This window comes from Sorghum bicolor, chromosome 8 (genome assembly GCF_000003195.3).
Source record: "Sorghum bicolor cultivar BTx623 chromosome 8, Sorghum_bicolor_NCBIv3, whole genome shotgun sequence".
Taxonomy (NCBI): domain Eukaryota; kingdom Viridiplantae; phylum Streptophyta; class Magnoliopsida; order Poales; family Poaceae; genus Sorghum; species Sorghum bicolor.
In genome coordinates this window covers 831970-958942 of record NC_012877.2, presented here as the reverse complement: position 1 = coordinate 958942, position 126973 = coordinate 831970, and the positions used below count along the sequence as shown (strand labels likewise).

General features: G+C 41.7%; 12 protein-coding genes and 2 non-coding genes across 18 annotated transcripts; 5 read left to right on the top strand and 9 right to left on the bottom strand.

Annotated features, from left to right (window-relative positions):
• On the top strand, positions 26343-28790 carry LOC8071404 (protein TRAUCO). Its single transcript, XM_002442628.2, has 2 exons — positions 26343-27285; positions 28338-28790. The coding sequence occupies exons 1-2, from the start codon at positions 26433-26435 to the stop codon at positions 28562-28564; spliced, it is 1080 nt and encodes a 359-aa protein (XP_002442673.2). The 5' UTR covers positions 26343-26432; the 3' UTR covers positions 28565-28790.
• Positions 30296-32444, bottom strand: LOC8070342 (structure-specific endonuclease subunit slx1). The gene is made up of 3 exons (XM_002441664.2): positions 32129-32444; positions 31352-31458; positions 30296-30821 (listed from the first exon to the last, which is right to left on the bottom strand). Exons 1-3 carry the CDS (start codon positions 32347-32349, stop codon positions 30658-30660), a joined length of 492 nt encoding a protein of 163 aa, XP_002441709.1. The 5' UTR covers positions 32350-32444; the 3' UTR covers positions 30296-30657.
• On the top strand, positions 35917-37892 carry LOC8071403 (serine/threonine-protein kinase BLUS1). The gene has a single exon (XM_002442627.2). The coding sequence runs from the start codon at positions 35931-35933 to the stop codon at positions 37683-37685; it is 1755 nt and encodes a 584-aa protein (XP_002442672.2). The 5' UTR covers positions 35917-35930; the 3' UTR covers positions 37686-37892.
• Positions 38681-44956, bottom strand: LOC110429746 (nuclear pore complex protein NUP98A-like). Of its 4 annotated transcripts, none has more exons than XM_021446216.1 (11): positions 44691-44956; positions 43802-44146; positions 43021-43494; positions 42577-42792; positions 41765-42279; positions 40903-40972; positions 40738-40801; positions 40224-40359; positions 39950-40063; positions 39645-39819; positions 38681-39556 (listed from the first exon to the last, which is right to left on the bottom strand). In XM_021446216.1, exons 1-11 carry the CDS (start codon positions 44707-44709, stop codon positions 39420-39422), a joined length of 2265 nt encoding a protein of 754 aa, XP_021301891.1. In that variant the 5' UTR covers positions 44710-44956; the 3' UTR covers positions 38681-39419. The 4 variants fall into 4 exon arrangements, with proteins under 4 accessions (XP_021301891.1, XP_021301890.1, XP_021301888.1 ...); XM_021446215.1 differs by having other exon boundaries at positions 38681-39443; positions 44691-44955; XM_021446213.1 differs by having other exon boundaries at positions 38681-39819; positions 44691-44955.
• On the bottom strand, positions 45756-51944 carry LOC8071401 (suppressor of mec-8 and unc-52 protein homolog 2). Its single transcript, XM_021446623.1, has 12 exons — positions 51653-51944; positions 51491-51561; positions 50631-50768; positions 50482-50531; positions 49911-50025; positions 49131-49179; positions 48933-49022; positions 48155-48223; positions 47953-48076; positions 47290-47639; positions 46741-47127; positions 45756-46263 (listed from the first exon to the last, which is right to left on the bottom strand). The coding sequence occupies exons 2-12, from the start codon at positions 51535-51537 to the stop codon at positions 45988-45990; spliced, it is 1695 nt and encodes a 564-aa protein (XP_021302298.1). The 5' UTR covers positions 51538-51561; positions 51653-51944; the 3' UTR covers positions 45756-45987.
• On the bottom strand, positions 52302-56873 carry LOC8071400 (meiotic recombination protein DMC1 homolog). Its single transcript, XM_002441661.2, has 15 exons — positions 56753-56873; positions 56521-56650; positions 55323-55414; positions 55092-55163; positions 54955-54993; positions 54689-54746; positions 54564-54609; positions 53922-53967; positions 53779-53840; positions 53613-53679; positions 53423-53515; positions 53273-53341; positions 53098-53176; positions 52842-53008; positions 52302-52604 (listed from the first exon to the last, which is right to left on the bottom strand). The coding sequence occupies exons 2-15, from the start codon at positions 56618-56620 to the stop codon at positions 52560-52562; spliced, it is 1035 nt and encodes a 344-aa protein (XP_002441706.1). The 5' UTR covers positions 56621-56650; positions 56753-56873; the 3' UTR covers positions 52302-52559.
• On the bottom strand, positions 57139-66587 carry LOC8070341 (long chain acyl-CoA synthetase 6, peroxisomal). Its single transcript, XM_002441660.2, has 23 exons — positions 66186-66587; positions 65198-65258; positions 65035-65112; positions 64810-64881; positions 64636-64717; positions 64424-64529; positions 64250-64326; positions 63798-63842; positions 63615-63701; positions 62612-62701; positions 62433-62512; positions 62227-62320; positions 61593-61681; positions 61404-61492; positions 60774-60903; positions 60576-60694; positions 59621-59744; positions 59446-59532; positions 58674-58777; positions 58508-58593; positions 57885-57971; positions 57690-57776; positions 57139-57591 (listed from the first exon to the last, which is right to left on the bottom strand). Exons 1-23 carry the CDS (start codon positions 66262-66264, stop codon positions 57496-57498), a joined length of 2049 nt encoding a protein of 682 aa, XP_002441705.1. The 5' UTR covers positions 66265-66587; the 3' UTR covers positions 57139-57495.
• On the bottom strand, positions 69196-69277 carry TRNAS-UGA. Its single transcript has one exon. It is a non-coding gene; the product is annotated as a tRNA-Ser (tRNA).
• Positions 75888-81501, top strand: LOC8071399 (putative disease resistance RPP13-like protein 3). Of its 2 annotated transcripts, none has more exons than XM_021446658.1 (5): positions 75888-77039; positions 78070-80047; positions 80198-80411; positions 80538-80656; positions 81081-81501. In XM_021446658.1, exons 1-3 carry the CDS (start codon positions 76237-76239, stop codon positions 80204-80206), a joined length of 2790 nt encoding a protein of 929 aa, XP_021302333.1. In that variant the 5' UTR covers positions 75888-76236; the 3' UTR covers positions 80207-80411; positions 80538-80656; positions 81081-81501. The 2 variants fall into 2 exon arrangements, with proteins under 2 accessions (XP_021302333.1, XP_021302332.1); XM_021446657.1 differs by having other exon boundaries at positions 81074-81501.
• On the bottom strand, positions 81561-83272 carry LOC8071398 (transmembrane protein 45A). Its single transcript, XM_002441659.2, has 2 exons — positions 82691-83272; positions 81561-82357 (listed from the first exon to the last, which is right to left on the bottom strand). The coding sequence occupies exons 1-2, from the start codon at positions 83035-83037 to the stop codon at positions 81817-81819; spliced, it is 888 nt and encodes a 295-aa protein (XP_002441704.1). The 5' UTR covers positions 83038-83272; the 3' UTR covers positions 81561-81816.
• Positions 86452-86525, top strand: TRNAI-AAU. The gene has a single exon. It is a non-coding gene; the product is annotated as a tRNA-Ile (tRNA).
• On the bottom strand, positions 89872-91593 carry LOC8071397 (peroxidase 4). The gene is made up of 3 exons (XM_002441658.2): positions 91098-91593; positions 90806-90971; positions 89872-90450 (listed from the first exon to the last, which is right to left on the bottom strand). The coding sequence occupies exons 1-3, from the start codon at positions 91524-91526 to the stop codon at positions 90059-90061; spliced, it is 987 nt and encodes a 328-aa protein (XP_002441703.1). The 5' UTR covers positions 91527-91593; the 3' UTR covers positions 89872-90058.
• On the bottom strand, positions 100182-103284 carry LOC8155490 (peroxidase 4). Its single transcript, XM_002489001.2, has 4 exons — positions 102927-103284; positions 102238-102747; positions 102010-102175; positions 100182-100766 (listed from the first exon to the last, which is right to left on the bottom strand). The coding sequence occupies exons 2-4, from the start codon at positions 102640-102642 to the stop codon at positions 100375-100377; spliced, it is 963 nt and encodes a 320-aa protein (XP_002489046.1). The 5' UTR covers positions 102643-102747; positions 102927-103284; the 3' UTR covers positions 100182-100374.
• Positions 123084-126150, top strand: LOC8071396. The gene is made up of 2 exons (XM_002442625.2): positions 123084-124487; positions 125770-126150. The coding sequence occupies exons 1-2, from the start codon at positions 123156-123158 to the stop codon at positions 125821-125823; spliced, it is 1386 nt and encodes a 461-aa protein (XP_002442670.1). The 5' UTR covers positions 123084-123155; the 3' UTR covers positions 125824-126150.

Here is a 126973-nt window from a genome sequence, read left to right as displayed (position 1 = left end):
TGCCAAATGATTTTTTAGTATAACCAAGACCAAATAAAGGCAGTGACAGTGACAGTGGGCAGTGACACACACAATAGTGACAGTGACATTAGGCCAGTCAGCTAAAACATGTGAGATGTAGTATATATATGAACCTAAAGACACTAGTGTTTTTAATAACAGGAAACACACAAAGATGGATGACTAGGGCTGCGCACTATGACATGGACAACAATGGCGAGCACGAGTGGCACGCCGGCGCCTACTCACTCCACAATCGCTGCAACGTGACGACAGAGAAGAGGAACCCCAGGCCAAGTCACGCACATTGTGCCTTGGTAGTTCGGAGACTCTCCGCTTTCTCCACTCTAAACCCTAATCCTCTCCTTTGATCTGCTCCTGATTGATAGCTCCTCTAGCACCATTGCTATCGTTGATCCGTACGAGAATGATGGCCTCCTCCATCGCCACTGCCACCACCCGCGATGCAGCCTCCATCCAATGTCACCCCACTGCTTACCGACGTGGGTGCATCAGCCTTTGATGCCTTCCAAAACCTCAGCCTCCACAGTACCCATGCCTCCTTGGTCTCACAACCCCTGCCGACGGTGACTACGATGGAGGATCAGCAAGCTGCCGATGATGCCCAAGAAGTCCAAGTTCTAGCAGAAGAAGGATGAAAACAATATATGGACCAGGCCCACCTCTCGGAAGCACAAGAATAAGATGGCAAAGCAGCAGCCGGTGTTTAGTGAGTTACACATGTAATTAGTCCACAAGTACACTTGTGTGAGCAACACATGCCATAGAGGTGGAAATGTTGAAAGACTCACACATGTGATGAAGAAGCTCATTGCATATGAGACACATTGAGTCATGTGACTAGGTGGATAAGATCAAGACAAGAATTGGCTTGATGGATCTATACGAGAACGATGGCCCCCTCCATCACCACTGCGACCACCCGTGATGCAGCCTCCATCCAATGTCACTCCCCACTGCTTACCGACGTGGGTGCATCAGCCTCTGATGCCTTCCAAAACCTCAGCCTCCATGATACCCATGCCTCCTTGGTCCCACAACCCCTATCAATGGTGACTACGATGGAGGATCCTATAGAAAGCCGTCGATGATGCCCAAGAAGTCCAAGTTCTAGTAGAAGAGGGATGAAAACAACATATGGACCAGGCCCACCTCCCGAAAGCACAAGAATAAGATGGCAAAGCAGCAGCCAGTGTTTAGTGAGTTACACATGTGATCAGTCCACAAGTACACTTGTGTGAGCAACACATGCCATAGAGGTGGAAATGTTGAAAGACTCAGACATGTGATGAAGAAGCTCATTGCATATGAGACACATTGAGTCATTTGACTAGGTGGATAAGATCAAGATAGGAATTGGCTTGATGGATCGGTTGCAAGAGTGAAGGGCAAGTTGGAGGCTTTGAAGCGATAAACTGCATGGCGAGGAAGCTTGAGCAAGACTTGGCACTGATGTACTAAGGCAATGGTGAAGAGCAAGTGAGGTCAAGATCGATAAAGCAACAAGGTCACATGATTACTGATCCCCAGTCTTAGTATAACCAAGACCAAATAAACACAGTGACTGTGACAGTGGGCAGTGACAGTGATAGTGACACGTGGCAGTGACATCGACATTAGGCCAGTCAGCTAAACCATGTGAGAGGTAGTATATATATGAACCTAAAGACACTAGCTAGACATGGGTGTGGTTTTCATAATAGAAAACACAAAAAACGGATGACTAAGGCTGAGAATGACGGCATGGACTGCAATGGCAAGCATGAGTGGCATGCCGATGCCTACCCACTCCATAGTCCCTGCAATGGCGACGACTGAGAAGTGGAACCCTAGGCCAAGTCATGCACACCATGCCTGGCCAGTTTGGAGACTCCTCTTTCTCGATCAATAGTCCTTCCATCACCACCACAATATCTACACCCGATCGATGGCCCCTCCATCGTCACCGCTGGCACCTGTGATGCAGCCTCCATCTGATGTCCCCTAGCTTCATTGCTGCCTATTGCGGGTGCATCAGCCTCCGACGCCTTCCAAAACCTCAGCCTCCATGGTACCCATGCCTCCTTGGATTCCACAACCCCTGCCGATGGTGACTATGGTGGAGGATCCACCCAAAAAGAAGTCCAATTCCATGTTGAAGAGGGATGAAAACAACATCCAGACCAGGCTCACCTCCTGCAAGCACAAGAATAAGATGGCAACACTACAGCCAGCCATGGCCTAACCCTAGCCTGGTGCTACCAGTACCAAGGAGGGTACACTGGGGCAGTCCATGTTCTTCTCTAGTGTCTTCAAGTCCTAGAGGATCGTGCTCTTGGCTGATCGCATCACCATTGCCAGCTCCAAGGGCCACCACATGGTGCATGCCACACATGGTGTCATGAAATGGAGCATGGTATTTCGAGGTCAAGGTCATGCACCTCGGCTCCACTAGACACACCCACCTCGAGTGGGCGACCAACATGGTAGACATCGACATGCCTATTGGTTGTTGCACGTATGGCTTTGGGTACCGTGACACCGATGGTGCAAAGGTGCACATGTCCTGAAGGGACAACTATGGTGATGATGGGTATGGGATAAGAGATGTTCTAGGGCTTTACATCTCTCTGCCTAATGACAAATATGAGACTCAAGCCATCATGTGAATCTGAATAAGGGCAAGTCTTTTCTTGTGCAAGGGTAGGACGCACTAGCTCCTGTTCTAGGTGAGTGCCTGTTTCAAATTCCTTGTGTTTTGTTGTGCCAATTTAAAAAGACATGCATGCAGTTGTTTTTTTGAAGGATATTTCTTTCGAAGGATCGATTCATGAAATTGTTATAATGATGTGGTCATGAACTCTAGCTATTTGCAAATAAAGGAGTTCCATTAGCATGCATCCACTCGATCTCCGAGATAGCACCAAAGCGCTAGCCTATGTCGTGCATCCACAACTCTGCCTCATCCTGCATTTCCTCTGACATCATCACAGGGGCCACAAGCGGTGCTCCTCCTCATCATCAGTGCATAGGGGCAAGGCCTAATGGGGAGAGGGGTTGAGGGTTTTAGCGAGGGGGCTGGTGGCGATGGGAATACTAGCAGGGGTAGACTTTTGTATTGGTGCTTTAGATGTCGTAGATGACTATTAGAATTTTGTAAATAAAGTGTTTATTAGCTAGGTTTCAAGATTACAATGTCTTATGGAATAAGTAATAACATGTAGATGTAGCTGCTTTTACAATTAGTTTATTAGTTATTATATAGAGATAGTTAGGACCGAGGAAAGTTTTATTTGAATCATATGCATGTATTTTTTTACTGATGTTTAGTTAAACAATGAACATATTGCTCATGCTTTATGCTGTGTGTGTGGCAAAGGTATATGCTGTCTCTTGGTTTTAGATCGACATAATGTTTTCCTAGTTCACCATTACACAAACTCCTAACCCCTCTTTGGACATTATATCTATAGACTACTTAAATGGTTATGAAGTCACTGATTCACCATATCTCCATGGCACATACTATCGTTCATTTGTCCAAAAGTCTGAAGGTGTGTTTCTCTCCAACATATATGCACCATTTGTTTGCACGCATGCTTGTGTTTAATGCAAAGGAAAATTTTAAGGCTACTTTGTTATTTACAAATAAGAGAGTTCCATAAACAAGCATCCACTCAGTGTCAGTGCTTGAGATGTAGTGGACAACTCTTAGTAGAACTTTGTAAGTAGTTTATTTGATTTCAATGCAAGATAACAATGTCTTATGGAATAAATGATAATCATGTTGTGGAGTAGTTACATTCTTTTACAATTATTTTAGTTAGATAGTATTGTGTATTAGTGTTGAATTAAACTATTGAATGTATTGCTCTCATGCTTTAGGTGAGTGTAGGTACATATGTACCTTTGTCTCTTGATTTTAGATTGGCATATAGTGTTTTCTGAGTTCACCATTACAATTCTTAGCCCCACTTTAGACATTATATATACTAAAAGGTTTATGAAGTCAACAATTCACCATATCTCCATGCATGTCACACACTATATATAGTCCTCCATGAGTAAAAAATCTGAAGGTGTATTACACACACACACACACACTTAGACACATATACACATGACACTTGCTTGGACTTGTGCATAATGCATAGGGAAAAATTAATGTTATGTTCCACCAAATTAAGGTGACATTGGGCACTGACAGTGATAGTGACATTGGGCAGTGACAGTGACAGTGACATTAGGCCAATTAGCTAAAACATGTGAGAGGTGGTGTGTGTGTGTGTGTATATATATGAACCTAAAGACATTGGCTGGACATGGGTGTGGTTTGAATAATAGGAAACACATGAAGACACATGGCTAGGGCTACATAATGATGTGGACAGCAATGACAAGCACGAGTGGCACATCGGTGCCTGCCCACTCCATGGTCCCTACAATGCGACAACAAAGAAGAGGATCCCTAGGCCAAGTCATGCACACCATGCCTTGCCAATTTGGAGACTCTCCTCTTTCTCTACCCTAAACCCTAATCCTCTCCTTCGCTCTGCTCCTGATTGATAGCCCCTCTATTGTTGCTGTTGCTACCAACCCACACCTGAACGACGTCCCCTCCATCTGATGTTACCCTAGCACTACTACTTCCTGCAGCGAGTGCATCAGCCTCCGACGCCTTACAAAACCATAGCCTCCATAGTACCCATGCATCCTTGGACCCTGCAACCCCTGTCAATGGTGACTACGGTGAAGGATCCTTCAGCAAGCCGACACCTAAGAAGTCTAGTCCAAGTCAAAGAGGGTCAAAACAACATATGGACCAGACCCACCTGCCACAAGCACAAGAATAAGATAGCAACATTGCAGCCAGCATGGTGAAAGTCCCTAGTTTGATTTTGGTAATTGAGTGGCAACCTAGGTGAAAGGTCCTAATATGACTAGAGGGGGGGTGAATAGCCTATTTAAAAAAAAATCTACAAACTCACTAGAGCAAGTGGTTAGTAAATAACAAAGCTAAGCTTTTTGCTCTAGCTCTAAAAGGGGTGTTTCTAAGCCACCTACCCAACAATTCTAGTTGCTACAAACACTAAGCATACAAGAACTAAGCTACCCAAGCCAAGGTAAGCAACTAAACTAATTACACTAGTTTGCGGTAAGTAAAGATAGGATGAGATATTTATACCGCCATGTAGGGGATGAACGAATCACCAATATAAACAATCAAGAACCGGGAGAAAACCAATCAAATACAATTGAGACACCAATTTTTTTCCCGAGGTTCACGTGCTTGCCGGCACGCTACGTCCCCGTTGTGTCGACCAACACTTGGTGGTTCGGTGGCTAAGAGGTGTAGCACGAACCTCGTCCTCACTAGGACACCACAAAAATCAACCCACAAGTGAGGTAACTCAATGACACGAGCAATCCACTAGAGTGACCTTTCGGCTCTCAACCGGGGAAGGTACAAGACCCCTCACAATCACCGGGAAATGGTCACGAACAATCACCAACTCGTGCCAAAGCTCCTCCGCTGCTTCAAGCCATCTAGGTGGCAGCAACCACCAAGAGTAACAAGAAAACTGCAGCCAAATCGATCCCCAAGTGCCACTAGATGCAATCACTCAAGCAAATGCACTTGGAATCACTCCCAATCTCACAAAGATGAATAATCTATGAAGGAGATGAGTGGGAGAAGTTTACTTAGGCTCACAAGGATGTCAAGTATGTTAGAATGCCAAGAGTTGAGCCCTAAGCCGGCCAAACACGTATTTATAAGCCCCTCAAACAGATAGAGACGTTGGCTCTTTCACTGGGCAAAACTCGGGGTCACCAGACGCTCTTCAGGGGGCACCGGACGCTCAAACCCATGTGTCCGGTGCTCTAGAAACAGCCACGTGTCGGAGTCTAACGGTAACCTGCAAAGCACCAAACGCTTCTAAGTTGGCACCGGACGCATCCGGTGCACACCGGTCTTAAACATAGAGAGGTCTGCAAAACGCGCAGGGCACCGGACGCTGAGCACCGGACCGTCCGGTGCTCACCGAACTTAAACCCAGGGAGTAATGCAAAACGGACCTCACACCGGGCACGTACCACCGGACGCATAAGCCTGCGTCCAGTGCCTGTCGTCCGGTGCCTTACCCTAGCTAGGCCAAGCACTGACTACATCGGACGCACACACTTAGCATCCGACTTCTCTAAATTTTCCCACCGGTGCAATGGAAAATATGCACTTCATTTTCTCAAAAAGTGCCGAATCCCTTCAAACTATCCTCTCTCTACCCTTCAAACTCCACCCTTCAAACTCCACCTCCTTCTCAAAGAGTGCCAACACCACAAAGTGTGTATCAACAAGTGTGCACATGTGTTAGCATTTTCACAATCATTTTCTTCGAAGGAGTTAAGCTTGGGCAAGACTTGGTGCCGATAGACTAAGGCAATAGTGAAGAGCAAGTGAGGTCAAGAACGATGAATCAATAAGTTCACATGATATTGATCCCCAGTCTTAGTATAACCAAGACCAAATAAAGATAGTGATAGTGACAGTGGGGTAGTGATAGCGCACACAACAATGACAGTGACATTGGATAGTGACAGTGACATTAGGCTAGTCAAATAAAACATGTGAAAGGTAGTATATATATGAACCTAAAGACATTGGCTGGACATGGGGCTGTGTTTTGAATAATAGGAAACATATGAAGACACATGGCTAGGGCTATGTGTGATGATGTGGACAACAATGGCAAGCACGAGTGGCACACCGACGCTTGGCCACTCCACGGTCCCTGCAACACGACGAGAGAGAAGAGGAACCCTAGGCCAAGTCATGCACACCGTGCCTTGCCAGTTCGATGACTCCCCTCTTTCTCCACCATGAACCCTAATCCTCTCCTGATCGATAGCCCCTCCATCACCGTCGCTGCTACCAACCCATACTTGAATGATGGCCCTTCCATCTGATGTCACCCAAGCCCTGCTACTTCCTACAGCAAATGCATCAGCTTGTGACACATTACAAAACCTTAACCTCCATGGTATCCATGCATCCTTGGATCCTGCAACCCCTATCAACGGTGACTATGGAGAAGGATCCTACAACAAGACACCACCAATGCCTAAGAAGTCTAAGTCCAAGTCAAAGATGCATGAAAACAACATATGGACCAGGCCCACCTCCCACAAGCACAAGAAAAAGATGGCAACACAGCAGCCAACACGGTGAAAATCCCTAGCTTGATTTTGGTAATTGAGTGACAACCTAGGTGGATTGACATGTGTTTATGTGAGATACATAGGTGATTTGTCCACAAGTACACTTGTGCGAGCAACACATGCCATAGAGATGGAAATGTTGAAAGACTCACACATGTGATGAAGGAGCTCATTGCATATGAGACACATTGAGCCATGTGACTAGGTGGAGAAGATCAAGACAAGACTTGGCTTGATGGACCGATTGCAAGAGTGAAGCAAAAGTTGGAGGCTTTGAAGTGATAAACTACATGGCGAGGAAGGAACCTAAAGACACTAGCTCAACATGGGTGTGTTTTGCATAACACGAAACACATGAAGACGGATGGCTAGAGTTGCGCATGATGATGTGGATGATAATGGGGAGCACGAGTGGCATTCTAGCACCTGCCCACTCCCCGGTCCCTGTAACGATGATGATGGAGAAGAGGAACCCCAGGCCAAGTCACTCACATTGTGTCTTGCTAGTTTGGAGACTCTCCTCTTTCCCTCCCCTAAACCCTAGTCCTCTCCTCCAATCTGCTCCCAATCAATAGCCCCTTCATCGCCCCTACATTTGATCTGCACCAGATCAATGGCCCCTTCATCACACCACTGCCACTAGTGATGCAACCTTTGTTAGATGTCACCCTAGCCCTGCTGCTGCTCGGCACAGGTAGCTTTTGATGGCTTCCAAAACCTTAGCCTCTATGATAGCCATGCCTCCTTGGATCCTGCAACCCTTGTTGATGATGACTATGGTGCAGGATCAACACAAGAAGAAGTCCAAGTCCAACTCGAAGAGGGATGAAAATAGCATATGGACCAAGCCTATCTCCCACAAGCACAAGAATAACATGGCAATGTAGCAGCCAACCATGTTCTAACACTAGCCTGGCACCACTGGCACCGAGGAGTGCATGCTGGGGAAGTCAGTGCTCCTCTCCTGTGTCTTCAAGTCCAAGAGGATCGTGCTCTTGGCTGACTGCCTCACCACTACTAGCTCCAAGGGCTACCACATGGTGTAGGCCACACATGGCACGTGGATGAAGCGTGGTACTACGAGGTCAAGGTCATGCACCTTGGCTCCACTAGAGACACCCACCTCGGGTGGGTGACCAACATGGTGGACATCAACATGCTCATTGGTTGTGGCGCATATGGCTTTCGGTGCCATGACACCGATGGCACAAAGGTGCAAATGTCCTGGAGGGACAACTATGGTGATGAAGGGTGCTAAGGATGGGCAAGATGCACCGGCTCTTGTTCTAGATGAGTGCCTATTTCAAATTTCTTTTGTGTTGTTGCGCCAATTTAAAATGACATGCATGCAGTTGTGTTTTGAAGGATATTTCTTTCTAAGGATCGATTTGTGCAATTGTTGTAATGATGTGGTCATGAACTCTAGCTATTTGCAAATAGGAGAGTTCCATTAATACGCATCGGCTTGATCTCCGGGATAGCGCCAAAGCGCTGGCCTATGTCGCGCATCCGCATCTCGGCCTCAGCCTGCACTTCCTCTGACATCGTCACATGGGCTGCAAGCGGTGCGTCCTCAATCATCATCGGTGCACGGGGGCGAGACCTAACTGGGAGAGGGGTTGAGGGTTTCTGCGAGGCGGCCCGGCGGCGGTGGGAAGACTAGCAGGGGTAGGCTTTTATATCAGTGCGTCATAGACAACTATTATTCAAATTTTGTAAATGAAGTGTTTATTAGCTAGGTTTCAAGATAACAATATCTTATGGAATAAGTAATAAAATGTAGATGTAGCTGTTTTACAATTATTTTATTAATTATTGTATAACGATAATTAGGATTGAGGAAAGTTTTATATTAATCATATGCATGTACTTTTTTATTGTTTAGTTAAACAATGAACAATGTGTGTGGGGGGGGGAGGTATATACTGTCTCTTGGTTTTAGATCGGCATAGTGTTTTCCTAGTTCACCATTACACAAACTCCTAGCCCCTCTTTGGACATTATATCTATAGACTACATAAATGATTATGAAGTCACTGATTCACCATATTGCTCCTCAGACCAAAAGTGTGAAGGTGTGTTTCTCTCCAACTTATATATACCATTTGTTTGCACACATGCATGTGTTTAATGCATAGGCAAAAATTAAGGCTACTTTGCTAGTATTTACAAAAAGAGAGTTCCATAAACATGCATCCACTCGATTAGTGTCAATGCTTGAGATGTTGTAGACAACTGTCTGTAGAACTTTGTAAGTGGTTTATTAGTTTTCAATGCAAGATAACAATGTCTTATGGAATAAGTGGTAACCATCAATTGCAACTCGCTTGAGTTCAAATATGATTGATTTATGGAGCATATGATTTTAGAAAAAAATGATGCATGTGTTTATTGGTATATATATATATATATATATATATATATATATATATATATATATATATATATATATATATATATATATATATATATATATATATTGCACCTTCAGATTATTGCTTGAGTTCATATATATATATATATATATATAGTATATATATAAGTGGTAACCATCAATACCTACACACGCGTAACGGCAGCATGAGAGCAATACATTTAATTGTTTAGTTCAACATCAACGAAGAATACATGCATATGATTTATATAAACGTTCCCACTCCTAACTAACTATGCTCATTTGGTTAGAAAAAATAAATTCCATGTCATAATTCTCTTGAGTTTGTATTGTCACCATTTGAACTCAAGTGAGTTGCAATGCGCCATAAATCAATCATATTTGAACTCAAGCGAGTTGCAATTGATGGTTACCACAATCATGCATATGATTTCATAAACATTTTAGTATATATATATATATATATATATATATATATATATATATATATATATATATATATATATATATATATATATATATATATATATATATATATATATATATATATATATATATATGTGATGTCTAAAGAGGGGCTAATAATTCTATAGTTGTGAAATTGATGGTAACCATAAATCATATGTTATGTGCCTTTGTTTCTATGTATATATGATTGATTTATATATATATATATATATATATATATATATATATATATATATATATATATGAACTCAAGCAATAAATATGATTGATTTATGTGCCTTTGTTATGTGAACTCAAGCAATGTACTATATATATATATGATTAGTTTATTAATTAAATCATATGTTTATGTGCCTTTGTTTCTTGGTTTCAGATCGGCATTTGTTCCCATTTCACAACTACAGAATTATTAGCCCCTCTTTAGACATCATATATATATATATACTAAAATGTTTATGAAGTCGACGATTCACTATATCTCCATGCATGGCACACACAATATATATGCCTAACTCAGTACAATAATCTGAAAGTGTATTACACAGACACACACATATACACACCCACTTGGTTGGACTCATGCATGTGTTTAATGCATAGGCAAAAATTAAGATTATGTTCGGCCAAATGATTTTTTTACAATTATAGGGATTGATCCCCAGCCTTTGTAAAACCAAGACCAAATAAAAGGCAGTGACTGTGACATTGGGCAATGACAGTAACACACGGCAGTGACAGTACATTGGTCAGTGATAATGACACATAGCAGCGGCCTAAAGACACTAGTTCGACATGGGTGTGTATAACACAAAGGCGGATGGCCAGGGCTGTGCACGACAATGTAGATGGCAATGGCGAGCATGAGTGGCACGACGACGCCTGCTTGCTCCTCTTTCCCCACAAGGCGACGACAGAGAAGAAGGAACCCTAGGCCAAGTCACCCACACCGTGCCTACTTAGATCAGAGGCTCTCCTCCTTCCCTACCATGAACCCTAATCCCCTCCTCTGATCCATCCTTGATCAAGCCCCTTCCTCGCTGCCGCCAATCCACCCCTGATTGATGGCTCATCTGTCATCGCCACTCTCGTCACCGCCGCCTGCAATGCAGCCTTCGTCCGATGTCACCCCAGCCCCGCCGCTAGCTCCAAAGGATACTACATGGTGTGCACCAAGCATGGCATCATGGCTGGGGCCTACGTTACACGAGTACGGGTACGAGTATCGGATACAATACGTATCGGATACGCAGATACACACTTTCTCAAAAGAAAATCCACTAAAATGGTGTATCCGAGTATCCGTATCCGCGTATCCGACGAGTATCGGATACGGATACGTCAGCCCCCTTGGAGTATCCGTGTAACATAGGCTGGGGCATGGTAATTCTAGGTCAAGGTCCTGCACCTTGGTCCCATCCTACTTCAATGAATTTCCTACCCTACTTCGCGACGCTCTGCATGGTAAGTCAATTTGAGCCCAAGCGTCCATGACACCTCCGGCACCCCCTCGTCAGAGCATTCTGTTCGTCGCTGCCATCAGTGTGCTTGACTATTTGGCTCCTATACACATGTTCTTCTACGATGTTACCTCATGCAACACGATGATGTTTGCATTTGTGGTACCCCTTTGGGATATAGATGTGGTTCGACCTTCTGAGGTTCTCGGTTTTTATTCTTCTGCTCTTCTAATATACTGTTTATCTTCATAAAAAGGAAGCCAAGCAGGCTCTACACTACTGGAGATTGGGTCTTTGCCGAGTGCTAAATATCGGGCACTCGAAAAAGTTTCTCTTTGCTGAGTACAACACTCGTCAAAGAAAAGCACTCGGCAAAGGATGCTTTGCCAAGTGCTTGACACTCGGGAAAAGTTTGGCACTCTACAAAGGATACCTATGCTGAGTGCTAGGCACTCGGCAAAGCCCGACCCTCGGCAAAGGCGGCTGTAGGTGACGGTCGTCAGTATTTGCCAAGTGTCCGACAAATGGCACTCGGTAAAGAGATCTTTGTCGACAATTTTTTTGTCGTGTGGCACTCAGCAAAGCCTTTGCCAAGTGCAACTAGGGCTTTGTCGAGTGCCTGGGGCACTAAGCAAAGACCCAGTCTCTAGTAGTGCTAGGCGGCTATTTGGATCGAGTCATGGAAAGATTTTGCGTTGCTCCAAGTTTTGCCTACCCTATCAACTTGTTTGTTGTTGGGTGGTGGCCTCTCCTAGCGTATACCATACTGCAGTACCACTAAGGTACAACATGCATTGTTCATTTTTTCTTTCCTTTTCTTTTACACTGTCACCCAACCCAAATGAGCTTAAAGTTTATATAGGTTAATTAATCATTTTTTAATAATTTATATCTAACACAGAATCATTGATGTGTTGTTAATGTAACCATATTTTTGTTTCTAAATTATTATCAACAAAGTGTAAACCATAGTTTATATCAACCTTTGTTTCTAAACACTTGACTCTTTTCACCACTTTATTTGATTCAAATTACTTGGCACGTCAAATTTCTCAAAATAAACTTTACTATTTCACCCCTACAAAAATACTATGGGGGGATGTTTTGAAAACACTTAAAAATAACTATATAAAGGCACAAATGTCATTTTAGAAAAATAGATCAGCTTGACAAATGCGAAGGGGTTAAAAGTTGCTAAGTATTTAGATACAAAAGGCTAGTGTTTTAGATACAAAGATAAGTAGTTGTGGACCATTTACAAAGGCGTGAACCAAATGCTCCAAACTCAAATTTGCCCAATTAGCTACAAAATGTTCTATGGCTTGAGTAGGTGCAAGGGTGCTTTCAAGTGCCGCATGAGGCACAAGTGGTGCGTCGATAACACTCGATATCAATCCCACAAACCAAATTGTGGTGCATTGATAATTGAGGAGCAGCTAGAGATGGGCAGTGGTGCTGTAACACCCTAAAAATTTGTTCTTTTTGAAATAGGTGAAAAAGATTTAATTTTGTATTTCCGTGTTCATGAAATATAGAGAAATAATTTTTTTATTAAATTAAAAATTATCATAGGAGTTTAGCAATATGTTTGAGAATTCATGCCTTTGCATTTGATTTATTGATGTGTGTGCGTTTGACAAAAGTTTAAAGTATTTCAAACAGATTTTAAAAGGATTTTGAAATGAGTTTGAAATGGCTTTTAAAGAAAACAGAAAAGAAAAAAAAACACAGCCAGCACCCCTTTTCTTTCCCCTTCGGCCCAACCCGCAGACCAGCCCAGCAGTAGCAGGCGTTTTTTTTTCCCTTCCCCTCTTCTTGACCCACTGACAGTCGGGTCCCACCCTTCTTTCCATGACAAGTGGGGTCCGCAGGACAGCGCTCGTCTCCTACCTCTGTTCGTAGTCGACTTGGACTCTGGAAGCCGACCCCGAATCCCGATTTTCCCGGGATTATTGCTTCGCGTGCGCGATTGACCCCCTTAAAAGCCTTGGTATCCTCCCTGCAATCTTCTTTCGCATCTAGCACAACCAAGGAGTTCCTATTTTCCTGTTCCGCCACCGTTTGGATCTCGTCGAGAAGTAGAGAGCGCCGCCGTCGCGGTTTTGGTCGTCTGCGGCCGAGCCGTGGACCTCGATCTGCTGCCGAGCTGCGCGTTCGAGTAACGAAGCCGCCAAGACCTTCCGTTTGCCCTCTCTCACGTTCTAGGCCACGCTAACCGATGCCGAACTTGTGCAGGAAGCTACCGACCGCCATCCTCGTGGTCTGCCCGACCTCGAGCTCCCTCTGCCCGTTTTAAGCCCCTAGGTGAGTTCGCGATTGTCTACTCTATCTCCCTGTGCTTATTCCGTCGAAAACCGAGGCCGGAATCGCGTTTTGGTAAAGCTTCTGCTCGCCGTTAATGGAAACCACCGCGCCGGACTCTCTGTTCCGGCCAGCAGCCACCACAGCTTCTCCCCGATCTGTTTTTAACCGTCCATCCCGCGATCAATGGCTGAGATCTCAAGATACCCCTTTGGCTGGCAGTTTCGCTAAAGAGCCCCTGCTCTTTCCTGGAATCAACCCGCCATCCCTTGGCGCTTTCGAGAAATACGTTTTCTAACTTTGAAAACGTAGACAACTCGGCTTAACTCAGAAATACGTTTTCAGTTATTCACAGTTTTGCCATTGAATTTGTTTTGCTTATAAAATATTCGTTTTAACTCCGTTTTTATCCATTCAAATTTCGTTAGATTCATATTTACGAGCTCTACATGTTAGAAGTATTATTTCTCTGTTTTGAAACTTTTTATTTTCGCAGTAGTATTTAATTAATTATTTATCTATAGGAAATCTCAGAAAATTCATAACTTCACCGTTTCAACTCCGATTTTCGTGAACTTTACGTTTGTGTGATCGTAGCGCTGCGTAGAATATTTTCATAAACTTTTATATTTACTTTACCACTGTTTGGTGTATTGTTCTAATTATAGCTTGTTTGCTTCGTGTATGATTGTCTATATTGGATTGCGTGTTGTTGATTGATGATCGAGTATAGACGGTGAGCGATACGTTGGTGATCAAGGTCAAGCTTTTGACGACCAGCAGCAGGCTCAGGAGAGCTTTGATCAAGGCAAGTATAATTCGGGATCATCCTTGTTACCTATACACAATTAATACAATATTTATCATATGCATGTGTCCACCTTGATGACCTTAGCAAAATCATAGATGTTTGTTATCCTAAATTCCTTGTTACCTATTTTGGATATGCATTTGGGTAGTTCTTGCTAGTGCTTGAATATAATCCATGATCTTGTAACATGAATGTTTGGATATACAATAAACAATAAAATAAGCTTTCTAGCAACTTGAATATAAAGGGTGGAAAGAACTCTGGCTTTTGCTGGATTGATCTTGACCCTCCATAAGGACTTATCCCTTGGCAAAAGCTGGGACAACTCGTACAACCATGAGGGCTATATGGCTCTGGCTTTAGTCAAGTATGAGTAAGCTTTTCTAGCTTGTTAGCGGTTACCCGAAAGGGCGGAGGGGCTGAACCGTTTTGGGTATAGTGCGAGCCCCTGTCCCTATGTGTATAGGCTGCGCGTCATTGTGCCATTCGGAAGGGGGTATCTATATCTGCGCGCAAAGGAAACCTTGCGGCCCTAACTTGTTAGACGAACCTTTGAAAGACTTCATAGTGAACCCTGCCAGCTTTCCTTGGAAGTGAGCTAAGAGGTCGACGGGCCTCGGGCGAAAGGGTAAATCATGACTCATGGGTAAAGATGTACAACCTCTGCAGAGTGTTAAATCTGGTATACTAGCCGGCCCACGGATACGGGCGGCTCGGAAAACTGACGGAATAGATGGACACTGATGAACGTGAATAATGATAATAAATGATGGTTTATTATGTTGTTTATATGTGTTATTCTTAATTCTTGTATACATTGATCATGTGGTTATGGGATTTATTATGCTACCTTGACTTTTGCTATCCAATGATTAAACATGTTATCCACTATTAAAAGCTAAATGCAGTCAAACCAGTGTCAGCTTATTGAGCCTCATGAACCCCTGGTTATACTTGTTGGGTACGATATGTGCTCACTCTTGCAATTTCCCCCACACCTCAGGAGAAGTTTAGGCTTGTGATCAACCAGTCAGTTGGATCCTGTGGAGAGGAGTTAATACCCGAAGTTTGGAGTTGTCTATTCGCTGTTTGCTATCAAAGGTTATATCTTTTATACTAAGTACGTTATATATTTATGCATTGTCTTTTGATATTACCCCTTATTTGTAGCTATATGTGAGATTTGATTTCTAAAACTCATATATAGTGCATATCTGGTTTTGTCCTTAAAATCGGGTATTACAGGTGCATCCTTGAGAATTAATGAAGAGAAAAGGACCTGAATGAGACAAAAGAGTACGCATCAATGCAAAAATAGTCCACAATTACTTGAAAGTAGTAAATAAGTTAGGGAGATGTTATAGTTTAACATCCTAAAATTTAGGAAACTTCAACCAATGAATGTTCATCGTTGATAACTCAATATCAATCCCACAAACCAAATTGTGTAATGATCCAAGCCAAGCTTTCTCAAAATCTCTTGCTAAAACTTGACAAAGATTACAAATGTATCCTCTTATCAAGTTTAAGTGACCTCTTAGAGCCCTATCAAAAATCTAATAGTAACTACAATTTTGATTGAAACCTTGGTCCACAAGACAAGTGTTTCCCCACCACCAATCGGGTGCGAGAAGTGGTTAGTGTTCTTTGGATTGAGTACCTTTCCACTAGTACATAAAACTTAATGGAGGTGGGCATTGCAACAACCTCCAATCAAAGCTCATAGTTATTCCAGCCTTTTTAAAGGTGGGTGCTTTGTTTGCCTCAGTTAATCGATTAATGAAGGTGGGTGCATTAAGCTGTCCACCTCCGTTAATCGTTTTAGAAAATAAAAAAAACTTAGCAAGCCCAATTGAGCCTATATTGGGCCCAATTGAGCCCGCTATTGTCGTGTCCATCGGATCTGGGTGTGGTCGATCTCCTCAACGTTAGATCTAGGCATAGTCGGCTTCGTACCCACCAGATCAAGGCACGTTCGGTCTCATCCTCGCTGAATTTGGGTGTGACCCAAGGGAGGGGGCCACCGCCACATTGCCGTTTGCCCTAGGACTGAGAAAGAGAGTGAGAGAAAGGAGCTAGTAGAGATGGAGAAAGAGAGGACCGCTGTCACCTGGAAGAGATGTGCACTCGTCGGATCTTGCCACAGGGTTCTCTTGTGGTGGCTGCCCTAAGCCACTGCTTCCTACTGAGGGTGAGGGAGAGGGTGCTTAAGGGACAGAGAAGAGGGCGAGTGAGGAGGTGGGAATCACGTCTTTGGGTGAGGAGAGTGGCTCCGCTCAGGCTCGATGTCGGAAGAGAGGGGTCGTGACTCGCGATGGGAAGAGCGTCACTTGAGCTCGATCTCAGAATGAGGCATGGTGATTGAGAAACCTAAGTTGTTGTATTATATTTATAGTTGAAGATGGTTATCGGGCCTTGACCTTTTAGTGGTGGGTATTATAGTGTGCCTACCTTCATAAATGGTTTTATGGAGGCGAGCGTCTTTAGACAACCTCCTCCAAAAAATACATTATTTTTCGAGGCGGTTGCCTTAAGATGACTGCCTCCATAAATCTATTTTACAAGGCAGGCAAAAGTGATCACCTTTGTTAATAAAAACGTCTGCCTTTGTTAATCACCATATATTTTAGGAGGCAGTTTAATTTTGTGACTGTCTCGGTTAATGCACTGCCTCACAAAATCATTTGTTTAGTAGTGTTCTTTTGGCCTTATCTGGCCATCCTAGGCTAGCTTGGGCTATGCCCTTGAGTGAGCTCACCCAACCAAGCCCTTGTCCACCTTTATTCGCTTTATGGCTAAAACACTATTCAAAAGGCCATTTCTTGGCTCAACCAACCCAATCGTCTTTTTTAAGGAAAGGCAAGCTAGTCTAAAAAATCGACCTACGGGAGGTAAGACAGCCCCCGAGTATTGCATTAAGACAAAGACCTTCTCACGCAGATCGAGAAAACCCTCGAACCCCCGTCCCACCCATACATAGTGGCATTGTAGCCCATGTGAGACTGGGACCGGGCCTTAGACATGTGCTTTGTCATGGGACAGACGAGGACATTTTTTAACCTTAGCCTGAAAATTCGCTCCCAAGGGGAGTCGAACCTAGGACCTAATGAGTGTCGTCGAGTTCCTCTAACCAACTGAGCTAGAGGCCCTTTGGCAAAGGCAAGCTAGTCCAAAGACACCTACCACACGTGACTAGTCTCTTGGCACCTAATTTTCTATTTTCTCCTCCCTCTGACCACTCCATGTGTCTCTTCCATGTGTGGCTTGTCTCCAAGCACCCAACTCCCAAATCTATTTCTCTTTATTTTCTTCTCCCTCCCACCTCCCCACATGTCACTTCTCCACCTGGTCATGTGCAGCTAGTCTCCATGAACCCAATTTTCTATTTTGTCCTCCCTCCAACCTTTCCATGTGTCTCTTCCACGCATGGCTAGTCTCCAGGCACCAACTCCCTATTTTTTCTCTATTTTCACCTGCGTCACTTCTCCTACTGACCCCTCCCATGCACGGCTATTCTACAACCAATTTACTATTTTCTCCTCCCTCCCACCTCTCCATGTGATGGTTCTCTTGTTGTTAGCCTCCCATGTGTGTGGCTAGTCTCTAGGTACCCAATTTTCTAGTGGTCATGATCATTGGTTCAACCCTGGTTCTACTGGTTCTTGTTCAACAAACAATGGTTCAACCAATATTCTCTTGTTTGAATGCATGGACAACCTTTTATAGACCACCAGCCGAGGCTCTAGTTTTTTATTCTTCAGGTCATACTGTTGGTGTGATCTAGTTCTAATAATGTTGATGCAAGTTTTGATGGAACATAGCCCTACATGCATAGTTATTAGGACTGTGCCAGAGATTGAATTGGCCAACCTTTCACTTCGCAGCTAGTTCAGTCGGTGAACCATTGCCTCAATACTTTTCAAATGAGATGAGATAAAGTCCCTCCCCTCCAGTTTATAATTAAGGTGTAGCTTATGGCATGGTCTTCTAAATTACACTTTGGCCATTGATTTAAGTTATATGATCATATCGTTTATGATTATAAACTTATACTTATTGTATAGTACATTTGATTATCAACCTAATAGTATCAAGTTTGTATTACAGATAGTTAAAAAATATTGACAAATTACTGGTCAAAGGAAGTTTGACTTTGTCATACGTGAAATGCTTTTTAAATTGGACAAGTGGGAGTACATCTAAGAACAAACAACATACTCTAACTTCTGTATATTTCAACTATTTTAAGTGCTTCTACATATATACTTAGTATTCATAACAAAAAAATAGATGAATTATCATATTTTCACAATATTGCGATTAAAAATAGAGGAATTATCGCATTTTTGTGCTATAAATTAACAAATAAACTTCATACGAGTATTTAACAAACATTTACTGAGCTTGTTTCTCGGTTGCTTCTCTCTACGTCTTAGCATTGGCGTTGTAGTCAGCTGGTGTGAGGTTTCGAAGAAATTTGATGTATTCTTTTTTGTCGTGAGTGTCGGCAAGCTCGAGGTCTTCCTTGGTGGTCGGTGCAATCGATGCCGAGAAGGTCCATGCATGTCACCGACCAGGTGTGTGTGTCGTCGTAGTCGGCTGGCCTAGGAGATGTGCGGGTCTAGCACACACTCTTCTGCTTGGTGCGCTATCGTCAGCGGTGGCAAATGGGTGCGGGAGTGGCGGGTGCTCGCTTCTCCTTTTCCTCATGGTGAATCCTATATCCTATCCTATTTATCTGTTGGCAAAGAATGGCAAACCAGCAAAGCTCACCTCCACAATGGCACGATTCCAATTTTCTCCCCTGTCAAGGGATGTAATATGCATGCAGAGGGACCAAATATGGATGTTGAGGGAACAAATTTGATACACGAGACACAATACCACTGCCCAGACTAATCCTATTATGTTGGATGTTAATGATTAATTCTTTGGCGAGATGGGGATGCGGGTCAAGGCATGGAAGTTCAAGTTGGCGAAAAAGAACAAGTATACTTCTTTGTGGCAATGTTGCACCATTATGCCGAGCTATCAATGTTCTTTCTGAAAGGTATGGAGGCCTTGAGAAAAGGCAGCAACCAAGCTTTTGTATCAAGAGTCTAGTTATGCCAAAGAATTTATAACATTGCGATTTGTCGTTCAGTTGTGGATGCTAAAAGCTCGATTTGGTTGGTCTAATGATGAAATTGTGATTAAAGCAAAGTTTCAAAATGACAACGGCATTGCCGTGGTCACACACATAGGAAACACATTACTCGAATTTCAAGACAGGGAATGTGTAGTGGCCCCATACAACTTCTAGTATGTTGGTCCTTTGGCTCCCTTAATAATTTTAATTAACAAAATTACTATCTTAACACATGCATTAATTAAACCCATGCATGGAACATTGGATTTGTGTAATGATTTATCCCAGGGATGGAAAGTTTTTGGTCCTTGACTCCTTAGATTACTTAGAGAGCATGCATAAAAATTCTTGGTACTTCTATATTAACAGTAAGTCAAGATATGTATTCTATATTATCGATGTGAGTTTGGAAATAACTTGGTAATTTTATTCAAGATTTGCAGAGCATACCAGTTGTAAGTTCTTGAGTGGAAAATACGTTCTAAAATGACAATCAAAACTACAGTCCACAGGGAACAAAGTTCTGCTAAATTTTAAATAAATACCATACATGTCTAGTATATATGTATATGTAGCAACTAAATAACCACTTGCTACTTGTTATATAGTGCCAGAAGCAACCATTTGGAACAGTCCTCTGTGGGTACTACATGTGCGAGTTTCTTATACAAAACGAGTGATACACCAGGGACCCTAGCAAAGTAAGTAATACTCATATGTGAAGTTTTGTCATTAGTGTTGCAAAGCCATTGGTCACTTATAACTATCGTTGCAATCCAACGGATAGACACCTCAAAGATAAAGGCATCATGAACATATGTGAGGACATGGGTGGGTCCAACATGAAAGAAATAGTTCACTTCCAAAGGAATTATCATGAAGATTCCTTTGAGTTAGCATGGCCAGAGTACCGAGATTTGGTAGAATTTGCTAGGCTAGAACTAAACAAAGATGATTATTATGGAATCCATGGAACTTATAAGTTGAAAAGTTTGATGTATATACTCAGGCAATGACTATTGTTTATTGTAATGCATGGAAATAATTGTCTGTGATATATATTTGGGTTCATTTGATTTTTTTAAATTTAAATATAATTGCATGGCATGGAAATATATGGTGGAAATTCAAATTTAAAAAACTGCTTTACTAGTGGTATATGCTACAAAACCGCCTGCAGCATATTTACATAAAATGCATGTGGAAATGTATTTAAGCATACATTTACACTGGCAGTTGTCTAGCGGCTACCTTAAGCAAACTGCCAGTGTAAAACCATTTGCACAGGAGGTTCTTAGGAAGACATCAGTGATGTTCACGATTTTCACTGACCTTTCATGCTGGTGGAAGCTAAAAATGCCAGTGAAAATTGGTTTAGAATCGCATGTACAATGCTCCGTTGTACTTTTGACAAGTTCGGTCCGATTCTAATACCATTGCCTGCAAGATTGGTTTACTTTCCTTTTGTGCAAAATCTAGTTTATTTACTTGTTGAATTCAGCATGTCGGTTATCAGCAATGTTTCCTATAAACAGATAATCAACTAAAAATAAAGAAGTTTGTTGTGTATTTGTGCTATAGTAATAACAGTTTCTAAAAAATGCAATCAAGAAATAATAGCAACACTAAAAGGCCAAGACAAATGAGAAGGAATATAGGGCTTGTTTGGAATAAAGGAATTTAAAATGCAAGAAAGAAAAAAATCACAGGAATAGGATAGACGCATCGTGTGAAAGTAGATGAATAAAAAATACAGGAAGATTGCATGCAGGGGCATTTGGAATGTAGGAACTTATAACACATGAGTTCCAAAATATGAAATATAATTAAAAGGAACACTTATATTGTTAGTTTATAGAAGTGTGATTACAAATTAAAATTTTGATTAACAAATAAACAAATGTATTAGTGGGGCATGAGATGACTAAAATGAATTTATGATTATAGTGTTAGATTAATTAGCAAACATATAATTTTCATGAGAAAATAGCAAAACTACATGATTACAGAACAAATTTTATGTTTTTCATTGACCTAAACATTTTGGGCCCGTAATTCCACTAACTCAGCCTTATCCACGTGCATTTGTTCTCATCTATGCTTGAAGTCCTCAATGCATGCCGAATGACACTGCTAATTCTTTGTGGCGACACACACTACCAAGGTAGATCATCATCTCTGAGGATGTGATCACATTGGAGAGCTATGGGAAATAGTATGTGGCAACAGCCAATAGGATGCAGAGAAGGGTGTCAAGCAAGCTTTGGAGCACTAATCCTCATCCTTGAGAAGTCATGGTGCATGACGATAAAACTAGAGGTAGAAGTTGATATTTCCTTTCTTATGAAATCAAAGGGTTGCGTGATAGCATTCCAAAGGAACATGTTTGATCTCTTCCTTTGTTCCAAATGTTGTCTTATGACTCTGGCCTCTAGCATGAGGTGCCCACACCTTACCTACCATGGGCCCACTTGTTATATAGTCCAAAGCACACAAGTCCAATAATATCTCCATACCTTACCACCAACTCCAACCACTCTCTAGACCCCCACCTCTTTCTCTAGAATGGCATCGTGGAGAAGAAGCAATAGTAGAATGTGAAGTCTCCAAAGAAAACCACCCAAATCTCCCACATTCCTTTATATCCTAGCAAAATCTTAGTGGCATGAAGGTCCCAAATCACTCAATCATCATCTTCAAGCCCTCCAAAGGGATCCATGGTGGTCTATCCTCCTTCCATGGGTTTGGGGACTCCACGGGACTTGGATGTGAGCCAAATCCTCTAGGAGGTGGTTCATGGATCTATATCCCCTTAATCTTGAGAGAATTAGTTTGCACCACCTCTACACTTGTCCTACCAGACAGTTGTGACACCTACACTAAGACTAAGTTCCTCGGCATTATTGAAGCATATCGTCCAACCCTATCGAGCGGACCATCTATCTATGAGCTCACCCTCAGAACACAATCAGGGGATAGTCTATGTAATCTCTACATGGATGATCTTAACTTTGAAAGAAATATTAAGTTGCACCTAGGATTTACACCTATAGAACCATCTTACCCCCTTTAGTAGCACACTCCAACCAACCAATGGCGAGAATACAATAATCTTCTTGTTGAATCCCTCTCCATGGGAGTAACATCATGCCCCTCTATCAACTCGATCATCTAGCTCTACTTGCTCCAAATATGTCCCTACCGGCTTATTTAGGAACAACCACATTAGTGAGAGACGCTAATGTCCATAATGGCCCAAGTCTATGAGGTCATCATTTTTATGCTGCTAGAGTTATAGTTTGATAAGTCAATCTTGCTTGACCTAGTATAAACTCACTGAGTGACTTAGAGTTAGCATGTATAGAACTGGTCAACCATGGGAATGGTAGCAATAATCTTGTTTAATCATTCTTAGAAATGGTTCTAATGAGGATGTTTCCAAGGTCAAGGAGTTTGGAAGGTAATGAATGATGACTCCAGGCTCAATGAGGGGTAAGGTCACATCAAGCTAGGGTTTAATGATTTAACTCTCTCTTGAACTAGTTAAGGGTTGTTGAATCTATTTTAGGAGTCTTCTACACCTTCCGTACTCACCACATATCATGTTATAGAAATGGTAAACTGAGTATCACGTTATGTTATAGAAATGGTAAACCAAGTATCACATTGTGACTCACGGTTATCTAGTAGATTCAATGTGGTTTGGGGCAAAGAGTAGCTAGAAGCGCTAGTGCTCCTACACATCTTGACTATGTATTGGATGACTTGAACAGGTGTTGGAAACATTGAAGGCACGAATAGATGCTTACCCAAGTACTGGTATGGTGGTTCACTCTTGTGCTTATTGTGGGAAAAGTTGTACTCCCTTGTAGGGTTGTCACTTTAGGATAGGAGCAATTTCTTGTGGCTTCTAGTTTTTAGAGTAGACATGCAATTTTGGCCAGTGAAACATCGAGTTTGACCTTCCTTTCTATGCATGACAGGATGTGTAAATTGAAAACACCTTTAAATGTCATGTTTTTCATTCCATGTATTTACACCATGCAGAACTATGTCTTGCCTTTATGCAAATCTAAATACCTACGTGGTTGAGCCTTGCATGCATACACCATATATATAGTAATTATGGATAGGCCTGTGAGTAACTTTGTACTCATGGTACTGTCATTAATAAATTGTTACATGTTGTTGGAGATTGTGATGCCACAAGCTCAAGTATGGTCTGTGGCATATCAAGTGGATGAGACGGGCGCTCCAATGCACTCTATATGATAAAAACTAGGAGCACGAGTTGAGCTAGCATGCAATTGTGGGTGAAAGAAGAGAGACAATCAACCTTGGTACGAGTGTAGTGATAACTTGGTAGTTGTGGGTTATGTTATGTTCAAATTAAATGAGTTTCACGTATAACTTTTAACATGTGCTCTACTTGTGTTGAGTCGAGCCTTGATTTGTGGCAGCATATGTGTATTTTGTGCAACTAGATTGGAGTGCATGAAGAGGCTTAAACTGAGTTAATCCAAAGGATGACACTCGATAGTGGATTTATTGACTTGGCGGGGTTCTCGCAAATTGCATCTTTCTCCTTTGATCCATCATTATACACCTCTTTCATCGGCCCCACTAACATTCATCTTAGCTAGCTCTTCAATTGCCAACCATTCGTTGTCCTAATTGCTCAGTTTTTCACTATCGCATTGTCGGCACCACCCATGGGTCCTACCCTGCCTCACCGACTTTTGTTGCAAGCATTCTTCGCCGCACACTCTGATTGTGATGATTTGAGTATATGTTTGGTGACTCCAGTGCCATGTGAGGGAGGCCGAAGTGAAGGTTGCAACGAAGTGGGGGACTAGCTAGAGATGAATAGTAGAGCATCAATGACGAAGAATAGGTTATGAATGAAGAGAACAGCGTAATAATCCAGAATTGCATAAAAGTAGTGAAATAAATTAGAGGATGCTAGTTTAATGGTCATAACCTGAATCTCCACCATTAATATCAATTCAACAATAAACATTGTGTCTTCTTCCTCGGTCTATCACCATCCCTACATTGTCCCACTAACATTCGTCTCCTCTAGCTAGCCCTCCAACTATACACCATTCATCATAAGCATTAGTTTTCTTGCTGCCCTTGGCTCCGCCGACCACAGTTGTCCCACCCTCGCCTCATCGACCAGCACCGCCAGTCCGCCATCCACCTGTGCCTTGCCTATATCTTCTCTAGACCTAGATTAGTTAAAACCTAGAAACAACATGTACTCCGGTGACCCATCCCTAAGGCCTTGTTTACTTTCTCAAAAAGTTTATAAAATTTTTTAAGATTCTCTGTCACATCAAATCTTGTGGCATGCATGGAGCATTAAATATAGATAAAAAATAACTAATTTTACAATTTGTCTATAATTTACAAGATAAATCTTTTGAGTCTAGTTAGTCCATGATTGAACAATATTGGTCAAATACAAACAAAAATACTACGGTCTCCATTTTGCAAAAAAAAAAAAATAGTTCACCCAAAAAATCAAAAACTTCTCAATATTTCCTGTCACACGAATCTTGCGGCACATGCATGAAGCATTTAATATAATCAAAAATAAAAACTAACTACACAATTTGCATGTAAATCACGAGATGAATCTTTAGAGCCTAGTTAGTTCATAATTGAACAATATTTGCCACAAACAAATGAAAGTGCTACAGTGTCCGAAAACTTTTCATTTTGCCAACTAAGGCCTTGTTTAGTTCGCGAAGGGACAAATTTCGCGACACTGTAGCACTTTCGTTTGTTTGTGGTATAATTATTGTACAACCATGGACTAACTATGCTCAAAAGATTCATCTCGTAAATTTCAACCAAACTGTGCAATTAGTTTTTATTTTTGTTTATATTTAATACTCCATGCATGCGTCTAAAGATTCGATGTGACGAGAATCTTGAAAAAATTTTGGCTTTTGGGTGGAAGTAAACAAGGCCTAAACAAGGGGAAAGTTATTTTTGTCCTTAAAGGCATGTGCTCTCACTCTCTCTACCATTGTATTCGTATTGAGAAGTGTACAAACACACATCTCAATGCAAATCTGCTTTGAGATGTGTGTTTGCATACTTCTCAATGCGAATCTAGTGTTGGAGAGAGTATTAGGAGCGTATGCCCTTGAGGTAAAAAAAAAAAAACTGCAACAAACAAGGCCTAACTCTGAAAACACAATGGAGGCCTTTCGCAGTTCACACACACACACCACAAAAAAAACACCACGGCGGCGGTGGCATTGAAAGTCGGGAGTCATTTCAAACATGCGAGAGGTACTGAGGTAGTGTATATGAACGACCTAGAGACACACGCCTGGACCTGGGCGTTTTGTAGCTGGAGACGCGCAAAATGGATGACGCGGGCTGCGCCTGCGCCTGCGCGCGGCGACGACGTGGACGGCAACGGCGCAGCACCACGGCGAGCACGTGCGGCACGCCGGCGCCAGCCCGCTCCCCCGGTCCCCGCAAGACGACGAGACGACAGAGGAGAATAGGAACCCCACGCAACACACCGTGCCTTGCCAGTTCGATCGGAGGCTCTCCTCTTTCCCCCACCCTCAAAACCCTAATCCTCCATCGCCGCCGCCGCCGCCGCCAAAGTCTCCGATCCGCGCTCGATCCATGGCCTCTCCGTCGCCGCCGCCGTCGCCGATCTGCGCCCGATCCATGGCCACTCCATCGCCGCCGCCCGCGGTGCAGCCTCCGTCGGATGTCACGCCAGCCCCGCTGCTGCCCGACGCCAGTGCATCAGCCGCCGACGCCTTCCAAAAGCTCAGTCTCCACGTTACCCATGCCTCTTTGGGTCTCGAAACCCCTGTCGACGGTGATGACTACGGCGGGGGATCCTGCAGCAAGCCGCCGGCGCCGGCACCCAAGAAGAAAACCAAGTCCAAGTCGTCGAAGAGGGACGAAAACAGCATCTGGACCAGGTCCACCTCCCGCAAGCGCAAGAATAAGAAGGCGACGCCGCAGCAGCGGGCCGCCGCCGCTCAGCCCTGGCCTGGCGCCGCCGGTGCCGAGGAGTGCGCGCCGGGGCAGCCCGTGCTCCTCTCCCGCGTCTTCAAGTCCGAGAGGATCCTGCTCTTGGCTGACCGCCTCACCGCCGCCAGCTCCAAGGGCTACCGCATGGTGCGCGCCACGCACGGCGTCGCGGCCGGAGCCTGGTACTTCGAGGTCAAGGTCATCCACCTCGGCTCCACCGGCCACGCTCGCCTCGGGTGGGCGACCAACATGGCGGACATCGACATGCCCGTCGGTTGTGGCGCGTATAGCTTTGGGTACCGTGACATCGATGGCGCAAAGGTGCACATGTCCTGGAGGGACAGCTATGGGGAAGAAGGGTACGGGGAAGGAGATGTGCTAGGGTTTTACATCTCTCTGCCTGATGGCGAGAGGTATGAGCCTCAAGTGAATCTGAACAATAAGGGCAAGCCTTTTCTTGTGCAAGGGCAGGACGCACAGGCTCATGTTCCAGGTGAGTGTGTTTCAAATTCCTCTTTTTCAAATTTCTTTCATTTTCCACCCATGGATTCCATGACTACATGGCTAGCCCCTTGCTGTCCATATGGCTGACCATGGCATGCCCCTAGCCAGACGGCAGCCGTGGCCAACTGTGCATGGCTGATTAGAGGCTGCTAGCTGTTGCCGGTTGATGAACAGTACTGAATGATTTGATTTTTGTTAACCATATCTTGGGGAATTTGTTGGAGTACATGAATTTTTCTGCTCCTAATTGTTTTTGGATGCTTGGGGAAACAAAGGTTCTTGGAACTCATCTTTTCAGTAACTCTTGCAAGGAAGTATCCACACCAAAATCACCGAAATATGTATTGGGAACAATCAAACCACGCCTCTGCTGGGCAAAATTAGAAAGAAAACATCCGTCAGACTTTTGGATAATGGAAGTAGCAGTTCCCATTTATTCATCTTGTAGAGTTGTAGTAATCTCCAAAGCCTGTCTAATGTGGATTGCATAAATAAAACTGACCATTGGAGCTTAATTTATTACTTTTATCCAGCATGCTGTTATGATATTGTTATATTTCTGCTTATTACCCATATCAGTGGAGCTTTATTACTCTATTGATGCTGCAATGCTAAATTTATCCTTTTATTTCATTTTGGACTCTGTATTTCCTGTCATCATGACACCTTTGCCACATATAGTTGCTGCTCGACATGAATAAGGTGCATCTCCAATATTTAACTATTGAAGTATGTTGTTTGTAGCTTCCATATATGAATAAGGTGCATTTTGAACATTGATTTTTTGTGTAGGGTACTAAGAAATCCCAATTCGTTATGCTTGAGGGGTTTTTAGTTATCACATCAATGCTAAAATGTTTGAATATTGGGTGTTCAATGCACATATATGGATCTTTTTTGTGTTCCATTACATTACACTATTTTCAGCGCGCTTGAATAGAAAATGATGTGTCATGCTATCTCTTTTACAGTTATTTTCCGTATCAATTATTCTACTCTTGTCCTGACAATTTGAATATTATGTGGTTCTTGCATATACAGGGAGTAAGATATGCTATTTCAAGAATGGGGTATGCCAAGGCCTTGCCTTCGAGGACATTTTAGGAGGGAGGTATTACCCAGCCGCATCACTGTATACTATGCCCAACAAGCCCAACTGTGTAGTAAAATTTAATTTTGGGCCAAACTTCAACTTCTTCCCACAAGATTTTGGTGGGTTGCCGATCCCTCAACCAATGAGTGAGGTGCCTCGTCAGGCTTTGAGGTGAGGTGAAAATTGGTGTGCCTGCAGATAGTTATAAGGATCTAGTAGGGTAGTTAGCATCCTGTGTTAGCTATGTTAAATACCCTTGTGTAAACACCAGAGAGGCCCATGGATACATGGTGAAGTTGCTCGAGACTAGACTATATGCTTAATTATGTTTGTCACCAAATGGGTGTAATCTTTCATGTGACTGTATGCTTATGTTTTTAAACTTTCCTGTGATTCAGTGATTGTATGTGCTTGTATTGTCGCCGAATGTGTTTGATATTTCCTGTGATTGTTTCCTATGTTGTCACAATCATCTTTCTTGTGTTCGTGATGGTATAACGGGCAACCATGCAGTGAAATATATTGAACCACGAGGTGGTGTTTCCGGTGGAGCGGCAGGTGAGGACCTTATTATGAAGACATACAATTTTCAACTGCAAAGCAAGGGATTTGTATAGCTTGGAAAGTAACTGCATGTGAATCTGCTTCATTATTTGTTCACTCCAATGATTTGACCGTACCATGTACCAATCCAAACATCTTTGCCAATATTTGTCTGTAATTGAAATGTCTGGTTTCCTTTTGTTGTGCATGTGATGATAATATGTGATTGACGGAATTACTTATCCTTATCTCAACTTCCAACCTTTTTGCACTTGGAAAAATCAATCAATCTAATCTTGCAGAGATATATAATCGGCCAATCTGGAGGTGGAAGGACGTCAAAGAATGATGTGTAAGGATAGGTTCTCAATGTAAATGTACAAGAAATTAAAAGAAAGAAAGTATAAAATTGGTTGGGTCATAGAGAAATATTCAGGGATTTGTGATGCAAAATTGTCTTCTATGTTTAGGAGTGAGATTCTAGAAAAGGTTGGAGAAACCCAATAAATGTGCTTCCAACCTTTTTTAGCCGCTTACAAAACTCATTGTTCTAAGAGCACTACACTCCCAATCCTTTTTTTGGGCATGATGGGTGAAAACGCCACTCCAACTTATCCAAAGTCCCAACCTATCCACGCTTGGGAAAACCAAGGCATTCAAGTCAAACGATACATCAATACTCCCTATCTATTTTTTTTTGGTCGGGGCTCTCCGTTGCCCTTAGCTGCTACTGTCACCTCCCTCTGTTCATTATTTGTAGACACATGAGAATATGAAGATAGCTACAACAGACAATATATGTTCATTATCTTTAGACACATGAGAATATGAAGATAGAACAGACAATATAGATTTTATTTTGAAGGTTCTGGCTGTTAGTTATGGTGTTGGGATGGCCAGCCATAGCCTGACCGTTGCTGCTTACTTGAGATTCGTTGGAATGCATGTCACTATTTTCATATTTGAGAAGGTACGGCAGATAATGTAAATTCTATTTCTGAAGGATTTAGATGTGAACTAGGGTGTCAAGATGGTCGGACAAAACGTTACTGGTGGAGTGTGTGTTTTTACCCAATAGGTTTCAAAATCAGGTATTTTAGCATTCAATTTTTTACATACTATCAGAGATACATATGGCAGATTCTGTGGAACATAACCCCGCATCAATGATTTACATTCCTTTTGTGCAAATTCTACTTGTAAAATTCAGCAAGTCGGCAAAGTTTCCTATAGACAAAGAGAATCGCCAAAACATAAAAAGTAAACATCTCTTTGTTATATTGTTGCATACTTGTGCTAGTAATAACAGTTCCAAATCCTAATATACATTTCCATATGGCATTCTGCACAATTTGGCTCAAAATGCAACAAAGAAAGAATAGTTACACTAAAAGTCCAAGATGAATGAGAAGAAATATAAGTGATAGTACATAAGTATCATTTACATTTACAAATAGGTGCATCAGATGACCAATATAATGGAAGACTATCTATCCTTCGGAAACAATTGCTCATACAAATAAATCAAAAATACAATTGTACACTGGCCACTGGAGCTACTCTTGTGTTTCCATGTTAAGAAAACATAACAGAAGCCATCTTGATCATGCAGTAGAAGATTAATTTATCTTTGCCATGATCTACTAGAAGACAAGGGGGTTCTTAAGTGGTGATATTATTCGATGTTATGCCTGCCACCTGCATAGTGTGAATGATTAAATAATCTCAACTTGACTGCCATTTGATTTGTAGGTGGCTACAATCCATGAATGCTTCCACTCTGCTCAATGCTGCCTCTCGATGTTGCAACACTGACTTCAAGCTAGGCTCAGTCCGTTTCCGTGCCATTTTTCGGGAGATGTTCTTCCATTTCGATTCAAACTCACAGGCTACAAAAGGATAATTGGAATAAGACATCTGTATTAGTTCAAACTCAAGTAGCAGATGACCATTTCATTTCTGATCAAGAAATTGCAGATGCTAGTAAGTACAATAAGCTGAACATTACATTAAGAAGCATTTATGAATTGAAACACTCTAACTCGTTGACGGTACTAACATTTTTATTTGTGAAAAATTAAGGAAGTAAAAAATTGAATGCTATGTACCAAAGGATTAACTGCCTACAAAAGATAGGTGACCTTCTCAGTTATACGTCAGCACACAGGACAGGCAGCCAAGTTGCTGCGCTGTTAGTATGGTAAGGTAAACATAGCGCCATTAACTGAAAGCCTGAACAAACATATAGAATAGTCCCAGCATGCTCCAACTTCCCAATACAAGTAACTTTAGTAATCCCAAGCTAAATAGCCAGGGAAGTTGTACTTGTGTGCAAAACCTAGAGCATGACAAGCGACTGTTCTAAAGTCCCTTCCAAAGTGTGAAGCTGTAAGCCAGAAAACAGATAGTTACAACTAACCTTCACTTCTGTTGGCAAAGCCTTCAACAAGGCATGCGAGATTCCAAGGCCTTCCAGCAGAGGCAGCTTTTGCACCACCTTTTAACTCACCATTATGTTGCCGCAACCTAAAAAAAGCTCATTTTAATGTATGCTTCCTTAAACTGCTAGCTGTTATTATTAACATATACCTACTGAAAACAAGTGAATAAGATTTGCATTTCCAAGCATGGGTATCCTACAACCCAGAGCAAGGCAACTCAAAGAATTTCAACACAACTCAACACTATTCTGAGACAAACCAGTAGGTTGATAAACACCATTGGTATGCATTTATCAAATGCTTTGCTCGCATTGAAGCAACTTCATGACAACGATGATGGTGAAGCTAAGTAGAAAGACAAGCACATCACAGCCTGATTAGGCATGTGTATTCCAACTGCGCATGTCTAACATCTTTGGTTAATTACAAGGAACCCTGCGCATCTTAATATCTTCAACAAAGGAGCTCAGCACTTGCTAGAGCTTCCTTCTATTCTCCTCCAACTCTGAGCGTAGGAATCAAGAAAAGCAGTCGAATTTCAGTCCTAACAAATCGAGCCACACTGTCATGCAACAATCGCAAACGGATGGGTTAATTTCTTGTGGTTCCACTTCCATTCACAAGCTACAACTCCAAACCACGGATTCCCCTAAATGCTAGCACTATACGACGAATATCCGAGACAAGTGAGTGGAGAAACACGGAGGGAAAGGAACGGGGAGGCCGGAGGCAGGCAGGGCAGGGTGAGGAATCACCTTCGAGGGAAGTCGGTGGTAACGCCGACGTAGGTGCGGGGGATCCGGGAGGAGGCTATAAGGTACACGCACCACGGCGGCGGTGGCGCCTTAGTACTCTTCGCGGGCACCGCCGGCGGATCCCCGGACGCCGAGGCCGAGGTGGCGGCGGCTGGCTCGCCGCACTTTGGGGGAAGAGGGCGCGGGATTTTGGCGGCTCGGAAGGCCGCCGTGAGGCTCATCTCTCACCTGGCCGGCGGGACGGAATCGTCGGTGGCATTGGCATCCATGTCCGTGGACGAAATTTACGAACTGGAGGAGGGGAGGAGATTAAGTGACGTCATGAGATGAATGGGCCTTGATGGATAATGTTGTGGACTTCCGGGCCTGAATGGACAAATGGTCGTTGAAATGTTTCCGAGGAAAAAAAAAGTCTATTTTGGCTCTTGATGAACTACCCGTAGTCTAAATTTTCCCATTGAACTCGGTAATCAGATTTTAAATTCTTATAAAATCATTCAAATTACCTCTCTATCCTAGTTTCAAGGGGTTTTAAAGGCAGTTTTGTATTTTCAGTTAAAAAATCATGTAATATTTTATAAGATTTTTAAACTAGAAAAATGTCTTTAAGCTTCTATATTTTTTGAGAAAAATACTAAATATTATGATATAAAGTAGTTCATGAAAATATCTCTAGAATATTTCAATTTTGTATTTAGCTCTAATAAAAATATCCAGAAAAAACTAGAAAATTCCTAAAACATGTAGTTGATGTTTAAACACAATTTGAATTTTTTTCACAACAAAAAATGTAAGACACAACCAGAATGAATGCATAACAAACATGCATTTAATGCTAATGAATGTTGCATCCATGCTCATTGTATTGTGATTTTTTAAAAAAACATATTTCACATCGATTACAATATTCTAGGGATTTTCTAGATTTTTATATTTTTCCTCTAAAGATATTTTTACAAGCTCAAAATATTTTATTCAAACTCTTCATATCCCAATATATCTCATGCTTTTTCTAGGAAGTTTTAGAAACTTAAAGAAATTTTCTATGATTTTAAAACCTTATTAAATATGCGAACTTAGAGACATTTTCATAAAGATGAAGTGAGCGGAAATAGCAATTTCACTCCTAAATGGGTTGGAAAGAAAAATATCCAAATAAAAAGTACATGTAAAACATAGTTAGTAAAAACAAAATTATAAATACAAATTATAAGGTATTTATAGTTTGGTCCCAAATGAATCGGGAAAAATAAATAACTAAATAAATATCCATATATTTGCAAATGCTAAATTAGACATTGAAAGGTAGAGAAAAGATAGTAGGTCAAATAGGCACCTAACTAAAAAAGTCAAAGTTAGCATATTAAAGTTAAGAACAATTCATATCTTTCACGCACTAGAGACTACCACATTTAGACTAATGTAGAAAATAAAACAAATGAAGAATCAATATAGATAGAACAAATATATGTGAAAAAAGATAAGATTGGCCATTATAGAATTTGATCAATCATCGCAACTAGATTTTGTTAAGGTATGTACAGAAAGCCCATAAGGATCATCTATGTAGGGATCATACACCTGCACAAGATATATCCAAACTGGATATTCATATCTTTGGCACACGTATGAAAAACAAACCACTTCGGGTCCCCACCACTCCTTCCCCTAATGTGTTCTATGCCTCACCATCTCAGTTTGTCCTATCATCAAACCTCTAAATTGCGAAGTTGCTCATTCCCCATTTTCATGGTTGGAAAGTTTTGGCGTCACCATTCATATCAATAAAAGGAAAAACACCCAAACAAATTGTGTTGATTCTAACTATCATGACTCTTTTTTGTCTGTTTTCATGAAAGTGACCTAAAGGAACATATTTCAATTGCAGAGATTATATCCAAGTTGTAACAAGAATAATAGTTTTTAAATCTTGCATCTCATCTATTGATTACCTAATGTGCATGCTTGAGAGGGAACCAGTGCTAGAAGTTGTGGCACGATTCCAACCCAAAAATTTCCACTAACTTTATTAACTAATGGCTCGAAGTCATTCCATCAACAAAGGCTCACCACCCTCCCAATGCATGCATATCTCCATTTGCATAGTACACTTCCTTCCACTTTCTTGGCCACTCAAAATTTTCTTTATGAGAAGTTAGTCAAATAGAAACAATGTGGTTATAGCATGATAGTTATAAGGATAGAGTTGCATGGATAGAAGGCTTGAGATCAATAGCTCATTTGACATTAGTAATAGTTCCAAAGTAGACATGAGCTGGTTTGTCATGATTTCTAATGATGTTTTAGGGTAAAATAGGACAACTATGAATTTGCAAGAGAAAGTACAATATGATAAAAAAAATTAAATGCATATAAGAGGGACGAGGATATTTGTAAGAGACATGGACAATAATTTCAGCGATTAATGGAGCTCATCAAAACTCAAAAGAAAACTAAAGGCTAGTTGGTCATTAAAAAATTGTACAACCATGAGATATAAATGAAAAAAGGAAGAGAAAAAAAAAGAGGATTATAGCTTTAAACCAAAGAATTAGTCAATAGCTATAGAAGTCCATACCAATGGATGCAGAGGAGGCAGATGGGTATATATATATATATATATATATATAGAGAGAGAGAGAGAGAGAGGAAAATTACGATAAAGAATAAACAAAATTATGTATAAGAACATTTTCAAGTAAAAAGCAAACTGATGAAAAAGATAGGTACCCATATTGTTTACGTGGCCACTTACTAGTTTATCGTCTAAAGTAGAGATGATTTACCTCCTCTTGTCTTTGTCAATTCGTCAAATATATATAAGTTCCAGCATATAGTAGTACATACATATAAAACTTTCTACAAATAAGGAACGGGGACTTTTGCTGGGACTTAATGTGATCTTCAAAACCCAACCACCTTAGTTGCCTGTTCATGGTGATCAGTGGTGCACACCCCTCCGTTGTCACACGATCAGACAAGAACCTCTACCCAAAAGCAGACCGTTACTGAATAGCTTCATGAGAAACCCTGCTCCTTCGGTCGTGACAACAACACCATACCAGCCAAAGTTGTGGCCACTGGACAACCCTCTCATTTTCTTCATCTTTTTTGTCTTTCCCCCTATCTTCACATGCACCTTAATTAACTATTCCACATTTCCTATATGTCAAACGCATGAATTTATTGTTTTGTTCAGGCGATGTCTGGTCCATCCGTTGTTCTTCAAGATCCGTGTGCTTTGAGTACGTTGAATGCTTCAGTACGAAAACATGTGCAGATTCATTGGATGCTACACCTGCCTGAAACTAACCATATTTCAGGCACTTGAAATATAGCAGGTCCCTAACTATTCGGCTCTGAGACCATGCAAATAACATCTCACGCATCAACATGAAGGATCACCAAATAATGCAAATGCAATTTTCACTCCAACCATATGCATACATCTCTTTTCCCCGCCATACTCATACATATATGCTTCCTCCGTGGCTCCGTCTCCAAAAGAAGTGTCACATCTCATTTTTCGATGAGACAATCAATCTGAAGTTTAACTATGGGAGTGAAAAAAATAGTATCACCACTTGGTTTTAAATATATTTACTAAAAACATATATTGCATGATTAATTTAATTATATTTATTTAGCATCATATATATTAGTATAAATTGTATATGTTTGGTTAATCTGGCATTAGTTGTGACTTTTAAAAAAGTGAAATGTGGGACAGGCGAGTATGTATGTATATATATTATATCGTCTCACTTTGTGATGTACCACATCACATTATACTGATCGACAAATGCTACGTGCAGCTGGCCTGTTTGCTCCTGCCGCCTCCCCGCCATCGTCAGCTATGGCGCCGGCCAACAATGTTTCAAATGGTGGCAGCGAAGAAGAAGCGAGGTACCCGCTGAACGCCGAGTCGTACCGCCTGCTGTGCAAGATCGGGAGCGGCGTGAGCGCGGTGGTGTACAAGGCCGTGTGCCTGCCTCTGGGCTCCTCGTCGTCGTCGTCGGCGGTGGTGGCCATCAAGGCGATCGACCTGGAGCGGTCGCGCGTCGACCTCGACGGCGTGCGGCGGGAGGCGAAGGCCATGGCGCTGCTGTCCCACCGCAACGTGCTCCGCGCGCACTGCTCCTTCACCGTGGGGAGCCACCTGTGGGTGGTGATGCCCTTCATGGGCGCCGGCTCGCTGCACTCCATCCTGCGCCACGGCTTTCCCGGCGGCCTGCCGGAGCCGTGCGTCGCCGTCGTGCTCGCCGAGACGCTCCGCGCGCTGTGCTACCTCCACGGGCAGGGCCGCATCCACCGCGACATCAAGGCGGGCAACATCCTGGTGGACTCGGACGGCGCCGTCAAGCTCGCCGACTTCGGCGTCTCGGCGTCCATCTACGAGACCATGCACGCGTCGGCGTCGGCGTCGGCGGCGACGGCGGCGCTGGGGCTCGGCTCGTCGGCGTCCTGCTGCTTCAACGACGTGGCGGGGACGCCGTACTGGATGGCGCCCGAGGTGATCCACTCCCACGTCGGCTACGGCATCAAGGCCGACATCTGGTCGTTCGGCATCACGGCGCTGGAGCTCGCGCACGGCCGGCCGCCGCTGTCGCACCTGCCGCCGTCCAAGTCGATGCTGATGAGGATCACCAGCCGCGTCCGCCTCGAGGACGAGGAGAGCGCCGCCGCGAGCAGCAGCAGCAACAAGTTCTCCAGGGCGTTCAAGGACATGGTGTCCGCCTGCCTCTGCCAGGAGCCGGCCAAGCGGCCGTCGGCGGAGAAGCTGCTCCGCCACCCGTTCTTCAAGGCCTGCAGCCGTCGCTCCAAGGACTTCCTCGTCCGCAACGTCCTCGCCGCCGTCCCGAGCATCGAGGAGCGGTGCAGCAAGGACGACGACGCGGGGAATGATCTCTGCGGGTGTGTCGTCGGCGCCAGGGGCGGCGGCGCACGCTGCGTGTCGCCGTGCCGTCGCCACGCCGCCGACGACGACGTCGTCGGCGTCAAGAACCGACGGATCAGCGGATGGAACTTCAACGAGGACAACCTGGAGCTTGATCCGACGACGACCGAGGAGCCGGCGGCGGAGAAGAGGTGCGTCCCGTTCGAGAACCCGGTAGTAGAACTGGACGACAGTGACTCCACCGGAGATGGAGATCGACGACGACGGCCGTCGCATGGGGATGAAGATCAGGATCACGGGAAGGCGGCAGAGGTGGTAGGGTTTAAGGAGCAGCAGGAAGTGGTGACACGGAAGCTGATGGCCGTCCTGCAGAGCCTGGAGATGCAAAGGGACATGGTGACGAACGTGTTGGAACGCACCGCCGGTAGCTTCGACGGCGGCGGCAATGGCGGCGCCTGTGGTGAGAGCGTGACAGGTCCAAGGCAGGAGGAGAGGGAAGAGATGCTGCTTGGGTACGTCCGGCAGCTGGAGCACAGGGTGGGAGACCTGAGGATGGAGGTCGAGGAGGAGATGGCATGGAACGCCCGGCTGGAGAAGATGATGCTGCAAGAGAAGGAGATAAACTCATCTCAGGCGTCGGCTGGGAACAGTTTTAGTTGATGCTGTTCCGGTTCCGCTTGTTCATCAAGGCCAAGTTCGTGTATTTTACAGTATCACTGCATCCATTCTAAATGGTAAAAACAACTCTAGATATATAGTTTTTAACCTCTCCTATATTTCAGGTGTCTGAATTTTAAGATGACTTCATGTAACACTCTTGTACCATCAATTAGTCGTAGTGCAAGTAAACTATTACTTTTATATTTTGTTATTTGTCTTTTGGTATCATAACATATTAAATATTTTTCCTCTCGTCTTCCTATAAAAATAATTAAAAAAATTAATTATCTTTATGTCAACACAAAACAAATTTTTTTGTGTTTGTGGTTTTATCTAACAGCTCTTTATTCTTAATATCGAAAATTGCAGATTGCGCCTACAGAAATTATAATGAACAAAATCTACAATTTTAATATAAAATATATGAAATAATTGTTGCCTAAAAGGAAAATAAATTTAAGGACCTGAACCTATAGTTTTTTTACTATACATCTAGTTACTTTCTTCGTTTTTTATTAGATGTCATATTAGCTTTGTCCCCAGTTAAATTTTTATATATTTAACCATCCATTTCGTAAAATCCTATCTCAATAGTTTCACGACATATGAATTATAGGTCATGAATTTATATAAATTTTTTGAAATAAATGGTCAATGATACAACTGTTTGACTTAGGACAAAGATACTCCCTCTGTTTTCAATTTCTAAAATCCATCTCAGTCAAACTTTTTAAAGTTTAACCAAAGTCTATAGAAAAAAGCATCAATATCTATAATATAAAATAAGTATCTTAAGAAAATATATTCTATAATAAATCAAAATTCAGTCAAAGTTTAAAAAGTTTGACTTAAAACAACTCTAAAAATTAAAGCTTTCAAGAACAGAGAAGTAATAAACATATAAATATAAAAAAGGAAAGCATATAGGGTTCGGCGCCCTATGGACTTCGGCGTCTCGGCGCGATAGGGTTTATCCGTTTATGTTATCCATGGACTTTGTGGAACCGTGCTTACCAGCGCATGGGCAGTCATAGTTAATTATAGGTAGCACACGCCTTACTGTTATGGCGGATTCTGCTGCTGCTGCTGCAGTTTTCAGCAGCATAGCTCAGTTTGCAAGCATTTTACAGCAACAACTCAAATCTTTTGCACAAAAGGTGACAGAACCCCAGCATGACATTTTACAAAAGCGTAAAGCGGGCAACTTAATAACTACCACTACTCCAATGCAAACCAACCAAAAAAAAACGCTACTTTAACTACAAGACACTCCATCGTCCATCCCTCACTCCTGAGGAATCAGGATTACTGTATATCACCAAAGCCCATAGGCGCTGAAGTGCTTCACCCTGAACTTCCACTCTCCCTTGGCAGCGTCAAAGGACACAAACTCCGCGCCCTGCTCCTCCGCCTTCTTCACCAGCATCTCCCTGTACCTCTCCACCCTTGCCCCCTCGCAGTACTGCTCCCCAGTCTTCTTGTTTATGCACTTGATGTTCAGTAGAGTCACCTCCGCAGCCTTGTTCAGCCCCTCACCAACAGGGGGCTTCTTGCTGTCGTCCTTGTACACAATCACCTCCCGGTTGTTGAACTCCACTATTGACTCCAGATCCAGGCACCTCACGTCCGTCACTCCCAGAAACTTGATGCTGCCATAGCCATGTCGCCCCACAACAAAGTCCCTCACCGAACCGCAGTAGCCTGCCTCCGCACGTTCTTTGGCTGCAAGCTCCTCTATACTAGGCTCTGTGAAGTAATCTGCACGTGGAAGTTTAGGCAACAGCCTCTCAACTGAAGTAATATTGCCATTCCCATGCTGAGCCATGGCCCTGGCCTCATGCTGATTGTCATTTTCCACTGCAGGAGTCCTGCTGCTTGGTGACATAGCAGACTTACCACGCTGATGCCCTTGCTGGGGACTATTTATATGAAATCCAGTACTGTAATCAAAAGATTTACCTTCATATTTATTCAAATCAGTAGCATTCTTCAAAGTTGACTGCCGATCAGTTTCTCTCCGCGAAGGCCACTGCTCAATTGGACGAATTACCAGATTCCTTGGGTTCTCTCTAGGGATGAAAAAAGCATCTGCCTTCGGTGTTGGAGATTCTTCATCATCAGCAAAGAATGGAACCTAGATTGGAATAAAAGAAAATGAGCAATGTGTTCAATGGTTTCACAATGGCTTCCAAAAGCTCCATTAACAAATCATAAAAAAAAAACTTTGAAGTTATTCTATTCTTACAGGTCCAGTCACTCATTACCTTGCCATCAGATATTGTATTATATTTTCTCGGCAGCAGTTTTATCCTTCTCTGTGACAAATGCCTAGGAACCGCCATGGACAATGCTCTACTTTGAAGAGGCTTCTCAGCAACCTGCAAAACAGTAAGAAGTTGCAATCAAGCACCCCTTCATATGTGCTACCTGGCTACCTGCTTATGGCACCACACCTTCCTAATTAACAACCACCATCTTGCTACTATCTCTACTGTCCACCTACTTCTACATAAACAATTGAAAATGCTTAAAACTAACCGGCAAACTTGATATCCCATATTGAACTGATGGTGAAGATCCACCATTTCCAATAGACATTTGAGGCATTGCTGGAAGCATCCCAAATGGATTTGAAATAGGAGCAGGCTGCATGACCATACTGGACTGGCTAGTTCTGTGAAAATTGCAACAGGATACACTATGTTAAACTGAATAATGCATTACTTTAGTATAAAAAAAATCATGAGGTCGCCAAAACTCATTTGTGAATTGTGGGATAATTATGATCTCTGCCAAAACCACGCTCTTAGACTATACAGATATAAAATAACAATCTGGCAGTCCCATGGCATCAAATATAAGCTAGTCTCCATGAACCATCAAGTTTTTTTTCCATTCTTTGCCTACACTGTACTCCACAATAGACTGATCATGATATTGTTTTTCCTTCACCTTGTTATAACTAATCATCAGTATTTTAATCCAACAAAAAGAAATTACTAAATAGGAAAAGAATAATCAAGCGCATTTGAGAAATAGCAGAAGATCATACGGCTGTCCAATCAAGGCCTGATTCGTAGTGCTGGAAAAACCAGGGAATCCACCTGTAGAAACTGCTGCATCCATGCAGGCATGCATTTGAACATAAGTAAAGCCCCAAATTAGTCTTTTAAAACAAATTATAAAAAGAAGAAAGGTGTAAATATAAAATACTGACCTGGTTGAATCGGAGGTTGGAAGGAGAACATGTTTGAAGATTGAGCAGCGGCAGATGGCTGAAATGTTGGCTGCATCATTAGAAGCAAAATAAATTAAGTACTAATAAATAAGAAATGATAACGAGAATCTAGTAAGCATGGTTATTAAGGTGGTAAGGCAAGGTGTGGCGAGCCACCCTTTTCAGTCGCTTAGTTGACGCCTACGCGAGGCAAGGCAACACCATATGAATATGAAGAACTTCAGAGCTGCAGTATGGAGAAGGTAGGAAAAGAAAATTTAAAAAGAAAAGAAAGGGAAATAACTAAGAAAGCCCAGCCCAAGAGACCACCAAGAAGCCCATGCAACCTTCCCTAAGCAAGACCTAGAGTGCCACTCCCCCTCCCGAGACCCCTTCCATCAGGCGGTGAATCTATCTCGCCCTCCCTCCCTCCCCCTCCTGTTCACATATGTTGCTGCCTCTGTGGCACCTCTCCTCCAGTCCTAACCGCCTCTTCCCTTCCCCTTCTCCAATGCTGGTGCCGCCCCCTTCCAGATCCCTCTCCACTCTGTGCAGATCAAGAGCTGCTGGCCTGCTGCTGCCCCTCTCATATCCCTGATGCTGCAGTTGGCCCGTGAGGAAAGCTGACATGGCCAAGGGAGCCAATGGGGATGGGGCAGAGATAAGAGCTTGGCCTTCCCTGAATCATGCTTGTCCTCCTCTAGTTTTTCCTCTTTCTTCTCCCTCCCCTCCTCTCTTGTTTTGCTGGATTTTGGTCATGGCGACGGGAACGCCCACGACTTTTTACCACCTGGATGCCTAGGCAACGCCTTAAAAACCATGCTAGTAATAAAATATGGACAAAATGACGAAGGATGCTTACTGTTGAAAAAAGTGAAGGCCCGCTGCTGCTAAACAGATTGCCAGGATTAGTTGAACCGAATAGGCTCCCAGAGGAGAAAGCCGGTGTACTTGATAGTGGTTGAGCAAATGATGAGGAAAATAGTGGGGCTGATTGAGTGTTAGCTAATGATGAGCCAGTGCCGAATGGACTTGGATTATTCGTCATTGATGTACCAAATAAGGACGATGTACCAGAAGCAGTATTGGTATTTCCAAATAATGATGGCGAAGTACTTGCTGGAAATGTAGAAACACCTGTTTGCCCAAACATTGTGGTACTAGTGGATGATGTGAATGGGCTCGAAGATGCATTGTTAAATGAGGTGTTGAATGGTGAAGTACTAGTTGGAGCAGGCTTAGGAGCAAATGGATTGATTGTTGAAAATGTGTTTGTCGCAGGCGGGTTAAATGGATTGCTTGTTGGAGCAAAAGCATTCTGTTGCGATGATGGAAAGCTAGGTGCCGCTGCTGGAGTTCCAGAAGGGTTTGGTCCACCTGCAAGTACAAATATTAAGAGTGTTGCATATGTTTCATAAGAAAAATTACAATTTACATGGACCAAAGAAATCCAGCAATAATATAATAAACAATTAATAAAGGGAATAACAGCATGTTTTATTTGTCAATTCTATTCAGATTTCAAGGTGTATCATAAGCCAGGGTATAACATACTGGTCAGTACAGTTCATGCAAAACAAGCATGACAACAGAATACATGGAAGTAAAGTATGGTTTAAAGGGGGTTTGAAAATCAAGCAAAATCCTTGATCCCAAACAAACAATTTTCCTCACCCTTGTCTCCACGCTGATAGTCTTCCCACCTCAATTCTTCGTGACTCTTGTCTTTGTATTCAGGCATCGCTGAGATGGAATCAAGTTTTGCAGCAGGCTGAGTACCACTGGTAGCACTGTCAACATCTGGTGTTTGAGCATAAGGTTTTATTCTGGTTCCTCCAGCTTGATTAGCAAATTGTGGTTGCCCAAAAGCTGGTGCTGCTGTCTGTGAGCCTGAAACTCAAAGGGAACAAACAATTGGTGAAACAGGTATAAGATGACCTGGACAGTGTAAAAACAGTTAGAAAGAAAGATTTGCAATAAAATAAGTTTGCTGGAGTAAGAAAGAACAAAAGAATTAATAAATATCAACTGCTACATCATATGTACTTACACAACAATTCAGTCAACATTACAAAATAACTAGCTCAAATAATGTGAATGTCAAATGGGAAAACCTACCAAATGCAGGAGCTGGTGCACCAAAAGGCGATGGAGTTGCTCCAAAGGGAGTGCTACCAGAGGAAACTGTTGTTTGTCCAAAAGATGGTGAAGAGCCAAAACTGAAGGCGCTTGTGCTTGAAGATCCAAAACCCTGAGTAGTACTATTCACACCAAATGCTGTGGTCCCTGAAGTTCCAAAACCAGTAGCAGATGTACCAAAGGCAGTAGAACCAAATGCTGGGGTGCTAGAAGCACCAAATAAAGACGTTGATGTTGAACCAAATGCTGGGGTAGTCGTGGCACCGAAAGCCGGTGTAGTTGTGGTGCCAAATGCCGGCGTAGTCGTCGTACCAAATGCCGGCGTAGTTGATGCACCAAAAGTGGTGCTGCCAAATGTTGGTTGTGTTTGCTGGAACGTGCTACCAAAAGGACTTGGCTGGCTAGGAGATGATCCAAAACCCCCAAAACTTGGCTTCTGTCCAAACAAAGATCCTACAACATGTGCAGAGCATAGATATGACATCACATATAGTACAGAAGATCTTGTTAGGCCAATATAGTGGCAAATGAACTGACACAATTTCACATGAGTAGCTATTTTTAGAACAAATGTAGCATGTAGAAAAATGCAAAAATAAACATAACTTGTAAGATATGGGTGAAACTGAAAAGAGCAATTACGCATAAAACTGGTATCATTCATTAGACAGTCTAGAAAGAGGCTTCATCTGACAATCTAGTATGATCAGCATGGCGAAACAGCAAGAGAGGAAAGCAATAGAGAATGCATAGTACGTACCAGATGATGTCGCACCAAAGGCAGGAGTGGGGGATGCACCGAAGGCTGGTGTAGAGCTCCCGAACGGAGAGGAGGATGGAGTGCCAAATGTGGGAGTGGATTGCTGCTGGCCAAAGGCACCAGTGGATGTTGTACCAAATGCGGGAGTGGATTGCTGCTGGCCAAAGGCACCGGTAGATGTAGTTGCAAAGAGTGAGCTTCCAGTCTGTGCCCCAAAAGTAGTGGTCGGGCTGCCAAACGGTTTTGGGGCAAAGGGATTGTTGGCAGCAGTGGAAGACTGGCCGAATCCCTGCGGAGTTCCAAACGAGGTCTGGCCAAATGCGTTGGTGGACGACTGCCCGAATGCTGCAACAAAAGATAGCATACACGAGAGGTGAGAATATAATCAACATTGCAAAAAAAAAAGTATATTCTCTATGGAGACATGTAAGGGCTTGCAGCAAGGCAAACCTGAACTGTAAAATCGTAATCAGGTATTGCATTGTACTAGCTAGCATATACTATATATACATATATAAATGAAAACAATGAGCACTGAAGCATTGTTCTGTTTTCTTCGCAACTAGATAAATGAGGTCCGGACCCTATCGGGTCGTCCATATGCACATGGAAGCTTAGGTTAGTGTGTTCCATGGATCCTTGAAGTTGGGACTGCAAGTAGCCTACAAATCAAATAGAGAAACGAAACCAAACCCTAGTGTGCGGAGGTATATGGACAATCCATCGAAATACATGAAATCGAATAACCAATCGAATCGAACGGGAAGGAAGCGCAACAGTAGCAATACATACAGACGACAACGGAATCGAGGATTTAATAGCAAGGTCATGCAATCCAATGCGATGGAATCGACGAGGATAGGAGGGGATTAGGGGGGTGAGCGCTTACGGTTGGTGGAGCCGAACATGGCTGCCGATGCTTATTGTCTTCTAGGCCGACGCGACTCGATCGCCGGAGGCGGCGGCCTGCTACCTCGGAGCGGGGAGGAGACGGCGGCCTGCGGGGCCGAGACGGCGACCTGGGGCGGAGCTTTGGAGCGGGGAGGAGACGGCAGTGGAGGAGCCGCGACTGGCGGCTGTGGAGGAGCCGTGACCGGCGAGACCGCGACTGGAGGAGTGACGGCGGTCTGGTGGGATGGGATTGGGGATTTCGGATGGGTGAAACCTAGAACAAGGTTATACCTCTTCCGCAGTGGCCCCACATGTCAGTGTGGGTTTGACGGGTTTGCGGGTGCAAGCGTTAAGAAAATCATGTAGCAATTTCGTTTTTATTTGATAAACATTATCTAATCATGACGTAACTAGGCTTAAAAGATTCGTCTCGTGTTCGTGCATTGAGAGAGATTCGTTTTTAGGCGTATTGTAGCATTTATTGTTTGTATTTGGTAATTATTATCTAATTACGAACTAATTAGGCTTAAAAGATTCATTCTATAAATTACAAACAATCTGTATTATTAGTTATTTTTTTATTTATATTTAATGTTCTTTGCATACGTCTAAAGATTTAAATGACAGAGAATTTTAAAAAAATTTTGAAACTAAATAAGGCCTCAGCGGCTACATCGAAGGAAGGATTCACCACCACATTGCAAGATTTTCATCAACAATACTACAATAGGCACACACAGCCCAGGGTAAACACTGGGACCGTGTTTAGTTCTTCAATGGAAAAATTTCGCAACACTGTAACACTTTCGTTTGTTTGTGGTAATTATTGTCCAACCACAGACTAACTAGGCACAAAAGATTCGTCTCGTTAATTCCAACCAAACTGTATAATTAGTTTTTATTTTCGTCTATATTTAATACTTCATGCATGCGTCTAAAGATTCGATGTGACGGAAAATCTTGAAAATTTTTGAGTTTTGGAGTGGAAGTAAACAAGACCTGGGACAAAGTCTTGACTATTCTCGATTCTCACCAGATCACAAAGGCCTCCCAATATGACTTCTTTGACAAATCGAACTCATTGTAATAATAAAGCTCTGCCTTTTCTTTTCTTATAAAATTACGTATACAGGCATACTTCTTCCATGGTTTCAGCTCAATAGCATCAACATAATTTCCTACCGGCCACCTTAAACAAACGCAGGATACAGCTGCCAGCTAAACATGGCACTGTAACTCTTCATACAATGTTCGCCTGCCTACTGTATTGGCAGGAGAAACAAAAGGTGACAGCTTCAGCCACGCTGTTTCTTCGAGCTAGGTAAATCATCATCATAGTGACCGCCATCTTCCGCCCCATCTTTCTCGCCCTTCTTCCTAGCCAGGATCTTGTTGATCTTGTGGAGGTCGTTCGTGAGCTTCTGGTCCTTATTCTGCTTCCTGGTCTTCCTGCCGTCCTGCATCTTCACCCCAAACTGGAAGGCAGCCTTTGGCATGGCTTCTTTCTGATCGTTGTACTTGGCCCACTCCTCTTCAGTCTCAAAGTCCCACCTGTGAAGACGGCCCTTCGCCTGCTCAAGAATTGTATATCAGAACACACTATAGAGATGATCCAAAAGCGCCAGTGATAAAAATTTCTGTATCTTTCCACAACAGATGTGATCATGGGCTTGAGTAAACCATTTTAAACCAAAAGCCACATCTATATAACAACTGAACAATAGAAGATGTGCAGGCTAAACAACCAGAACAAGGCAATATCAGGACAAGAGTCTTGGGATTATGCTCAAATACCAGACAGAATAGTAACTAAAAGATCTCACAAAAACAGCTAACTTCACTGTTAGTTTTCAGAATATTACATAATGAAGAAAAATGATGCAGAACAGTGCAAATCAATTCAAAAGCAAATGCAACATATATAATAAACATTAACTAAGTGATACCTAGCCCATCCACTGCGATTTCACAGAAACCCATGCCACAAGCATAGGCTTGCATTTGCAAGGGAACTTTTGTGCATATAAGATCTAAATCATTTTACTTACCCGTCCACCCATATCCATCTTCGATAAATCATCTTCATCATCGCTTCCTGCAATCTCATTATTATACTCCTGGTAACCAGGATAACACTCTGAGTAACTATCTGAAATAAAATTTGGATCTCTCTCCCGTGCATCTTTTTCCCTCAGCTGATTAAGCCTTTGATCATCACGTTTGAAAACAGAACCTAAACCCCGATCCTTGTCTGCTTGAGTCATGAACCTCGGATCCTGGGATAGACTAGGGTCAGCTAACACATCGTATTCCTGGGTGCTTTGCTGCACATACTGTTCTGGATAACCCAACTGCTGTTCTGCATACACATAGCTTGACCAGTCACCTTGATATCCAGCAGCTGCCATCTGGGCTTGAACAGCATCATACCCGTTCTGGCACCAGAAAAGATACCAAATATTACGACCAAGTTGAATAAAATGCAAATAAAACTAAAAACAGGTTATAGCAGGCCATGAACATGGAGAGATGACAAATACACCGCCAGCCTCTAACATTCAGTGCGCAGCTAAGTCACTTAACATTTGTAGGCTTACCTGCTGTTGCCAAGCTTGAGCAGGTTCAGATGGTGGTACTGGGCCATACATGGGTTCAGTGAAATTGGACTGCTTCTGATGGTTATGTGGGGATTCATCCATATCAGAAACAGGGCTCTGACTCATTTCCTTGTTAGGAACTGAATAGTCAACTCCATCTCCAACAAAAATGTCATCATCATCTGCTCTTGAAACAGGGACTGGTTGTTTCTCCTTTCCATTGAAATTATTGTTCCGAGGGGGTGGAGCTGGTGGTGGTGGCATATCTGATTGATGTTTCAGAGTAGAACCATTAATTTGGGAAGGTTTTACAGACTCATCATAGTCACCACTTGCCAAATTGCTCTTCCCTGCATATAGCAAACATAGTACATCAACCAGCAACAGCACATGAAGACAATCCTAAAAATAATACTGCAATACAATTGAAACAAAACTCATGCACCCTGACAAAACTAACAACTTTCCTTTTAGTTCAGTTGTGCTGTCCTAACGTCATGTTACCATGACAGGATGGAGTATATAATCTAACTAAAAATGTGTTAGTTCTTCCAAACAAAACACTTTAGTATATTTCATAATGCATTTACCATGAAAGCTTTCCTGTTCTCAGATTCTAACTTAACAAGATCCCTAGTATATTATTTATTCTCATGAACAAACCTTTTATATCTCTCTCCTTTTTCTTTTTCTTCAAGACCTTCCCTGATGATCCAAGCCGAAGGTATGTCATAATTTTAGCAATCCTGTCAAGTACAGAACCATCCACGCTAACAGTAACCATCTCCTGCAAAAGTAAGGTCATAAGAGAAGTTACAAAACACTCCAACATGTGATATGATATGCCGTCAGATTGTCAGAATACCTCTGGAATTGGGCAATCAGCTTTGCTCCTATGAAGAGTTGTTGGAATATCATTTGTTACTCCCTCCTCCTGATTGGATTATAAAAAGATAATTACTATGCTTTATAAGCAAAAATGTTCAAACCCCAAATAAAAGGAGACAGATGAAATGATACAACAAAGTTGGAATACAAAAGAAAAGAATTCAACAATACTGGCAACTTCATGAGAATAAGCTGTTCTGGCCCACCCCTACTCTATTCTTACGGAAAGGATATTATTTCTTGTTTGTGATTCATGGTTGCTATGATGCACCGCAATGACAATCGAATTTGCATGAACTGTAAATCATGCCATCAGAGATAAAGTAAATTAACACACTTGAATATAATGGAGCGTAATAAAATCACAAGACTATTCAGTTCCCAAGTGAGAAATTCAGGAAACTGATTGTTCTGCACTCAGGTGATCAGCAGAGAAACAGACAATTTCTTATCAAAGAATGAAACATAATCATGCATTTCATATACTGCAAAAGGCAATATATAAACATATTCTCAATTTCTCAGAATGCTTGGATATTTATACATGTCTGTAAGTATAAATGAACATTGATGGGTGATGAAAATAAAATAATGCATGCATCTGGTCATTTCTGTGGAGAAAACTAGGGAAATTTTAGTGCCTCAGTTTGTGATTTACAACGCATGAATATTCTGAAATGTACTATAACGAACTCCATTATATAATGAAATAAATATATTACTATATTCTATAGGAATACTTTTAAGGGGATTACCATGTTGTAAATAAATGACATCCGACCAGGAAGAAACAATTCATTCTCCTTAATTATGCTTTGAGGCTTTATGATCCATTGGTAGACAGACTGCAACCAACAAAGAATGAAAATCAATAGCGACGTTGTATTGACCATTAACATATGAAGGAAAAAAAAACTCAGTGAAAAGTGATAAATAAATAAAAAGAAACGTACCTTTGCAGTTGCAGTGCGGAAGGAGATTGCCTGATCTTCTTTTGTTGCCCTGAACAACAAAAGTGAAAGATAAGTGTTACGCTCCCAAAGCACTAGGTGCAACCGGAGTAGAAACATGAGGCCATTAACAAGTGTTGTTATATCTGAAACTGGGAGATGGATGGATATTATATTTTACATTGTAGCACAATATAGTTTACATTATAATGATGGCACGAAATGATATTTCGCTGAGATTATATTTAGTTGCTTACACACATTCCAAATGGAACAAAAAGTTATTGATTGTACAAAGAAAAAAGATCTTACACAAATCTGAGTTAGCAAGCCAACAAACCAGTTGTGCACAATGGCTTCAGGAATGCTGGCAAAGTTATGTAGTACTACAAGTGATCCAAATGCAAAATATTACAGGAGGCACAACCCCTTTCTTAATTTACAGTAGCAATTTACAGGAACAAGAAAATTATTCACAAATAAGACTCTTATAAAATTCAAGAGGTATGAAATTGGATCTATTAAATCAACTCAAACTCCAAAACTTGGAGCTAGCCAAAAAATGTTCGGTCTATATAATTGAGTCATCATGGAAACAATTTCAGTACCAGCTTGCTTTCTGTACAAGTGAATAACTGAATATCATGCACATGACAGTCACTATTATAGGCACACTACAGCATTCGAAATACAAACTGCATACATGAATTTTTCAACGCTACTCGAGGTTATGATCATATTAAGGCGAAAACTGTGATAACAAGACACAAGGCTGGCAATTACCTTGACTTTGCATCCTTCCCATCCTCTGCATCAGGTTTCTTTTCAATTTCACTCCGTACTTTGTGAAGTAGAGCATAGTCCAAGCCCTTGACCAGATGTGTATGCTCCAAATCACCTTAAAGCATAAAGTGGAAATGGAATATCAAATAGCAGCTCATAAGATGGAAACATAATGAGGGGCATCTGAGTCTCTGAGTCACCAGCCAATATCCAATATATAACGTCACATTATCTACCTTTACTTTCTATTTCAAGAATTCTACAATGACTAATTGCTTAGGTTAAAGGATCAAGTTGGTGGTAACTCTTTATATTTCACTTGGAGAATGATGTTCTGAAACCGAGGGTATCAGGCATTACCAATTTACCAAATTTATAAGACTATGTTAAACAACTCTCATCTTTACAAAAGTCATGAGCAAACAGCTCATGCACAGGTATGCCCACTTGTTCATACTTCATACACATAAAAAGCAGTACAAAAACAGAAGTAAGAAGTAGGAATGCCAAAGGGAGTTTTTTCACAAAAAGGAAATTATCTCCTTAAAGAAAGAATAGAATCACAACCAACCTCCGAGATATTTGCTTTTCTCAATTGAAATCTTGTGGGCATCTGCCAACCTGTGACACAAACATTGCAGAGATTAGGATTCCAGGAAACATAGAAAAACAACTAAGCACAGATGGAAGTGCCAGATAAATGAATGTGTGATCTATTACCTCAAATCAGTCCCAGGAGGTGCCACTGCATGAAATGAACCAAGTTCTGTAGGTTCATAATCTGGGTTCTGATCTTCGCGACGCTCCTTAGCACGATCACGATACCTAGGTGTCTCTGGTTCTTCTTTTTTCTCCTCTCTGAATGGAAAACAAGAGGTATTTAGGTTCACCAAATCACTTGTACAGTATGTAACATGAGTTCTTGTTCGCATCTAATTTGTCTTATCAGTTACTACTTTAACATGATTACAGATTCTGGTACATATCCTAAAAGGCCGAAATAGTGTACAAATTGTATCCAAGACCATCATAGTCCCTGAGTGTGGGATCCTGAATATTTTCATAACTCCCTTGTCTTAGCACGTTAGCATTTTAATGCAGTTCATCTGCGTCAACAGCTTGTGACATGTACGCAAAATAGACTTTCGTGGAGATGGATAGTATATTATTACAGACACAAACACAATGATAATTATTTGGGATTTTGCAAAAGAGTACAAGTAAAAGTGAATCACCACCAAAGGGTGAAGGTAAATGCAAGTAATGTAGCAGATGGACTAGGTGACTAGAGGGTTAAGCTACGACAGCAGTGGTGTAAGTGTAATCATGCTATAACAACAGTAAGAAATTAACAGCACCATCAAGAGCTGTGGTTTCACCAATGAATTTTTCTGCATAATAAGTTTCAGACATATGAAACGCAAATAAGCTCTCCCCTTCCCAGCGTCATTCAAAAAGCTGTTTGCATGAACAGAAAGACAGCAATAGATGGGGGACGATCTCGACAAGAACTAACTACAGTTAGTTCCTAAGAAATATGCGCGGAACAAATAAAGTAAAATGTACTGTCGAGCGCTTACTTCCGCCGCATCATCTTCTCCTTATAGTAGTTCTTCTTGGACGACATCTTCTCTCCCTCTCTTCTGTATCCCTAGAATCATTTGAGGGGAGAAATTAGAACATCGACGCAAAAATTATAGGCGCGGCTCACAGACTCGCCAGGAGACTCGGTCTTAGGGTACCTGCTCACAGTAGCTACGGCGGCGTAAGATGGGAACGAGCGGAGGCAAGGGAGCAGACGGAGTCGGCGGCGTCGGACGGCGCCGCGGCGGGAAGCGGAGTGGCGGAGGCAAAGCCGGGCTGTGCCGGTGGGAAACCGAGCGACGGTGGGAGACGCGCCGCTCGAGGGTGGGTGGAGGCTAGAGAGGCGGCGGGAGACTGGCGCGCCGGGGCGGGCAGGGCGGCGGTGCCGGAGTGACTTTTTCGATTTTTGCCCTCGGATTCCTCTGGTGTTCGACGGGGCGGGTTCAGGATTCTCTGTTGCTGGAGTCACCTCATGACACGTAAACGTAATCCATTCTAGTGTCTTGGATCGAGATCAGACGGTCCAAATCAAAACAAGTGAGAAATGGACATCGGACAAATTGTGCTGGATCGAGATGACGCACGTGCAATTTTTACTTTGTTTTCAAACCCGTATCAAAAAGTTTTTTTTGGCTGACACATGAAGAGACACGACCACCTCACCTCCACCAACAAGAGTGGCGATCTACGTAAAAGAGTATATCTTCTTTACCTTCCCTTCAGTGTCAATCAAACCAAAACTAACAAGAAAGAAGCACAGTGCCATTTACGCATGCATGTAGATGGCCGTGCCTAGCACTCTTTTGGGAAGCCAATAACACAGTAACATACTCCCTCCTGCTCCATAAGAAAACATGTACAACTGGTTCCATCTCAAATTCCGTGCCAAAAATAACCCAATGGGAGGCCTAAGCAACACAGTGTTGCCTACTTTTTTTATATCAAAGATAAAACAGAGTAACATTGCGGTAACTTTTCTCGGTGTGCACTCATGCAAGCTATGAACTTTAGTGAAGAAAAATGAACAATCTTCTTGAGCAGAAGCACTATGGCTGGAAAACCGAATCAGTCTTTTGCGTCCATGATTCCACCTGATGTAACCTGGAAAACGTGCTACTGGTCAAGGGAAACAAGTTACATATATGTATCACATTGATGAATGATGATTTATATCATCTAAAACATTCAGTCATGGCAGTTAGCAGGTAATGTTTCACTATCACTAGAGTTTGCTTGCTATGCAGGTCTAAGCAAGGTAATTTTTAGCTAGATTTTACCAAGCTGAAAGTAAGGCGATCATTAGCACAAGCAGTAACACATGGACCATCAAAGCAAAAAAAAGGATATAGCTTCTCCTTCAGGAAGGTTAGGAGCATCGAAGATCTTGCAGACACGCTGCTCGCCTTTGCCTTTCCTCAGCATCAATCTGATGGTGGCAGCATGCGCCAACACATGGCCACCTGCTGGTTTCTTTGGATCAGTTATGAACATACCGCCACCTGGATCAGCAATCACTGGAGAACAAAAGGGAGACTGCTTAGTATTTGAAATTCATTGATCTATAAAATAAACTATTGGAATTGATACATATAACAAAGCCCACCTTGGTTGGTGATGTACACTGCAACATTGAACTCCTCAGCAATCTTGGTAAGGCGGGACAGCATCTGTGCCAGCTTTTGCTGCAATTTCACAGGGCATAAGCAAGCAGATAAAACAGCACCCTTCAACATTTTTACGAGGTGCCTACTACCATTGAAATGAATTGATGAGAATACCTGACGCTCTGCAAGTTCACCCCTGCCACTGAAATCAACACGGAATAGTGCAATCACAGAATCCACAATCTGTTTCCAGGACGATAGAAATACCATATGAGCACAGCTGAGATTATCAAAACTCAATGCACATTACAGTTTCATGCCTACCAGAAGCCTGAAAGGTTCTTCAGCCATCTTGGCAGCAAGGCCCAGGAGCAAGTTGTACTGGTGCTCATAGGTGTATGCACGAGCATATATGATCTAACCAGAAACAGACAAATTGAAACAGCCAATTTGGCCTGTTAATCATGAAATGAGCTAATACAAATGGGAAATATTAAATGCATGGAATTCATACATTGTCAAGAACAGCATTGGCATCCATCCCAAATCTCTCAGCAATTGGCACAATGCGTTCAGGTCGGCTGAAAGCCCATTAAGGAAACAATTTGGAGATGATAGGGATAAATATAAACTCTTGAGAGAAACAGCTTGACAAATTACTCATGAAATTCCAAAGATACAATGTTCCCTCAGTGTCAATGTAGGCAACCTTCCCATTCCCCCCATGCATGTGGATTGGAAGCTGCATTTTCATCAATCAGAAATAAGAAAGTAATTTTGTTGCTTCTTTGTTTCCTCACAAAATTTGATATGGGGGATGAACCTGAGTGGAGACACATAGGGTATGAGCCAACTGGGTCTTCCCTGACCTGCAAGACAACCAGATGTCATGTATTTCATATTAAAAAGCTAGAACTGAACTCAGAAATATAGTTACAAAAGCACATCATAAGTCAACATTCACTGTGACTAATTGGCCATTCTCAGTACATACTTAAGAATTTCTTTCATGTAAGAGGTTCGCGCGATTGTGTGTTCTATACAATGGCAAATTGTTCCCAGTCCCAGCAATAGTACACAACAAACAATTGTTTCATATACTGTTCAATTTAGAGAAAACAGAGATCCCACCTTAATTTCATTGCCATTAACGAATCACTTCACATCAAGAAATTGTGTTCGTGTGGTTAAGTTAGCAAAACAAAAGCATGATGATTAGAAACTATAAGATGCACTGCTAGTGCTAGCAATATCTCTGGAAGATGAGACAACAGAAAAAGGCAGTACAAGAGGGTTGGAAAGGTTGTATCATCGACCTAAATACACTAATACATAACTGAGCTAGGCCTAAATACATTTATTACAAGTGTGACCCCATATCATAGCATTCTATACACGTAATATGGCTCCTGCAGCAGAACTTCAGAGAAAAAAAGAAACAACAGGAACAAGAACATCAACATACCGGAACTCCCCGAATGCCTCTGTGATGCAAAGTGTTTCAATCCCTCCTTCAAAATTTAAACATGTCCATCTATTAGACTAATATGATGGCATGACTGATCACACAACAGATTTCAGATATATTACCGCCAAGCAGCTCATCAAGTGCCTGGCTCCCAGTTGTAATCCGAACAACAGACTTCCGCTTCAAATAAGCCAAAATAAATCAAACAGCCTTAAAGGACAATGCGTATGAGAAGTAATTAAAAGTGCTCAACCAGATTCAATAACTAATCAACCTTTGTCAGTTAGTTTACATACTACAAGCAGTCAAGCATTGGTTATCACTTATCAGACACACCAAACTGGTAAAAACCATGCAAAGATTAGTAGCTTAAATACAATTTTCTTACCTTGAGAAGGAGATCATTTCCTGTCATGAAACCCTGGTTCTGTGACAAACAAACGAGAAGAGAATTTCAAGATACCATATCATAGAGAACTGGTTGCATGGAAGTTTAGAAAGCAAAACAAACTTAAAGGATCAAACCAGAAGTTTTTCAGCTGCTTCGCAGATCTTATCAACTTTTGCTTCAGATAAACCTTTGATTCCTATAAGGTTCTGCAAGGTGATCCATAAATTAGAACAATAGCGATATGTTCAGAATATTGAACAAATGAAAGCAAGCATGCAAGTGCCACAAACAAGATATGAATTTAAGCACCGTGCAACAAGAATTCAGACAGACAGAACATAGATGTGGGTTTTGGGATTCAGAACCTTTTTGGTATGCATCATTAGGCCATTGCAAGTGTAAATCCCTGCATCCTGCAGCTTCTTCACGTCTCCTGCATTTATCCCCTGAGAAATCACTGTGCCAAAACAGATGCATGCACTACAGATTAGCTTGAATGCAGGATTTATATATGCTGAGAGCTCAAATTAATAGCATTGAACCACACAAATGGAAAATGCAACACAAGGTGAATCCTGTTTCCCAACAAAATATGAACCCGAGCCTAAAACCTAAAACCCTGAGAGCCCAAGTACAACGGTAGCACACACTGATTAAAACAAACTAACAGCAGAACTTCCATCAAACGTGGGGAAAACTAAACCTCACCAATTTATGCCATAACGCATCACTAGCTTATTCCCAAAACTCTCGAAATTTTTGGGGGAATCAGAAGGGGCGCAAAACCCCACCACCCGCAAAAACCGACAAAAACCAAACAAAGGCCGAGACCAAGCTCAGATCACACCAACGTCAGTTCGAAAGCAGCACTAAGCCACCAATACGGACCGAAATTCCCGAATCCAGAAGTGAAACGGCTGCAGTCCGCCGTGCTCGGCGACTGGAGCATCGATCGATCAGGGTGGTCCACTGGTACGACACAATCACACAAACGGAAATAATAATTGCTAGAGAAAAGTATAACCACACAAAAGTCGCAGGATAGATTGAGCTAATTTCAAATTTCGCTGCACTTTGCTGATCATTTTGAGTGAAGTCGTGAACTCAAACCGAGGCTAAATTCAGACCAATCTATGCAGAAGCAACGGTAGCACACACTGATTAAAACGAACTAGCCGCAGGATTTCGAACAAACGTGGGGAAAACTAGAACCCCACGAACTCACACCACGATGCAACACTAGTTTATTCCCAAAACACTGGAAATTTTGGGGGAATCAGATGGGACGCAAAACCCCAACTACGCGCATGCACCCAACAAAAACAAACAAATCCCACGAACATCACTTCGAAGCGACACCAACTCGGACCGAAATTGGCGAACCCAAAAGCGAAACGTGAGAAGGCGGAAACGATCCGCCCGTCGCGGAAGCGACTGCAGTGCAGCATCGATCAGGGTGGCACGCAGGCAGGATAGGAAGCCGCGCGCGCGGAACAACAGCACGAACAAGTAATATGCGGCGGGAGGCGAGACGGGAGGGGGTGGGGGGAGGGCGCGACGTACGCTTGTCGATGGACTCGAAGCACTCCTCCTCGTCCTCGACCCTGTCGGCGTCTATGAGCTGGAGCTGCCCGCCCTCATCCGCGTGCTTGGACGGCGCCATGTGCGCGCGGTGCCTGCACTGCAGTAGCGCCTAGCGCGATCGGGAGACGGAGGAGGAGTTAAGCGCGAGCGCGGCGAGTGCGTGGTATGCGAACGGCGGCGAGAGTGAAGAGAGAGGAGCGGCGGCGCGTACCTGCGGCAGCAGGAGGAGGAGGAGAGGCGGTGGCCGCGAGGCTCGTGGGGTGGTGGGGGCTTGGTGGAGGAGGGGCAAAGCGGAGGCGGGCGAGAGACTGTTGGGGAGAGAGAGGGAAGAAGTGGCGTGTCGTGTCTCGTGTGCCGATGCGTGGGGTACTTGAAGGCTGGCTGACTGGCTACCCGGACCTTCTCGCTCTCGAACACCCAGCCCAGATTAGGATGGGCCGACACGATGAAGTGGACCTGGACTTTGAGGCCCATAGGAGGCTTCCATGCCGGCCTAGCCACAGTCAATTGAGCTTTGCAGTCGTTTGCTTTCTACCCTCCACTACGTATGCATGATCAGGCATGAATCAACTTGCTATGCAACACCATACCATGATGTTGAATTGAACTGTGTCGACATACGGGGGAAAAAAGTACCGAACTTTTTGCTATACAACCGAGACGAACTGTTTACTGTTTACATTTGCAGAATTTTTTTTTCCTATATGATGTATCTTCCATTGAGGCTAACGTGGCACGTTGGGCAAGGGCAAAAATTTCAGTTCTAAGTTCATAACGAGGACCAATATTCATCATTCTGCACCAAGCACTGCCTCTGTCTTGTATAATTCCTCATTCTTCCTGATCATTGCAGGAGCCATTATTTGCTGCGCCAGTAAAAGATTAAGTTATTTTGTACATGATCTATAAACCTGTATATGTATCACTTCTCCTTTCTGACCATTACACAGGTGATCACAACTTCGACCTGGGTGCCTCTGCCTCCCGCAACTCTGCATACATATCTGAAATTTCCTTTGCAAAGTACGTCTTGGCTTGCGGTCTTTTGACCTGCAGAAGTATTGGGGATGGGAGTATAAGTCATAGCCACTCAGCATTTCATCAGTTTGTAAATTTCCTCTAGAGTCACCAGTGGGGCTTGGGCCTACCTTGAATGTTGGGGTGAGGAGACCATTCTCCACTGTGAATGGCTCAGCAACAAGCCGAACAGCTTTAGCAAACTCAAAACCTCTTAGCTGGTACAACAGGGCACAGAAAATCAGTAAACGATCACAGTGCAATTGTTTCACTTGGATTGAGCATTATAATTTGCTACGTAGGTCAGAACAGAAGAGAGAAGAAACCTGCGCTTCCTTCCCAACAGAATCCATATCAGCCAGGACAGCAGCTCTTGCTCTAGGGTCTGCACAAAGCTGTCTCAAGTCTTCACACTACATGTTAGAAAAGGACAGTTTAGAGCATAAAAAAAACCTGTGTACATGTTGAGTTGCTTGAAGGTCTATCTGTGCTGAGTTCTACTTTGAGGGACAGTGGACAACATATCGACGAGAGGAACAGGTTACAGGCATGAAACACTCAAGGAATGTGCAAGTGGCAATAACACGGTACAGTTGGATAATATTTTATCTAGTGTGATCTATTGGGCGTCAAAATAGTTGAAAAGTAAACTGGCTCTTTAGGATGGAAACTAATAAAATTCCACCTGATCTACACTTCCTTTGGACGACAGGGCAAAGCTGAAAACAGAGGATTCAGTTTTCAGCAGACATGCACATGCTAAGAGGCAGTGGAAGAGACTGCCACAGTTCCATTCGATATATGGTTCAACATTTCGACCAAAGCATAAAATGGAAAACGAATACCAGTTTTCATAATTGTAAATTGGATCAGTGTCAGAACTACTTAGACATTTTTTGGGGGGGGCGAAATAAATAGATTGCAGACGTTATGATTAAAAAACTTTTACCTGGATTCCTTCAGATGCAGCCCAAGCCTTCAAAACCTCTGGTTCAACTGCAACAATACCAACTAAGAAAGAGTTTAAACTGTCACCTGCATCCAAAAGAAGAGATTTAGAACATGGATGGCCATAACTGATGATCATGTAGCCAACATAGAATCATAAATATTACCATATATAAAACATTGGGCAATGAACTTGCATTTGGCATAAACATTTTCAATCTTCTCTGGAGCTATGTATTCTCCTTGAGCTAACTTGAAAATGTTCTTTTTCCTAGAATCCAGGAAAAATGTAAGGCATTAGTAATATAGGAAGAAAAATAGCGAGATCAAACAGCGCCTAGGGAAAATGTATATCAACAATATAGCCAAGGAAAAGTGCTCAGCAAGAACACAAGTTCTGAATGGATAATGAGCTTTTGATTCCTTGGTCATTCAGTTGTACAGAAAAGCTGGCACGAGCAAAATGAAGGAATCTTCAATAATTCTGTTATTTTTTGGATGAGCTGCACCATTTCTATTTTCCAATTCAGTTATGTAGCTTTGCAAGGCTATATATGTTTAGCTTTGTCATTTGGATCTATTTGAATTACGCTACTAATATTATTGCTATTAATATGTTATCAAGTACATTATAATAGAAAATGTATGGACATGAAAGCAAAAAAAGAAAGTTTACAGCAAGTTTCGGTTTGTTCAATCAGACTTGTCTCATAAATTTCTCTCCTAATCAAAGAATTAGTTCAAACTTGGAACGTCACACCAGATAGTAGGTCTATTCTAGCCCTAGATTCAAAAGGCTGTAGAGATTATTTTATGACGATTTTAACGGATATTGTGTGGAGAGTCCAAGAGAACCAAAAATATAAATTGCAAATTATCGTGGCAATGAGAGCAAAATATTGTAATCTTAATTCCAAACAAAACAGTGCGCATTTTTACCTATCAATAATCTTTAAACGCCCTCCAGGTAGCCACAGACCTATGTCTCCAGTGTGCAACCAACCATCTTCATCAATGACTTCTTTTCTGTAGTTTTTTAAATGTATTTATTGATAAATTGCAGTTGAAGCTCATTCAGTACAAAAGTAAATTTAAGTGAAGGATAGAAATTTACGTTTGAACTTCATCTTTATAGTAACCATGGAATACTATAGGTCCTCTAACACAAATTTCTCCACGAGGATAAGGTTGATCTTCGGACGTATAATTCATTTCTGGGACATCCACAAGTTTCACCTCTGAAAATGGAAAGACAAAGGTCTACATTATGAAACTGTGAGAACAATGCAAAAGCACAAATGCATACCCAATTATTTTGAATATGGATGTCATTTGATTAGTGTCATGGGAAAGAATATTGACATCTTTCTTAAGAAACAGGCTGCTTTTATTCCAGAAAAATGACCCATTCAACATGGTGACTACAGGACCTTGCTAAATGGATGACCTCAAGCACGTTAGACTTAAAACTTAAAAACAACCCTTGAAAATGGGTGCAAGGCATAGAAACACTAATTTAGGATAAGTTTGTTCAATGCAACTAATCTCAGTGAACATTTATTGGATTTTCAAAGCACCACCATCAAGGCATCATCAATATAAGATAAGTAACACCCAAAAGTTTTTTAAAAAAACAAATAAAGGCCTACCAACTTTAGCATGGCTTCTCTATGAGTCCATGAATATTATTATTATTGAGTTGCATGCACCAACTAGTTCAACCCAAAAACTTAAGCTGATGGGGAGAGGTGGGCAATTCACTTATATTCCAACACTCCCCCCTCACGTGGAGGCTCCCTCAGGCCTCAGACGTGGAATAGGAGCGAGCAAAAATTATTTTATTTAATTGCGCTAACCAGGATTCGAACTCGAGACCTCTGGCTTTGATACCATATTGAGTTGCATGCACCAACCAGTTCAACCCAAAAACTTAAGCTGATGGGGAGAGGTGGGCAATTCACTTATATTCCAACAATTATATTATAAATTGAATTCATGGACAATATTTTCAACACAAGTGCAAGTTCCAAGCAAATTTATTATATCCTTGAAATTGAAACACAGCTTACCACAAGATGCAATCGGAGATCCAACATGACCAATTGATCTGTCACCAACATCCATTGCAGATATAATACAGGATGTCTCCGTCATTCCATAGCCTTCAAGAACTTCACCACCAAAGCATCTATAGAAATTTAAACAGTAATTGTCACTAAGCTAAGTTCCAAAAATCATCCAAGAGAGCTCAGAAGAAGACAACTTACATCCTCAGGAATTCCATGACATCTGCTGACAGTGGAGAGGCACCTGAACTCATAAGTCTCACTCGTCCACCAAGCCTAGCTTTTATTTTGTTAAATACCAACTTATCCCACACTGGGGATGGATTTTTCCCTGATAGCACAAAGTATAGAAGTGACTAAGTTATTAAGTGTTCAAGTTTCGAACAGTAGTCTGCAGTGACAATTTTTTGAAAACAGAGGAAGTATCTTACTTTTTTTTCTCAAACATGCAGGAGAGCTGCATATCTTATATTAAAGAGAGAAGAAAATGGTCTCTTCATGGACCTCACAAACAAACTCCACTAGAATTATCTTACTAGAAGCTACAGGAACATCGACCATTTTCTTCCATACAGATTGGGTCAGTGCTCTTGCTGGCCCTTTTGGGGGAAAAAATTGGGTCGAAGTTTCTGCGCAGTGAAAAAGGAAAAGAAACCTAGCTACCCAGGAGGTCTCCTTACCATTTAATTTACTAAGTTCTGCAAGTAAATTATCCATGTATGACTGATTGGTTGTATCAATACTATGCTTCACTATGGATGCAGAAGAAATTCTCATAACTGTTATCCAAAAAAACAAAAGTAAAGGCAACTAGTAGCATCCTGTTCTTACCATTAAGGATTGCTTGTCTCTTGACATTGTATGCAGTATGAAACAATTTTTCTTTCAGCCCACCAGACTCCTTCACAGCATTTGTAATTCTACACATCGAATAAGCAACTAGTAGTTAGTAGTATGAACAGAACTTATCACTTCACGAATTTATACTGAACATAGAATTTAGTGGCATAGTTTTATTACGCGGTATAAATTCTGTTATATAACCGGGGGACACTTGCGAATATTGTCGGTCTCAAAGCAGCCAGATCATCCATGAGCTTCAAATTATCCTGGGATTTAATGTCGTAAATAAGATGAAAGAGTCATAATGGTAGATTCGTAGGTAACACATTATGGGATGCAAGTACAGATGCATAACTTAGAAATGCCACATAAAATGTTTGCTTCATACAGACTAGCAAATAAACAGGAGATAACCATGCATGGGTATAGTTATCTGTTGTGGTGTCGAACAGGAAGTCCACAGAAGGAAAAGTTGATGGTGGGCGGAGCGTTACAGTGACCAACAAGGGGACATAACAACTGCTGAGTGAATTTAATAAATTGATAAAATATTTTAGATCCTTCACACTGCTCTACAGCTAGTCTCTGAATGTGAATTATCCAAAGCTTTAAAAAAGGCCATCCAAACAAAGAGCAACTCAAGTGCACAATGTGTATTTTGCAATAGATGATCATATTCCTACAACTACAGGCACCAACTTATAGATGAACCCTTAGTAGTTTAGTGTTAATTCTCAGAATGCACATCAAAATTGTTCTGTAGTTACATAGTTATATAGATACCATTCCAAATAAAGTTGAATCTGCATACCCCTTGGTAGAATCCAATGGCAACGCCACAGTGCAGCGCAGCAATCTGGTTAACCCTCTCGTAGATGTGAGCCAAAGGAAGATATGAGATATACCTGAGGAGAGTGATCCACAGAGTTATTGTCACAAATGTTAAGAGCTGATGTGAATTGGATAAGTTGATCAAGCACAAACAATTTTATTTGAGTGTATATGCAAAATACTAACACATCGGAGGGGTAAAACTTAATGTTCAGGCTTGATCCTGCTACATTTGCAATTAAGTTCTCATGAGAAAGAACAACTCCCTGGGAAAAAAATGATATCCAATATCAGAGATCTGAAATGTACAAGTAAAAGAACTTTGCTGATGAAGCAAAGAGCAATCAGAAGGATGGCCAATTTACCTTTGGCGTGCCAGTAGTGCCACTAGTGTAACAGATAGTGGCAACATCTTCAGGCTTTGGCGGACGAAAATGTTGAGGACTGATCTTTCCCTGAGTTGAAGAATTGAAGGATTAGAGCAAACAGGGGCGCACAATATATAGGAGCAAGTGGAAAAAAGAAGGTGATGTGCCCTTCTTTATTCAAAATTAAAACACCAATGACAATGTATTAACAACTTAAACATTCAAATTCCATAAACGAAAATTTTAATATGGAAATGCATACACATTTGTATATATGTAAAGTAAAGGTAATTTCCAGCTTGAGCATGCTATGTATGCCTATAAACATCAAATGCACGTATGTCTATAACCATCAAGGAGAACATTTGATCTGTAATCTCATGTGTACTTTGCATACAATGAGTAAAATGAGAACTACCCTAAAAAAACAAGTAAAACAAAAACAACTGACCTCTGCAGCCATACAGGCATGCAAATACAAAAATATCAGGTTAATCTGAACTGGAAGATTCAGTTTTGCATTATAAATAGATCTAACTTCCACACAACAAAGGATGGAAAAGAAATCATGGCATCCCATGTACAAAATCTAGGAACATAATATATAACATAAGTACATATGTGCTGGTTAGGTGTTAAATCACATCAACTTTATAAGGGCCAGACTCTTGAAGCACATAGGCAAGGAAAAAAACTAGAAGAAAACAGGGAACCAGAAGGACATGGGATACTATAGTTGAGTGCATCTACAAATCCGACTTAGGTCATTCCAGATTAATGAAAATGAAAATGGCTGCCATACAGTTGTATCAAAATTCCTTTAAGTTCAAGTACATTGAGAAATAAAGGTATCAACTTCAGTAAAATCATGCAGTTTATGAAGGCAACTTATGCCATGATAGATTTCATGTAGTGTTTGGAATAGTTAAAAGAAAAAAAAATCAATAAATCATCATGAGCAAAACTCAAGGATGAGCAAAGAAAAAAAAATCATGAGCACCTGGATGAGCAGCTTGGAGTAAGTTATGATTTCCACTCCAGTAGTTACTGGCGTTGATGGCATATTTGCATCGTCTCCACCAACTACCTAGACAAAATAAACTAGGAAAATTAAGGAGGAAAGGTCCTTGAATAATCATGACTGTTGCATTGTGTCTGTCAACAGTAAGCAGTCCAGACTTACCACTATAAGCCGAACACATGGCATTTGAGCTATAAAACTTAACAGCTGCAATCAAACGATAACCATGAGCAAAATAATAGTCGTAAGTTCGGTCTTCGTCTTCTAAATGTAGAATGACATAATACTATAATAATGTGAAGTTGAAAGCTAAATGGCATCAATAAACCAAAGTAGCTTTTTAAAATAAGAACAAAAGGTTTATTCTTTAAATATCAGGCCCCAGTATCCACAAGATTAACCATATCTTTCATGTATATGGGCCTGCAAAAAGGTTGGCATGCCTGCTTCTTGTACCATACTATACAATGTTTTTTATGCTAGAGAAACCTGTTATCAGAGTTATACCAGTACAAAAAAAAGAATGGCCCAAATCCCTGGAGCAGTTTCAGCAAATTTTATTTTAGGAACTAGTAATTGTCGAAAGTTGAAAGAGAGAGGTGACTAAAGCTCACAATGCTTAGAGTTTGAGGCACACAGAATATAACTTCCACCGCTGCGTGGTTCACAATGAATTGAACAGCATCTGGGCCTGAAAGTACAAATGTACAGTACAGAAAAACTGTCACTAGACAAATCGTAAATGAACAAGAGAACTATAGTATAGTCATTCTGTGTTGTGAACATACCGAGAGTGTCATAAAGTGGCACAGATACATATGAATATGCAGAACAAGCATGGTCAACTATAACCCACTCAGGTCTGTTTATAAAATACAGACCAATGCATGCACCCTGACTCCAAATAGAAATATGTTTGGCATAAGCTCAAATACACTCGGAGAAATCTGTTTTGTTAATAACAAAAGGATCGGTGCTTGTTCGGATCATGATGACTCACTTCACGAACTCCATGATAGATAAGACCAGAACCTACTGCAGTCCTGCTCGTGCTAGCTTCTCCGTATGTCATCCATTTGTAGCTACAACATTATTTGTCACTTGCACGAATCAGTCTGGATAAAAAGGACGCTGCAGGCAATAGCAAGGCATGTATTAGATAGCAAATCCTTACTCTCCAATTGTTCCATCTGTTCTGATTCTTGTTCCCAGGTATCTACAGTCTGTAAATGTCTCAACTGCGTACCTGCAAAGTTTGGGAAAATGTAACATTTTGCCTAAAAGATTAGTAGATTACGACGATTTTTCACGAAATAAGCAACAGAACTTCTCACAAAAGTTAGATGGAAAATAAAGAGATAAAAGGTCAGATTGAAGAGAGGTGATCCCAGCTTCTTACGTGAAATTATCATGCAGTGTTCCAATGTCTGGGGTGTCAGGATATCTACTTATCAACCTCAGAGGTGAATGCGCAGACCTGCGAGACAGAAACAGGAATCACGAACCGGCACAGGAGCCGCAGAACAACACTGTAGCTCATAATAACAACACGAAGTACGTACCGGTACACGTTCCACCTGCCAGTTTGCAATTTCTCAGGGAGAACGACACTGTAGCCCTGTGCTGAAAAGATTACGTAGAGTGGTCAGTAACAGTAATCTGTTTCTGAGGACACTATATGTTTCTGAAACTGGGACTGCACGTTGTTATCTAGGATGGGCGCACAATGCCAACTGCATGGTCAAACCAAACAAGCGCAAGTTGAAATGGAGCAGAGATAGGGTTGGTAGTGGCCACTGGCAAATGTGAAAGAACGGACGAACTGTGTATGGAACAGGTAGCAGCAATATCATATACATGTATCCTGAATTAGTACTTCAATTCTGGTTGTGGGCATGAATGTTAGTGATGATTGTTTAGTGTAGACTAGTGGCCTTGCTTGATGATATGATAATATACGAAGATACGGAGCTTTTCCGAAGGCAAAAGCATGTGTACTTTTTTTAAAAAAAAAAATTACCGGTACAGTATAAGCACTTAAACAAAAATGTTCACTCATAGTTTGTTGCGCCTTTCGTGACAGTCAACAGGGATGGGAAGGATACTATAGCCACTTAGGATGCATAGCATAGCAGCACAGTACTGCATAACAGAGGTCAGAGGCGCACAACTGACACTAAACTTGCCCAGACGCCTTAATAATAAGGAGTTTGACTTTTCATCATAAAAAAAAAAACAAAGAGTTTGACGAGATCCTGACGCTGACAGAGCACAGACATACTAGTAGATAGAGTAGAGTAATAAAAATAAATAAAGCGAAAACTCAATGTTGCAATCAGCCACACGCAACATCTACCTACGGATCCCCTAGCAGGAGCTAGCAACCCCTTCCCAATCCATTCGCGTATTCTCCGTCGTGAATCGTTGAGACGAAAGCTGAGCCGGTTCGCGGCGGACAGAACCGCAGGCGGCGTGGCGGAACGGAAGCTGACGGCAGGCGAGAAGGAACAGGGAAGGGAAGGGAAGGGGAGGGGAGGCAGAGCGACGCACCGTGGACGTACTCGGCGGCGGTGGGGTTGACGGCGAGGAGCGGCGTCGGGCGCTGGAGGTGCGCGGCGTCGTCCTCCATTGCGCGCGGTTGGTGGCTGCCCGGTGGGGAGTAGCGGCTCTGCGACGGGCGGATGGCGGATGGCTGTCGGTGGGGGCGGGGCGTTGGGAGTGGAGCAAGTTGATTTGGCTGAGACTCTCCTTGCTATTGGGGGACGGACTTGGGTTGCGTTACGTGGAGGGCAACCAGACGAGGAAGGAAGGAAGGGAGGGAGGACGGTGAGGAGCACAGCGGCCGCAAGCAGGCAAAGCCCAAGCAGAAGAAATGTATCTACTCGGATCTCCCCCTGTCTCACGATGAGGATGCCGGGAGGGAGAGGGACTAAAAATTTGTTTCCGGTTCGGGTGGCGTGGATTTCGTTTTGCGTTTCCGACGCTTTTTCTTTTTGGGAGCCGTTTGGACTTTGGAGAGCAGCAGACAGGGCGCTGAGATTAATACAATTCGCAACTAGTCTATCTTTTTACTGATGATGGAATGGTGGGAGATAATATTCTTATCTTTTCTTTTTTTTTTTTGAGCAAGAGATAATATTCTTATCTGGATGGCGCTGCTTGCGTGGGCGTCGCCCGCCGCTGGCATGGGGATGATGGGCCGGTCCGGCACGCCAACCCAAAGCCTGTCGCCTACCGCTACCGGTGTGGAAGGAAACAAGTAGCGACGGGCCCGTCAAGTTGGTTGCCTGCCTCCCTCCCGCTCTTGCTGGGGGTTGCCACACGCGAGCAAGAGCAACAGCCGCCACACCACACGTTCGTCACAAATCACATCAAGGCCCTGTTCGTTTACGTCGGAACAGGCCGGGAACGGCTTCGAATAATATCTGGTTTGTATAAATTTGTGAACGGATTAACAGGAACGCCTCCACTACTTCACAACGATGGTGTCGTGCTCGTGCCACGAGTTCCAGCGCTGCAACAACATGAATCGTGCGCGCGTCAGTGTGTCGATTTTGGGGTCGCGTACGTGGCACTATTTCGTGTTGATAATCCTTTTTTCCATTTAAAATTTTTTGGAGTGCCAATACACGCAATATAAAAGCTCAGAGAGTTAAAAAGACATGTGTTTTTTTTAAAAAAAAAAATGCTGGTCATACAATGCGAGCCAATCATCATTTACTTCGTGACATCTGCGCCTTAGTCTTTGTCCTGTCACTAGTTACTTGTCTTTTTCATCCTTCTCCTCCCCTCCTCTTCTCTCCCTTTTTTTCTTTATGTGTGGAATCATCTACTCACACCTCATACACATGTGGCTTCTACAAGTACTTCTCACAATTAATTGCAGGACATCTATCTTTTCCATACCTTAGCATTCGAGACTACGGCCTTGTTTAGTTTCGAAAAGTGAAAAGTTTTCGGTACTGTAGTATTTTTGTTTGTTTGTGACAAATATTATTCAATCATGGACTAACTAGGATCAAAAGATTCGACTCGTGATTTACAGCTAAACTGTGTAATTAGTTTTTGTTTTCGTCTATATTTAATGTTTCATGCATATGCCACAAGATTCGATGTGACGATGAATCTTGAAATTTTTTTTGTTTTCAGTGTGAACTAAACAAGGCCTACGTGCTAGGGAGGCTATGGTGTCAGGGATGGCCCTCGAAGCTCGACGAGAACGTGCCAAAATTAAGGCCTTGTTTAGTTCACCTCAAAAACCAAAAATATTTCAAGATTTTCTGTCGCATCGAACTTTACGGTACATACATGGAGCATTAAATATACATAAAAACAAAAAGTAATTGCACAGTTTACCTGTATAACACGAGATGAATCTTTTAAGTCTAATTACTCCATAATTGAACAATGTTTGTCAAATAAAAACGAAAGTACTACAATATTAAAATCCAAAAACTTTTCGGATCTAAACAAGACCTTAAGTTCAACTCTCTCTTAAAATGTCTTCTCCGATCAAATAAATCCCCCTTGCCTCCCTTTGATCGATTTGGGTATAGAGAAGAGGCAAGATCTAGAGGAGAGACGCCACGTGTGCTCATCATGAGGGCTTTCTCAACTCAGGGCACGTCTAATATAGATGGTCATGAGTATTAGCCTCGTCCAAAAGTACTGAGCCACGTAGCCCGAGACAACTAAGATCTTTTATATTCTTATTAACGTTGGTTCTAATTTATAATGTCACATGTCACATTAGCTGCTGACAAGTGCAGGTTGCTTTTCCATCCTCGATTGAAACGCGGTTCTAGGAGGGTGATGTCATAGTAGGTGCCTTCTCGCCATAATGCTTCAACCAATGCCTTCACCTTCAGCAAAGGAGAACGACGTAACTTCTGCAGGCATACTTGACATCCAATGAAGCTATTAAACCCTATGACCTAGAGTGCTAGATCGGATGTGGCATATGGGGCAGCACGCCACCATGATGCATTGGACATCCTCTGTTACATGTTTTTTTAATTTCCTCATGTGTCTTGTTGTGACGTGTACATAGTATATATTCTTGTTTCTTCTCAGTTATCTATCTTTTTTTCATATGTTATGATATGTCCCATGGTATATTTTTGGTTTAGGAACTATTCTTGTTAGGAGTATTTTCTATCATATATAAATGATTTGATAATTTAATAATAAAAGTATTTTATATGTAACAACAAAAACATCATGTGGTGTAGTGATAGGAGAATAACATTCTTAAACCATAGGGCTTATGTTCAATATCACATTATTTTTGCTCATATTATATTTTTTTTCCTAAACCATATAAGAAGAGCAAGCGGCAGGAAGCAAGTCTACCCTTAACAATATAATTGAGTATCCTCTATTCCAAATTATTGCCTATATATACATAATAAGCTCTCTCTCTCTCTCTCTCCCTCCTTTCCTCTTATAGCTGGCCCACGAACCCGTCCATATCTTCCTCGGCCCAGTGCGCCAATTGGCCTACTCCATGCCGCATGCGCGAGCTGGAGACGCACAAAAACAAAAACAAAAACAAAAAAAACGTCTACAGCAGGGTTCGAACCTGCGCGGGCGAAGCCCAACAGATTTCAAGTCTGTCTCCTTAACCACTCGGACATATCGACGCTTCTGAAAGGTTGATGGATGATTTTCTAGATAATATATTAACGAGCGAGCTTAGTCCATCTCTAGCTCGTTTTATGACATCGCGTCAAGAAACCCTTTAGCCGTCCTGTGAATAGTGGCCACATGAAACTCAAATTTCTAGTATTGCTAGCATGGAAAAACTTCTAGGCTTCAAGAAGAGTGTCAAGGAACCAAGAAGGGATGAGGCTTGCAAATAGAATGGATGAGTGGTTAAGACACATGGATGCTCAAGTTCAAGTGATGAGTCAATAATCAAAGACTTCACCACTCGCTCCCCTAGCCATGCCAAATCACCAAGTCATCACCAATATGCCTACTGGCTATGGGTAAGAAAAAAGCAATATAAGTAACGACTTCTCAATGATGAAGAGTACTACTTGACTTGCTCCGTGAACAAGAGCAGTTTTTAATAAAGAAATAAACTAAAGACATTATGCCCTTAAAGTAATTTAAGAACTCAAAATGATACCTTTGTCTCTTGTTATATGTCATATCACATTATGCCCTTAAAGTAATTTAAGAACTCAATGATACCTTTGTCTCTCGTTATATGTCATATCTTACACAAAAAACGGTAGGGTGAGCCTTAAGATAACTTAGAAATGTATGGTAATTAAATCGTATTCAACTCCAAGTAAGAAACCTTTCTTCCAAGTTTGAGCAATGGATCATATTCTCTAGTTGCTCTAGTGTCCACAATAAAAGTTGGACCGACAAGAACCCATCAACAAATCTATGATACAGTATCCTAGGGGCTGCGGACACAACAACTGCTTGTAGTTAATGGCAATTAGTATTTTGGTTAAGAGATGAGGATATAATGAGAGGGGGAGAAATGAGGAATCAAAGGGCTGGGTGCCAACAGAGAAGCTGAGGCTCCTCTATTTATGTCATGTACTCAATTTAGAGAGGATAAGCAATGAACAACAAGCAATCCTATTGCTTCCAAATGTTCTAGTCTCCCTCCACGCCAACTTTGCCTAGCCTTCTTCTTGGCAATGATTATCCTCCCTATTCCTCATATGAACTAAGGTTCATAACATCTGGTATATTAGCTCGCTTTGGTTTCGATCCATTTCCATGGCTTTTGCTGCCGATGATGCCTTAAGCGCCCTTGCTGAGGGGATCCATCATGCAGCCACAGTGTTGCATATCACATAATGGCATTGCTCGAGGTGAAGGCGACATGTGAATGTCAGGTGACAACACACCTACAAGCAGTAGCACATGCAATGCCTGTGGGTGCAGTCTCTCTGTGCGGTACACGTCTAAGTGTTATCTCGCGGGCCATCACATGGCCATCATCGGAGGGGCAGGCAGCAGTGCACCTACAAGCAACAAGGTGAAGTTTCCTTATCCGGCGGATGATGCGGAATATGTGTATGTTGCTCAACCTGCTGCTGCAATAAATTGAAGTCTGCATGTTCAACCACTCAAGCTCGCCTATACGTCCTGCAGCTCCAACCAAAGTAGAGATCTAGATATGTGGTCTCCTGGTGTGGCGAACGACTAGCACAACCTAGCAGCTCACGGCGGTGCCCGTCTCATTTGTTCTGGCACCCACCTCGGTGCTGGATAGGTCTAGTGTACCAGTGCACTGTTATATCCTTCACTCTTCATTCCACATAAAGGTAGCGGTTGGGCTCCTTCCATGGGATCTAGAGGACATAGTTGCAGTTTAAATTTATTTTCTATTTTAGTTTTAAATAACAAAAGTAAGCCGAGATATAAAAAGCAGCAACCGGTGGGCAAGTTGCTCTGAAGGGGATGTCATGTGGGGCAGCCAGGGACTAGCTGCATGCCACTAGGAACTAAGTAGAGGGGGCACATTCACAGGTTGGGACTTAGGAGAGTAATGGCTAGGGGCTCGAGACAAAGCCAATACAGTATCCTAGGGGCTGCCGACACAGCAGCCGTGTGCAGTTAACGACAATTAGGCCTTGTTTAGATCCAAAAAGTTTTTAAATTTTGACACTATAACATTTTTATTTTTATTTGACAAACATTGTCCAATCATGAAGTAACTAGGCTTAAAAGATTCGTCTCGCGATTTACAGACAAACTATGTAATTAGTTTTGGTTTTCATCTTAATGCTCCATGCATATGTCATAAGGTTCGATGTGACGGGGAATCTTAAAAAGTTTTTAGTTTTTGAGGTGAACTAAATAAGGCCTTAGTATACTAGTTAAGAAATGAGAGGGGGAGAAACGATAAATTAAAGGTCCAGTGTACTAGTGCACTAATAGAATCTTACATTGTGAGTCAATAACACCACCTGTAGTTAATGGCAATTTATATTTTGTATCATAAGTTCTATATTTTGTATCATAAGTTCTACTCTCTCCATCTATAAAAGAATCAATTCTAAGAATCCGTGTTAGTCAAACATTTTTAAGTTTAATTAACTTTATAGAAAAGAGTAGCAACATCTATGACATAAAATGCGCATCATATGAAAGTATATTCTATGATGAATTTAATAATACTAATTTGATACCATAAATCTTAGCATTTTTTCTAGAAATTTGGTTAAAGTTTAAAAGTTTGACTTAGGACAACTCTAGAAATTGATTCTTTCGTGGACGGAGGGAGTAATACGTTCATCAGTTAGATCTAGAAATAAGATTTTTATATCTAAAATTTTCCATGTACTCTATTTTATAAAATTTAGAAGTAAATAAATATATATTTCACTTACTACCTCCGAAGAGTAATAGCTGATTGTAACCAACTGATCTAATTAAATGAACGGCTTACAGGTACTCCTTCTATCCAAAAATAAATAATGTTTTGATTTGTCCTAAGTCAAACAATTTAAAGTTTGAGCAGATTTATAGGAAAAACATTAATATTTAGGATACCAGATAGGTATATGAAAATATATTTTATGATAAATTTAATAATACTTATTTTGCATTGTAAACATTAATACTTTTGTATAAGTTTGGTCAAACTTAAAATGGTTTGACTTCGGACAAACCTAAAATATCATATATATTTTAGGACGGAGGGAGTATTTAGGAGTATCATAGCAAACCTCATTTTAGAAAATTAGGACAAATTTTAGGGTAATGCAAATGACGTATGTAACCCTCTGTTAACTATAGAGAGATTTTGTGCTTACCACATTATGAACTTTTTACAGACATTAACAACAGGTACACATGTGGTTTTACAATAAATTGGAATAAATTTAGAATGCTTCAGTTACTTATAATCCAGGACGAGGGAGTAGTATAGTATTCACATTCAAGTGCTCTTTAAAAAAATCTTGCTATTTTCCACCAGTCCGAACCACGCATAAATCTGCACCAAACCCAGGAGAGAGAAGCTCAATGATTTGTTATAGCATCAAGTAAAGTATTTTCCTGTACAAATATAATATACAACAAGATCAAGAAGCATCATATGCTGATATCCACTTTTCTTTTAAAATTTAGACCAAAGATGACCATTATTAGTTGGTCCAGCTTTACTCAAAGCCAGCTCCAGTTCCCACCGATCAGTCCACTTAGGGCACTCCCAATACAAGACTCTATCACAGAGTCCAAGACAATTAATTACATATTATTTATGGTATTTTGCTAATGTGGCACCGTATTTATTGAAGAAAGATGTAGAAAAAATAAGACTTCAAGTCTTATTTAGACTCCAAGTCCACATTGTTCGAGGTAATAAATAACTTTAGACTCTATGATAGAGTCTGCATTGTGAGTGCCCTTAGTCTCGGTCCTTCTCCTTGGTTAGAATATAGATATGCTGATGTCCACTTGTAAACTTTACATCTAATAAACCAAATAAAAGCAACTTTATGTGTCTAGTTTTTCTTTATCAAAAAAAGATGTTTTTCTAATAAATTAAAAATACGTGTCCTATTTCTTCCTTGAAGATCAGCACGTAATGCTCTCCACCTAACCCAAGGGCTTAATGATATGTTAAAATAATATCTAGTTGATTTGGGAGAGTCATATATATTCCCTACAAATCCTGTCCATGATCCGCGATAAACACACTGGTACACGGGGCAACACCCTAACATATATTTTCTCTTTGCACGAGACGCTTTCACCTTTGGATGAGACGCTTTCGCGATTATAGGCCAAATTTTACAATATTTTGTATATATACTAGGTTTATAGGCCAAATTTTACAATAGGAACAAAAATACAATACCATGATAATTCAAGTTTAAGCGTGTGTTGTATCATTATTAAAATACGTTTTTTTGAGCATAATGGTTAAAGTATTATATTTAATTTTTAGCCAACCATTAGTGTTATATATATATATATATATATATATATATATATATATATATATATATATAGAACTACTAGTCTACAGCTGGCTGGCTACAGAATATCATATTCTGTAGCCAGACCAGAACTCGTGAGCCCGAGAGCCAACCCGCTCAACATGGACACCGCCGGTGCATTTATCCACCCCAGGTCACAGGCTAGTCTTTTGATGGTGGTCCCCTTTGGACTAATGCATGCATGCAAATTTAATCACCGTGATTTGTTCCATTCCTTCCACTGGCCACAAAAACACCTGCGAGTGGCGAGCATCTGCGTTTGACACTGCGGTGTCGTCCCTTGCTCGCCCCTGCATGATGGAGCCTAGATGGAGTGCCCATGGAAGCTCGATGCTTTGAGCAGATCAGCATCGGCGACGGTATGTGCTGGGTCTGGGATTTTTCGGCTCTTTTTTTGTCACTCGAGGATTTGGCATCTGGACGCCGTCTTGGTTTCATCTGCCCATGCAGCGGCGCAGGTCACCCAACCATCTGCATACAAGCTACTAGAATATTTCTTATTCTCATTTTTCTTGTGATCGATCTTTGCAGTTGCAGATGTGCGTAGTGGATCCTCGATGGCTCTCTCTTGGTGGATCTTATTGCACAGATGACACCCACCGCTGTGACGATGCCCGCACGAACAACACCCCAGCAGCCAGTCTCGCTCGGATGGCAGCTCCTGATGGCGGAACGGCTTCCCTCGCTCGCATGATGGCCCCAGCGCTGGCGAGGCTCACCCCGCGCCAACGACGCCCCCGTGGCGGTGGCCTAGCAACGCGGTGTCGCCTTCCTCCCTCACGATGGCGTGGTGGCAGGCCTCTTCCATGACGCAGCGTGCCTTATTTTATTTTTGTTAGATTTATTTGTACAAATACATATGAACTTGTTTGTTTTCATTCTAAAGTTCATGTGTGATGCATTATCGATGAACAACGTCATATTAGTATTTGATTTTGTTATACTTTTCTTCTGGTTACTGTTGGAAAGCACCGAAATTGTGTAAGTTGCCGTAACTCCCCCTTCTAATTATAGTAAGTCTACGGTAATTATAATCTCAAACTTCTCCTAACCAGTTTAAAATACACCTTAACAATATAGTAACTCATTCAGGGTTTTACTCTACCGTAATTCCCCACCAAATTATAGTAACATCATAATACACAATTATAGTAACTCTACGTAATTATAATTTCAAACCACTTAATTTCTTGTAACTATTATAAAAATCATCTTAACACTATAGTAACTTGTTCAGAGTTTACTCTACCGTAACTCCCCTTCTAATTATAGTAACATCATGTTACAATTTAGATTATAGTAATTCTACCATATTAATCTCAAACCAATTAAATTCTCGTAACTATTTTAAAATTCATCTTAGCACTATAGTAACTCGTTCAAGGTGTCTCTCAAAAGGAATCATGGTAAACATGTATTGCAGTATAGAATCATGGTAGATTAGTTCAAATATTCTCGTAACAACCACTTAAAGTAGTCTGCAAGATTGTCGAGACAGTATAGATTGTCCGCAAGATTGTAATTCTCTTATTAAATTACGATAATTTGGAGGAAGAATTATGATAATGCAAAGGGTGCATCCTGGAAACATGCATGCGTTGACGTCAATGAAAAATGTCTCAGCTGCAGGATAATGATTACGGTAATTAGCACATAATAATGACGCGCATGCAGGCATGCAGCAGCAATTACGCACGCTTGTTGCCGGTCAGTTCCAACGCGTTGCTGGGTGCGTGCAGAGTATACTATATATATATATATATATATATATATATATATATATATATATATATATATATATATATATAGACACACCCCCATGCATTGTAACAGAATTTACATCTTGCATTATTTGTTCTAATGCGTTTTGCAATTAGATCTACTATATTTGGACTTGTGCTAATCTATAACTCGTTAAATATGGTCATGAGTTTGGTCACGGACAGACAATAAAAACTAATTAGGACTTTAATCCCTAATCTCTAATTCATCACTTACTACTATTCTCTACTCTTTTAGTAAAGACTTTTATGCTCCAAAGAGTGGCGACACACGGACATGGAAAGAGCACGGTGGATTAAAAATAGGAGAATTTTTTTACTCTTTAACATTAATATATAGATATATATAAAAATAATAATGGCAGTGGCATAAAAATGAGTACGCACACTACGAATATTCTCATAATGAACTATTATATAGAGTAATTATTTTTTATTAGATGGGACCTACCACCATCTTTTCCTCCGTCCTCGTCCACAGCTCGTCCACCATAGCTTCTTCCTTTCCCAACTCGAGACAGGCACTAGCAGCTCTCTCTACTCAACTCAAGCACTGCCTGCAGTGTCTTCTGGCTCTTCTAGTATAGTATAGAGAAGAAAATCAGCAGCAGCCAGCAGCAGGTCGACCTCACGTAGTTCGCCGGCCGGCCGCCTCCTTTCTTTGCTTCTTCTTCTCCATCCAGACTCTGATCAGAGCAAACCAACCACACACTCCTAGTCTTCTTGTCGTCCCTGCGAAAATCAACTTCACACCAGCACCCACACCAGCTTAGGCTGCTTCGGCATCACCACTGCAAACACACACTCCTGTAGCCTTTGCTGCTTGCACAAAGAGGATCCATGGAGGTCGTGCTGGGGGCACTTCCTAGCCTCATCCCCAAGCTTGGCGAGCTGCTTGCTGACGAGTACAACCTGCAAAAGGAGGTGAAAGGAGGGATTAGGTTCCTCCATGATGAGCTCGAGAGCATGATGGGTGCTCTTGAGCATATCTCCAAGGTTCCAGCTGACCAGCTTCCAAGTGGAGATAAGATTTGGGCCAGGAATGTAAGAGAGTTGTCCTATGACATAGAGGACAACATCGACACATTCATGGTGCAAGTCAAAGGCCATCAGCTAGCCAAAAAGCATGGCAAGTTCATTGACAAGATGCTTGGTTTCTTGATGCTGCCCAAGATTCGCCGCAAGATTGCTATTGATATCAGAGACATCAAGAGTCGTGTTGTAGAGGTGCATGACCGGCGCTGCAGGTACGAGGTTAACTACAGTGTTGATAAACCTGTCAAAGTTGATCCCCTTGCATTGGTTGCAATGGTTCGTTATAAGAATCCAACAGAGCTAGTTGGCATTGAGGAGTCAAGGGATAAGGTAATCAAGATTATGATAGAAGACAATGAAGCGACCAAGGAGCAAAAGAAGATAGTTTCAATTGTGGGATTTGGAGGTTTAGGAAAGACAACTCTTGCTAATGCTGTGTATGAAAAGCTTAAAGCACAGTTCGATTGCTCAGCTTTTGTATCGGTGTCTCAAACTCCTGATATATATCGATTATTCAGGGGCATGTTTAGTCAACTATCCAACAAGGATAGTACTGCAAGTATTGATGTTATTATTGATGAGCTTAGAGGATTCCTTCAGGAGAAGAGGTATGGATACATCAAAAATTAGTCATTAGTTTATTTCTTGGAATTTTTGTTTAGAAAGTTTGACAAAATTGAGTTTTAGGGTTTTAGGGTTTTAGTCAACTATCCAACAAGGATAGTACTGCAAGTATATCCGGCTCACTTTAGTGCCACTCAAGTTTATCTCTTTTCTTTTATATGTTATACCATCTCTTTAAGTGGCTTTTGCTTCCAAGTGAGAACCCAATTTTGCCTCTAGTCTTCAGTTTGGTACTCTAGGAGCTCTTTTTGTGTGTCCATGTAATGATCATGGACAATCGGAGATCCTTCTGGACATGCAGACAACAGAGACTTTTGTGTGAAGCCGATGCAGCATTGTTCAAGACTAATTCATTGATTCAGTGTAACCAAAACCCAAAGCTTTGTTTTGTTGGGGCTTGGATAGCTAAGGGGAGAAACACTTTGAAAGCTGTAGATGCACCTGCAATATGTAGTGCTCAGGGGGAACAAAACAGTTGTCCACTATCCCAAAATCTCTCTACTTTCATATGCATATATAGGTTTACTATATCCATAGTTCCATACAACACATGCACATAGCTTCAGAATTTGTATAGAAAGAAAATAGGATTGCAGAATTTCAGAAAGAAGAATTTAAGGATTAGCCCTAAGATATGTTAAATTCTTTTGGAACTAACATATAGTAACTTTTAAGTGGAATTGATCCTCAAGTAAGTGCTCACACATGTTATTGAATGGAGAAGAAAAGAAAACACAAGAATGGAAAAGCTGCATTATTGAGCTATTTACTATTTGCTAGCATGTCGAGAGCACCTATTTCTTTGCATTGCTTACATACGTGTAGAAGAAGGCTTGCAATGAACAATGTGGTGGACGGTAGGCAGGGGCCACCTTGATGCTTTTTACCTTCTTTTCCTCTTTTAACCCAGGCGGCATAACATGCACAACACATATAAGAAAGATTAGAGTTTTCTTTATCAATTTGCTTAGTGACATACATGACATATCGCCTTCTGGTGTTCCATATGTGCAGGTACTTAGTTATTATTGATGACATATGGGAAATCTCAAACTGGGACATGATAAGATGTGCTCTGCCCGACAACAGTGTTGAATATAGGATCATCACAACTACTCGTATTTTTAAGGTTGCTGAAGAAATTGGCGGTCCTTACAAGTTGAAGCCCCTTTCTCTGGAGAACTCTAGGATATTAATGTATGCTAGAATATTTGGCAAAGAAGACAAAGACAAATGCCCTGATGAACAGCTAGAAGAAGTATCAAATAGAATACTAAAGAAATGTGATGGTGTTCCGTTAGCTATTATCACAATCGCTAGTTTGTTGGTTAGCAAAGGAAGAAACAAATTGGATTGGTATGATGTGTGCAACTCTATTGGCACTGGACTACAGAAGGACAATACCATAGAGAACATGAGAAAGGTTTTGTCACTCAGCTATTATGATATGCCAGCACATCTAAGGAGTTGCTTGTTATATTTAAGTATGTTTCCAGAAGATTATAATATTAGAAAAGATCGTTTGATATGGTTGTGGATAGCTGAAGGTTTTATCCAACCTAAAAACGAAGAGAAGGGCTTATTTGGACAAGGGGAGAATTACTTCAATGAGCTCATAAATAGAAGCATGATCCAACCTATGTATGACACATGTAGAAGCAAGGTAGTAGCTTGCCGTGTGCATGATATGGTGCTTGATCTGATCTATTCTATATCAAGTGAAGAGAACTTTGTTACTATACAGAACAACATGGATGAGTCATCATTTGCGTCAAAAAAGGTTCGAAGGATATCCCTTCAAAACTACAAGGCTATTCATGGTAAACCTAAGGCTACATCGAGCAAAGAGCATCATGTGAGGTCAATTTTTGTCTTTCGATCTGCTAGTGACTACATACCAACAGCACTTCAGAACTTCAGCATTCTGCGTGTACTGCTTTTAGAAGGATGTCATCTTTCACAAGGCTATAGCCTCAAGTCTCTTGGTAATTTAATTCATTTGAGGTACCTAGGTCTAAGAGATACAAACATTGATCAGCTCCCCGAAGAAATAGGAAACCTACAGTTTCTACAAATGTTAGATGTACACGCCAGTAGGAGAATTCCAAGTTTACCGTCAAGTATTGTTTGGCTAACACAATTGATGTGCCTACACATCAACAAATCGACAAGAGTGCCAGAAGGGATACGGAGCTTGATAGCCCTTGAAGAGCTTTCAGGTCTGTGCATCAGCATTAAAGGGAAGATGCTAGAAGAGCTGGCCCATCTAACAGAGCTGAAGGTGTTGGATCTTGAGATCATGACTGAAGATTTCAGCGACCTCCTCTTGCTGCTTGAATCCGACTCGGAGAGTGACGACGGCATAGAAAAATCCGTGGTGGAGTGCCTAAACAAGTTCCAGAAAATCCAAAATCTAAAAATCAGCATCAAAAATAGGGAAAGCAACTTGGATGGCTGGGTCATCAACGCCCCTGAAAATCTCAGTACATTGAAACTAAAGGACTATTGCTGGTTTGCTATGCTGCCAGCTTGGTTGAAGGTGAATCCCTCCCTCCTTGTGAGCCTCTCTGTCCTCGAGATCCGAGTCAGGGGGTTGCAGCAAGAGGATCTCGAAATCCTAGGGAGGTTGCCTGCTCTCCACTATCTAAAGCTGTGTGTGGACCACAAGCATCAAGGGATCATCCATGGGAGATTCGTCGTAGGTGCTTGCTCGTTCCCATGCCTCGTACGCTGCAGGTTGTGGGGATTCGGAGGTCCTGTGGTGTTTGAGCAAGGAGCCATGCCAAGGCTCGTGAATCTTCGGTTTGAATTCCCAGTGAAGTGGACGAGAGAAATCATCGGCAGTTTTGACTTGGGCTTGGGGAACCTGCCGTCGCTGCAGGAACTCAGCATTATCTTCCCATCTGGAGGCGCCCGCGAGCAGGATCTGGAGGAAGCGAAGGCTGCGATGAGGCACGCGATTAAAATTCATCCCAATCATCCCACCATTTGGGTAAACAACTCCGAGAAACCACTTGTTTGGAGTTCTATAATAGCCAATTGCTTACTTCTGATGTAGATGAGGCTTATGCTCTGCTTATAACTTCTCCCTTATCTCCTTTTCCCCTTTCTTCAAACCTAAATATCCTTTGTTTCTTCTCAGTTTTGGTGATGAACCATATACCAAGGCTCGCAGATCTTTGCTATGCTCAAGATGAGAGTAATCATCGGTGGTTTCGACATGGGCTTGAGGAACAGACAGGTACCTGCTGTCACTGTTCGGTTCTGATCAGGAGGTGCCCAGCACCGAGGAGAGGTGGAGGAAGCAAAGCCTGTGATCAGGAAAAGTGATGAATCATGGACTGATGAAGATGAAGGTGCACCTGTTCTCCTTTCCCCCTTTCCTCTGAAGTAAATTTCCCATGTTTCTTCTCTAGCTGTTCTTGCTTCTTTCCTTTTTCCCCTTTTGTCTGACATTTTTTCCCACCTTGTTTACTTCTCAGGAATTGGAAGTCTGATGGACTAGATCAGACACAGTATTTCAAGCCACTGTCGTGTTGATTGCCAAATCACAGGAATTAAAATGCTCACCCGTGGACTAGCTCAATCTTGCATTGCACAGGTAATACTTGCAATTTGTAAAGGATCATACCTTTATTATTCTACCAGTATATCTTCTCAATAGCGATGTTCATGTTTATATTGTGTGGTTTGGCCAAGGAAATCTAATTTTCCTATTGCTACTCTAGTAAACTATGCTAATGTCTAATATAGGTCAATATCCAAAAAGTACTAATCTCATCTTCTGTAGAGAAGACTCTGTTCTTGCTCTGTTTTTAGGAGAACTGGAAAGGCAAAATGACACTACAGATTATATATATAAACAAAAAAAAAGTCTGCATAACTTTTTGTATGACACTAAAAAAAAGGGGGAAAGGAGAACAGGTGCACCTTCATGCAGTTCAAGAATTTGTATGACACTAATAATGCACTGCATGAAGCGTCAGTTAATTTGTATTTAATTTTGGGCATCATGAAGGAAGCAGCCAAGCAATTCAGCCAAGGGACATAGTGCTAGGATGGCTAACCTCTCTCCGTCAGAGCATCTAGAGGTGGCAGGCAGAGAGGGACGTCGAGCAGCTAACTGGTAACGGCGTTGCGTTGCAAGTTCAAATGTTGAGAACTCAAAGAGAGCAAATTTGGCAACTCAATAACCTGGAAGACACAGTACTTCGGAAAAATGCTGGAACATAAATTACTTCCAAAACATGTCATTTTCAGTTGTCAAGACACTGTAATCTTTAGATTTCAGTTTGTGTACACTAGTGTATCCAGTTGTGTTTGCAGGCTTTCTTGAGCTAGCACTTATACTATCATTAGTACATATCTGCTGATACGATTGGAGAGCTAGCATGTATGATGTATCATGTACACATGAAAAGAGCTCTACTAGCTGTGTGGATGAAACATCTGATTGTGAATGGCAAAAACATTTCTGATCCATCTATTGTTCAATGAAGACAAGCTAGAACATCAGGAGACATGGTCTCAAATTCCATCTTGAAACGCTTCTATTTCTTTACATCTTTTGCCCGAATTTGATCTCCAGACTATATGATTGGTATTTTGCCTGCAAACTTTTGATCCAGCTAGTATTCTCCATTTGAAAATTTCTCACAATTGATCCAGCACTAACAACAACATATCACACCATGTTTTGCACTTGCTACTGAGTAGTAAGGCAAGAACAGAGTTGAAGATATATGTACTCATCAGGCGCCACTAGACCACGCACTCCTCAGCACAGGCGCCGCCGATGCCGACGCCACGGCACTCCAGGGCGGCGACGTGTTCCCCATGCATCGTCACCAATTCCGGGTGCCCGTACCTCGCCGCTGCAACGGCATAGCAACCAAGCACGTAGACGAAGGCGAGGAACACGGCCCCAAACAGCTGGAAATTGGCCAGCTGCTCGGCGCGCTCCTCCGCGGCACGGCTGCTGCAGTCGATCTGGTCGCCTTTGGCGTTGCGGTCGCACCCGTCCGGGAGCATGGGCCCGTACAGCGTGAGCGCCGTCTGGTAGAACCACAACCCCTGCAGCGCGATGAGCGTGCCGGCGGCGACGTCGACGGGGAAGCTCGCCGGCAGGAGCGCGCCGAGGACGCTGGTGAGGATGCAGAGGCCGATGAGGATGACGAGGAGGTGGTGGTAGTAGCCTTCCAAGCCCATGTGGGTGCCGGAGTGGTAGGAGAAGAGCAGGAATTCAGATGTGAACGCCGTCGCCGCCACCAGGCACAGCTCGCCGTCGGTCAGAGGCAGGTACCTGCGGTGACCGCCGTTGCAGTGAGCTTATGACAATTGAGTAAAATTCTATCTGGAACTGGCTGATAATAATATTACTGAAAATGACAACGAACAAAATGTGTCCGAGATGATGGTCAGAGCTCAGCTTAAACCGGGTGTTATCTGAAGGCAAAATGTGACCTTTAACACAAGATTACTATGCAATGAAATCAAGCATTTACCAAATTTATGTCTCAAGTACGACTTTGGGTGCTACGAATTTCACGCAAATTCTACCAATTTTGAGCTACACCAACGCAAGAACAGAGTTGACAGATCCACGGAGCACGGAGAACGACGGAACCACACACACCTGGTGCACTTCTGGGAGAGGAGGGCGAGCGCACCGAAGAGGAAGAACATGAGGAGCATGCCAGCGTGCTCGAGGTAGATGAGGCTGGACTCCGGGGCGACGCCTCCGCCGCGGCCGGCGAGGACGCCGCCGCCTAGCTCCAGGCACATGTCGAGGAACGCGCCGCCGGCTACCACGTAGAGCTCCAGGAGGCGGGGCGCTCTGGTGGGGAGCTCGAGGGGGCACCACGCCCGGACGCGGAAGGAAGGTGGGTCGGCGGCGAAGCGCGCCACCGCGGACCATACTCGCCACAGGCCTACCGCTAGGAACAGCGTCCCCGGCAGCACGTGGCCGTTGAAGGACCCCATTTGGTCTCGGCTCCCGGCGGTGGCGAGATGGTCTCAGGTCGCCGGCTGGGGCACGGCAATGTCGGACCGCGCGGGGTCGGTGGATCAGAGGCAATGTGCGCCGGCAGGCAGACTCCGATCCTGCTGCCCCTGGGAAGAGAAGAGGTTGGGGGAGAGATGGGTGGCCAGATCTCGGCGAGGATCCGAGACTGGGAAAAGAAAAAGCAAAAAGCTTTCGTCGTTAGGTGCCATGCCGGGCGCGGGGGGGGGGGGGGGGTGGGGGGTGTCTAAGATTAGAGACAGAGACAGGCCACCATAGTCTACGCCAGTCGAGTAGCGTCGTCCTCTTGACACCTGCGCTGCAGATCTTGGTCTGCTCAGAGATCCGGCGAGCCATGTCGGAGTTCCAACATGCCAGTCCCAACCGGATTTGTGTGGAGATGATTTGTTTGGTCAACCCCGTGATGTCATCTTTGGATCGGCCCTTAAAAAAAAACTACATACTAGGGACGTGTTTTTTCATAAAAAAAAATCACTACTAGATCAGGCACCTTAGAAAACTGGTGGTTGCAAGAATTTAGTGAAATATATTTAGAAAATCCTTAAAGTTTTAAGGTTTTCGTCGTGTTTAAATAAATTTGACTCCAAACGTTACAACAATAATAACCAGTACCTTCATTGGTTGTTCCCACATAATAAAAAGTACTATACATTTTTTTTTCAAAATAAAGTCTATATAACCTCTAAGATGGTTTAGCTACTACGACATTTAGGCCCGCTGATCAAAGATGACACGGCATTTGTCAATCCTACTAGATGGCATCTGATGCCACTATATAGAGCGTGACAACCTCTGGCCTCCATGCTCCATTGCCCGACTAAGCTATGAGCCGGCATGATCTCCTTCCTCCACTCTTGGCCATCACCCCAGTTGCAGTGGTAGGTAGAGATGAAAATAGATAGAAGCATGTGAGTGTTGAAGGACACCATTTGTCTTGATGGTGCCGAGCTCTGGTCTACTCGAGTCGCCAGAGCATGCATGGCAAATGTTGTGCTGCTTGAGGTTAGCATCGGTCAGTCGATCAATGAATCAACCAGAGCCAGTGTATTATGCTGTCAAGTCGGCCTTCGGCCCCCATCGCTTGGAGAAGATAAGAGGTTGCGGTCTCGAGATGGATCCTAGATGAGATCTCAGCGAGGAACCGAGAGAGTATTGTTTGTTGGGTTTTCTGTGACACGAAACCAAAAATTTCGATGAACATTGTAATCTTGTTACAGTCATAGTGAAATTTGATTATTATTATTATCATGGTGGGGGAAAAAAGAAAGTAAAGCTTTCGTTAGATACCCTACACGAGGGTCCCTATCGGGGCTCCTAGGAGTGTGACAGGACACCAGAATCCATAGTGAGTAGCTTCTTCCTCCTTTAGAGTTGAGGCAACCTCAAAGCTTTCACCTTTCAGCCATCCATGATGTTCTGTCGCAACTACAATTACCACCGACATCTAGGTTCAAGTATTGATGAGGATCCATACCTTATCAAAATTTTTGTGAAGTAGTTACAATTTTCCTTACCAAAACTATCATCAACCTTGATTCTCTCCATGGAGTCACCGTTAAAACAACAGATTCTAGGGTTCAAGGATGGAGCGAGTAGGCAAGGTGAGGAACATGGAGTTGTAAGGAAATGGACTCCATGGGCCATTTAGTTTGGATTTTGGTGTTTGATGATCAACAAGACCAAGTTGGAGTAATAGGTTTACAAGTGTCTTCGAGGATGCAAGGCCTACTTGAACTGAGTTGGAACATTAAGAAGCAAAGAAGAGGAGCCTGAACGGAGAACATCGCATGGAGAAAGTAGGAGATAGGCTCTTTGCCTGTCTCACGGCTGGACCGGTTCCTTTGGCGGTCTCCTTTGGCGGTCGAGCCATGAGCATCAGACCAAGCCAAGTAGTGTCGTTAGACCAAGCGGTTGAAGTTCGTGGGTCTCATACCCACTGACGGAGGGGTAAGAGAATATTGTGGAAAGTGAAAAAAGACAAATGAAATAATCCCTCATGTCATTATATTAGATATAGATACGGATATAGACTAGCGAATATATTTTGTGTGTTCCAAATACAAAGCATAACTTGTTGCACGGTCACCCGAATGATTTGTTGTAATTAGTATGATCATTATTTGTTTTAATATGTTTGTAATCGAACTCCACATGTTGTTAATTGATGCAGTAGAATCGAACTTCATAGTATCAATAGGCATGCGTTGTCCTAACTTATATGAATATGGCTCTCAAAATAAACTTATATGAGTATGGAGTATGGACTATGATCGAGTCCGACTTATATAGGATTGGGATAGGGAGTGGTGTGACGCATTGATAATTGTGTGAAATAAAGAATAGATGATGAAAAAAAATTCTCTTGTACATAATAGAGTATAGATACAAATAGATATAGTTGGCATGATTTTGACTAAAAAAATCATTCTGAATCCTACGTGCAATTATATCTATCAAAGTCTCAACAATATACCTTTTATATTGAACAAGTAACTGGTGCATTTAGTCTAGACTCTAGAGTTTAATCACAGATGCCAACAACTACAATACTAAACTGACTGATGATATACTAAAATTGACTAAGAAAAGTAAAAAACACTATTTCAAAAATCATTTTTTAGAGATATATAGCCGGATTAATATAGGTGGAGTGCCACCTCTAGAAATGGTGAGACGGACCTAGGAATACTTCCGCCTTCGTTAATGATATCTCTTGTTAATTATTAATAGAGGCATTCTTTTTCCTAGCTAGTTATCATAATCACTTTGTTTAAGGATTAACAGAGACAATCATCCAGCAAAGCAACCACTTAACAAATAGGTGGCCATATTAGGAAGACTAACTCTTTTAATCGTTTAACAGAGGCAATCAGATAATAAAGACCACACACTATTGATGGTAGGTGTTCAGTTTTTAGAGATAACCACATTCCTTTGTGAGGTGGGCGATTTCACATCAATGATCTCGGTATATCTTTTCACTTTTGCATTGGAATGCATGCTTAATCAGAGTGACTCAAGATAGGTAAGTCACTCTAGACTACTTATATATGGATTAGAAATAAATTTCTCCATATCTCTTTTTCCTTTTTTTTCTAGGATAATACACTTTTTCTATAAAAAAAAATAGATTTAGCCAAGCGGATTTGAACCATTGTAGACATATCGTCAACAAAATTATAATCGATCTCCCATAACCACTCAGGACATCCACTTAGGAAAAATGTATTTTATGCCTTTTGATAATATATGGATTGACCTCGTTTTTAAATACTTTCTACCACATGGGATAGAAACAAACACGTTTCTAGGGGGACATGCTTTGGTTGTGTAGGTACTAACAATAGATGTCTATTATAGCACAACCCTCAACTGGCCTATTAGCTCAGTTGGTTAGAGCGTCGTGCTAATAACGCGAAGGTCGCAGGTTCGAGACCTGCATGGGCCATGTATATGTGGCAGGCATGGAACTGACAGACTGCTGCCGCGCTCATTTGTTTGAATTTTTTCTCATTGTTTTTTTTTCTGCATCACAGTGGCAGGCATGGAACTGACAGACTGCTGCCGCGCTCTACTACCAAAAATAATCGGTTTCAGCTACTGCTGCATCACTCAACAATATGAGAGTACACTGCTGACGGGCCTTGTTTAGTTCGTAAAAAAATTTGGTTCAGAGTACTGTAACATTTTTGTTTTTATTTGACAAATATTATCCAATTATGGACTAATTAGACTCAAAAGATTCATCTCATGGTTTACAGATAAACTGTGCAATTAGTTTTTATTTTCATCTATATTTAATGTTTTATACATATGTCGTAAGATTTGATATAACGGAAAATCTTAAAAAAAAATTGGTTTTTAGGGTGAACTAAACAAGACAGTAGGAAAAATAAAGAGGTGGGTAGGAACGAGGAAGTAGATGGGTCTCGCCACCCTGCTCCTATCAGAGGCCGGCCACACCATCCTTATCTAGATCCCGGTGACACACAAAAGTGTCTCGAGATAGATTTTGAATATCTCCAATAAACTATTTCCATCATATATATTTATGTTGGTTGTCTAATGGCGCAATAAAATATTAAAAAAATCACGCGGAGAAGAAAGCGAGCCTAGGCAAGTGAGGCCAGTCGGCCTGGTCGGCTCCGCTCTCCAGTCGGCTAAGCCGACCCCCATACCACCCAAAGCAGGTTGTCTAAGCCCGCAAAAGTCGGCTTAATCAACTCTTTGGCCCCTCCAGTCAGCTTAGTTCCTGCTGATTCCGATTCGGTTTGTTTCCAAATCATTTTTTGGCAAGTTTTTGGCGTGGAAAATTTGGAGAACGCATTTTGGACTTGTTTTTACTAAGATAAGATCACCCTCCTCTATATATATATGACAAGATCATGGTTGATTAAGTTCTCAACTATCTAGTGATCAAAAAAATCAATCTACTACACCCTTTACCCATTTTCCATTCCCTATTGTTGTTTATCCCGTCTCCTAGAGAGACTCAGCGGCGTTCTAGGCGGCCTTGTTGCTCCTAGGACACCCTCCACATGCTCTTTCCCGACAGGTCTTTCTGGGAAAAGTTCATGAGTCTATCCAAGCCAAGAATAGGTTCAACATCATCGGCCTAACCGGTCTCTAGAACAGTTTCGTCGATCACGATGTGTTCTTGCTACGTTGAAGGTTGTGTCCAACCTCTTTAGGCGTGCTAGCCCCTACTGGTGTATGATCTGGTTCCCCTCCGATGTCAATAAGTTTTTTGGCGAAGAAGAAGAAGAGCAAGATTCAATCCACTAGTGACATGGTAGGCAAAGGTGATGATGATAAGACCAATCCCAACAATGCCCTTAGATATTACACATTCCCAACAATACCCTTAAATATTTAGGTGAACCACTTAACCCTAGGGGCATAATGGTCCAACTTGAGATAGAAAGAATCCGACACCACACACTCTTCATGACTTTGCTTTGCCTCGATGCAAACTTTGCAATGACACACCACATGTCGCCTCCAGTTCCCATAGGAACTCCAACAGGGTTTTGAGGCCCAAACCTGAAAACCGTCCAGCCGGTGGTTTTGGGGTCCAGACCACCAAACCACCCGGATCGGAGAAGCATATCTGCCATGCCTCCTCCGCTCTCTCGATATGTGTCATTGTCATTCTCAGCAGCTCGATCACCAAGTCCTCCAGCACCCCCACATGACTTGATCAACCGACGTCTTGACTTGGTCAACACGATCAACTCCTCCTCATGTGCTCTTGATTGTTAATGTCCCCAAGTATTAGCCATTGTACCAAGATCAATCTTTCAGCCATCTTAGTCCCTCAGTGCAAGCCTCATATCCGTCATTCACTGATCCCAATCCATTGGCACGGTATGTCCCTACTTGACTTTCTCCATGTCCGTTGATCGTCTCCATGCTCCACACGTGCAGACCAACATAATCAAGAGACATGTTGCCCACACATACTCACACCATGGTTAGTCTCCAAACTCAACCAAAGCCGATCATCTCCCACAATCACTCATCACCAATTTTTGCATATCAACCTTCTTGCTTTGCTTTGTCGCTGTCACGCAAATTAAGTTAGACCAAGAAGCACGCAGTTGGACTTCATCGACCAGCACAGTACTGGCAAGAGAAACTAAGACATGGATGCAGCGAGATTCGGGTACAACATATCACAGTAGTCTTACTGCTCGATCTTGAATCAGTTAGCAAGAAAAAAATCACATAATAATTAAAAAACAATGTTACTATATCGTCTTTTAGAGCATCTTTATTAGCTTTATAGTATACTATATGTGTTCGATCAAACAATTGTAAATAAAAACAAGATTTAGTGCAATTGAGCTGCCGGAGAGAGAGCCTTAGTTCTTGGCATGCAAAAAGTCAGAACTTTTACAATGGTTGTTAGAAAATGGACGGCTCACGACGACGGCTAAAAAGACAGAGGAACCAAGAGAAACAAATTTAGAAGGCACTGGGAGGAACCAAGTGCATATTAAATGGTGGGACCATATACACCCAGTGCATACTAAAATTGGTGGAATCAACATCTGAAAATAGGTAAAAAAATCTATTTTCGAATTTTTTATGAGTAATTGAGGGTAGAAGAGGAAACCTATACTTAGAATAGTATAGGGTAGAAGAGGAAATCTATACTTCGAATTTGTTATAGTCTCTTCACGTATAATTTGTTGAACAACCACACCAGCCCGCCCCCTCTCTCAGTTTGCTCTGTTGTTCTTACTCTCTGTGTGCTGCGGTGGCGGGCGAGGTTGAGGTTGATGTTGAGGATGAGGGTGGCGGCGAGGGCGACGGTGAGGCGGCCACGCCTTAAGACGGACCAGCACGACAGCCTCGCGGATGCGGACCTGCTCGCGTCCTTCACCGGCGACGGCTAGGGCTTGTGCGTAGCCTCGTGTCCTTCGATGTCGCCACGGTGGGGTTCTGGTGCGCGTGGGCGAGGGGTGCCGGGGGAGGAGGGAGGACAGACTGGTGCTGCCAAGGGCAGGCTGGCGACGGTGGCGCCGAGCGATGGTGAGGGTGACGGCGAGGCGGTCGCGGCTTAAGGCGGACCAACACGGCAGCCTCGTGGGTGCGGACCTGCTCGCGTCCTTTGGGCACGCGTGGGTTCGAGTGCGGGTTGGGACCAGTGGCGTGGGAAGAGAAAGCCGCAATTACCATATTAACCTTCCTCTCATAAAATTAATTAGCACTAATTAATTGTTTAGGAACCAAGAAGTACCCTCAACCACCGTAAAAGAGCTCGCAAAAAGTATAACAGGCTCAAGAAAAAGGTTGTATACAAAACAAATGATATATCACTACTTATTTAAACAAACATACATAAGCTCAACAAATTAGTACACCATAATAATGACTTCATAGTTTTGTAAAAAATGGAAGGATTACAAACTTGAAATAAAGTAGGACGTTGTTGAAAATCCTCAACAGATATAGATAGCTAGTGTGCACTGCCTCTTAATTAATCCTTCTGCAGTTCTTCCTGATCTCCCCGTTGGAGCCGGTCAATGGCATGATGTCACCCATTTTGATCATGCCAGTCACAAAGTCCGCAAAGAACGCGCTCTGGCTACTAACGTATGATTGGACTTGCGCATCGGTTGATCCACCATTGAAGAGCTCTTGGTCAGAGTGTAGAATCCCCTTCTTGTAAACAAGGTTCTTGTAGTAGTTGTTCTCAAAGACAGTTGGGGTTTGAAGGTCTAGAGGCGCCAAATTATTGTCACCTGAACCTGAGGTCCTAGGGCAAACCGATTGCCTTGATCTTGCGAAGCTGCCGTCGATGTTGGTGTCATTGTATATGTGGGCTCTGAAGTTGGTGCAGCGTGCTAAGCCAATGGTGTGGGCTCCTGGCAAAAGAGGCAAAGCGACACATACATGAAAATATTTAGTGACTTAGATTTGGAGCGAATTGAACATGATACGTACAAAGTTACAAAATGGAGTGGAGGAAATGAATGATCTATACTATACCACTTAATTTAATCTAGCACATAAACTTATCTCCCAAATATCTATGTTGAGCTAGTGGTTGAGAAACAGTGTGGAGAATTATATCTCCAAATTAAGTTGAGAGACAAAGTTCTTCGAAAAAAAAAATGAGAGACAAAGTTTTCTTGGAGATTTAGCATTGCATTTATTTACAGCTAGTAGTTAATTACCACGTACTGTCGTAGTGGGAATATTGTATAATAAAATACGCACCAGATAGCGCGACCATGTCCTTTTGGGAGAGGCCTTGCGCGGCGAAGAGCGAGGTGAGGTTGACGAGGCCCGACGTCGGCGGCGGGATGTTGTTGTTGGCGCCGCTGAAGCTCGCCGTCCTCGAGTCCCTCCTCCCGACCTTGACGTCCCAGCTCGGACCACCCAGCTGCATGTGTCAGTGTGCATGCAATGCATCCATCAGTTGCAGGTTCAGTCTCATGCATCTTTCTAGCTCTGAAAGTGATTCAAATTAAGAATATATACTACAAGGGCGGCTAGCTAGTAGGCTTACGATGACGACGCTGTCTCTTGCGGCGATGGCGAGGATGTCAGCGCAGGAGACGACGCCGGGACAGACCTTGTCGACGGCGGACTTGATGGCGTCGATGACCTCGAATCCTCTGGCGGAGCCGTTGTTGGGGTTGGCCATCTTCTCGCCCTGGAAACTGGGCGTGTCATCCAGCAGCAGCGAGGCGTCGCAGCCCTGGACGAAGCAGTCGTGGAAGAAGAGGCGGAGGATGGAGGCGCCCATGCGCTGCTCCCTGGCGATGGCGGCCTGCAACACCGACCTGACGGCGTCGTACACGCCGGGACACGAGTGGGAGTAGAAGCTGGTGCACAGCTGCGCCGACGAGGTGCCGGTGCCGGCCAGCAACACAAGAAGCAAGAGGACAGCGATGACGCCTGATCTGCCGCCGCTCGGGGCTGATGGAGCAGCCATCTCGTACACAAGCTAGCTAGTCTAGCCTCCCGAGTGCAGGGAGGTGTATTGCTTGCAGGTGGAGGTAGCTAGCTTGCTGGGGAACATGGACATCAGGACATCCATATTTATAGCAGGAACTCCTGGACTCAGTCCGTGGACTTATCCGGTGGTTGGTTGGAGGTGTTAAAATTTAGCGAATATTGTAGTTTTTTTATTTTATTTGATAACTAGTGTTTAATTATAGACTAACTAAGCTTAAAAAATTTGTCTCCGTATTTTTAGTTTCGTAAATAGTTTAAATAATATATTTAGGTCTTGTTTAGTTCTTCTTAAAAGCCAAAAACTTTTCAAGATTATCTGTCACATCGAATTTTACGGCATATGTATGGAGCATTAAATATATATTAAATAAACTAATTATATGGTTTGCCTGTAATTTGCGAGATAAATCTTTTGAGACTAATTAGTTCATACTTGGACAATAATTAACACATACAAATGAAAGTGCTATAGAGTCCCAAAAAGTTTTCATAAGGAAACTAAATAAGGTCTTAGTACTCCATGCATATGTCCAAATATTTGATGGGATATGTGCTAAAAAAAATCAGCACAAACCAAACCGGGCCTAAGTCTGTTAGTATAAGCTTGAAGCTAGCTAGGCAGTATATAGCAAGCACTCCATGCATGCATGAATGCATAAATATATATATATATATATATATATATATGATTAGGTAAATCACCGGCTTCACATCACTACTATGTAGGACTTCGATCGACGAGTTGAAAAGCCGACAATCAAGGTTGCTTGCCCAACAGCAATGCAACACTACCGGAGAGCCGGCCTTTGCCGTGTGTCCGCCCGTTTGCCGTGAGCAACACACGGCAAAGGTCGAGTTTGCCGTGTGTCTAATCCAAGCACACGGCAAACGCTAGGCACACGGTATATCTGTCCTTTGCCGTGTGTTGCACACGGCAAACACCAGACACACGGCGAACTCAAACTTTTGCCGTGAGCAACACACGGCAAAAACAGGACACACGACAAAAGCTAACCTACGCTAACGCCCACCTCCAGCCGTCAACGTTTGCCGTGTGCGGCCGTTAGGCACACGGCAAAGCCTGGGTTTGCCGTGTGCTTGAGGCTGGCACACGGCAAACACAAACTTTGCCGTGTGCCACGGGTGCGACACACGGCAAATAATTTATCTTTTTTTTCAGTTTTTGTCCTCCAAATTTTTTATTCTCTACACATTCACCATTTGTAACTCCATACTCAAATTTCATAAAATTTGAAACATGTTTGCTATATTTTACAATTAACATTATTTATTTTTATTTTTCCGGTTACGTTCAAATTTGAACTACGAGTCAGTGAAATAGTTGGAAAAAAATATCAAAAAAATAATATTCATGTTACCCAACCCTGTTTGAGAACACACATTCGAAACGGAAATGACTTTTGAATGCCGTGGTTAGGAGACACGACGCGGAACGTGTGTCGGTACATTTCGAAAATTCTAATAAATACTATTTTATTCCGTAAATCCTGAAACTTATACATATGTCATGTTATCATACATAGAGGCCATAAAAAAAGTTTGGAAAGATTTCGAACAAGTTGTCATGTATGATGTATAGAAACCAGACAATCTTCGAAGAAGTTCCATAGAGATATGAGTGAAGAAGCATGAGTTGGAGTAGATTTGACTTTTATATTTGAATTTGATTTTAAAACTTTTTCTATAGGCACTGCACCATATAGGTTGTGTCGTGTCCAAGTTTAGAAATTTTTTGGAATTGTTTACTATTTCTTAATTATTTTCAGCATTTTAATTGAAAATTTTAAATTTTCAATTTTTAAAATAACCTCGGATGGAAAAACTCTCTAAATAAACTTTGTAGATCTCAAAAAGTTATGAAACTTTGTAGTTGACAACTTTTTATTTTGGAATCATCTTGTCATGCAAAAACTACGTTTGAATTTCTCAAATTTGAAATTTAAATTTTGTAAACGACCTCGGATGAAGAAACTCCCTAAATGAAAATTGTAGATCCCAAAAAGTTATGAAACTTTGTAGTTGACAACTTTTTGATTTGAAATTATTTAGGACCTCAAATTATCAATTTACACATAATTTGATATAATATTTGAGCAACCGAAATGCAATATAAACAGAAGTCATAGTGTGGTGCAGTGGCTAAGAGTGAAGAAACACGAGAGGGAGGTCATAGGTTCGAATCTCATGGGCCGCAAAAAAGTTCAAGACTTTAAATTTTTTTCGTTGGGGTTTGCCGTGTGCCCAACCCTGGCACACGGCAAACATTGAGACTTCGCCGTGTGTCTACATGGTGACACACGGCAAACCCTGCCGTTAGGCCGTCTCCCACCGTTCGTTATCTTTTCTTTGGGCACACGGCAAACATTGAGACTTTGCCGTGTGTCTACATGGTGACACACGGCAAACCCTGCCGTTAGGCCGTCTCCCACCGTTCGTTATCTTTTCTTTGCCGTGTGTCAAGATTGACTCACGGCAAAGTTTCGCCGTGTGCCCATAATTTGGCCGTGAGTAAAAATAGGATTCACCGTGAAAGAGTTTGCCGTGTGTTCTTTGCCGTGAGCAACACACGGCAAAGCCTTCGCCGTGTGTAATTTGGGCTTTGCCGTGTGCGCCAAACACACGGCAAACCCCTGCTGTCCGGTAGTGCAAGGATCGGAATCACTCGCGCCTTTCACATTGCTACTGTGTATGTATGGAGACTGTCTGTACTTTAGGAAAGCGTGCAAGCATGGAGTTTTGCTTTTAGTCAATCCGACGTATGTTGTATTGTCTCCAAGCAATGCAACAAATAGAAACACGGTTTGATAAAAGTTACCCTAGCAACCCGGCCTACCCGTGCATAGCGTCCTAATAGGAACGGTTCGGCGAAGCTACGACTCCTACCCAGTATTTAATTTATTTCCGCTGAACTGATCAAGATTTTGATCATCTAGCTATCAACAGTTGCAGATATATGGATGGAACCATTCAGAGACAGAATTACATATCTGCTCACATCAGCATTCAGAGCGAGGCTCCTTCTGCACATTGTGCTACCATGCATAGTCCATACTCGATCAGAAGCATTCTCAGAGGCCAAGGGTCAAACATATCTACTCACATCACCATCATGGAAATAATTCAGAGACATGCTTGGCACTGGTAGTGTGGCTGCCTTGGAGAGAACTATGTTCATACTTGTATTTAATAATAAACTATACAATTTGACTACGCTCCATCAAGATCACATATAATAGTACATTTCCAAACAACTCTCTCTCTCTCCCTGGTACTGTAAATATGGAAATATCTGTTTGTATGTTTTGTTGCCCTCATTTATTTTGTTTGTCAGACTAAATCTATGAAAAGGAGTCAAACAGCCGCCCCAACCTTCCAGAGATGCATGCATGTTGTGGATGTTTTGCTTGCAAGAGTTGTTGTGAATATATACTGAATAGGACAAGCATATAAGCCCTCAAGGTCAGAGCAGTAGGTGTTGTGAAGAAGCTTAATTTAATTTGCATGTATTATGTATATATATTGCCTGGACGAGGACTTTGTATTTTGACTTTTGAGTACACAGTAGATTCACAATAATTTTACAAGAATGTCGACAAGAGTCCACTGAATTTTCCATGCTACAAGGAGGCAGGCGTGCAGTTCACGCATCCAACAACCCAGTTGCGACCCAAGTCGTTCGAGTACCAAAATTTTTTCATTTCAGCAGTTCTAGCTGCTATGCTCTCCATCTTGCTTCTAAATAAAGCGATCGAGAATATTCAAAGGAGAAGGTTCCAAATGCAATGCTGCCTACTTTTCAATATAGAGACCATTTTGATCGAGGATGATATATATTATTTAAGTAATACAAGTATGTATAGCTTCGCTGAAAATATGTTTTAGGCATTTCTACTCACATTAATTAAAGAGAGAAGGTGGGTCGCCACCAAACAACTATGACAAAACACTAACCTAAATCAAAGTTGCTTATTGTTGCGGTCTCTAATTTCTTTACACAAGCCCATATGCATCAACCCATGCTCCGGTACGGCCTAGAATTTTATGTTACATAAGTATTAAAAGTTTCTGTGAAGAAAAAAATTAGTAGATAGAACAATCAGAATTGCTTATATTTTTTATTATCTCCCTCTTTCTCTCATTATTTCTTAACAAAAATACCCATTATTTATATACTCTATATTATGTTCGTGGTTGTGATAATTATCAGTGACACTATTTTTATTTACATGTGTTTAGTTCAAATCGTAGCTTAAGTAGTTATGGCTCTGGTTATTACATCCTTATTTTTATTATAATGGATCAAATTTTGATCTTATTAGTTATTGCAATTTTTATCCACATGTTAAGTTGATATTGTGCTTCTAGTATATTTTATTTACAATTTCCATTTTATATGTTTTATTTAACAATGGACATGATTGTAGGTCTTGTACTCTTAGTCACTAAAGCAACACAAACAATTATTTTGCCATGCAACATAGCACTTAGATGTTGGATTTCTTCTATGAAAGGATTGTATGTGTAGTATAAAAAAATGAATGCTTAGTATTGATAAGTCATAATGTTTCAGTTAAAATGTATAAAATTATCTAAATAACATCTCAAATTTATCATATAGCATTTGTGGGATAATTGAAATGAAAATTTAGGGGCTTACTATAAATTATGTTTTATAATAGCAAGTGTTGGTTATTTAAAAGTAAATTTAGGGGTTACTTTATGTTTTTTAGAACCATAGATGTGGGCAATTTTTTAGGAAATAGAATAGATCTGATAACTACATAAAAATATAGATCCAAAAGCTTATTATTGGCAATTTTGATTACGAGTCTACAAATTGATAGTGAAATTATTCTAATTTCTATGAGAATTTCTAGGGTTTATATTTTTCCTATTGTGTCATGTGAGGATTAACGTGGAGGCTCTATTGAAGACCTCCTAACGTTGAGGCTCTCTTAATTGAAGACCTCCAGTTAGGAGTATTAAGATTCTAATAACATGCAACTCATATACATGCACATGCTCTTATCTTTGCCTTGTTGTCATACACTTTACTTACCAATTCTTTTATACACTTTTTCATCCCTATTCTTAGTGTTCTCCTCTATGTGGGTTTTCTATGTGTTAGTCGAAATCTTAACATATGTGTTTGATGCATAGATATGATCATTGCACCATGCTTACATGTGTATGTGGTGTGAATGCTGAGTTGCTAACACAAGTCATGTATATTTACTTGAGTTAGTTTCCAAATTTGAAAATTTTAAAATTGATAATTTATAAGGAAAATTGATAATTACAATTCATATATATAAGTAGTTTGAGGTATTTTCATTAATGACATATGTATGTAAGCTAAAAGAAAACTTGGCAAGAATCAATTCAAGATATTTTTAGTAAGACCAAAGGTGAGTAATTTATATGCAAATTTAGGATTTACTTTAGATTATTTTAATAGAAGCGTAAGAGGAAGTTATTATAAATATTAATAGTGATGGAGATGCCTAATGTAGATATTTTTACTTTATATTATCTTTCGCACTGGAGGTGGTCAATTTAGATCGAGATTAAGGTGTTATTCTAAAACTTTTTGTAATTACATAGGTGAGGAGGCCTATTCCTTTAATTATTTTTAGATACAAATTTAGGGGTTTCTTTAGAGTATATTTCATATGGCATGGATGTATAATTTTTTTTAAAAAAAATAGGTGACTAATTTAGGTGATTGAAATATATATATGCATGGTGTTAATTTAGAGTATTTTGATAATTGAGAGATAGGTATCGTTTAGAAAACATAATAGACATAATGCTATTATCAATAACGATTAATGTACAAAATCAACAAACAACTATTTCTAATTGTGTTGTGAGAATTTTCAAGGATTTTTCTTTATTTCAGAGCATATAAGAGTGACCAATCAGTAACGTCTCAACATCCATATTTACATAGGGATTCCCTTAGTTCTCAAATGTGGAATATGAGCGAGTGGCTTGTTTGGATCTAGACAACATCCTTTGACAAGTTTGGAGATCGAGATGAAGTCCTAGGACAAGTGTGGGGAGCTGAAATGGCATTTTGGGAGTAGAACCATGGTGACATCCCATGACAATGCAATTTTGTAGACTTGAAAATGACATGGCAATACAACTATTTCTACTCATCCCTAAGCTTGAGCCTCGTAGTTGTGAAGCTCTCTCGATGTACTCATACGAGGCAAATGTTCTGCAGCCCAACCATGGCTATGTCCATCTACTCTCTCCAACCAAATACAAGAATTTCTCATTTTAGAACCAGCAGTAAGCCAAATGTACCCTTCACCATGTAGCCAACATGACTCATTTTTTAGATAAGGGAACCAAGATGACTCATAATTGGCTTAATTGTTGGCCAGATGTTGGGCTAATTGTTGCCTTCTGTAAATGTGTTTTTATTGTTGCACATATCACAACAAATTAGTGTCAATCACGAGTTGAGCAACAAGGTGATTTTCATGGTATCAATTAATTAATTGTGGGGGTAGATATATGTTTGAATTCTGGTAAGTGCTTATATTTTGAGACAAATTCACTAAATGCTATAAATGTTTATACTTTGGTATGGACGGAATAGAACAATGAGAAATTGAAACATTAACTCACAAAATAAAGGTATTTCCTTCTAAAGTTAGCATCAGGCACACTTGACCCCAAAACCACTTTATATACAAAGGCCGCCATTAAGTACATGTCTTTTTTCAGTAGGATTGATATTTAGTTTGATTTAATTTGTTCCATTTCTTGAGGAAGCTTTTTATACCTTATACTTTCCCCCCTTTTTTCGCATGTCAACAAATAAGCCAGTGCTTACATCATAGCAGTGCAAGCAGCTGATTAGAGAATGCAAAAAAAGATTAGTCAGAGCCCTTAGTCAGAACAATCAGCTAGATTGGAGCGATACCGAACCCATGGACAAGGAGAAAGCCAAGATTGCTGACTCCTGCAGGTACGTTGTAGCTGGCAGCTGCGGAAAAATCAGCAACACATACATGACCTAGCCATACTATGATTGAGCCAACTATCCTATTTTTGTATCTGATTGACTGAAGGAATTGAACAAGCACCAGTGATCAGCTCTCCTGATTTCTGTGTTTGAGTGTTTGACAAATTTCATTCCTTCTTATATCTGTGTTCAGCTCGAACTCAAACATGGTTACTTAATTTGCTAGGTAGCTTGTGAATGTATCTATAACAACAAAGATTTTTGAAAAATAAAAAAAAGGGAAAGAGGGGTGATCCGGTAATTTTCAGGAATCTTAACAATTGAGATACTGTTCTCCATAAACTCTATTTAAAATTGCAGCCGTAATTTCAGGCTTATACTCACTTCTTAATCTTTGTTTTGAGTCCACCATGCAATCACAAGCAGCAACATACCTGCAGCTCTACAATATAGCGCATGATAAGCTGCATTTGATGACGGACCTTTTAAACTGGATCAAGTTGGATTAGCTTTCTTGTTTGTGATGAAATAACACCAAGCATCAATATGAAAAAAATGCAAAATAAGCGAGGATGAATATCAGTTTATAGTAAGCAAAAGTGGCGTCCGAGTCCAAACCTATCATTCTTGTCAAAGATAATAACTTTAGAGACACTATGTTTGACAAAGATGGGACTACAATCGCACCCTAACACCTATGCATAAATAATAAAGCTGTAGTCAAAGGTTTTAGCTTTGTGTTTTAGTTTTATTTTACTTTTCTAGCTAAGCCGCCCAAGCTATGATGCTATATAAATATATATAACTCCAGTTGCATTGTATCAATTAAGATGGAGATTTCACCATGGGAAAAACCGTCGCGTATATGAGATGTCATCGCAACACTGATACAAATTCACGTATAATAACAGACAAACCAATCACTTACATGAAAAAGTTTATGCTACACAAATTCACATATGACAGATAGAAATTCACATAAGTGAAAAGTTTCTGCTACTTAATTTATTTTTCTGATGAAACAAGTTTCACACATGCATGAACGTATTTATAGTGATTAATTCCAAAATATTAGATTCTGACTTAAAGCCCTACTTTTTTTCAATGACCTTAATTACGCGGACATTCAAATGTAAAATCTGTTCAAGAATGGGGCCAGAACATAAAATCTTATCCTTGTGCGCCTAATAACTGCTATATATATAACTAACCATGAAGATATCTAGTTATAGTGGTCAATTGTTGTTAAACAAACTATATATATATATATATATATATATATATATATATATATATATATACACTACTCTCTCTGCACAAGTGCATACACATGTACAGTATATATGCTTTGTTATTAGTTTAGCGGAAATCTTGTCATGCCAAATACCGTAAGTGATTCTCCATACCGGAGAGTGTAGCATGTATCATCAAACTGGTTCGTGACCTGAAAGTCAGCGATTTTTGGCCACCAGCAGGCACTTGACAATCTGGATTGCTGCTTGGTCAGGCGAGTTTATCTAAATACTCAACCTAACAGGCTCTGAATGTGAACAAACTGCAGACGTTGTTATAGTCCTTCCGCAATGCATTATATATAAAATAGTAATTCAAATAAAAAAGAATGAAAAGTAGACAAAAGTGATACATTTATTATTGATGAAACAAACCGACATGTGATGAGAACACATCGATACAACACAATGACTTCACAATTTTGCAAAAAGAAAAAAAAGAATAGAAATAAGAGAAATAAAGCCATGAAGTTGCTCAACACGTACATATGACTGAAGAAAAAGCCTCAATATTCTCCCAATCCTCTCAGTTAATTAATCCTTCTGCAGTTCTTCCTGATCTCCCCAGCGGAGCCCGTCAACGGTGTAATGTCACCCATCTTGATCATGCCAGTCACAAAATCTGCAAAAAACGCGCTTTGGCTACTAACATATGATTGCACTAGCGCGTCGGTGGCGCCACCGTTGAAGAGCTCTTGGTCAGAGTGTAGGAGCCCCATGTTGCTAACAAGGTTCTTGTAGTAGTCGTTCTCAAAGACGGTTGGTGTTTGAAGGTCCAATGGTGCCAAGTTGTTGTCACCTGTTCCTGAGGTGCTAGGACAACCTGATTGCCTTGTCCTTGCAAAGGCTCCGTCGACGTTGGTGTCGTTGTAGATGTGGTCTCTGAAGTTGGTGCAGCGTGCTTGGCCTATGGTGTGAGCACCTATAGTAGCAAAATTAAGAAGCAAACAACATAAGGAGGACATAAATTATACTATATTATTCAAATATTTCAATTAATGTCTTAGGGGAAATGAGTGGGCGCGAACACGTACACTGAACCTTTTTAATTTTTTTTTATTTTTTTTGCAAGAAGATTGGTCACCTACGCTAGTACGTTAGCTCTACTTAACAAAAAAAAAATCAAAACATGCATGTGGTTCGTAGTTTTTGTAAATATATAAGAAAAAAAGAGGTCTCAAGAAAGAAATGCTACAGAAAGAAGTATTGATTCTCTATTTGTGAAGCGACACACAAAATGACCATTATTTAATTTGTGGTTCCAGTTCATTGTAATCTAGCTAGGGAATATCGACTAAACAACTTTAATTTATTTAGGCTTCATTTAGTACAAAATCAGCATCGAATGAAGATACATGATGGGGCAGAAATGATGTTTCAACCAGACGCATACAATTCGTGGAAGTTGCCATATTGTCGCCAGGTTTATAATTAATAACATGCAAAAGCATGAAGCTTTTCTGTAGCACACAAAGATTTTCCTTCCTTCTAGAAATTAATTAAAGCCATATATATATACCGGCATCTCGTTGTCACCTTTGCAAACTTTATGTCATTTCATTGATTCGTTCCATCCTTATTATCTGTCTGTACCAACTCTCGTGCTATGCATGTATGCTATGCCATTAACCGACATCTGATGTTAGGTGAATATTCACCAATCAGCTGCAAGCGAAAGAGATCGAGTAGTATATAACTATATGTATATATGCATGTGAAGAAGAGATCGAGAAAGTTGTAAATCCAGCTTTGAAGTCAAAACTGAGCTATCAATTTCGTTGGTGTGAATATTGTGGTCGATCGTAGTGTCCTCCAGCTGTATTGTATTTATATAACCACTAAAGCTAGCTTATTAGCTTTATTTGACAAGTATGTATAGTGTTTTTTTTTTATCATTCTCTCATTCCACTACAGTTGATCTTTTCTAAAAGATGTCATCCATAGTTGAAATAAAACATAATGTCGTCTAAGTAGCAAGCAATATTGGTATAACAGTCATCAAGCAGTGTCTTTCTTTTCCTTGATCTTCGAAAAGCGTCCCATGGATGTATAAGAAATTTGCCGGACATGCATGTTTTTTGTATGCTGTTGCTGTTGCAATCTCAGTTAGTTTAATTACGAACAAGTTGGAAATTTGTAGCCTATAGGTAGCATGTCGTACGTACCAGAGAGCGCGACCATGTCCTTCTGCGAGAGGCCCTGCGCGGCGAAGAGCGATGTGAGGTTGGCGAGCCCCGACGTCGGCGGCGGGATGTTGTTGTTGGCGCCGCTGAAGCTCGCCGTCGTCGAGTCCCTTCTGCCGACCTTGACGTCCCAGCTCGGACCACCCAGCTGCATATCCACAGTTGCAGGTTCATGCATTCTCATCTGGAATGAAGTCGATGGGGGCTTACGATGACGACGCTGTCCCTGGCGGCGATGGCGAGGATGTCGGCGCAGGAGACGACGCCGGGGCAGACATTCTCGACGGCGGACTTGGCGGCGTCGATGACCTCGAAGCCTCTGACGGAGCCGTTGTTGGGGGTGGCCATCTTCTCGCCCTGGAAGGTGGCCGTGTCGTCCAGCAGCAGCGAGGCGTCGCATCCCTGGACGAAGCAGTCGTGGAAGAAGAGGCGCACGATGGAGGCGCCCACGCGCTTCTCGCTGTCGATGGCAGACTGCACCACCGGCTTCACCGCGCTGTACAGGCCCGGGCAGGAGCTGGAGTAGAAGCCCGTCGACAGCTGCGCCCACGAGGTGCCGGCCTGCAGGGCCATCGTCGTCGTCAGGAGCCAGAGAGCTATGCTCTGAGCAGCCATGGCGGTGTACAGTAGGCTGACCAGTGATGAGCTGTGTTACGTGTACTGCGCTAGCTAGTCACGCACAGCAAGAGATATGGAGCAGAGTCCCTGGAGATAGATGGCCTAGAGACGACAGTGATATTTATGTAAGAATTTTAGCCAATTTAACGAGTAATTTAATCCAGAAAAAAGCAACCGTGAAAATATTTGTGACATCATACAGGTGTGCATGTGATCCAGCGACATGAACATAGATGATATTAGCTATAAAAAATACAGTGAGAAATCGAGCGATTTCATACCCAGCGGCATCGAAGCCGTTCACGCTAGTCGACATAGCACTTTGCTGATGTAGACGTCCCACTCGATGCTGTGCAGTAATGTAGCAGTGACGATCCCGTGACCTTGCCGAGAACACCGGGAAGAAGACGTTGCAGCGGGATCACCACGAAGAAGACGTTGCAGCGAGTAGTCGTGCCGCGCCGCGACACTCCCCAAAAACGTGATCGCCGGTCTTCACCCGAGCAGGTGAACTCGTCGCCGACGTGCGTTCCGGAGGCTCCTACTCTTCCAAAACTTGTGCTCGCAAGGTCTGGAACGGGGAGACTATAGAACAGCAAGAACTTTGGTTCTGTATTTTTCGTGCATCTAGACCAGACGTAGAGCTGGGTATATATAGCTCCGCTCGGATGAGCAAGCGAACGGACACATGCATGAAGCGAACAGACGCATGAAGCAGTAGGCAATTAACGTTGGAATTGGTAACTCTCGTATTGATTTTGCCACTTGCCCATTAGTTAATGGAAACGGAAAGCATTTTCATAACTCACGTGCACTAGAGCTCTAATGGCAAGATAGAATACGTTACATTGCTTCTTGCCTTATCATGTTCACCGCTAGCCCAATCGCCAGCATGTGTAGCATTTGGTCCATGTCCCATATTGGTAATAAACCAATAAATATTATTTCATATAAATCATAGAGTTTATTAATTATTGTATATATTATATGGTGTAACCCATAATATATCAACAATCCCCACCAAACTCTAGGATTTATAGAAAATAATCTCAAAAACCATAGTTCTTTTGATATACCAGAGTTTCAACGGGGACGGTTAAGTTGAACACCCGTCTAGAACAAAAGGCTCCACTCACTCACAACTGAACAATGGACTATGCCTTGAATTGTCAGTTTTCTGCGAAAATGAGCTTCACCAAAGTTCATATCATGGTACAAGGCTGATACAAGCATCCCCTTTGATTTGAAGCATATAAGTCACACTTCCAGTGCCTTTCATAAGTATCTAGAGATTACCCACATCTCATAGACTGTGACTAGCAGTCGAACTTATATAGGTGTGTTCCTTCTAGGATGTTTTGTAGGACAACATCCCTGCTTAAATTAAGCCACTCAGAGCACATTAAGGATTTATCCAACCTGCCATACAACATAGGAGAAACGGCACATCTCCAATGAGTTTGAGTTTTAAATAAGGGGTTTCTCCCTCAGTCAACCACTAGCTTGTTTCGCCATCCTACTTCACGGGATCTCCGATCACATAGGACAGGTTACCACTATGGTATGACTCAAGTGGGTCTCAAGCCCAACTCCCTTGATGCACCTTCTATCACATTGCGTGACAGACCCTTAGTGAATTGATCTGCCAGATTCTTAGATGTATGGACATAGTCCAATGAAATTACTCCGGAGTTTCTCAATTTTCTGACAGATTTTATCCGCCTTTTCACATGTCTTGTGGACTTCATGTTATCCTTAGAACTGTTAACTTTAATTATCACAGTTTGATTGTCACAGTTCATAGAAATAGCCGGCATAGGTTTCTCTACCACCGGTAAATCCATCAGGAGTTCACGAAGCCACTCGGCCTCAGCGCCAGCGGTGTCTAATGCTGTGAGTTCTGCTTCCATTGTAGACTTCGTTAAAATAGTCTGCTTGCAAGACTTCCAGGAGACAGCACCACCTCCAAGCAAGAACGCATATCCGCTTGTGGCGTACAGCTCATCAGCATCAGATATCCAGTTAGCATCACTATAGCCCTCTAGTACCCTCGGGTACCCGGTAAAGTGAATGCCATAACTTATTGTACCCTTCAGGTAGCGCAACACCCTTTCAAGTGCATGCCAATGTGTATCTCCCGGATTTGAAACAAACCGGCTAAGTTTACTCACAGCAAACGAGATATCAGGCCTTGTTGCGCTAGCCAAGTACATAAGAGAGCCAATTATTTGTGAGTACCTTAATTGGTCCCGTGCTATTCTGCGATTTTTTCCTTAATAGCACACTTGGGTCATAGGGAGTTGGCGAAGGCGTGCATTCACTGTAACCAAAACGGTTCAGCACCTTTTCAACATAGTGGGACTGTATAAGAGTTACCCCACCATTTCCTTCTCTTAGTAGCTTAATGTTAAGAATGACATCAGCCTCACCCAAGTCTTTCATCTCAAAGTTATTAGATAAAAAATCTTTCACTTCTTTGATCACATTAAAATTATTTCCAAAGATTAATATATCATCCACATACAAGCACAAAATCACAGTATCTCCCCCACCATACCGATAATAGACACATTTATCAGCTTCATTTACAATAAAACCAGCTGATGTTAAAGTTTTATCAAATTTCTCATGCCATTGCTTAGGGGCTTGTTTTAGGCCGTACAGGGATTTTAATAGCTTACAAACCTTACCCTCTTGACCTTTTGCTATAAATCCATCAGGCTGATCCATGTAGATCTCTTCCTCAAGCTCTCCATTCAAGAAAGCTGTCTTAACATCCATCTGATGGACGAGAAGACCATGTGAGGCAGCCAAGGACAACAACACGCGTATGGTCGTTAGACGGGCAACAGGAGAGTAAGTATCAAAATAATCTTCTCCTTCCTTTTGAGTATAGCCTTTAGCCACTAGCCTTGCTTTGTACTTCTCAACAGTACCATCAGGCCTTAATTTCTTTTTGAATACCCATTTGCACCCCACAGGTTTACATCCATAAGGACGATTAACCACTTCCCAAGTTCCATTAGACATAATAGAATCCATCTCACTTTGAATAGCTTCTTTCCATAAATCAGCATCAAGTGATGAATATGCCTCAGCAATGGTTGTGGGAGTGTCATCCACAAGGTATATAATATAGTCTTCACCAAAGGATTTTGCAACCCTTTGTCTTTTACTCTTTCGAGTCACTATATTATTATCCTTCTCAGGATTTTCATCATGGGTTTCTTCATCAGCATGTATTAGCGGTTCAAGTGTCTCAGGCAGACAAATAAAATCATGACTAGAAGTGCTAGGTGTATTTTTCATGGGAAATTCATTCTCAAAAAATGTTGCATCTCTAGATTCCATAATTGTACCAACAATCACATCAGGAACACCAGAGTTTATTATTAAAAATCTATAACCCACACTATGAATGGCATAACCAAGAAAGACACAATCAACAGTTTTTGGTCCAAGCTTTCGCTTTTTGTTTATTGGCACATTCACCTTTGCCAAACAACCCCAGGTTCGTAGGTAAGAAAGATTTAATCTCTTCTTCTCCCATTCCTCGAATGGTGTACTCTCTTTGTTCTTTGTGGGTACCCTATTCAGGACATGACAAGCTGTCAATATAGCCTCACCCCACCATTCCTTAGATAGACCCGCTGTCTCTAACATGGCGTTAACCAAATCAGTTAGAGTACGGTTCTTTCTCTCTGCAATCCCATTGGACTGTGGTGAGTATGGTGGCGTCCTCTCATGAATAATTCCATGCACCGCGCAAAACTCAGAAAATTCATTTGAGAAATATTCTCCCCCGCGATCGGACCTTAAATGTTTAATTTTCCTTTCAAGTTGATTTTCTACCTCAGCTTTATAGATCTTAAAATAATGCAACACTTCATCTTTTGTTTTTAATAAATACACATAGCAAAATCTAGTACAATCATCTATAAAAGTTAAGAAATATCTCTTGCCACCTTTAGTCAACTCTCCATTCATCTCACATACATCAGAATGAATGAGACTTAGCGGTGCCAACTCCCTCGCCGCAACAGCCTTGTGAGGCTTGCGAGGTTGTTTTGCTTCAACACAAGCATGACACTTAGAACTTTTTATCACATCAAATTTCGGAATTAAATTTAAACCAGCTAAGCGAGTCATGCTACCAAAATTAATATGACATAAACGTGAATGCCAAATATTAATATCAACATTATGGCTGACATGATTCACAGAATTAAAATAAGTGTCTGTCAAAGACAAGCGGAACAAGCCTCCGCTCTCATAGCCTTTTCCAACAAAAGTACCATACTTAGAAAGTACGAACTTATTAGATTCAAACACAAGCTTATAACCATCTCGACAAAGCAAAGAACCACTAATCAAATTCTTCTTTATTGAGGGGACATGATGCACGTTCTTGAGTTGCACGGTCTTTCCCGAAGTAAGCTTCAGATCGACCGTACCAACACCACGTACAGCCGCACGCGCCCCGTTCCCCATCAATAAGGAGGAAGCCCGGCCTGCCTGATAAGTAGAAAATAAGGAAACATCAGCACACACATGTATATTTGCACCGGTATCAATCCACCAATCAGGAGAATGACAAACTGAAAGAACAGTAGGCAATAAATTACCATACCCCGATGTTCCTACATCAGTCTCAACGGTGTTTGCTGATTTCTTGGCTGGAGGCTTCCACTTAGCCTCTGGACACTCTCTTGCATAGTGTCCAGTTTTGCCACAGGTAAAACAATTCCCTTTTTCCTTGTTCTTCTTGTTCTTCTTCTTAAAAGCAGTAGTGTTCTTTGGCTTCATCTCAAACTGGTTTTTCTTCTTTTGTGGTTTGGGATGATTCTTTTGCACCACATGTGCACTAGAACTCCCATCAATAACCTTCTTCCCTTTAACATCTTTTGCTCTTGCCTTATCTTCCACATCAAGAGTACCAATGAGCTGAGCAACGTCAAACTCCTGTCTCTTGTGTTTCAGAGAAGTAGCAAAATCAGACCAAGATTGTGGCAGCTTTGCAATGATACAACCTGCCACAAACTTGTCAGGAAGTGCACAGCCAAACAGCTCAAGATCTTTCACCAGCGCTTGTATCTCATGAGCCTGTTCCACCACCGGACGGTCCTCGACCATCCGATAGTCATGAAACTGCTCCATGACATACAACTCAGAGCCGGCGTCAGAAACACCGTAGCGGGCCTCAAGTGCATCCCACATTTCTTTACCAGTCTGCAGTGGCACATATGCATCAACTATGGTGTCCCCAAGCACGCCCAGTAGTCCAGCTCTGAACCTAGTATCGGCATCCCGGAATGCACGCTCCTCCTCTGGAGTATGCGGCCCGATAGCCCTAGGTTCGACCACATGGAAGCAGTGCATCGAGGTCATCCACAGCATGCACCTCTGGCGCCACCTTTTATAGTGTGTGCCCTCAAAAATATTGGGTTTCAGCATGCTCGCAAAACCAGTACTCGAAAAAGGCCTATCACGTTTTTGGAATGTAAGAATTTTAGCCAATTTAACGAGTAATTTAATCCAGAAAAAAGCAACCGTGAAAATATTTGTGACATCATACAGGTGTGCATGTGATCCAGCGACATGAACATAGATGATATTAGCTATAAAAAATACAGTGAGAAATCGAGCGATTTCATACCCAGCGGCATCGAAGCCGTTCACGCTAGTCGACATAGCACTTTGCTGATGTAGACGTCCCACTCGATGCTGTGCAGTAATGTAGCAGTGACGATCCCGTGACCTTGCCGAGAACACCGGGAAGAAGACGTTGCAGCGGGATCACCACGAAGAAGACGTTGCAGCGAGTAGTCGTGCCGCGCCGCGACACTCCCCAAAAACGTGATCGCCGGTCTTCACCCGAGCAGGTGAACTCGTCGCCGACGTGCGTTCCGGAGGCTCCTACTCTTCCAAAACTTGTGCTCGCAAGGTCTGGAACGGGGAGACTATAGAACAGCAAGAACTTTGGTTCTGTATTTTTCGTGCATCTAGACCAGACGTAGAGCTGGGTATATATAGCTCCGCTCGGATGAGCAAGCGAACGGACACATGCATGAAGCGAACAGACGCATGAAGCAGTAGGCAATTAACGTTGGAATTGGTAACTCTCGTATTGATTTTGCCACTTGCCCATTAGTTAATGGAAACGGAAAGCATTTTCATAACTCACGTGCACTAGAGCTCTAATGGCAAGATAGAATACGTTACATTGCTTCTTGCCTTATCATGTTCACCGCTAGCCCAATCGCCAGCATGTGTAGCATTTGGTCCATGTCCCATATTGGTAATAAACCAATAAATATTATTTCATATAAATCATAGAGTTTATTAATTATTGTATATATTATATGGTGTAACCCATAATATATCAACAATTTATAGCAGAAACGCCTGGACTTGGCTTGTATATAGATTATAGAGACGACTAGTTCACAGTATCGTATGAATATATCTGCATGATTAGATCACGTCATGATGGATTTATATATATATATGTATGTATTATATCCTCACCTACTCCTCCGTTGTATTAGACTTTGAGTTGAAAAGCAAGCCATCGATCACGCGTTTTTGTCACCAGAAACAGAGATACACCTAACCTAGAGCTAGCTCTATTGGGGTTTCGTACTTTCTGGTATACTCAGCACCGATCCGGGCCTGTTCGAATTCGTCAAAATGGCTGCACTGTAGCTGCATATATACAGTACCATATACGAGTACACCTACAGTAGAAGTTCGATCATGATCCTAAAAAGAATGTTGTTTTTGCTCATAAATCTAGACAAATATTTGTCGAGACTTATAGAAAAGTATAATAGTCGATCTTTATGAGACGAAGAAGAGAGTAGTGCGTCAGTATACCTGAAGTTGTAGATATACCTTGAAGCGCAACAGGTGCAAGCTAGGATAGCTATAGCTAGTTTCGTGTTGACGCTTGAGTGACCTGAATGTGAAAAAGCATCACAAGTGTGTAGTCTGTAGTCCCAGTACACGCAGCATGCAGCAGTTCAGGTCCGTGTGAATGAGAGAACACACATTGGGCATTGTTTAGTTCAAAAAATTTGCAAAATATTTTTAGATTTCTCGTCACATCGAATCTTGCGGCACATGCATGCATTGAGCATTAAATATAAATAAAAGAAATAACTAATTACACAGTTTATCTTGTAATTTGTAAGACGAATTTTTTAAGTCTAATTAATTCTTAATTGATAATATTTATCAAATACAAACAAAATGCTACAGTGTCTATTTAAAAAAAATTACAACTAAACAAAGGCCCAAGGCCGACACGGTCGGTTAAGTAAGACCTTGTTTATAGTGAAAATTTTTTGGATTTCGCTACTGTAGCATTTTTGTTTTTATTTGACAAACATTAATTGTCCAATCATGGAGTAAGTAGGCTTAAAAGATTCGTCTCACGATTTATAGGCAAACTGTGCAAATAGTTTTTATTTTCATCTATATTTAATGCTCCATGCATGTGGTGACGGGGAATTTTAAAAAGTTTTTGGTTTTTCGTGGAAACTAAATAAGGCCTAAAGCTAGTCAGCCGGTCCGATCCTGGCCTTATTATTTAGGAACCGTAAGTTCGTTGGGCCTTTTTTAGTTCACCTCAAAATCCAAAAAATTTTTAAGATTTTTCGTCACATCAAATTTTGTGGCATATGCATGCATGGAGCATTAAATATAGATAAAAAATAACTAATTTTATAGTTTATCTTATATAGTTTGTCTGTAATTTATGAGACGAATCTTTTAAGCCTAATTAACCTATAATTGGAAAATAATTGCCAAATATAAATGAAAGTGCAATGTTGAAATCCAAAAAAGTTTTGCATAAACGACTGTTAGGAACGACGTATGGAGTATGAAATCAATCAACGCAGAGACACACGATTTACGTGGAAAACCCCTCCAATGCGAAAGGGAAAAACCACAGGCATCAGCCAGCAACGATCTCACTATCTCAAGAGTTTGGGTTACACGCCTGCGGCGGCTTACAAGAGAATCAAGTCTCCTCGAAACTCTAGCAAGGGTATATACCGTACCGCGGGAGGGCTCCGCCCTCCGCACCCCCCCTGTGTGTGCACGAGGGCGCGGCCTGATGGGCCGGCTTCAGACTCCGCTGCGCTTCGGCAGAAGCCCGGCTATTATCCTAAAGTGAATTTGGAACAACTCCAACAACGACAAGGCCTTAAGCAAAAAACTAACACTTCTGCTTGCTTTCGTCTACCTTTTCAGAAAAACAGTGCATGTAAACTGTTGCGGATGCTCAATTGAACACAAGCTCTCTCACCTAACAAACTAAAGTTGATAATAACTTGAGCGTATATCACAAGGGTACCCGGCCAACTGAAAGGAACGCAAAGCAGCTAGCTAGCTGGTAATTTAGTTTTGATAAACACTGAGGTTCTCATGCTTCATCAGCATTTTAAGGGCCTGTGTTTGATACAGCTCAATTTTATTAATGAATCAGCTATTTTTTTGTTTTAGTTCCATAAAGCGGCTTCAATAGTAAAGCTAAAGTTTGTTTTAAAAAAAACGTTTGGTAAAGTAGCTTTTTGGAAAGAAAGTAGATAGAAAGCTAGAAGAAATTAGTATTTTCAACTTCACTTCGGTTTGTGATGTGAGAGGAGCTAAAAAAAACTTTAAGGGAGAAATTGTTTAATCTGGACCTAGCTATTTGGTAGAAGCTGAAAAAACTTTGTGAAATTGAGGCAAAACCCCTACCAAATATATACTCCTTCCGTCTCTAAATAACTTTTGTTTACGTTTCCCGAGAAACAACTTTAATTATATATAAATTAAAAATATTAATATTTATGATACATAATTAGTATCATTAGAAAGATCTTTAAATCTATTTTTTAATAAATTTATTTAAATATATAAATATTACATATATTTTTCTACAAATCGAGTCAAACTTATGGCACGCACACCAACAGTGATAATTAAATAGGGACGGAGAGAGTAGACCCTTCGTTGACATCTGACAAGGTTTAGTTTACCCTGCAAAATCAGCAGCTGGAATGGAATGGTCATCCACATGATGCATCGATCACATATTCACATATCCATGCATGGGCCATGGTCAATTTTGTAGGGTACTGACCTGTATTCAAATATAAAGTCCCCTTTCAACTTTACAAAAATGATTACAGTATATGTCTTAACTGTTTACCACTTAACTACTATGTAGGATAAAATATGATATACGTCCATGTTCGGCAATCATCATGCATGGTTCGTTAATTATTATATGTGTACCTCCATTTGTTTGGCACACCATACATACATGGTCAGGACTCAGGAGTCAACACTCTCCATTCTATAAGAAACGTGTTGCTTCAAAGTTGAGTTGTTGTGAATCGACAAGCATATGCATCCGTACCTCCAAAAGCTCAGAGCAGTCGTCCAACCCTGTGAAGTTTCTATAATGCATGCCAGCGGCTGCACCAGAATTATCTGCTATACTTCATGTAATTGTTTGGTCAAAGCATATAATAAAGTAATTAGGTACGGCTACCTATTCACACACAGGCCAACAACCAACTATCTGATCTCACTTGGAAGAGTGTAGTGTGTGTAGGACACTGGTATCTGTTTACTTTTCATTTGGGCATGTTCTAGAGACTTGCTGTAGTGTCCATGTCTTGCTTCTAATACAAGGGAAATTCAAAGGATGGAGGAAGGCTTCAAATGGTGTCTATATCTACTTTTAATAACTGTGATGGCATGATGGGTCAAATCAAGCTTCGTTAAACTCAAGCAAATGGACATGCATATAAGCATATTAAATAAGCATGTCCTTATTATTTTAATTCAGTAGGTTTTAGAGGTACATCAAGATATATATAAAAATTGATATGACGGACGATCAAATCATGTACAAAGGGCAGTGAAATGTTAAAACATGACAAGTTTAATTTGTATCTAGAAGCAGTTAAGTTTCACCGTAAGTTGCAAGCTTTTCAGTAATGGATAGCAACGCTACGAAACTCTTTGCTCAAACTAATAGCCTAACAAAGCTTCCATGCATAGTCTTAAAAATGTTAATAATAAGCTGCTTTTTTGGCAATAACATGCTATCATATTTGCTTTATATAATTGTCACACCCATATTTTAAGAACAAAATAGATTGCATAAAAGATTTATATGTGCCCCAGGAATAGTCGCACACATAAGCAGACAAATCTCAAATATACCATTGCAGTGTTTATTATATAGCGGAACATAATATATCACATAGTCTCATACAAAGATGATAACATAAAGTAAACAACGCTCTCGACGGAAGCTCCACACAGGGACATTGTTGACTGGTTGACTCCAACCCTAGTACTCAAAACGGTAATCCTCATTGATGTGTTGTGCTCGGAAGTCTCTGCAAAATTCTAACCAAGTGACAGGAGGAGCATTGTTGGGATGAGCAGCTTGATACGACTCCCACCAGGTCTGAGCTGCCCCTGAAGTTGTCCAAAAGCATACAATACCTTCTCTAAGTCATTACACTGTGCCATGTTCAATTGCCTCTCCATAGCGCGTAACCAATCATCTGCCTCCATAGGATCAGCTGAATGTGTAAATACCGGAGGTCTTCCCTTCATAAACTCTCCACGCTTATCTCTCACATGAACAGGTGGTGGTGGTCGTGGAGGCTGCTGCTGTAAGTGCTGCATGAAGACGTGCATCATCTCATTCTGAGTTTGCATAAGTTCCTCCACAGTAATTGGGGCATTGTCACCATTGCCACGGCCTCTGCCTCTGCCTCTTCCTCTTGCTGCCATCTGCATTTCGAGGTATACAATCATGTCTTAGTAATGTCCAGCACGACAGTTACAAGAGTTAACGGAATCTGAAATTTTCTGGGTAACATCCAACATCAGCAGATTAGAAAATCAGTCATATCTCGAGTTTCAGAATTCAAAAGGATACATGAAGTACACCGTTGGAACGATAAAGAAATCTTCTACAACTTTCATTTAGATCATATTATGAGATTCTAAAGTTAGGTTAATCAAAAACTGGGTACAACCGAAACTGTTCCAGAATTCCAGACTGCGCAGAAAACTCAATTTTAAACAGTCATAACTCACAGCTCATAATAGATAATATGGTCATTCTTGCGGCATTGGAAAGATATGAAAGTCTACTTGTTCCCAGAAAAATTTGATGAACATTGCACGAACAGAATTTGATTTATACCAGAATCTTTACAGACTGCTCCAGAAAACAGCAAAGGACAGAAACAGGATTTTAACCAAACCCGACTATTTAGTCCATTAATCCTTATGCCTTAGGCCTATAGACTAAATGAAATTGTAGAGAAAATCCACAAGATCATTACACTCATTACAAAGATCCAAATCAAGCATAAGCATAATAACAAACCAAACCAAGCATCAAAGGTTTCACACTTCAAGCATTGACTCAACTTGCGGTACTAACGTTCTCTTCCTATTAAGGGTAAAGATCCTATAACTCCTATTTCAACGTTGCCAGAAGGTGGTAAGAGAAGGTTCTAAAAGCATATTCAAAGCAAGGAGAGGGGATGAGAACAAGTCTTTAAAATAAGCGACAAGGTGAAGATGAATAGGATATAGTGTAGAAGAAAATATCAAGATTTATAGAACAAGGATTTTATAGCAATTTCAAATCCTTACGACGGCCAATTTCTAACTAGGCTTGCGTCCGACAGTCAACAAAGCTTTGATACCAATTTGTCACACCCATATTTTAAGAACAAAATAGGATGCATAAAAGACTCATATGTGCCCCAGAAACAGTCGCACACATAAGTAGACAAATCTCAAATGTACCATTGCAGTGTTTATTACATAGCGGAATATAATATATCACATAGTCTCATACAAAAATGATAGCATAGAGTAAACAACGCTCTCGACGGAAGCTCCACACAGGGAGACTGTTGACTGGTTGACTCCAAACCTAGTACTCATAACGGTAATCCTCATTCCAGTCATCTTCATTAGCATAACCTGGGGTGTTGGGAAATTGCAAGAGTGAGCACATATCGTACTCAACAAGTATAACCAGGGGTTCATGAGGCTCAAATAGCTGACACTGGTTTGACTGCATTTAGCTTTTAATAGTGGATAGCATATTCATAATTAAATAGCAAATGTCAAGGTAGCATAGATAATCCATTAATCCCATGATCAAGTGTAAGCATAATTAATTCTTAGCATAAACGATAATCAAATGAACATAACAACTTAGTAAGCTCATCGTCGACGCAGCAAGAACCCCCAAGGCCGCTCATAACCGTGAGCACGGCTAGTATACCAGTTTTACACTCTGCAGAGGTTGTACATCTTTACCCATGAGTCATGATTTACCCTTTCGCCCGAGGTAGCTAATCTCTTAACCCCCTTCCTAGGGAGGTCGGCAGGGATCACTATGAAGCCTTTCAAAAGTTCATCTAACATGTTAGGGCCGCAAGGTTTCCTTTGCGCGCAGATATAGATACCCCCCTTCCGAATGTCACAATGACACGCAGCCTATACACATAGGGACAGGGGCTCGCACTATACCCAAAACGGTTCAGCCCCTCCGCCCTTTCGGGTAACCTCTAACACGCTAGAAAAGTTCTTCATACTGAGCTAAAGCCAGAGCCATTATAGCCCTCATGGTTGCACTGTTGTCCCGGTGATCACTTACAGACAAGATCTCATACAGTTATTTGTCATTCTTTTATGTTCATTGCTTAGCTATTAATCATCTTACAAGATCATGGATTATATCAAGCACTAGCACATCTACACCAAATGCATATCAAGTAGGTAGCAAGGAATACAGGTAACAATCATCTATGATTTTGCTAAGGTCGACAAGGTGATAGCATGCATATGATATATATGTATAGTTATAAGCGAATAGGTAACAAGGATGATCCCAAGTTATACTTGCCTTGATCAAAGCTCTCCTGAGCCTGCTGGTCCTCCAAGGCTTGGTCTTGATCACCAACGTACGGCTCACCGTCTATTCCCAAACATCAATCAACAACACGCAATCCAATGGAGACAATCATACACAAATCAAACAAAATATAATTAGAACATTACACCAGCAGTGAGAAATCAAAGATAAAAGTTTATGAAAATACTCTACGCAGCGCTACGATCACATAAACGTAAAGTTCACGAAAATCGGAATTAAAACGTGAAAGATATGAATTTTCTAAGATTTCCTATAGAGAAATAATTAATTAAATAATACCAGGAAATTAGAAAGTTTCAAAACAGAGAATAAATAGTTCTAACATGTAGAGCTCGTAATTACGAATCTAACGGAATTTGAATAGACAAAAACGGAGTTAAAATGAATATTTTATAAGCATTATAAGTTCAATGGCAATCTTGTAAATAACAGAAAGCGCATTTTTCCAACAACCGGCCAGGAATACGTGTTCACAATTGGAAAACGGAATCTGTCTCAGGCGCCAAGTATCGCGGGACGATTATCATGTTTTCCAGGGACTCTTAACGAAAAATCGCAGCGAAGGGGTATCTTCTTTTATCGGCCGCCGATCTTGATCTGGACGGCTTGGGCGCGTTGGTGAAGGGTTGGCCAGCGGCCGGCCGGAGCAGAGCTCCCCACGGCAGCGCCATGGATGGCCTCGCCGGCGTTCTCGGCCTTCTCGTTTACGTGCACCAAAAGGCAAAAGAAATACACCAAAGGGACGAGGAGCTCACCGCGGAGTCGCTGTAGTGCTTTGTTGGGGTCGAGGAGCAAGGAAAGAAGCTCGCGGCGTGCGGCAGCTTGTTCTCAACCTCGGCGGGATCCGAAACCGAGGAAGACGGCGGCAGGGCTTGGAAAAACGCTCGTTTGGGGAAAACAAGGCACGGGGCGTCGCGAGGGGTTAAATAGGGGTCAGTTCGCGCTAAAAGGCAAGGAAAGTCGCAAATCCCGGGATTGAAATCGGCCGGCGGCGTCGTGTCCCGTTCGGACTCAAGAAGGAAGAAGGAGCCGGTCGCTGACAGGTGGGTCCCGGGTGTCAATGAGGAGAAAGGGGGAGAGGGGGCGCGCCTGCTGTCCGGCTTGGGCCGCGGCTTGCTGGGCCGCAGGGAGGAGGAGGCGCAGGGGGGGGGGAAACAAGCAGGCCAGGGAGGAAGTGGGCCTCGGCCAGCAGGCCACCAGGCCGAGGGGAGGGCTGGCCGGGGTTATGTTCTTTTTTTTTCTTTTCTGTTTGTTTCTTCTCCTTTTTTTCAAAATATTTTCTAAACAGAATTTTGTGCACATATTATTTCTACCCAAGAACAATCAAGCAACACATAAAATATGCTCCAGCATGAATGCACCATCAAGGTTACTAAACCTATGATAAATTTTATTTTCCACAAAAATTGTTTATTTGCTACATTAAATGCTCACTAAAATTCTTAAATAATTCAAATTAAATCCTATTAATTGAAATTCAAATTTTAGGTGTTACAATAATTATATATGTGTGCACATTGTACTACATTTGTTGAAAGGAAGAGAAGTCTAAATTTTCTCTTTTTTTTCTTTTTTTTTGTGTGTGTGTGTTGGGGAGGGAGGCCTTGGGACTTTAATCTTGATGTTTGATGGATGAGACACCATATATACAAATGAAATAAAGTGAGATGTGTTCTGGTTTTACCTGAATGATATATATCGTCTATTTGTGTTTTTTCATTTTCCTCGTTGCGTGATTAATAAACGGAGGAAATGTTCGCTGAACTGCACAGATTTCGTGTTGATCTATTAGTTCATGAGTAGCCATCATCACGTACAACACGTATCACTGTAATCGGTCTGCACGTGACTGGTTTAGTCGATCATCAGTGCTAGGGACAATATAAATAAAAATTCTCTTTGTTTATAAGTCTCTTTTTTAACATATCCAATTGCTATGCATCTACAGATAATATATACATATATGATATATATCTAGGTACATAGCAAATTGGATATACCAACAAAGTCAAAGTGACTTATATATAATTTGGAACAAATACTGTTCATGCACGTTTGGAAATATTCAGAAATGTATGCGTTTTGTTCAGAAATGCATGCGCTAAATTAACAAATAAGACAAGAAAGAGTAAATATTCGCCCGCGAAATCCTTAGAATACTTTACCAACGATTCAATAAGAATAAAAAAAAGAGATTCAAAAAAAGGAAGGATTACATTTTATATAAATATTGAATTTTGATATATTCTAGATCTTCTTTCTTGACTATATATTTATTTTTCTTTTTTAAGAAAGTCAAATTCAAAAAAACCTAACTTTTTCTATTATATATTGATGTACAAAGGAATTTCCATATATATATATATATATACGGTAGCGCTATTCTACACCCTAGGTGTAGAATACTATTCTACACCGCAAGTCAAAACTGAGTAGAAAAATACTGAGTAGTACTGGAGAGTATTCAGTATCATCTTGTCCAACACTCAGGACCACGAAATACTGAACAATACTGAAACACGAATACTAAATGATACTGAATTTTGCTCAGTATAACAGCTATATATATATATATATATATATATATATATATATATATATATATATATATATATACACACACACTATGGTGTAATTTCAAAGTGGAGATCAGCTGGTGTGCATGAGGAAAATAGATATATTCACATTGACAATGCTGATTGATTGTACATTACTGAGCTGACATCGATTGCATAGCCCACACCTAAAAGATGATAAACAAAGTTGAGTAAGGTAAGCTAGCTCCACCAATGTCCAATCAAATCAAATTATATTACGTTCGCAGAAATAATGCAGATAAGAACCTGCAGGTGCTATGTAGGAGTTTGGAGCCAATTAATTATTATATTATTATTACAGATTCGAAAGATCCGCCGGTACCCAAACCTAATTAGAACTGTGATGGATCGAACCCCGTCCGGCCTTTAATTTCTCCATCAACATACATAGTGTGTACCTAGCTAGTGATGTTACATATATGTTTGAAGTTTACATTAATTCATGACATGACATGACATGACAGTGAGCGAGCTTGCTACCACAACTAGCTGCTAGTAGAAATCTAAAATCACTTTAGGTTGTTTTTGGTCGCGAGGCGCGCGGAAAGGCGTGATATATCTCACTGTGTTTGGTTGGGAGACAAGGGACAGTCATTCGATCTGCGAGGAAATATACCCCCATGGTGATAGATTAGTCCCCTCAAAAATGAGTTGCAAGCTCATCCCTTTTCCAATGACATCATTTGTCGTCTTGCTTGCGTAGCCGAGCTCCATCTTCTCTTTGAGCACTATCGAGCTCCATCAAGCAGGCCATCGGCAAAGAACGCGTTTCCAGTAGTGATCCCCTCCCATCAAGCAGGCCTGGCTGAGCTCCATCCTACGCCTTCGAGGGAGGACAGGCCAAGAATTGGCGAGCGTCATCGAGCTTCATCTCTTCCCCTTCGAGCGAGCCCATCAAGATCTGCAGGTGCCGAAGACGATGCCTTCGAGGGGCTGCTATGTAATCTGCCAAGAGCCCAAATACATCCGGCTCCTACAAAACACCTCACCATGACCTAAGCTACATCTTACTATCTATAACGTCTTCAAAAGATCAAACCGGTAGATCTTATATTAACAAAGTCATTATTGGACATCTTGATGTCGATGTTCCAGGCCATGCAGTTAAAAGAACAGTTAGTCAAAATATATAGACATGAGATCTCTCCATCTAAAAATACATAATTCTAGAATAATAATGTTCCATCAAACTACCATAAATTTGATTAAATTTATGTAAAAGTATATTAATATTTATCATACTAAATAAATACCATTAGATATGTCATGAACTATATTTTCATAATACCCTCCATTCATAGTTATAAAATATTTTAGCTTTTCTAGATTCATAGATTTTGCTATATATTTATGTATACACTATGTTTCAATACATAGTTAAAGCAAAAACTAAAACAACTTAATTTGTAATAATAGAGAGAGTATATATTGATTAGAGTTTCAATGTTGATATCGTATTTTTCATAAACTTACTCAAAGTTATGTTAGTTTCAATGCATGTGTGTGTTTGGGAAAAGCAGGGGCGCTGATGAACGACTTGGTACATGCATGCTGCAGCATTGATATATATGATTGAAAGAGCGCGAGAGTAGGTCGTCGTCGTTACTTTTATTCCTCGTGCGTGCATGCCAAGCAGCTGTATAAGCATGATTTTGACATGTTCACCTTTGGACGCTTGCCGGACTTTCGACCAAATTAAAGCAAAAACTTGTCAACAATAGGCAGTTTGACAAACAGTGCAGCTAACCTAAGCTAGGTACCTGTATGCACGATCTATTTTATTTGAGCACTATTTTTCTACGCCGTTGCTGTTGTAGTACACTTCAAGACTTGAACCGGCCAACTAACAGCATTTTAGAGGTAACCGCGTCTTTGTTCATGGCATATACAAAGTTCGACAAATTCCAACATTTTTTTCTAGAAAAGGAGGTTTTTCTCTAACTTTTGTATTTTAAAAAGTGAAGTAAGTTTTCAACTCCACGTTTAGGCGTGCCCGCCTATTACAGAAAAGGGCCTCAAGGCAACATGTGTCTCGGACAAATTCAAAACGTTACCGTCTAATAAGTTCATCACTTGAATTGATCATGCCGAACCGAAGTCACAACGCTGGAGTTTATGCTGAGCAGCCAATAGCTCCGGATATGATGATGAATTCCCTAGGGGGGTCGTTCAGTTGGGGCATTAGGGCCGTGTTTAGTTCCTCAAGAGAAATATTTCGCGACACTGTAGCACTTCCGTTTGCTTGTGGTAATTATTATCCAACAATAGACTAACTAGGCTCAAAAAATTCGTCTCGTAAATTTCGACCAAACTGTGCAATTAGTTTTTATATTTTCGTCTATATTTAATACTTCATGCATGCGTCTAAAGATTCGATATGACGGGGAATCTTGAAAAAAATTGGATTTTAGGGTGGAAGTAAACAAGGCCCAGGGAAAGCTTCTATAAATTAAGTAAAGATACTGGTCCGGAATTTTTCCTCTGGGCTCATATTCCTCGTCAAACGAACAGGGCCTAGGTTGTGCCATGTTATTTGCAGAGGCGATGATGCTTTTACTTCTGGTACGTTGAACGGTCAGCTCCTGCTCCTCTATTCTCCCTCCATCTCTTGTGGCAACATACCCATCGATCTTCTTATTAACATCCCCATGATCCACAGCAACACTCCTTTCACTGCACGTCTAGCCATTTTACCCCTCGAAAACAAATCTCATTTCGTAATTTCCAAAGAGACCACAAAGCTGCCGAAAAAACTGTATTAGTCACTCTGTGTTTTTATTAGCCACCCAAAACAGGCAACAAATTCAAAGTCGTACCCCGGCCCAAAGTAGAGCCTAACAGCTCTTAAATTATACTCCAAATAAATCTGGCCACACAACACTAAAAAACAACAGATATGTAATTCTGAACACAACAGACAATTAGGATCACTTACCTCCCTTCTATTAGTTAGGGGGCAAACTTAGCTACGGTTAGTTTTTTGCTCCATATATGTGCATGCTGGGGGCAATATATGCGTTGTTCCCATTCGTTTCCAACCACACCAAACTACCAAAGTAACACAAGGCGTCGCCTTTAGCTATCCCTGTCGTCCCTCCGATCCAAACAAATAAACAACTTCTGGAGTAGTAGTACTACACAAATACACAAATGAAAGAGTTCCATTTCTACAACAGTCCTTTCAAATTACTGAACAATATTGGGTGCTCAGAGTTCTTTATCAGAGTTGGTACAATTGGGTGCTCAGCTTTTGGATTCCAATGCTATAATCTCGGCTCAACATGAAAGAGAAAACGACGCAGAAAATAGCTTGTCATATGCTTTCATTGTTATTGCCTTGAGGCCAAACTTGTAAGGTGGACGCGCCAAAATTTAGAGCTTAACTTTTGTATTGCTTTTGAAATATAAAGCAAGAGAAACCTCCTTTTCTAAAAATAAAAAAAATACTGAACAAGTTACCTTTATCTAGTGTTCTTTTTTTAGAAGAAACACCTTTATCTATACTCCATCAATGGTTCTTAAGAGCCCATTAGTATGTGCTAACTTACTTTAATTTGTGATACTTATTCAGACCATGAATGAACAAAATTACGTGTGCAAAAGATTGCTTTGGCTAGCTTGGCGGTCTGGAAAAGTAGCCCAAGACCAAGAGGCCCAAGCTCTGCTCCAGCCCTTCCATATGCACCCACACCTTATATTGCCGAATCAGCCCAAATTCGTCCTTAGTAAAGCACAGTCATTCTCAATTTTCTTATGTGGAGACAATAACATTACTTCGCAGCTCTGATTGTCACTGTAAAACATGATTGAAAGACATTGATGCCCATAAAATTCAGGTTACTGATCAGAATTACTAAAGTTTAGAAATGATAACAAAGAGAAAATAAAAAATGCAGTGCAATGATTATATATATATATATATATATATATATATATATATATATATATATATACTATTAAAATCACAAGAAGGAGACCCATCTAGGACGTTCACAGTGCAATTCTCATCGATAGAAGTGCAGAACAACAAGATAAAGGGTTGGAAGAGATATACGATTTGGAGGTACAAAAGCAAGGTAGATTTCAAAACCGGCTTGAGCCGATTCCAAAGCAGCAAAATAAAAAACACCCTATTCTAAGTAGACTATACAGTACTTGGAAAGTGCATGTTCAAATTTAGCATATTTATTGATGTGTTTGTTATATTTCTTTAATTTATTTTATTTAATTATTATTATTTTTTTGAAAAAGACAAATTTGAACAACAAGTGCATCGAATAATGAAATTTAATGAATGAAAAAATGATAGATATTTATGTTATTGAGTCGAATGTGAGACCGTATCTAGAGTCAGACCCGAAATTTCAAACATCTTATTTGCAAAACATGACCACAAACTTGCAGGAGAATTGTTTTTAAATTCTATAAAAAGCAAATGAAGTCTGAAAATCATAAAACTTGTCAAGATGTTATGATATCACATGTGGAGGTTGTGATAAAAAAATTGAGAAGGTTTCGCATAAGTTGTTATGTACGATGCTTTCAAATCTTGCCGAATCCTTGTCAACTATATGAATCTTCTTCGGAGATGCTTAAACGAAAGCATCGTTGGCGTTCGGAGATGCTTCTCGTTTCAAAAGCACGTACGACCCGCTACATGCTTCGGGCAGACATGGGAACGGTTGAGGTCCGAGACGTGTCGTGCTCGGTCCGGGCCAAATTGTCGTGCTTTAAGCTGTGCCTCTAGCCCGCGGGCTGCATACTCATGCATTTCTAAATATTGGCCATGTTTTGCTGTTTATGTTTTTTTTTTCACTTTTTGGGCTGTGGCTAGGGTAACCCAACTCCTCCTCCCAAAGGGTAGCAATTCCCCCCTCCGATCCCTTCCTCTCTCCCCAGGCGAGGCCAATCTCCTCTAGTCCGGCGCCGCCATGTCGTCTCCTGCCTGCTGTGTCTTGCTCAACCGCTGCGTCGGCTTCAGCTTCGTCGACGAGGCCGACGACGACGAATCATCGTCGTCAGCTGCGGCGGTTACGAGCATGATGGGGGGAACCAATAAGCCACCCTTCTTCCCAGCCGTATATGAGGCCACCGTCGCCATGCTGGCTTCCATGAAGCCCGCCGATGCCGTCCTCCTCCAACCGCCGGAAATCGCCACCTTCAGGCTGCGGGTCTCCGAGTCCCATCGTGGCTCGCTGTCCTCCACCCCCCTCGTCGCGTGCGCCGACAAGGGCCTGCTCGTCATCTACGGTGGCCGCTACTTCGGCCCGGGCTCGTCCTTGTGCGGATGCTACCTCGTCTACGACGCCGTCGCCTCCGCCGATCGCCTCTCCACGGTGCCCCCGGCCCCCGACGCGGGCTGCCACATCAACGGGATCGGGTCGGGAGCCGTTGTCCTGCGCTGCCACCAACCTGGCCCTTCCTCCTCCGCCGCCTACCTCCTCGCCGAGCTCGCCACCTCGGCGCAGCGCAAATTCCCCGACCCCGATGATGGTGTCCTCTTCCTGTGGCGTTCCGACGAACAACCCACACCCCAGTGGGCCAGGAAGGAGGTTCATCTCCCCCGTGAGGTGTGCTGGGCGCCCGACAAGCACGTATTCTACAGCGACACCTCCTTCTCCGGGCCCGGCGGCTGCCTGTGCTGGGTGGATCTGCTCCGAGGCATCGTCGTCTGCACCAACCCTTGGGGGCCGGAGGATCCTGAGCTCCGCTTCATCCCCTTGCCCGACGGGTGCCCCGCGGTCAGTGCGACCGACTACCCGTACCGCCCGCGTGCGGAGGAGGACCGCTCCGCTGCCTGTGTTGACGGCCGCATCAAGTTCGTCGCCATGGTGGGCGTACTGGCAGGCTGGAACGCTCACCAGTTCAGGCTCACCACCTGGACCCTGTCGCCTGACCTCAGCGGGTGGCAGCAAGACGGCGTGTTCCCCCTCGAGGACCTCTGGGCGACTGAGGAGTACCGTGTGCTCAACCTGCGGCAGTACACTCCTGTCTGCCCCGTGCTGAGCGCACGTGAAGATGGTGTTGTCTACGCCATCGTCAACGATATCGAGGAACGCACCATCTATCGGGGTCGTCAGGTTGATCCGGGAACCGAGCTGCAGTTCAAAAGCCAGTATGTTATTGGAATCGACATGCGCCGCAACAAGATCGTCTCCACCAGCTCTGGTAATCCGCCGGAAAGACTGATGCAGATGATGCCCCGCCTCCTGTCTATTGATTTCTGCGCTTCTTCCCTGCACGGCGGTGCAAAGGACCGGCAGGTAATGTCTGCTGAATGCGGTTGCATGATGCTTCCCAACATATGCAACTTAGTATACACTAGACACGACACTACTTATATATTGCTAGCTGTTTTTGAGTTCTGTACTTCTGTATATGAATGAATCAATGAATGAACGTACATATATACTGCTCATAAATTTACTGCTGTATATATATTATTAACATAATTGAGTTTCATCATTAATTAAGTAGTGTGTAATTTGCATGTTGGGAAACCATTGGCCTGATAGTTTACTATCCCTTCTGAATGAAACATCTTTTGGCCATTTTCTCCCCCTAATTGCATTTTTTTAATGCATGGCCGGCAGCTGTCTGCCTTGTCTGTCATAATCTAGTTCAATTCAAATTCACAAGGAACGTTTGCCTATTAGCTGGCCTGGCCAGTTCTCTCCACATTGGAACTGATGTAGGGGCAGATTGGTGCAAGCCAGTCTTGGTTGTGGATTAGACAATATCAAACCGAATTTTAGTTAGAGCTCAATCTCACACCAGGAAAACATTGTGTCTTGCTTTAGGACAATTTTTGTATAGTTGGTACTAATAAGCTAGTTGCGTCTCACTTTAACAATCTGTCCTATACATATATCTTTGTTCCAGAGTTAGTGTGTAACTAAGTTTATCGACTGGTTTGGCCTGTAGGCTTTAGTTTAAAATTTAAACTACTCCCCTCTGTCCAAGTTTGATGAACACATACAAGGCCCAAAAAGGTTTTTAGAATTGATAAACGTGATATGCCTAGGTGCTTGTTTTACTCCTCATCAATGAGGCGCTATGCCACTATTCTCCCAAGCGCTGATGCTTGGGGACTGGCTAGTAGTCGTGACTTGTGATTAGTGGATAACGGTGAGAATTTTCCTTCTACTTGGTTTTGCTGCCCCAAGCAGATACGCTGATCATAGATGGACAGAGGGAGTAAAGCAGAACTAAAAAATGTTGTAAATGATAGCTATTATATCTAAAGTATCAGTTTTTGCCTGTGTAACAAATGAATCTGTTCTGAGTCAGTTAAATAGCAATATGTCATCATCTGGAAAATACTGCCGACTTGGACACTGGCAAGTTCTCTACATTTGAAACCTAGCATTCCTATATTTTGCTGTTGTAGCTGCTGTGCACTGCTTCTTTGTTTTCTTTCTTAGCTCATTGTTTTAGCTTTCATCTTGAAAAGGAGAGATTAGTTCTAACTGGACATTTTTCATTATGAGTGCACCCTTGAAATACTATATTTCGATTGAAGCCTTTTTTTTTTCTTCCTGACAGAGAGAGGTGGAAGCAAGCCAGGTTGGAGACAGCGGAAAGAGGCTGAAAGTTTGACTGATCCATGGATCTCGGCAGCATATTAGCACCGTGGCAGGGCTGATGGCTGCAAGTTAATTATCATGTAGAATTAACATTATGGCTTTGTTCTGTCGAGCAGAGTAGACATGTAGAACCTGGCAGAATGTGTTAAGTTTAACTACTAGATGTTTGAATCATTTGTGGTAACCTAGTGTTATCAGATGCTGCTTTTCTCATCTGAGAAGTGGCCTGGTAACTAGTACCAGTACGTTCTAGACAATGGTGGATTCATCCTCACTGTGATGGCACCTTTTGGAAGATTGTTCTGCTTATGCAGATTATCTATCTATGTGTAAACCATCATGAAGTTATGGATGGTGCTTATGCAGACTATTGTCATTATGTAATCCTCTATTTGTGACTTAATTAGCCTGCTTTTATTGCTGCTGCTCATGAATAGTATTCCCTCCGTTCGTTTTGGTTTTTCCAGATACGTAAGCTATTGCTATGTACTCTGCTTTGGAATGGAGTATGTTGACAAAAACTTCTTATATAATTTAGAATATATGAAGTATCCACTACTTTGGTAGGATTCACAAATCGCAAACATGTTTCTTGGTTTCTCACAAACCGGCGCATCGTGCCCAGGGGATAGGGCCTATTTTTTATATTTTATTATCCAGCTTAAGTTTGTGTTCGAAATTTGGGGAAAATTTGAGAACGGTTTTTTTAGGAGAAAATTAAAAAGAAAATGAGAACAGCTGGCGCCAGGCAATTTTTAAAGGCCTAAAACCATGGGAATTAATGTATTGGGTCATAGCCCATCTCAGTCCATAGAGTAAAGCCCACGACGGTCCACGAAGGTCCAGTTCGCTTGAAACCAAATCTGCTTTGCAGCCAATTATGCCAACAACCAACAGGACCTTGTTTCAGGAAGTAGTTTTTAAACATGAAGGTAGAGAATTAAATTGTGAGGCCCATGCTCTTGCTAAAAGTGTTTGAAAATTAGCACCAGGGAGATATTTATGGCTCCTTGGGCGTCCAGAAATTCTGCATGTACCTCAAAACATTATGAATTAATAAAAGTCTACCTTCCTCTCAAAAAAAAAAGATCCAACAGGACGTTGCAAAAAGACTACCCTTCTCCAACCAACCGGGCAAAAATTACTTTACCTGCTAAAGAATA

What these genes read in the sequence shown, in the direction of transcription:
- LOC8071404 (XM_002442628.2), top strand. Translation starts at nt 26,433, where the DNA reads ATGGCCTCTCCGTCGCCGCCGCCGTCGCCGATCTGCGCCCGATCCATG. An exon ending in CGCACAGGCTCATGTTCCAG is followed by an intron (nt 27,286 to 28,337) that starts GTGAGTGTGTTT and finishes TTGCATATACAG; the next exon opens with GGAGTAAGATATGCTATTTC.
- LOC8070342 (XM_002441664.2), bottom strand. Translation starts at nt 32,349, where the DNA reads ATGAGCCTCACGGCGGCCTTCCGAGCCGCCAAAATCCCGCGCCCTCTT. An exon ending in ACCACCGACTTCCCTCGAAG is followed by an intron (nt 31,459 to 32,128) that starts GTGATTCCTCAC and finishes AGCTTTTTTTAG; the next exon opens with GTTGCGGCAACATAATGGTG. An exon ending in CTTTGCCAACAGAAGTGAAG is followed by an intron (nt 30,822 to 31,351) that starts GTTAGTTGTAAC and finishes ATCCTTTTGTAG; the next exon opens with CCTGTGAGTTTGAATCGAAA.
- LOC8071403 (XM_002442627.2), top strand. Translation starts at nt 35,931, where the DNA reads ATGCTACGTGCAGCTGGCCTGTTTGCTCCTGCCGCCTCCCCGCCATCG.
- LOC110429746 (XM_021446213.1), bottom strand. An exon ending in TGCACCAGCTCCTGCATTTG is followed by an intron (nt 42,793 to 43,020) that starts GTAGGTTTTCCC and finishes TTTGAGTTTCAG; the next exon opens with GCTCACAGACAGCAGCACCA. An exon ending in GGCCTTCACTTTTTTCAACA is followed by an intron (nt 40,973 to 41,764) that starts GTAAGCATCCTT and finishes CTAATGATGCAG; the next exon opens with CCAACATTTCAGCCATCTGC.
- LOC8071401 (XM_021446623.1), bottom strand. Translation starts at nt 51,537, where the DNA reads ATGTCGTCCAAGAAGAACTACTATAAGGAGAAGATGATGCGGCGGAA. An exon ending in GAGAAGATGATGCGGCGGAA is followed by an intron (nt 50,769 to 51,490) that starts GTAAGCGCTCGA and finishes TTTTCCATTCAG; the next exon opens with AGAGGAGAAAAAAGAAGAAC. An exon ending in GAAAAGCAAATATCTCGGAG is followed by an intron (nt 50,026 to 50,481) that starts GTTGGTTGTGAT and finishes TTATGCTTTAAG; the next exon opens with GTGATTTGGAGCATACACAT.
- LOC8071400 (XM_002441661.2), bottom strand. Translation starts at nt 56,620, where the DNA reads ATGGCGCCGTCCAAGCACGCGGATGAGGGCGGGCAGCTCCAGCTCATA. An exon ending in ACTTGATGAGCTGCTTGGCG is followed by an intron (nt 54,610 to 54,688) that starts GTAATATATCTG and finishes TAAATTTTGAAG; the next exon opens with GAGGGATTGAAACACTTTGC. An exon ending in GAGGCATTCGGGGAGTTCCG is followed by an intron (nt 53,968 to 54,563) that starts GTATGTTGATGT and finishes GTTGTCTTGCAG; the next exon opens with GTCAGGGAAGACCCAGTTGG.
- LOC8070341 (XM_002441660.2), bottom strand. Translation starts at nt 66,264, where the DNA reads ATGGAGGACGACGCCGCGCACCTCCAGCGCCCGACGCCGCTCCTCGCC. An exon ending in GTCATGGAATTCCTGAGGAT is followed by an intron (nt 60,695 to 60,773) that starts GTAAGTTGTCTT and finishes AAATTTCTATAG; the next exon opens with ATGCTTTGGTGGTGAAGTTC. An exon ending in CTGTTGGGAAGGAAGCGCAG is followed by an intron (nt 57,777 to 57,884) that starts GTTTCTTCTCTC and finishes CTGTTGTACCAG; the next exon opens with CTAAGAGGTTTTGAGTTTGC.
- LOC8071399 (XM_021446658.1), top strand. Translation starts at nt 76,237, where the DNA reads ATGGAGGTCGTGCTGGGGGCACTTCCTAGCCTCATCCCCAAGCTTGGC. An exon ending in GGATTCCTTCAGGAGAAGAG is followed by an intron (nt 77,040 to 78,069) that starts GTATGGATACAT and finishes CCATATGTGCAG; the next exon opens with GTACTTAGTTATTATTGATG.
- LOC8071398 (XM_002441659.2), bottom strand. Translation starts at nt 83,037, where the DNA reads ATGGGGTCCTTCAACGGCCACGTGCTGCCGGGGACGCTGTTCCTAGCG. An exon ending in CTCTCCCAGAAGTGCACCAG is followed by an intron (nt 82,358 to 82,690) that starts GTGTGTGTGGTT and finishes CGGTCACCGCAG; the next exon opens with GTACCTGCCTCTGACCGACG.
- LOC8071397 (XM_002441658.2), bottom strand. Translation starts at nt 91,526, where the DNA reads ATGGCTGCTCCATCAGCCCCGAGCGGCGGCAGATCAGGCGTCATCGCT. An exon ending in CAAGAGACAGCGTCGTCATC is followed by an intron (nt 90,972 to 91,097) that starts GTAAGCCTACTA and finishes TGACACATGCAG; the next exon opens with CTGGGTGGTCCGAGCTGGGA. An exon ending in GGACATGGTCGCGCTATCTG is followed by an intron (nt 90,451 to 90,805) that starts GTGCGTATTTTA and finishes CTCTTTTGCCAG; the next exon opens with GAGCCCACACCATTGGCTTA.
- LOC8155490 (XM_002489001.2), bottom strand. Translation starts at nt 102,642, where the DNA reads ATGGCTGCTCAGAGCATAGCTCTCTGGCTCCTGACGACGACGATGGCC. An exon ending in CCAGGGACAGCGTCGTCATC is followed by an intron (nt 102,176 to 102,237) that starts GTAAGCCCCCAT and finishes GTGGATATGCAG; the next exon opens with CTGGGTGGTCCGAGCTGGGA. An exon ending in GGACATGGTCGCGCTCTCTG is followed by an intron (nt 100,767 to 102,009) that starts GTACGTACGACA and finishes TTGCTACTATAG; the next exon opens with GTGCTCACACCATAGGCCAA.
- LOC8071396 (XM_002442625.2), top strand. Translation starts at nt 123,156, where the DNA reads ATGTCGTCTCCTGCCTGCTGTGTCTTGCTCAACCGCTGCGTCGGCTTC. An exon ending in GCGGTGCAAAGGACCGGCAG is followed by an intron (nt 124,488 to 125,769) that starts GTAATGTCTGCT and finishes TCTTCCTGACAG; the next exon opens with AGAGAGGTGGAAGCAAGCCA.